Source organism: Camelus ferus, chromosome 30 (assembly GCF_009834535.1).
Source record: "Camelus ferus isolate YT-003-E chromosome 30, BCGSAC_Cfer_1.0, whole genome shotgun sequence".
NCBI classification, from domain to species: domain Eukaryota; kingdom Metazoa; phylum Chordata; class Mammalia; order Artiodactyla; family Camelidae; genus Camelus; species Camelus ferus.
The window spans coordinates 21,494,451-21,616,346 of NC_045725.1; the positions used below are offsets into that span (position 1 = coordinate 21,494,451).

The window sequence follows — 121,896 nt, forward strand, 5'->3', positions numbered from 1 at the left end:
ACTTCAAAAATGTTCACAGCAGCAAATTGACTGCTCACCTCTTTCTTTTCCCGGGATTCACTCTTCATCTGTTCCCTGTGCCACATTTTTCTAATGTTCTTCATCTGTGATTTAGAAATAACATCCCACCTCTAGAGGGAGAGACGGAAACTTAATGTTTTCAAGACCTCTGCATTTGATTGACAATTTCTTCATAAAATATAATTCTGTCAAGTTTTTGGTTCACCCTACCTCGTTTTCTTTTTGTGAATCTACGTAAATGGTAGGAAAGGGTTCCTTCCCAATGGTCATCAGAGCCTTGGGGAGGGAGGGAGAAAAGGACATTTCTTTAACATCGTAAAATATTTAAAATCAAAACAAAACCTGAATTATGAGGTGACTTCCATCACCTAGAACATAATCAAGAGCCAAGAAGAAAGCATAAAAGACCCCAACAGCCAAGGTCAATGCTGATGGAAGGAATGGCTGAACGTACTAAGGACATTTAAAGTAGAACGTCCTTTCCCAAACAATTCTAGCAAGTTCCATTACATGGTATACAGTTTCCCATACTAGTAGACCAGAAGCAACAGATTTGAAGTGGCCATGGGGACCAACGGGAGAAAGGCCGACAACAGAAGAGACAGCTAACAGCAAAGGCCAACTGCAAATCACATCTAGGTGGTTAATCCTCACTAAGAATTCAGCCACTTCTGAAACTCAACAACATAACAGTTAAGTACTCAAAAGGTTAAGTTTTATTTAATTGTAAAAATCCCTGTGTGCAGAATATGCCCCTCTCTTCACCAACATTGGGACACATCAGGTATCACTGTTTCATTGAATATTTTACAGCCTGTATTCCTTTTTTAAAATAGTTAGAAATATGTAAAAGATAAGTGTTTTATTAACTGCTTCAAACAGTCCTTCATGTTTTCTCCTAAGTTATTGTCAACCAAGAAAGGCAATGAATTACTCTCTCTAGTGGTTAAGTTCTGAAGTTTACGGAAACTAGCCCTTTTCTAAAGGTCTGAAAAATACTTCTCATCCTGATTTAACACTAGTCTCAACTCAATTATTGCCACAGGGGAGGAAGGAACCTGGATCTTTGGAAACATTCAAGAGAGTTCAGTTTCTCTTTTTAACAATTCGACTTTGTAAGGATGCTTGTCAATCATCAAGAATTCATTTCCTACCTGACAGTCTGCCCTGATACCACCTTTGTTATCACTGAAAGAGCCAAAATGTAACTCCCCAAATCAGAATGGCACACTTTTGTGTAGCACAGTGACATTTTGCAAACAGTCACCTAGATGGTGAATGTTCGGGGACTAGATGAATGTTTGGGGGAGCCACAGGAATCACCCCAACAATCAGAAATGAAAAAGATTTCCCTCTAAGAGTTAAACACCAAAGCAGGGACTGGCCAGACAGGGACACACAGAAAGAAGAGTGTCGGGCAGGTTCTTCCCAGTGCTGCCCTAGGAGAGGGCTTTCGCCATCTTCCTGCAGTGGCAGCTGTAGCCACTCAGGATCAACGGGCAAGCCCACTGCTACTTTCAGAGGGCTGCCTCTTGGCCCACATGGTAACCTGATGTGATCAGTTACCTACTCACGTCCTGAGTCGATGCTCTCGAAGAACCTGTCTGAACTGTATTTGGCTTTCCATGGAAGTCTGCTTAGAGAGAACATGCTAAACTCATCAGAGGATTCTAGGCCCTGAGAAGTAATAGTTCATCAATACATGAGCATCCTGGCTTCAGGCTCTAGACTAATGAGTTACTGAGCATCTCCTCTGAGACGGGGGTCCTTTCTCGGTACACTGACATAAGTCAATTCTTTGAGTCTCAAGGGTCACGATCACTTCTGGATTTGGGTGGTAAATTTACCAAGAGGATTCTTAGGAGTCAGTTTGGAAGAAACCTGGGCTTGAACTCAGTGTGAATGAGGGAGGCTGACTTTCATTTCTATAAAAATTGAAAAACCAGCCACCTGACTCACTGGAGAGAAAAATTCCAAGATGCAATGCTGCTTGGTAAGGAAGAAGAGAAGCAGCTATCAAAAATGTTCAAATAAGTTTAGGCTCAGATCACCTCATGTCCTTAAAACTACGTATCTATATATATATCCCTTTCCCTTTCTAAAAATTCTCTTCAAAACCTAGTGCTTGAGATAAAACTCTTGACAAATCACATGCTAACTGACATAAGTCATCATAAGTGTAAAACTGTTTTCCTAATGAGGAAGAGATACTACCTTAAGACCTGTTTTAAAAGGTTTCTCCTTGGTTCCATCACCGGTAGCATCACTTCCCTCCCGGTCGGAGACATACAGCTCTGCTGTTTTGCAAAATGAGAGTAAGTTACTCGTTTGGCCAACAAATATCAGTCACCTCATACTGCACCTACTTTATCCATTCTTTACCTTTGTAAACAGAACAAGCATCTGACTGGTAAAAATTATCAAGATCCAAAAGAAATTAAATAGTAATTATCTTCCCACTCCCCTCTTCAACGACATCTATCTCATAAAAAGAGATCAGTTACAAATTGAGCTTTCCGAAATAAACTTTGATCATTTTAATCTGTGATACTGCTTCTGTCTACTAGGGTCCCCAACAACAAAGCAAGGGCTTTGAAGTTGGTCAGACCAGACTGGAATCGTAGATGTTGTTGTACCTTAAAAGCCAGAGTGACCCTGGAGAATTCACTTAACCTTTCTGGGCTTAGTTTCTAAGTCTATAAAATGAGAAAAACAATACTCGTCTCGAAGTACTGAGGATGAACTGCATAAATCAGACAGCCTAGTGCCAGGGCACAAATAAACACCAGTTTCCTCTGTTCCTTAAAGGAAACCTGAGATTAAACAAACTGCAGAAGGCCCTACAACTAGTAAGTCTGAACAGCGACATCAATCCAGGTCCCCTAAATCTCTCCGTTTTTCTACTGCACCATATGGTCTCTCAGGAAATCTCAATATAAATGAGGATGTGTGAAAGAGGATTCGCATCGTGAAGTTCCTTCCTGTCGATCACCCGGAAAAGTTACACCTTTAGGGGCTACCCAGACGTCCGACCGTGCCTCGCAGAGCCTAAATGTCAGCTGGATCAGGGGATTTTTCGCAGTGGGGCAGGGCCCGGAGCGGCCGCCATCCCAGCCCGAGGCACCCAGGGCTCGAGGGGAGCCCGGCCCGGCCCGGCCAGTGCGGGCCCAGGGTGGGTCCACGCCCCTCCTCCCGCCGTTCCTCCTTCCCTCGTAATCGCTCGCGCAAACAGTGGCGGGGCGCCCACTCTGTGCCATGCGCTAGGGTCAGAATCGTCCTCGGCCGGAACTAGGTTCCTGCCCCAAACACAACCACCGCGCCCCTTACACCCCCGGGTCCCCGAGCCTCACGCACCTAGCACCATCCCTGCGGTGGCCCTGGTCACCTCCAAGGACATCGCCTCCAACACGCCGCCGCCTTATCACCCCAACGTGCACCAGCGGCTTCCTCAACTCGGACGTTGCATCATACAGCGTCGTGCAGAACTCGTCCCAGTAAGTCACCCGAGCGTCGCGGCGCCATTGGTTACGGGAGGTTACGGGACGTGGGCGAGAGGCGCTGTGGCCGCCATGTTGGGTCCTGGCAAAGGCCACTTCCGGGTCCCGCGCCGCGCGTTCCCCTGTGCCCCCCTTGCTTTGGGGGCTCCCGGGGGCACCGCCCTGGCACCCCGGGGCGCCGCAGCCCCCCGCCCTCCAGTCTCCATCTCCCCAACTTTCACTGCAGAGCCTTCCACTTCCGCCCCTCTCCCTGCTGTGGGCGCGCCAGGCCCCCCTTGGAAAACCTCAAGGACTTCGTTCCAGATCCCCAGGCTGCGGAGTCCTTGTGGAATTAATGTCACCATCAAGTATACTGAGCGCCAGCAACGAGCTGGGATGGAGGTGGGGTGAGCGACGTAGCTGAAGGCAGTCCTATCCCACATTCATTGCCTGTTTTGAAATATGAAGATGCTTTAACTTTATAACTTTGATGAATGAATGTACTCCTGTATTTGTCACTTGGACTATAGGGTATGTTTTTATTTAAAGTTACAAGGATCACTATTAGGGAGGCCATAACAACGTCGTGGATAGAACTTGGGCTTCAAACCTGGTTGGGATTCTGGTTCTGTCTTTTGCTCTGTGTCTTGGGAGAAATGACCTAAGCTATCTGAGCTTCAATTTCCCTATTTGTGAAGGATGATTACGTTCACTGCCCCCAGTAATAGGTTCTAAATAAAAGATAGCTCACATCATTCTCCACTTAGTGGAATACCAGAGTTCGTCCTTGAGTCAAAGGAAAACACATTTTTGTTATGAAAGAAACTTTAAAAATAGCTCCATAGATAGGCTCAGGCTATCAAAAACAGATACTTGTCTTCAGAAGTATTTCACCCAGTTTCATGGACTTTCCCCTTTCCCTCCTCATGGAGTGGTTTCTGTTTGCCCACATACCAGTTATCTGCTGCTGCAAGGCAAATTCATTACCTCACACAGTTTCGGAAGGCAGGAATTTGGGAGTGGCTGAGCTGCGGGTTCTGAGACGGGGCTCTCCAGAGTCAAGGTGTTGGCAGGGGCTGCAGTCACCTGACAGCTCAGCTGTGTGACAATCTGCATTAGGCCCACTCATGGCCGTTGGCAGAAGGCTGGGTTCCCGGTCAGGTGGGCTGCTAATGATGGGGCAGCTGACCTCCCCCAGAAGCAAGTGATGAGAGAGACAGAGAGAGAAACTGAGACTACATTGGTTACCCATGTTTAATAAATACCCACAAACTCCAAGCAACACTTGTGTTCTCACATTGTCTGTGGGCCAGGAACCCAGACAAGGCTGAGCTGGGGCCTCAGGCTCTGGGTCTCCCAAGAGGCTGCAATCAAGTTGTCAGCTAGGGCTGCAGTTATTTAAGAATTTTTTTAACAGTTTGTAATGAAAGTTGTAACAAGATTACTTAAAAATATGGAACGCTTCATGAATCTGTGTGTCGTCCTTGCCTGGGGCCAGGCTAATCTCTGCATCATTCCAATCTTAGTATACCTGCTGCCAAAGTGACTACTGTCTAAGATTCTTAAGTCTCACCTGGGCGGATGCTTTCCCACACACTCCTGTGGGTGTTGACGGGATGCAGTAACTCATTGGCTGCTGGACTGAGGGCCTCGGTTCTTCGCTTGCTCTTAGCCAGAGGCCACCCTCAGCTCTCTGCCATGTGGGCCTCTGCAGAGGGCAGCTGGCTTCCCCGGAGCAAGCAAGCAAGAAGGCACGAGAGCGCGCAAACAAGATGGAAGGCACTGGCCTCGGTAGCCTACTCTTGGGAGTGTGATATCCCACCTCTTTTACCGTATCCTGTTCATTAGATTCAAGTCACTCGGTCCAGCCTACACTCAGAGAAAGGGTTTTATACCAGGGCACCAATACCAGGAGGCAGGGATCGTGGGGCCATCTTGGAAAGCTGCCTGGGACAGCGACCCAAGCCTGCGCTGCAGTGCCTTTGAACAACCTAATTAGCGAGGTGACGCCATCATTTCTGCTATTTTCTGCTGGTCACACAGACCAACCCCAGTACAATACAGGAGAGGATTCCACAGGGGGTGGATACCAGGGGGTGGAGCTCAGTGAGGGCCGTATTAGAGCCTGCCCACCATAGCCCACCTGGGGAATTTTCCTCTTCACCCTGTTCTGCACCCCCAGGGGCTGACTTACGTAGACCCTTCAACGGGCTCTCTGGCTTCTGGGCAGACACAGCCAAGGGGGAGCCCTGGCAGGAGAGCAGAGGGATGCAGTGAGGTCAGGGTACTTGTTCCCCAGCTCCCTCCCTGAAAGCTGGCTGACCCTCAGTTCCTGTCAGGTGACATTTGAGCAACCCTTCATGAATTTAGTTTTATCTGATCCATGAAATCGGGTGTACACAGAAACATTCCATAGCAGAAAAGGGAAGTGTGTATGTGGAAGTGGGCTGAGCAGGTCTGGACGACGGGAGTGGGCTGCACAGGAAGAGGACAGGTCCCCATAGCACCTGCTTCGCCGGCTTTGCTGCCTCTTCCTCAGCCCACGCCTGGAGACTCGGGGTTCCCCCAGGTCCGGTTCCTGGCATCCACATAGTACGCTGGCACAAGCCGGGCATGGGTGGCCGTTGTATTACAGCCCCACCCGGGTGTGGCACTGGGAAGACAGTGGCACAGAGACGTCATCTCAGGTGCTAGAACTCTGAGCAGGATGATGGGTTTTCCACTTCTTACATGAGTAGAGGTGGCTTGAGGGACTGATGGCCACTGGCTAAAGAGGTGACCAGTTGATCAGGGACTTGGAAAGAACAAGATTGGAGATTAGGTACAGGCGGTCTGGTGGGGAAATATGTGGATGGACTTTTCTGAATGAGCAGAGAATGTGAAGCTATCTTGCCCCGTGTAAATGTCCACTAGGAGGTGTTCAGTAGGGAGGAGGTCTTTGTGACCTGTGGATGTTGCCCTTTTCCCCCAAACAGCCCAGTGCTGGCTCAGAGAAACCATGTAGAAAGTGGCTAAAATAAAAAGATAGAGGCCATGTAGGGGTTCCACTGCGTGGACTGCCCTTCATCAAGGCTGATCTGGCGGACAGACCACCACTGCTGAGGACCCAGCCTGACAACAGCAGAAGCCAACTTTGAGGACCTGGTGGGACACTAATCTTTGGGGAGGCTCAGCTGGCCACCTGGTGGCCTGTGGATTATATTCAATCCCCGGAGGAGGCAGCAACATGCCTCTCAACTACAGAGTCATCGCCCATGTAAGGTCAATGCCTGCAGCACCGACATCTGTGGACTTAGAGAATGCTATATCCATCCCCACAGCGCATAACGTCTTCTCCAACCAGGGAACACATTTTCAATGAAGGAATTTTGACAGTGGGCTCATACCTGGGTAGTTCACTGCGTAACATGGGCTTTATGTCAAATCAGATGATTGTTTAAAATATGCTTCCCTTTCCTACATGGAAGAAATATACTTCCCTGCTTCATTTATGTTGGGCTTGGCCATGTGGATTTTCTCTGGCCATGGAAGATGGGCAAATGCCATGCAAGCAGAGGTTTAAACTGTGCTTGAAAGTTGAGTTTGTTTTCTTGCATCTGCCATCATCATGAGAAGAACTTGCCCCAACTGGCCCACTGGTCCAAGGAAGATGAGAAAACTATGATCTGGACGCAGTCTGCAGCTCGGAGCCAAGCCCATCTGAACTCATCCCAGATCAGCTGACTCCTAGATGCATGAGTGAGAATAAATGATTGCTGTGTTGCCTCTGAGTTTTATAGCATTTTGTTGCAGAGCTTTATTATGACAACAGTAGACTGATACATGCCCCATTACCTAGAAGCAGTTGGCTTAAAAGGAGAGCTGATGGCCTATTGGGGGGCAGTTACAACACCCTATGAGGTGTCATGGTCAGTGTAGGGTGCAGTCTTAAACCAGTGGACAGTGTAGGGTGCAGTCTCCCCCATAGTGGAATGCATATTATTATTTTTTTTGTATGTTTGTTGGTTTCAAACAATTCTTCAGGTATTTTCTTTTCTCTTTTTTATTTTTTTTTGGGGGGGAGGTAATTAGGTTTATTTATTTACTTTTTTAGAGGAGGTACTGGGGGTTGAACCCAGGACCTCATGCACGCTAAGCATGTGCTGTACCACCTGAGCTATATCCCTACCCAACCCCCATTCTCCAGGTATTTTTCTTGCCATGAAATAACTGCTATGTCTATGACCCACACTGAGGCCAGCAGGCAGGAATATTTACTGTTCGTTTCCCAAAGGAAGGACAGCCTCTCCTATCACCAGTGAGAATCCCAGGAAATGGAAGTGGGAGAAGGGAGCACAGCTCCAAGGCTACTGCAGACTAGCCCTCTGCCCACCACCCTCAGTCTCTACCCCCAGTAATAAGAACAAAGTGGTGAGGTCGCCCCGCCTCTTTCCCAGGGCGATTCTCTCTCATCCACCTGCAGCCAGCATTGTCCTTGCTTCTGCTCGCTGTGTCCGTAGGTGGCCCGTAGTACGTGTCACCACCAGATTGTAGGTAAGATGCCATCCTGGGCACTTAGCCCGGAGCCTTGCACTCACTAAGCGCTTGGGAACAATCTGTTGGGCGGACAGTCTTGTTTAGTCCAACCTCTCCCTTCGTAAGCATCGCTGAAAGGGTCACCTCCAAGAACTAACTGAAGGGTTTCGGTGCTCACGAGTGAATGAATGAATGAATGAAAACCTTCAATGAATGGCATTGCTCTTCTCTCCTCATCCGACTCTGGCCAGCTAGGGGCCGCCTCTTCTCGCGGTCCTCGGTGTTCTGCCCCAACGCTCGCTGAAGATTTTTCTAGTCTTGTGTTGTAAGTCCCTTCACGTCACCAGGAACCAGAAGCGAATTGAGATTCTAATACTATAATGGCCCCCCTGGGCCACCGTAGCCGGCCGCTGACTTGACCTAAAAGCCGACGCTGCCGACGCCGCCATTTTGTCTCCGGGCACTTCCGCGTTTCACACCAGTTTCTCCGTCTCCGGCTCCGCACAGCACCTACAGGTAAGCAGGAAAGCTTCCGGCTTGGGCTTGTCGCCAGAGCACTCCTTTTCCCTATTTCCGAGCCAACCCACAGGCGTCCTTAGAGCTTTCTCAGGCACTCGGTTTTTTGCTTCTCAAAACAATATCGGAGGGAGAAGAGGCAAAAACCACTGTAAGCGCCTCTAGGGTACCCTTCTCCATCCCAGGGCCGGGAACCCGGGGTGGGGGGGTGTGGGGAGAGGAGGCTAAGTGTTTGCTTAATTAGAGAAGACGTCAAGCTATCAAAAAATGTCAGTAATATTTAAAGCCGGTTTGAAATTGCAGAGCAAAAGTGGAAATTGTTAATATGAAGCTATTAAACTGAAAACCTAACTTTCCTTTTCCTTGTAGAGCTAAATTTAAGCACTTAGGTTTGCTCCCGTTAGTTTATTATTTACAGGCTGCTTCAGGTTGGTTAACTGCTGGTTTTATCTAATCCAGCCGTAAAACAAGAAAAGTGAATGCAATTATTTTAAAGCCCTGGTGTCCTGTAAGGAGGATGAATAATGGTAATCTGCACCTGGGACTCTGAAACCAGATACCCCTGGAACACAGGGCTCTTCACTTTCTGCCTCGGTGACTGGTCAGTTTCCGTACTTTCTCTGAGCCGCAGGTTTTTCAACTGTAAACTGGTAATAATCCTCTGGAAAAGTTGCTGTAAGATTGATACGCACTCAAGTATACAGAAATGCCTAGTGTGTGCGTGGCGTCTAGTGAGCCTTCTTAATTAGGGTATCAATGGTATTGACAGTTAATCATTGTTTTTTTGTTCCGCGATCCTGCATGAATCAAACCACCGTCCAGCCTTCAGCCAGAGTGCTGGGGGCTGCAGGTGGGCCTGCCGCATCCCCCACCCTCATCCCCAGTGAACTCTGGCCGGTATTTAAAGCGTCTCAGACCTTGCAGATCCTTTCCACTGCCCCAACTCTCTTGAGTGCTTCAAGCCATTAAATAGGCACCCTCTGGTGGTCCTGCCTCACAAGTCAAACTTTACATCCTCATCACCTACCCTTTCCTTCTAGTACAGTGTAAGCACAGTTGACTCATAACACGAGTTTGAACTGACATGTGGATTATTTTCAGTAATTACCTACTGCAGTACCACACCATCTGCGGTTGGGTAAACTGCTGATGGTTGACTATAGAGCTATATTCAGATCTTTAGCTGCATGGGATTGGCGCCCCAAGCCCCAGGTTGTTCAGGGCTCACTGTGGTATCCTCCCTCCTGTCTTCTGTATCTTCCTTAGTTCTGTGGTCTAATGTCCACACTCCAACCAGGGCAAACACTCAGAAACATTAACCTGACCGTTTCACTCCCCAGCTGGCAGCCTTCCCTGGCTTCCTTTTGCTCTGGGGGTCCACCCCAGTCTCCCGGCACTTCAGCAGGCTGTGTGTGTTCCGTCCTGACATTGCTTTTTAGAAGCATAGTTCACGTCAGCCTGGGCTAGTTTCTTTGAGTTGTCCTGGGTACAATTTGGGATTTGGAATAGCCTTTGAGAAAGGTGAAGGCAGAGTCAAACGGAGAAGCAGCTGGGGAAGCTTTCAAAGCAGAGTGAGTTGTGTTCTCTGAAAGCAGTGAGGAAGGACTGCTCCAGGTTATTTTAAAGAACAATCATTGTATCAGTTTAGTGGGCGTTGAGGCCCCTAGGGCGTCTCAGAGGCCCGGGTGATGATTTCTTGGTTTACTTGGGGTGGGGGGGTGTTGCTGTTGGGGCAGGTCATGAAAGTATTTTCACTCCAAGCCACAAAATCCTGAAAAATATTCCAGTGTTGGACAAACCCAGTAAATTGAAAAGAGCTCTTCTGGGTCTGCATTTACTCAAGGCGTTTGCAATGATAAGATCCTGATGCAGGTATTCTGGAAACTTGAACCATAACTCTACCTTTAGAATTACTCCGTAGTGTTACCTTTATTCAGCTCTTCACTAAGCATCCACTTTTATGTCAGTCACACAAAATTTAAATAAGGAAGCTGAAGGTGGATGAGAATCCCAAAGCAGATGGTAACCAGAAGCTTCCTATAGGATTTCCATAGACTGGCTTTCTCATTACACAGCTTAGCTCAGCAGCCGTTTTGCAATGAACCTGCAAGGTGATTCCCATTTGGCAAATCAACCTGTAATCTAAAGGTTGATTGCTATCACTTGGGAGAGTTGACGCCTGCTGAGAAATGCTGGGCTAAGGAACCCTCCCGCGTTGGCTTCGTGATCCAGATCCAGTATCTTTAATCCCTTGGTGGAAAGAAACAAACATTCCAGGGCTTGTGACAGCTCTTCAAGAACAATTGCTGCTGTTGAACAGCCTCAGGGGCCAAAGGAACATCGAAAATCTCTCCAGCTGGATATCACAAACAGGTTATCTGGAGTGAGTGACCCTATTGTACATTTGGCAGGAGCGCCCTGGGTTTTTAACCGTCATAGTTCGTCATGAGGTTTGGATTTCTCTCCATGTTAGAATTTCCCTTCCTCTCATATTTATTGTAAACAGCTGCATTAAAATTTGATTCATGTTTTGAGACCAAATTTCTGATAATTTAAAAACTATGAGAGTTATTTCTTCCTATGGATCTTACTCCTGAGGTCATCTTAGGTGATCATTGAAATGGACAGCGTAGAAGCAGATCTATACTGGTCTTTGAATCTGGAACAGACTCTCAGATTTTATTGGCACTCTCACTTATTTGGCATGACCTTAGGATGTTAGTCAGACTCTTCTAAGGTCAGAGGAAACGTATGTGCATATAAACGTCCTAACAAAACACTGCTGTCCGTCTATAACCATGAACAGGAAGCCTTCATGTCTTTGGATTCTGCCATCCAAGGGGGCAACATAAAGAGCTGAATGTTGCTGATCTAGTGAGGAATTTGTGGGCTAGGAAGTTTCTCAGTTTGAGAGGATTTGTAACTTAAGCTGGAAAAATACCAACTCAGACTACCCATTTTTAGCTTAAGAATCATTTCTTTTTTTTGTTACTTCATTTTTGGAGTGGGTAATATATTCATATGGTTCCAAACTTTTAAAAGATGTTAAAAGTATGAAAAGATAATTCCATTTTTGAGAGTCTCACTCCTCACTTTTTTTTCCCTTTAAAACAGCTTCGACATATAAATCATATACAACCAACTACACATATTTAGAGTGTGCAATTTGAAGCCATTCCCACAATCAGGATAGTGAACATATCCATCACCCTGGAAAGTTTTCTCATGCCCCTTTGTAATCTTCCTCACACATTTCCTTGATGACTAAGCGATACTGAGCATCTTTTCCTGTGCTATATTATATCATTGCCGTATGTATATCGTTTTTCTCCCAGTTTTATTGCCATACGTATGTTGTGTTTTTTCTCCCAGTTTTTATTGAGATCTAATCAACATACAAAACTGTATATGTTTACGGTGTACACCATGATGATTTGACTTACATATATTGTGAAATGATTACCACAGTAAGTTTAGTTAACATTCATTGTCTCATATAGATTCAAAATAAAAAAAAATTTTTTTTTTCCTTTGATGGGAGATCTTAGGATTTACTCTTAACAACTTTCATATATATTGTACAGCAGTGTTAATTATATGTATCATGTAGAACATCACATCCCTGTTACTTCTTTTTCTTGTATCTGGAAGTTTGTACCTTTTGACTGCCTTCATCCAATCCCACCCCACTCCCAGCCCCTGATAACCACAAATCTGATCTTTTTCTATGATTTTTTTTTAAGGGATTAACACACCCTTTTAATTTGTATTAAATATTTTTAAGGTTTAAAATTCTATGATTTTGGTGGGGTTTTTTATTCCACATATAATTGAGATCATATAATATTTGTCTTTTTCTGCTTGATTTATTTCACCTTGCATAATGCTCTCAAGGTCCATCCATGTTGTCAAAAATGGCAGTATTTCCTCATTTTTAAGTGCTAAATAATATTCCATTGTGTATATATGGCACAATGTCCTTATCCATTCATCCATTGATGAACACTTAGCTTGCTTCCCTGTCTTGGAGGTCGTAAATAATGCTGCTGTGAACATGGGGGTGCAGATATCTCTTTGACATAGTGTTTTCATTTACTTTGGATGAATACTCAGAAGTGAAATTGTTGGATCATATGATAGTTCTGTTTTTATTTTTGAGGAACCTCTCCATACTGTTTTCCATTGTGGTGGCACCAATTTACATTCCCACCAGCAGTGGACAGGGTTCATTTTCTCCACATCCTCTCCAACACTTGTTTGTTGTCTTTTTTGCAGTAGCGGTTGCAACAGGAGTGAGGTGATACCTCATTGTGGCTTTAATTTACATTTTCCTGATAATTAGTGATGTTGAATACCTTTTCATGTACCTGCTGGCCATCTGTATGTCTTCATTGGAAAAGTGTCTATTTTTAAGGCTTATTGTTTGTTTTTGCTACTGGGTTGTACGAGTTCTTTATATGTTTTGAATATTAACCCCATATCAGAAAAATGATTTGCAAATATTTTCTTCTATTAAGTGTTGTCCTTTGCTGTGCAGGAGTTTTTTAATTTGACATAGTCCCTCTTGTTAATTTTTGCTTTTATTGCCCTTGCTTTTTGTGTTAAATCCAAAAAAATATTATTGCCAAGACTGATATCAAGGAGCTTACCACTTATGTTTTCTTCTAGGAGTTTTATGGTTTCAGGTCTTACGTTCAAATGTTTAATGCATTTTGGGTTTATTTTTGTGTGTGGTGTAAGATAGTGGTCCAGATTCATTCTTTTGTATGTGGCACCATTTATTAAAGAGATTGTCCTTTCTCTATTGTATATCCTTGGCTTTTCTGTGGTAAATTAATTGACCACATATGCATGGGTTTATTTATGGGCTCTCTATTCTGTTCCATTGATTGATGTGTCTGTTTTATGTCAGTACCACACTGTTTATAATATTGTTTGAAATCAGGAAGCATAATGCCTCCAGCCTTGTTCTTCTTTCTCAAGATTGCTTTGGCTATTCATGTCTTTTGAGGGTCTATACAAACTTTGAGATTGTTTATTCTATTTCTGTGAAAAATGCCATTGAAATTTCGATAGTGATTGCAATGAACCTGTTGATTGCTTTTGGTAGTATTGACATTTATAAAATATTAATTCTTCCAGCCCATGAGATGGAATATCTATGAATTGATTTGTATCTTTTTCAATTTCTTTCATTAATACTTTAGTTTTCAGTGTACAGGTCTTTCACCTCCTTGGTTAAATTTATTTCTAGGTATTTTATTCTTTGTGATGCAGTTGTAAATGGGATTGTTTTCTTAATTTCTCTTTTTTTGCTACTTAGTTATTAGTATATAGAAACACAACATATTTTTGTATAGAATCGACCCTTGAACACCATGGGAATTGGGGCACTGACACCCCTACACAGTCGAAACTCTCCATATAACTTAAGTTGACTCTCCACATCCATGGATTCCACCAACTGGGAGCATGTGGTACTGGACTGTGTTTTTATTGAAAAAATTTCACATATAAGTGGATTTATGCAGTTCAAACCCATGTTGTTCAGGGGTCAACTGTATTGATATTGTATTCTGCAACTTTACTGTTCTGTTTAGTAGTTTTAACAGGTTTTTTTTTGTGGAGTCTTTAGAATTTCCCATGTATAACATGTCATTGGCAAATACTGACAGTTTTCCTACTTCCTTTCCAATTTGGATGCCTTTTATTTCTTTTTCTTACCTAATTGCTCTGGCTAGGACTTCCAAATCTGTGTTTAATAGAAGTGGCAAGAGTAGCATCCTTGTCTTGCTCCTGATCTTTGAGGAAACGCTTTCAGCTTTTCACCATTGAGAATGATATTAGCTGTGGGCTTGTCATATATGGCCCTTATTATGTTGAGGTCCATTCCCTCTATACACACTTTGTTGAGAATTTTTATCATAAATGGATGTTGAATTTTGTCAGATGCTTTTTCTGCATCTATTAAGATGATCATGTGATTTTCATCCTTCCTTTTGTTCCTGGCTGTAGCACGTTGATTGATTTGCAGATGTTGAACCATCTTTGTATCCCTGGAATAAATCCCACTCGATCATAACGTATGATCCTTTTAATGTACTGTTGAATTTTGTTTGCCTATATTTTATTGGGGTTTTTGCATTTATGTTCATAAGGGATATTGACCTGTAATTTCCTTTTCTTGTGGTGTCCTTTTCTGGTTTAGTATCAGGGTAGTACTGGCCTTATAAAATGAGTTTGGAAGTGTTCCTTCCTCTTCTTGTTTGTTGGATGACTTTGAGAAAGATTGGCATTAATTCTTTTAGTGTTTGGTAGAATTTACCCAGGAAGCCATCCAATCCTAGACTTTTTTGTTGTTCTTGGGAGATTTTTAATTACTAGTTCAATCTCCTTATTAGTAATTGGTCTGTTCAGACTTTTTATTTCTTCATGATTTGGTCTTGTTAGGTTACATGTTTATAAGACATTGTCCATTTCTTCTGTGTTGTTCAATTTGTTGGTGTAGTAGTAGTCTCTTAGGTTCCTTTGTATTTCTGTAGTATCACGTGTAATTTCTCCTCTCTCATTTCTGAATGTATCTGTTACTTGTGTTTTCTCTCTCTCTCTTTTTGGTGAGTCTCACTAAAGTCTTGTCAATTTTTTTAATAAGAATTTTTGAAAAACCAATTCTTAGTTTCATTGATCTTTTCTGGAGTATTTTTTGGTCTCTATTTCATTTATTTCCACTCTGAGCATTGTTATTTTCTCACTTATACTAACTTTTGGCTTTGTTCTTTTTCTAGTTCCTTGAGGTGGTGTGAAGTTAATTTCTTTATTTGAGATTTTTGTTTCTTGAGGTAAGCATTTATTTCTATGAACTTTTCAGACTGCATTTGGCATATCTTGTAAGTTTTGGTATGTTGTATTCCATTTTCATTTGTATCAAGTTTTTTTAAAATTTCTCTTTTCATTTCTTCTTTGACTCATTGGTTGGTAGTGTTATTTAACGGTCACATATTTGTGAATTTTCCAGTTTTCTTCTTTTGATTGTGATTTCTAGTTTTATACCGTTGTGGTCAGAAAAGATGTTTGCTATGATTTCAGTGTCCTTAAATTTATTAAGATTTATTTTGTGGCCTAACAAATGATCTACCCTGGAAAATGTCCCATGTGCACTTGAGAAGAATGTGTATTCTGTCCCTTGCTTGGAGATGTTAGCCAGTTAAGAACTCTTTCTCTGTTGGTTACAGTCCTGTGGGACCCATGAGCATAAACCCCACTGGCCATCAGAGCTAAGTAGGCTATCAAGGGTGTCTCTTGGGTTATAGTCACAAAAACTGAGGCACCAGATGTAGAAACCAAATGCATGTAAAAGCTCCCCTCTGGGAGATAACTGGTGCTCTGGAGTTGGGCAGAGAGAGGCCGTGAAAATGGCACCAACTAGGGCAGTGGGCAGGGGGCGGGGTTAGACCTTAGATTTAAGAAAAAAAAAAAGATGCTGCCTGCAGGCAGGAGCAAGGTAGAGGAAGAAAACAAAGATGATGTCCACCAGCCTCCATTTTTGGAGAGCACCCCACCAGGCTCCTAGATGTGTGTTGAATCATATGCCTGCCCCTTGGGCCAACACCTTAACATAAGCACATAAACTCCTTGCATAAAGTCTGGGTGCATCGCAGTTTCCTTCTGTACTGGGTCCTAGTATGGGTGGGTCTGAGGATGTGAGCCCTTTAAGAGCCATTTTTCAGTTTGCTATGGCCTTGTGGGGTGGTAAGGAGTCCTGTTGGCTTTCAAAGCTAGATGTTTTGGGGGCTCATCTTAGGTGCAAGCCTTAAATATTGCGGTGCCCGGTATCAGGTTATAATTCTTCGCTCCTCATGGAGAAGCTCTGGGGTTTTGGCACCACAGGTGCTGATTTCAGCAAGGTTGTGTCTCAGCCTCTCCTACTCGAGTCAGTGTGTGTTGCTTCCTTGTTTGCCTGATGTGGAGGAGTCCCCTTAGCTAGTTTTGTGGGGCTTTTTCCAAAGGAAATAGCAATTCTGTTTAATTGTAGGAACTGCCACTCTTCCATAGTGGGGTCAGTGTTTAACATTTCCATTTGCAGTGGATGTGGGTTCCAGTTTCTCCACATCCTTGTCAACACTTGTTATCTTCTATTTCTTCTGTTATTTTTTTTTATAGTCATTCTAGTGAGCGTGAAGCGGTATCTCATTATGGTTTTGATTTGGACTTCCTAATGTCTAATGATGTTGAGTATGTTTTCATATGCTTATAAGCCATTTACTTACACACCTTTGGCGAAATGACTATTCAAGTCAAGAAAGTAATTTTTACAGTGTTTATTTTTAAGGGCCCAACCTCCACTTTTTCCTGAGATGTGCTTAGTTTCCCTTTCAGTATTTTGACAGGCATTTTTGTATTTATAAATGCACCAGAAGTTTTATTGCAGCCATAACTTACTAGCAGATTCTGACAAGACTTTTAGAAGCTGTCTTACAATTTTCCTGAGCTTCATTCACATCACAGGAAGGCAGCAACTGTTAAAACATATTTGGATTCCATTAGGGTACATTTTGCTATCACATTGGAGTGTCTTAAAAACCATTTTCTCCCCATCAAGTATTATTGCCGAACAGTTTCTGGTACTGAACATAGATAGGAACCTTTAGGTGGTGCTCTTTGGTTGCAAATGCTCCTCAGCCAAATTAAATACAGTGGTATATCCTCAGAAAAAAAAAATGGCCTTTAATGTTTTGTTTGTTTTCTTTAAGGGACCATCTCCCAGGTCTGCCCTGGTTTTCTCATATCATTTCTATTGCAGGGGCTCATCATCTGTCCCATCTTGTCCCACCCCGTTTCCAAGTGGTTGCCCTGATGTAGACATGCACTTCTGCTGCAGAAGTAGGCTGGCTGTTGTAGAATAGCAAAGGGGGATTGCTGAATTCCTACCTTACAAAACACCCCTAGACTACTATTCTCTCATCACCTGCTGCTAATTATACTTCCCAAAGAAGTCCCCCATCTCTGTCCTCCTGCAGAGAACCTCCTCTGTGTCGTGGTCACCACTTCCCTTACTGTCCAGGAGCTGACCGCCTGTCCTGCAGCCAGCTCAGACTCAGCCCTCCTCCAGCTTCAGACGTCCCTCCTCTTCCTTAACCTGCTCTCCTGCCCTTCAGCATCCTAATTCTCCTTTGATCATTTTTCTGCCAATCAGTCACCATGTATTTCTAGACTGTCTACTCACTTCCCATTCCCAACATTTGGTCAGGAGTTACTTTGCTTTTATGGTGTCTCCAAAGAGTTGAAGTCACTTGGAAAAATTGTCCTCTATCTCATATCCTAAGATGCACCCTCCCTGGACAGTTGTGCTTACCAACAATAAACCCATAGCATCTGTCTCTGTAGTCCGACACCCTTTTCTCAGCCACTTCACCCCACAGTGCTTAGTGCCCTGCCGTAACTTCCTTCTCAACACCAGAGGAACCCAGTGTTCCTTTAGAAACCATGCAGGCCTAGATTCTTCTGTCATCTACCCCACTTTAAAATAAATAACGCAACTTAAAAGAGATTTTAAAAGATTGTACTTCCCAAAGATTTTACTAAAGCATTTATACAAAAATATACAATATATATTACTCTCAGATTTACAGAATATAGAAATAATTTATCCAAAGCAATTTGCATTTTAAAATTGTTGATATTGCACCCAACCATGTAAGTCTTTGACACATTTGCATTGTCAACCTTTCCCACAATTCTCAAAACAGGAGAGAAATCTGAAACTGAAAGAATCACACAAGCTAACTTTTCTTTACAAAAAAAAAAAACCTTACAGTTTTTCTATTTACAAGATAAAAGTTGTAAACCTCCAGAAGTTTACTTCCATAGAATAAAGAGCTATACATTCTTTTAACACACCTAGAAAATGAACTATCTACATGCTGTGATTTCCTCATAGGAGTTTAAAGGAATAGATTTTGTGAACATTCACAGCCTAATGGTAAAGAACAGAATTATTGAAAACACTTCTGTATCTTTACTGGAATATGGAAACTGGTGTGTGATACACACAGAACGGGAAAGCCTCTGAATAACTTTTACCTCCTTGAGGATAGTTTCCATAATTGCCTAAAGTTATCTCCAATTTTAAAAGGATACACTGCTAATCTTAGAAATACGGCTACCAACAGCCTTTTCATCCTAGATATAAGACAAGTGAAAGAGTGAGGTCTCTGTTCAAATCCCTTATAAAATACATATAGGGCAGGCACAAAGGTTGCTTTTCAAAAGAAAGCTTTGCAAAATATTCTGCAATTTATCACTGATACCCTCAGTTTTTAAAAGCTTTTTTAAAAAAGCCCATACATATTTAAATGCATTTTTAAAAATGAAAGTAGAAAATAAACTCACTTGGTACTACAGGAAGGGGCTGCAATAATATACAATAGTAAGGGTAAACGTACAGAATGTGCTCTTTAACCTGGTAGTAAACCAAAACAGACCAAAACATTGTACCTATGAAATGTGAAGTAATTTTCGTTGATTGAACTGAATTATTAAACCAATATTAGAACATGAAACCATGCAGCCCATTATCAACTCAGAAAATCATCAGACCACTTAGCTTCTAGGTGATGAAGGGTCATGAATCTTTTGTCATTACCATTATAAATAAAAGATCTTTGTTAATAAGGTAGCCTCTAGGGAAAAAAGGAGCCTCTGGGAAGTTCATGCTGACAATCCCAGTCTGGAAGAAAATCTAATTGTAATTTTATAATGAATACCATTGGAATTGAAATATAAGACGTTTTCTAATTCTGTTGTCCTAGATTGAGACTAGGTTAAAATGTTCACTTTGAAACATAACATCAGCAGTTGAATAATAGGACTTTTAAAAAGATCTTGGCTTTGCTATTGCAGTAGTCCAACCCAAGTAGCTTGTTACAAAAGTGATTGTCTTCAACATCCTCGTGACAAATTCAGTTTAAAGAAGTCCTGAGAGTTTCTTATTTAAAAAAATAGACATTTCCTTTGTATGACTGTCTTGCTACTGGCCACCTGGAGGGCAGTGCATCAGCTCTCCACAGTTCGCCTGTATTCTGCCGTTCCATCGGCTATGACTCCATCCAGAGGAGAGCGCTTTTTGCGGATGCTACGCCCGGAGGAGATGAGGTCGGCGTAGCCCGGCTGGTGGGAGAAAGCATAGGCAGAGCGCCGCGTAGACATGCCCCGGCGGAACACGTTCTGCCGCCGCTTCCACTGCTCTTCGGCTTTTAACCGCTTGCGATGCTTCTGAATCTACAGAAGAGGGAGAGATGGAGCAGGGTCAAAAAGAGCTGGCGGACTGAATGGAGGTAAAGGTCTGTGACGGCGAAGGGAGCCGGGTCATACTGATGGGGCACCTCTCCTAGGCTTTTTGACCCCTGCCTCATCTTGGGCTGGCTAACCATCTTTGCTTCATAGACAAGGAAATGGAGGGGGACAGGTTACGTGATGTTTCCTAGCTCTAAGAGCTAGAAAAGGGAGAGCCTGGTTTCCCACTCCTAAACTAGTGCTCTTTCCAACTCATAAACTGGTACAGGTTTAAGAAAAGATTTGTTAGTTTCTTTCCCGTGTTGCTACTGCAGCCTCTTGTCAACGGAAGAGGGAGATTGAAGGGATACTGAAGCTTGCCTACCTAGCATCTGCTCTCTCTCCTTTCTGATAGAAATAAGAGTTTGTTCAGGTACCACCCTCCTTCTGGCATGTGGATGCCACTCCCAGGGGTGGGGCTGACCGATCTCCCTTGCTCCCTACTAGTCTAGGAATAGGCATGTGAGACCATTCCGGCTAGTGAGAACTGAGGGATGTGTGTTGGACCCTTCCTTTAAAAGTTCCAAGGCTCCTAAGGGAAAGCTACAGAATAGTCAGTCTTTTAAAAATCTTCCCCTGGATGTTGACATGTCAGGATGCAATGCCATCTTCCAGCTGCCAGATGAAGCTAATAGTGAAAACAGCACAGGAGAGACGTGGAAAGAACCTCAGTCTACTCAACTGAGCCTGAAGCGTAATTAGGATGTGAACAGAGGTGATACTTTATTATTAAACCATTTTGAGCCACAGCTTTCTGTTACTTGTAGCTGGAATGACCCTGCCACAAGGTGACATTCTCCTTTAAATGAAGGGAAAAAACCCCAACATTTCCACATAGCAAAATATTAATAATATAATTGTTAAATTGAGAAGCTAGATATATGGGGGTTCATTATTGTATTTTCCATATCATTCTTTTTTATATGTGATAATTTTTGTAATAAAAAGCAAGCAATGAGATGTAGTCATAAAAAACGTTCATACCAAACTTCCCAAGAGCTTAGAATTTTGCAGGAAAGCTGCTTTGGGGAAATGCTTTGATTTCTGCAAGAGGGACTCAGTTAGGAGAAGACTTTTTTCTATACCTTGTCACTTTCTGATGGCCAAATGGTCATGGACAAGAAACGTATGGCAATGACAGGCAGCAAGCACACAGCAACGGTCAAGATGATGGTCAACCAAATGTACGGCTGTCTCAGAGCATTTGAAGCTGTGCCTGGGAAAAACACAGAGCATGAGTCACAGGGGTCCTTTCATTCCCAAGGACATAGTTAATATTCCGCAGTCCAGAAATGGATTCTCTACAGTAAGCTTTAATAACCAGGTTGCCCTCCCCAAAACATCCCATCACTGTTCCGGGAATGAACATTTCAAAATGTCAGATTAAACGCAGCAAAATTAGGAAGGTAAATTCTTTAGGACAAGACAAGTGTACTTTATTTTTTTCCTTTTGCATTGACTTATATACATTTGTTGACACTGCATTGATTTGAAATACAAAAGGAGGCAATTTATCCTTCTGAAGTTTTTGAGGAAGTTAAGCACTTTTTGATTTATAGTTTTGATTAGAAACTCCACATTTTAAAAATGGGCATTACCATTTGTGGTAGGTAAGCCTGGTACTAGATGTTTTATACAGATCATGCCATGTAATCAGCTCTGAGAGATGAGTATTGCCCTCTTTATGACATAAAAAAACTGAGTAACGGATAAGTAAAGAAATTTGCCCAAAGTAACAGAACTAATTATGGCAACTCCTGAATTAAAACCCACATCCATCTGACTAGAGCCAGGCTTTTTCCACTGCAATTCAGCTTCTACTTTTTTATGTTAGAGGAAGTAACAATTCAGTTCTCTAATACAACCAGGTAATCATATATATACTACTCAATTTTAAAACTAGAGCCAAATTTGTCACAATATTTTCTACCCTTACACCGTGAATTTATAAAAATAATAGCCTTTGTTTTTTAAATGTGGTTTTTATACTGCTAAATGGGTTTAAAAAAATACTCCCTGTAGGAATACTCTAAGTAACTGGTTACTAAAATTTTAAAACACAGAGTTAGTAAAGAAGAACACAATCATAAAAAAGTGAGCTCAGTCCCAAGAAGAAGAGGGGTTACCACAGCAAGTGTCTTTTACAACCCAACAACTGGTCATAAAAAAACAAACAAAAAACTAATCTTTTACAGGGAAATGAGTTTATGGGGATTTTTTTCCCCACTGTGAATCCAAGCTACTCCATCCATAATAAGTTCATAAATTCCAATTTGTGCTATTTATAAATTTATGATATTTATCAGTTCAAATTCACTCGAGCATTTTGGCAGTTTGTCACATATTTTATACAGCTGTAAACTGTTTTCCATAAGTTTACTTATTGCTCTGCATGTATACTTCCAATGATGTAGTCAAGTATGAGTTCTGGAATTCCATCATATGGGATTCATAGTTTGTTTAGCTAATTTGATATTCTTAGGTTTTTGGGTTATTTTCAATTAAAAAAAAAAACAATTAGAAACATTGTAGTGATACAGTCTTTATACATATTACCTTTCCAAAATTTGGTGTTTTTTAGCTTAAAGTTCATTATGTATTTCTAGGTAGTGTTTTAGAAAGGTTAAACTATATTACAGTGTTACCAGCAATACATATAGTCTCAATTTCCCAATAACCTATCAATATTAGGTTTTATGGAAGAAAAAAAAAGCACAATAACTTTAAGTTATTCTAATTCTCTTTCCTCCCATCATCACCACCCTTCCGGTGCACCACTACCATTCAGTTTCTGGTCAGGATGTTAATTTTCATGAGCAGTAATTTACACTTTACTTTTACTTACTTAGAAGTTATGTCAGAATCTAAGCTAATGACATTTTCTATTCATTTATTTTTGGAATTTAGAAAATACCAACCTGTAAATTGAAATGCAGATGGAAAGAGAACATGTATTCCAGCACTATGAAAGTCAAACATGATGCCAAAGTAAAGTGCAATGCTTCCAAAAATTGAAAAAGCATTCACAAAAGTCCAGTAAGAAGTATCCAAGCCAATCTGTTGGGAAACCAAAGAAAAACAGAGCAGTCATTTTGGGGAGTTAACAAGAAATAAAGGATCCAGGGATTCTGAAAATAGAATTCAGCAATTTAGGCATGATTTGGCTTAAATACTGAACAATCAAACTATCCTTGGCTCAGGCAAGAAATAGGAAATGTGCTTGGTATAAGGGATGAAAACAGCATTCATTCATATTTGTAAGCGGCAGAGGCTTGCGTGGAGGAAAATGGGAGCCAGGACGATGCGCATGCTGGTCTCTCTACAGAAATACGGGTACCAACAGATACTGAAAACCGTCGACTTCGCGTACCTGGAAATTGACTGTTATTATAAGAGCAGAGGCAATCGTGACAGCGAAAGACTGGTAGTCTGAAGGCGCCTCTCCATCCTGTCCCACGGTTTGCAGATAAGCTCCAAGAGGTATGAAGAAGAGGATCATTGATGTTAAAACTCCATGCAACAAGCTTACGAAGAATCTCCTGTAGTTGAATAGTAAGTCTCTTTGTCCAACCACATATAACCCAGGGAAGCGGAGGCTCAGTTTATCACTCACATCCTTCAGGGGAAAACAGAAAAATTAAGAGTTGTGTGCTGTCCACCAGTATCAAAGAACTCAGAGATACATGACATGACAGCTTCTATCTCACAAGGAGTTTCAACTTGCTAAGTTTTAGGAAGGCAAAAACTAAACAAGGTGATAAATCCTGAGTAAGTTCAGTATGCAGAGAACCACGTCATTACTGTAGTCGGTCCACCATTATTTGATATTTAATTCTGAGAGAGACTAGGTAGAAATGTATTATTTTGCCACTTACAGAAAGCAACTTAGTAATGTTTAGGAAAAAAGTACAGGGAGCCTGTTTTTACCTCCTGAGAGAGTATGTTGTTTCTAATTTTGGGGGGAAACATTTTCACATACAAGTTGATGAGTTTATTCCAAATTATTATTTTTATTCACGAGAGCACTTTCTCTAAGAATTGCTACTAGGAAGAATGTGGACTAATTTAGGAATTAAACACGTAAGTTTGGGGAAGTATTAAAATAATTTACTTTTAAAATGTGTAAGTGATTATTATAGAAACATACTGTTAGGTATCTTAACAAGAAAGTCTTAGTGTCCAAAAGGAGTATAATAAACTCCTGTGTCAATGAATTCAACCCAGGCACAGAAATCCTCTTTTCTTCCTATAAAAACAAGCAGCACAGCAGTTACTCTTGTTGCCTGACAGCAGAAATATAATAGGCTTTACTCAGAAAGAAGTGAAAACCAAAAGAATGCACTGAAATGTTCGCTCTGAACCTCTCGCACAGGCAGTCAGCTGTCCAGAAGTGTCCCTCTGGGCGCGGGGCTCCTACCTGGTCGAGCAGCCCCATGAGGAGGACGGGCAGGCTGGAGTACAGCAAGTTGTACAGGGTGATGAACCAGTCCTCGTACGCAGTCTGGGGGGAGACAGGGTCTGTGTCACCGACCAGGAAATGCTGCCTGTCTAGTCAGCCTACCCTCTGAAAGCAGGGATGCGCCCCGTGAGAGCAGACACCCCTCAGCGACACCAGCAAGAGGCATGAGTTTGTTTTTACAGAATGGGGAGAATCAAAGGGCTTTTCCACAGAAACTACTTCTCCCCCTAAAATAAATGGTGAAATATACGCCAAAAAGTTTGTGGAAAAGGAGTCCGGTCTATTTTACTGCTGCTGGAAAACAAATCAGTGTTCTTCCTTTTAATTAATTAGATTACATACAACTGGTTCAGAAGCACGTAAGTACCACTCACCTTGCTTTTACCCTGCCAGTCCAGCATTTCCATTTAAACACTTTATAAAACAGAATTTGAATATAAGAAAGATGCTTCTGAAAGGGATAAGCAAGGCTGTGCACACACCAGTCGTCTGGATGGGATAGAGGAAACCGGGCTCACTTGGCACCAGCAGTGATTTACAGTCCTGCACCAAACTGGAAGAAGGCCCCGGCCCTGCTCAAGGTCACTCCTGGCCGCCTCTGATGCCGTTTGTCTGTGGCACAGTGTCAGGTCTGGACAACCACAGGCACTGACTTAGGTTCATTTGTTACTAATGGTATTTTTCTGCTATATCACCATTTTTTTTAACATGTTAGATATGCCCCCCACTTCCATTTCAGCAAAAATAAAAATAAACCAACAACAAATGGAGATGTGATAATAGATCTGTTATCATCCAAAACTTACATAATCCCTTCAGCCTTGGGCACAATATAATTTTATACTCAAAATTTGAACAGTTGGTTCAAGGTTGAACAGTTGTCACTATCCTTTAAAATAATTTTTTTAATTATTATTTTTTTAAATGGAGGTACTGGAGATTGAACCCTGGACCCTCGTGCATGCTAAACACATGCTCTCCCACTGAGCTGTACCCTCCAACTGTTGTTAATCACTATTCTTTTTTTTTTTTTTTATATGGAGGTACTGGGGATTGAACCCAGGATCCATGGATGCTAAGCATGTGCTCTACCACTGAGCTACACTCTCCCTCCTCCTTCACTATTCTTAATGGCAAGGTAACTTAGGAAACCTTAAGGTGAAGGCAAAAACACATAAATATAAAGCCAATAGAATGGGAACAAATCCTACCTTCTTAAAGGCAAAGTATGTTTAAAGTACCAGAAACTTTTTAGAAAAGCAATCCATAAACTTAATTAGTCTGTGCTTCAACTATTGAGAGAGAAAGCACCAAAGCTGCAAATATGGAGGGAAAAAATAATTTTTTTTTTCAGAAGTAGTTGTATTCATGCTAAGAGGTCTACTCCTATAATAACAGGACGACGATGATACGTTACCTGTGCAGAGTACCCATTGAAGAAGGAGTACCAGAAATGAACCAAAGTAAATGCAAAGTTTTTATAGAAGAAGTATCGCAGGAACTTGCACATCCTTATGTAAGACCACCGGCCGTGCACCAGCAGCAGTCTCTGCAGATATCTGAACTGGGCAAAGGAGTAGTCACTTGACATGACAGCTTGCATGCCTTCCTGTCCACTTATTCCAACACCAATGTGGGCAGCTGTGGGGCCGAGGGAGAAGATACTGTGAATCATAAGCTTATTTGGGGGCAAAACATTGAGATGATAAAAATGTTTAGTAGCAATACAGGAAAAAAAAAAAAAAAGACATTCATGAAACAATACATATGGAAACTCTTGCTCACCATCCCCTACCTTCAGCTTCTGAACTCAACTCAAAGTCAGGGGAACAAGTTGCCAAACAGAGCACATGGTTGAGCCTTCATAAATATTTGTGAAAGGACCTCAGGTGGGTGGTATATGCCATTTGGATTATCTGCCCAGCTCATAAGTCATCCTTCCCACCCACAAGGTGAGTCCCAGGTACCCATGTGTACCCTGTGTCCCTGCCTCCCTGGCCACAGCTGAGTCAGCCAAGAGCAGGTATATAATCTGGTAGATACTATGAACTGGCTCTTAACCTTCATTCTCCCCTTATTCTAACTGGAGAGGTAGGAAAGCAAATAAAAAACCCTACATCGCTCAGACTCCTTTGCAGCTGGGTTCTCTGTGAATTCGGTTCCACTGTTTGGACTCACTTGTGACTTGGAAGCAGAAGCGAATCAGAGCCCAGCATCTCTTCCCATTCTGACATTTCTGCAGCAGAATTCTTATCCATTTTCCAGCTGCCCAAATGTTGATAAACCACTGCAAAGGCTTCTCAATTGAAAAGCTCTTCAGAGGAGCCTCAAAGCTAGAAGCTTCTCTGGTGAGAGACACAGACATTACAGACAAAGCCTAAAACCTGCTGCTTCAGTCCATCCAGAATTTTCATGAGTACCTAGTCCCTTGTATTAATCACTTCCTGCTTAAAGTACCTAAAGAGGTCTGTTTCCTGTATTACACCCTGGCTGATAGAAAACCTGAGCTGGGCCAGTCTCTCTTGGCATTTTGGAATTAGGATGGGATGGATATCCTTCTTTCTGGGGGGCAGAGAATAAAGTAGTTTAGAGAGAGGGTGAGAGAGACAACAGACACTGGGTTCCTGTGTAGCACCAGGTCCTGGTTCTAGCATTTTCCTGAGGCCTGGCTTCTTGAGCAGCACAAGACATATCTGTATCTTAAAATAAATTTCTTTTTCTCTTAAGCTGACTTCGGTTGTTCTCCAGTACTTGCAATCAAAAGTGTTTTAGCTCAGATACTATTACACTTTCAAAGGCTTATTCATGGCCAGCTGAGACCTTAAGACACACAAGTGTTTTTTGGTTTGGGGGGGGGGGGGCGGATTTCCAGAATGGATGAAAAGGAAGGTTCCAATTTTATCCATCCTTCTAACAGTCATTAAATCATATGCTCAACTTAGAGAATTATGAGTTTTATCTAGATCTTAAGAAACTTAGAAGTGAAGACAGGTAATGAGATCATTTTGAGAACTTGTGTTGGAGAACACAGCCTGTCATTAGGCAGACCCTGAGACAGGTCGGCCAGCAGTTTCCATGTAAAAGAGGCTCCAAACATCCTGCCCCAGTTGCAGAACACAAGGTCTGGCAAATTCAAAACGTAATGTAGTGACTTGTCCAAAACCTAAGCTTTTAATAATACTTCGCAATTCTAAAAAACAGAATAAACTACATCTCAATATTTATGATCTCTTTCAAAACACATAAATAGTTCTTAATGACCAGTCATGGTTGCCAAACTGCTCTTTCCTACCAAACCACGGACTTCTTTCCTGAACGAGCAGCAGGGAAATGTTGAGGTTCTGTCAGAGCCAAGGAAGAGGAGCCACTGCCCCAGGCCCTGACATCCAGTCCAGCCTCTGCTGAGCTGACCAAGGACAGTACATGAAGTGAACAGTGCCACGGTTCACAGGCTGCCTCAAGGCAACTGAACAGATGTACTTTATAAGGCACACTACTTTTGTTTGTTTGCTCCTAAAATCTAAATATAGGCACCCAGATTTTCCTGAAGTTTCAAATGCCTCCCTGGTAGTCTGCTGCTTAATTCATTAACAATCTGTGTCCTCAGGCCTTTCTGCCCCTGTCTCTTCTCTAATGCTGCTTGTTTACTCTTAGGATCTTAGACCAAGGGAAACAACACCCACCAGCCATCTTCAGCTGAGACAGCTGAAGAGAGATCTTCAGACACGAGAGAGGGAGAGGGCAGCCTCTGAGAATCCTTGGATCCTCGCTAGGGGCACAACCATGGTGGACGGCATTCTTCCACTTCTGCTGGGCTACACCTCTAACCATGAACCATGTTAGCAAATGGTCAGATTTTTTTTTGACACTTAAATTTCACTGTACTTCTTTATAAACAACATAATTTCTTTCTGTACATTGCTCTTGAAGCAAGTGAAAAAGATGAGAGTTTCACAAAGTACAGAAAGGTACTTAACACTTGGATTAAGCTACTGACTTCCACGGAGACCTAAGTATCTGATCTTCTTCCCAAATAGATGCTTCCTACATTATATATAAAAGCATCTACCATATAACTGAGCTTAATAAAATTTTTTAGAACTTAAGAACAGTCTCTATTCTGTGCTGACCTTCTGTAATCCCTTTTGCTATCAATTGGTGAACTCAGAGGAACGAAAAAGTTTTAAGTCTCAATCACATAATCAGATGGTAAATCTGCAAGGTAATCCCCTTTTCCAATATCTAGAAGTCTTCATCATAACTGAAGAAAAATAATGTTTGAGAGACTTGCCCGTTTGGCACAGACATTTATGTTAAAGGTACATAATGGAAAACACACTAGAGCTGGGGATACAGAAGGAAGAAATAATAGATCTAATTCAGAGCAAGAAATGCCATTCACATGGTAAGATGAGCACATGCAAAACAGTGGAGAGGAATTAAATTGGCAGTGGCCACAGACATACACATGATAAAGAAGCAAGAAGTCATACGTCATATAGCTGACTCCTGAGGAAGATAAAGTTGGAATATTCTTAGTATATATCAAGGAGGAGGAGGAAGAGACTCTAAGGGAAGAAAGAGACAGATGCGTGAGTTACAAAGTAGGCTGAATTAAAAGTCTAGTTAAACATAATGCATTTAAGCTATCCAGCAACACAAGACATGTGTATACATGTCATGGATAACTCATCTTGATAAATCACAAAGCTAGAGGTGACATCAGACGTAAATTTCTTGTTCTCAGATGAGCAAACTGAGGCCTGAGCATAAGCCCAGGCTGACACAGCCTGTTGACAGTATGATGAGGACAAGCATTCAGACCGCATTAACTTGCGCATTTGCATTACAAGATACTCCCATATAGTAATACAAGGAGAAAAAAAGGACCAGGGGATTTAGACATGTTGATGAGGGTTTGGTTCTGCACACCCAGCAAAACTGTATTTCTGCATAATAGGACTCAGTCCCTTAATGTGTTGGTACCTAGGGTCCAACCAGCAAAACGGCCTTGGGAGGTCAGGAGGATGCTGAGCCTATGTTGGAACCAAGTGTGTTACTCTTAGCTCACACCAGGTCACCCAATGGTAAAGTTCCAACAGATTCACCAAAGGCAAGAAAAAGAATCCCAGAAAAAGATGCTTAGATAAGGGAGCATATTTCCCACAACAAATACCAAAGAGAGTTCAACGACTTAAGCCGAGCTCAGCAGGAATTTTTGCAAACCTTATTAAATAGCAGGCTTTATAATAAGCCCTAAAGAAATACAGGAGGAGAAGCAGCAAGAAAAAAAATCCAAACATATGTAAAAGAAGGAAACAAGTAAAAGCTCACCCAAATGGAACACGTCTTCTACTTGGCACTCTATGAGTTAGCAGCCATGCCTACCTACTCTCTCCTACTGGGTGGACTGTAAGCTTCCTGAGGGCAGGGTCACAGGTATAGCCATCATGGTTAAGTGCCTTGATTAAAGGTCTGCTTTAGGAAAGCCCAAGAATGAAATTAAAAAACACTACCCCCAAAAACGTTCCTGCCATTCTTCTAACAATCAGGTGGCATTGGCCATGTGTGAGAGACTCACTTTTGATCATGTTTACATCATTGGCTCCATCTCCAATGGCCAGCGTGATGGCTTTCTTGTACCTCTTCACCAGGTCCACCACCATGGCCTTCTGCTTGGGGGTGACCCGGCAGCAGATGACGGCGCTGCATTCACAGGCCAGGTCTACAAAATTCTTCTGCTGCTGCTCCTTTTTAGCTTCCAGCCTCCTCTTACTTTGTGTCCGCATTCGTCTTTCTTCTTCTGTCCTGGGGAACTTCAGCTTCAAAATGTTACTTTTTTTGGTCTTTTTCTCGAGAAGAATTTCATTCTGTGAAACCAGAGAAGGAATGGATTATAACCATTTGGGGTTTTATATCAAGAGTACCACTCCCAAGAATTTACTCATGTGAATGATAATTCTTGGGTTATATCATTGATGATATTATTCTGATTATAAAATATTTACTATACAAATATAGAAAATTTTAAAATATACAAAAAAGAAAACTAAAATTATCTGTTAACTGATAAACTAGTGATAACCAGTTTGGTATAATTAGTTTGCTACTAGTTTGGTATAATTCCTTTCATATATAATATTAACTCTGAGACTTGAGAAATTGCCCTTTCATTTATAAGTGAAGAGATTTTTAGGTTAGGAATTAATATGGTAAGCCACCTAAAATCTGTCCAGAATGATTTGCTCTAGTTTGAGCCCAAGGGAGAGACACCGATGATACGTACCAACCAAGAACCAGTAATGATTAAGGCGCGGTTTCCACCAGTTGGAAAAAAAGGTTCGTGCACTGGAGGTACAAATTTTGCATAGACTCCACCTCTGTTCCTCTGGTTTTCCATCCTTGTATGAAGAAGGGCACTGGGAGGAGGGTGGGAATTTAAGTGTTTAAAATATAAGACCATGAACAGGCCCTTAATTGTGAGATAATTGTGATATACAATCTTTTAAAAATTGTGGTTAAAAAAGTAACATAAAATGTACCCTCTTAACTATTTCTGAGTATACAGTTGAGTAGTATTAAGTATATTCACATCAACAATCTCCAGAACTTTTTCATCTTTCAAAATGAAACACTATACCCATTAAAAAATGTCTCCCCACTTCTCTCTCTCCCCAGCCCCTGGTTACCATTCTACTTTCTGTTTCTATGAATTTGACCACTCTAGATAACTCACATAATGGAATTGTACAGTATTTGTCTTTTTCTGATTGGCTTATTTCACTGTCCTCAGGGTTCATTCAGTTATAGCTTATGTCAGAATTCCCTTCCTTTTTAAGGGTAATATTCCATTGTATGGGATATACCACATTCTGTTTATCCATTCATCTGTCAGTGGACACTTGGGTTGCTTCCACCTCTTGGCTATTGTGAATAATGCCTCTATGAACCTGGGTGTGCAGATACCTCAGGTCCCTGCTTTTAATTCTTTTGATATCTATATCCAGAAATGGGATTGCTGCATCATGTGGTAATTCTATTTTTAATTTTTTTAAGGAACCACTGTACTGTTTTAGTGGCTCCACCATTTTATATTCCCACCAACAGTGCACAAGTGTTCCAATTTTTCCACATACTTGCCCAGACTTGTTATTTTCTCTCTCTTTTTTAATAGTAGCCATCCTAAATCAGTGTGAGGTGATACTGTGGTTTAATTTGCATTTCCCTAATGATTAGTGATGTTGAGCATTATTTCATATGCTTATTGGTCATTTGTATATCCTCTTTGGAGAAATGTTTATTCAAGTTCATTTTTTAATCAGATGACATATAATCTTACTAAGTCTTGATTCCACCACTATAAAGGCATCAAGTTCTTAGTGCTTCATTATTTGCCAAAGACAACTAGCTAGAGGAAGATACAGTTGAAAATGTGTTGTAGCACAGGGAAATATATACAGGATCTCGTGGTGGCTCACAGTGAAAGAGAATGTGACAATGAATGTATGTATGTTCATGTATAACTGAAAAATTGTGCTCTACACTGGAATTTGAGACAACATTGTAGAAATGACTATAACTCAATTAAAAAATGTGTTCACAAGCAACAGAAGGAGGGCATTCTTGATCTGAATTATAATAAGTGGGGTGAACCCTAATGTACTATAAACAGTGACCACTGTTGGCAGGAAGAACTTTATTTTCCCATAAAGTTATGTCTGCTTTTGAGATATTCTCAGTGAACAAATTGAAGAGACCACATGTCATACATAGTCTCTTCAATTTTGGAGTGGAAGGGACCATAAATATCTTCTCCCATCTCTTCATGTTGCAAATAAGGAAATCAAACCCAAGAGAGAGAGTCATCTGCAGCAAGTTGATGGGAAAACTGCAGTGAGGACTCAGACCTCCTAACTCTCAGCCCTGGTCTTTCCTCGTTACACATGTAGAACCTTTATTCTTCACCTTCAAGAACAGGTCTCAACCTTGGCACTATGACGTCTTGGGCCAGTTAATTCTTTGTTGCGTGTGGCTGTCCATTGCCCTGTAGGATGTTTAGCAGCGTCCCTGGCCCTTACCCACTAGAAGCCAGGAGCACCCCTCCTCCCCAGCTGTGACAACCAAAGATGTCTCTAGACTTTGCCAAATGTTCCCTAGACGGCAAAGCCCCCCCAACCCCATTTGAGAACGACTTCACTAGAAGATAAGGCATCTATTATTCTGTTTCCACATTAATTTTCACTTTCAAGTTGAAAATAAGGAGTGATCAAGACAAATCACTAAAGGCTGGAAGAGAAATAATATGAATATAATTCATATTAATTGGTTAGTGATGTCTCAAGCCCACTTCCTTTCTCAGCAGGCAAGTGCTGAGGACTGCCTAGGAATGCAGGAAAGTGGCCCCTGGAACCAGGGCAGGCTTCCCCAGGTTTCCTTACAACATGAGGTCGAACCGTGATAACTTGGAGCTGCCTACTGTTTCCTTGCTTCATTTAAACTCAAGGTAACTGTCCCGAGTGACACTTGCTAGCTCCCATTTCTCTGTATCTGCTGTGTCTACTGAGTCTAGTCTGGTTTTTATAAAAATGAGACGTTACAGAGTCTCACACTGCAGGCCCTTCACTCACTTTATATCCTCCCCATAGCAGATCGTGGTATCTTCAGTAAGAAGTTCACATGCAAATCCTATATTTTCAGCAGTTTCTACAACAGAATAAGAATAAGTCAAATGTTACTCCTACTGATGAATTTAATAATGAACTTTATCTAGAAATGATTATTTTTTTCAATTAATGAAATAACCAGATTCAATCAAATAATGTTGTTTTTCTCTAGCAGTGTAGGGAAATCACATAAAGAAAAAAAATCCCTTTCTCAGTAATAAAATAAGTGTAAGTCAAAGTCTGGCTGAGATGCTTTCAATAATAAAATGTGCTATATCAAATACATAAACTGATTATTTAATAAATCAATGTTCATTGAAATATTGAACACATTTAGCTCCTGTGGTTTAATTATTCAGATATGGGGTGGGGTGATAACCATTTCCACAAGCCATGGGGCTCCTACCAGAGATTTTTTCCCCCTTTTCCACCACCACCACCCACACCATTACTTGTTTAAGGTCAAGACTTAATCCCTTAGCTCATCAGAGGCTATACCCCATCAACAATGTCAATCAGATTAAGAGATATTATCAAATGTCCCATGGGAGGCTCATGGAGTAAAGAAATCAATGCCAAACAACTCCTTGTTGAGCTCTGAGTTTAAAAATTAAAATCTTCCCTTGGGGATAAAATTTTAATTGTAACTTTCAAGCAATAAAAGGGGCAAGAAAACAAAAGTTGTCATTCAGCATTTTTGACTGTTCCTCTCTGCCCAACAAATGGCAAAGAGCTAGGGAGGACAGAAAGGACCAGAGGGGTGATGACCCTTTCAGGAAAGGAACCCGCGGCTGGCTGGAGAGATAAGATGAAATGCAATCAGCAAGACACGACCAGCTGCTCAATGTTAAGGAAAAAACGCTGCTACTGAGGGAGTTTCGGGACGGATGCAGTCAGGGCGGGGGCTGGAATAACAGAGGAGGATTTCTTAGGGAAAGCGTCTCTGTCTCAAAGAAACAGACAGTGTTTGTGCAGGATGGAAAGTCTGAGAAGGTCATCCTAAGCAAAGGAAACAGGGCTGTGAATATTTGTGAGTTAACAGATATGATTCCTTGCAAACTGAATTACCCTTTTTGTCTCCAGTAAGCACCCAGATCTTAATGTCAGCTTTTGAAAGTTTTGAAATGGTTTCTGGGACTCCATCCTGTAGCCTGTCTTCAATAGCTGTAGCTCCCAATAGCTGGAATGAACGTTAAAAGAAAGAAATTGGCAAATATGCAAAAAATTTTTTGTAACTGTAGTTCACCAACCTATAAAAAGAAGGGCTAATTATATACTCCAGATGGTACTCTACTGGGGCCAATGGCCATTGTTAACAGAGAAGGGTGCCATGTTTCACACTCACCAAAAGTCAAACAGCCAAAACCTTTATTCTTAAAATAATTTACTAAAACAAAAATGTAAGTACAAATCAAGGACATATAAACACTTTCACTCTGTGTATATTGCTTTACACAGACACAAGCCAATTTCTCTTGCTATTTATTGAACATTGCCCTTTAAACTCTACATGCAATAAGTATTAAACTTTGAAAAATCTCTTTACAAATGATATATTTTTCTTATCTGAAGATTTTGCAAAACATAAATTATTTAAGTAATTCTTACAGTATAATAAGTATATGCTGGTTGATTATTGTGTAAAAATCATAATGAATTTTTAATAAGTGCTAAAAATAATAGAATAAAAATTTCAGTGTTTTCTGTCTTTTGGTTTCTCATAATGGCAACTTCTATTTTGTCTGCTGAACAAAAGAAATTCAGATGACCTAGTTCTTTCTACTCTACCAATTTCAAATACTGAAGTTAGAATCTTTCAAGCTTGTGATCAAAAATGTAATAAAAACCTCATAAAATTTCCAATTCTGTTTGGCATATCAAGGAAAAATTAATTAAGGTTAAAACTCACAATTAAGTCTTTTTCAATCTCTTCATATACTTTATCCAGAGCTTCATCTCGGTTGGTTGAAGCTATGCTGGCAGCCATAAACTTTTTATTCCATTCCTGAAATTCTTTTTCTTCAATTTCCTTATAGCAAAGGCACAGGGTCCTAAGGGTCTCACTTGCAAAGATCTGTTTTATTTAAAAGACAATCCATCCACCGAAAGGATAGTTAATTTTATGTAATTCAAGATCAAGTCTGAAATCTAAATTTGAGGTTATACAGTGGGAGAATTTAAAAAGAATATGGCGAAAGATGGTAGATTCTGTGTACATACATTTCATAGAGGAGATTAACCAAATACCTTGTTTTTCTAAGTATTCTCAAGATCCTGGGACTATATATTAGTTAAAGGGATAAATATACCTTTCTTCTAAATCAAGTCACAAGAATGAAACAAACAAACAAACACCTTTTTCTCTTAACAACTAAGGAAATAACAGACCAAGGAAGCTGCCTTGGGGTATAATGATGTTGTAAACTAGACCTGACAAATTTATAATTTGTTCCCACGAACTGTTACAAGTCCAATCAGCTGTGAACTCTCAACCAAGCATTATTCCCTCAAACCAATTCTGAGCCACTGTTAAAGCTGAGATAAAACATTTTTACGAAAAAGAGTGTCTTGAGGATTTAATCATGGTCAACATATTTAAGCCATTTTAATTTGCTTAAAAAGGAACCATTAAAAATGTTTCATGACTTCACAGTCACATCTTTGTCCAGCCAAAATGGCAGAACTGGTTCACCCAGCTGAGGGTTTGCTTTCAAAGATTCTTTAGAAGGTTCTGTGTGTATTTGATTAGACCGCCATTGTTTGCAGCCTCATGAGAAATTATCCATTGTAACTGCTTCCGCAACACATAGAACCTTAAAATGTGACCCCACTTAGTAACAACGTATTCACCAGGCTTCTTTCTGAAGGACATCTGGCCCCCAAACTCAGACCTCACTTCAACGGAAGGGAAGAAAGAGCTCTTACGAAGCACCTACTAAGGGCTAAGGACTCTGCAAGCTGCTGTCCCTTGCACCAACCCTCCGTGGTAGGAAATACCCCCTTCCTCTTTCACACGGGCCATTAATGATTCATTTGAGACGTCAACCATTCACCCCAAGGACACAAAACAAGAAAAGAGGCAGAACTGAAGCATCGTGTCTGACAGATACACTCAGTACCTCATTGCCATCATATAGAACCAAAACAATGGGAGGATTGGTAGGCAATTCTAAAACAGAAATTTCCAGAAGCATCCCAAATGACTGTAGTATCACTGGACCAAGAACATAGTCCCCCAAAATAACAAGTTTGAAGTGATGACAGCCAAACTGATTCTCTAACAAGGATATCAGAACTCAACTATCCGGTGCATTGCTCTGTCACGCCCCATCGTACATGAACGCTATCTTTCCTTCACTGTCCACCAGGAGGTTGGTGGAATTCTTGGAGATCACACAGATATTGAGACAACAGCACAGTATGCTTATGTAGCCTGCTCAAGGTCACCGGAAGAGAGACCAGACTTTCTCCTGGGTCAGTCCTGCAGATCCTGCCAGCCTGGATGCTGGGAACAGGCACCAAGGTCATTTTCTAGGAAGTCAGTGTCAGGGGCAGAGCCAGAACCAGCCTGCCATGTTCCTACTTTGGTGCTCTTTGCATTCAACTACACCAAGACAACAGAAGGGTCAACAGTCAAAATGAAGCTTCCACTCCAGCTTAAGATAGTCCCAGAAGCCAAGTTTGGAGTCTGTGGCACACAGAGTGGAAGTGAGACTTACATCCAGGGCATCCTGTGTCTCTTGTTTCGTAGGATTCATGCGATGTAACCGCTCATAAATCACAGTGTCAGCACCTTTACAGTAAAGCCTGATGTTGCCTTCTGGGGTTCTTACTAGTAGCAAGGGAAGAAAAGCAAGTAATAAAGTGATTGTTGGATTTCTTAATAGAAAACTACATTTATAAAGTTAATTTGAAGTGTTATAGCGCTAAAAACAATTCATAATTAGTTTAAAATCATCAATGTACCTAGAAAAAATGTTGGTAAGCCACCCTCTACCTAGAATGTAACAGCGAAATAAATATGAAGTTTCATTCAGTCAGCTCTGTTTTCCACATCCTTGCTTATTCTATCAGCAAATACTTTTTTTGACTTCCTACTATGTGCCATGCCCTATGCTGGTTAATTCCTTCCACACAGAACCTTCTTTGTCCAGGCCAACCAACAGAAATCTTTCTCACCTATAAACCTGTAACAGTACTACCTGTAATAACTCCAACCATAACACAACTCCTTGTGACAATTTTCTTGGAATTTCTGATCTGTGCAGTAATTTAATTATGTGTTTCATCACTAACTAGATTTGAAATTCTCCAAGACAGATGCCAGGCATGATAATCAGCCCAGATGAATGCTAGGCACCCAGGAAGTACTCAGTAAAATGAGCCTAATCAGAGTTCAGGAGACAGTTAACCCTCTATATCTTATTGGTTAAAAATCCAGTGTCATAGTGGAAAATCTTGTGGACACCAGTTAACTGAGTGATCAAAGTTAACGTGACCAACAATCACGTGCCTTCTAATGTGATATGCTCGGAAAGGCACGGCACCGACGATGTTCTCTTTCAGCCAACAGTGCATCATCTGACTCCAACAGGGAACATCAGACAAACCCAAATTGAGGGACCATCTACAAAATAACAGGTGTGTGCTTTTCCTAAGTGTCAATGTATGAAAGATCAAAAACAGGTTCTGGAACTCTTCGAGAATAAAGGAGACCAGAGTAATAAAAATCTAATGCAATGTAGAATCCTGGGCTGGATCCTGAACCAGAAAGAAGAATCCTTGTAAAATCTGAAAATGTCCTGTAGATTAGATAATAATAGTGTAATGTTGAGGTTTCTGATTCTGATCACCGTACTATATACATAAATAAGCGAATGTTCATGTTCTCAGAAAATACCTACTTAAGTTACTGGGGGAAATGGGCATTAGATCTGCAGCTGATTCTCAAATGGGTCAGAAAACAAGAACTTATAAATAATGGCAAAGAATGTGTAACCAGTGCTAACAACCAGTGGATATGGGAGAATATACAGAACTTCTTTAAAGAGTTCTTGCAGTTTTTCTGCAAGTTTGAAATTATTTCAAAGTACGAACTTAAGAAATGTCAATATTTGGAAGTGATCATCTCCTCCACTGGGTGGTGTGTTGTAATGGGCCTGGACTGGACGTCTGATTTTGATTCATAAGCATAGCCTCGCTTTTCTCCAAACTCCTCTCCTGCTGCACCCTCCCTTCCCTGAGGTTCCTCAAGTGTCCAGCAGAAGAGCTCGGAGGGACTCACAAAATAAGAGCTCACGTTGTGGATCAACCACCCACGGAGCTGCCACCTCCGATTCAGCAGCTGGCGGCCCATATAGACAAAGAACGCCAACATTCGCAAGATTCAGATCTAATACTGCAGCTGTCCCTTTTGTGATGGACATTGTGCAGAATGAGGGAAAAAACACTGGTTTCAACAAGTGTGTGGAAATCCTCCAGAGCCAAGGGGTTCATTCTTTGCCCGTCTTCTCCTGGTGCCACTAAATAAAGCATGCGTCTCAATCAGCGATTTATAGACATGCTCTGAAGGAGGCCTACCAATGATGGACATTCGCTTCCGGTCACTGTTGAAGTCTAAAATGGCGAGAACTTTGTAGGTCCTCTCAGTGCCCAACTCACTGATGGTGATCGTGTTCTGGGTCCTGGCGAGGAAGGCAAAGCCGAAGTTCCTGGCAGCGCTTACCAGAGCGCCTTCATCAGGAGAGGCCGCCTGGTAGTTGAGTTGACCTAACAAAGGAGGCAGGAGAGAAAACCAGAAAAGCTGGAAAACCAAATGCAAAGTCTACCAGTGTGGTTCACACGGTGGGTGAGGATGCGTAGTTACCCTCGGTATCTGCCGGGGACTGTTCCAGGAGCTCCCACAGGTACCAAGTTCTGTGGATGCTGGAGTCCCTCATGTAAAATGGCAGACTACAGTGAATATGGTTGGCACCCCATGGCCCCCAGCATCTGCGGCCACAGAGGACCAACTGTATTTCAAAACCTGAAACATCCCCAAGAAAACAAGTCACCGATTTTTAAGGAATATGCCAACATTAAAGTTTTTAAACTTTAAAGTTTTATTTCTAATTATAAGCAGTAATATAAACTAGAAGTTAAAAAAAAAACTGGTCAAGAATAGGAAAAAAAAAAAAAATCTCATAATCCCACCAGCCAGAGGAAAAAAACAACATTGCTGACATTTTGTGACAATTTCTTCCCGTCCTTTTGGAGATGCTATTTCTGTAATAGTTTCTATCATGCTAAATACACATTTACATCCTGATTATTTGAGCATGTTATCACAGCTTTAAAAATTCCTTCTATACATTATTTTAAATGAATATAACCTGTGAATGTAGCATGCGACCACTTTCCCGTTAGAGGAACTTAGTTCCTTTCCAATTTTTTTTTTACTCTTAGAAATGACATTGTAATAATCATTCTGTTTGTACAAAGGTTCTTTTGACTGCTTTTCTGAGCATAGCTTCCTTGTAGTGAGTTAAAGAATACTGATCATTTTTAAACCTGTTGGCATATAGATGACTCACTTGTTTTCCAAAAAGGTGTACTAGCGTATCTTTTCTCTAGAACAGTGTGCTTACTTCACCTTAGCTATATTCTCATACCTTAAAAAAATCGCAAAATGTATCAATCTGTTCAATATCTTGATATTTAAAAGTTTAATAAACTGCCTCTCATTCACAACTATCGTGAAACAACAGGAGTAAACCTCACAATGTTGAGCAAAAGAAGCCAGACGTACAAACTATGAGCTTCCATCTGCACAAACCACAAAACAGACAAAGCCAACCCATGCTACTCAGAGTCAGGACAGTAGATACCCCTGGAGGGGCAAGACTGGAAGGGAACACGAAAAGGACTTCTACAGGGATTGATAATGTTCTGTTTTTAAACATCTAAGTACTCATGACAAAGGCGTATTCAGCTTGTGAGAATTCACTGAGCTCTATGCTTGTCTCTATAAGCATGCTGTACATTGGTAAACAATTAAAAAAAAAAAAGAGCTCTCTATCTATCCAAGATTTTCTATTTTTCTACTCATAGTCCTTCTGCCTCAAAGTAGAAGGAAAAGTATTTCTATGGTCAGATGAATTTCCACAGGAAAAGGCATTTCATTTTCCACCATGGTTTTGACCAGGATACAAACCCTGGACGGACGGGCAGCTCTTTGCACCATCAGTCTGCAGGGAGTCGGATGCTCCAGGGTGAACGGCTTAGGTAGAGCTGAACGCCCCTCCCTGCCCTCTTCCCTTCACACACGTGCTCAGATGGTTCACTCTAAGTCAGTATCGATCACATCCAAAGATGACTGGTTGGTCTCTGTTCACCCAGAAAGTCATACACCACAAGTTACAAATGTACTTGCTAAATCCAGCCATTCTGCAAACACACACACATGCCAGAGGGTAAAATATTTAACCAGCGCTAAACAAGCAGCAGTGAGAACACGATCCCCTCCCTTCAGCAAGTTTCGCTGCCAGAGATGGATTGCATCATACTGAAGGGGAACTTATTTCCAACAGAAAAAAGGAACAAAATGATAAAAGGCGGTAAAGTTCCCACAAGTAAGACAATCATATCAGGAACAAGCATTGATATTTTTATCATTAGAAGAAAACCCTGCCATTTTGTCCTAGTAAGAGGCTCACAGAATTGCAGGGTCCACTGGGAGGTGTTTCAGAGACCTGGTCCAAACTCCAACTCGATGTTTGTAGGAGGCAACTTGGACTAAAAATTAACCCCCTGAAACCATTTCTGAAGAGAACTCTGTTTACCACACACTTACATGCAACCCAAGAGACTTTTTCTTTTACAGACTAATTTGTGGATCACGGAACTGATGCAAATAAAAAAGGTGCTCAGACAACAAACCCCAGCCCTCACTATCCTGATTCCATTCTGGCTGATAATCTTCCGGTCACCAGGCGTGCAACAAGTTACCTCTCAGACGAGTCCCTCCCCTCAGTCCCCTCACTCCCTTCACATCGTCTGCTGGATGTCCCCCACATTGGTCACTCTCTCACCCTTCCCAAAGACCCCACGCTATCCAGGTCCTCACTTTCCTCACTGCAGTGTGTCCCTGATCCAAACTCCTAAAACACAGCTCTCTCATCATAGTCTCATGGTGCGTCCCAACTTAAAGGCCTTCTGGTGCAGAAGATGCCTCCAAGCCTTTCACATTCTGCTCTGACATAGCCTCTGCCAGAGGCAAGAATCTAAGATGGCCCTAAGGCCACCCACCTCCACCGCCCTTCCCCCACCGGGTACATACACACTTTCTCCCAGTTAGTTATTCAAGCAAACTCTAATCTAGGTACTGCCAAGAAGGGATTTTTACAGATATAATCAAGGTCCAAACTGGTTGACCTTAAGGATATTATCTGGGTATTCCCAACCTAACTGGGTCAGTCCTCAAAAGAGACAGGGCTCTGCTCAGGGAGAGAGATTTGAAGCATAAAAGGGGTTTGATGGAAGGGAAATTCTCCATGGCTGGCTTTGAAGATGGAAGGAAACATGTGGCAAGGAAGGAGAGAGGCCTCTGGGAGCAGAGCAAGCAAGGAAATGGAGACCTCCGTCCTGCAACCACAGAGACCTGAATCGTGCCATAAGCTTGGAAGAGGACACTGACCTCCAGATGACAATGTGGCCTGACCTGGAGGGAGATCCTTAGCAGAGAACCCAGTCATGTGGTGCCCAGACCCCTGACCTAAAGAACTGTGAGCTAATGAATAAGCCACCGGGTTGCAGTGATCCATCACAGAGCAGTAGACAACCAACGCAGCGTCTCCACACTTGGCCTCCGTGTGCCCCATGTGTACTCAACGCTTGGGCCACATAAACTATCTGTTGGACACGCACGAAAGGATTCTGTCCCCTCTCTTGTTGATGTTGTACGTAATAAAAGGAACCAATCTCCACTATTCTTGTAAAAGAGGGAATGCAAGCAGAGGCACACCAGCATGGTGTGGAGTGGAGGGACTCAGTTAAAGTGAGTTTTCACCTGCCTTCTGAGCTCAGGCAGGTCTTTGTGCTTTCTGGGTCTGAATTTCTGTCCCTAAAAATTTGGAGGAGTTATCCCCAAGGTCCGTTCCAATGGACCCTTTTCAAGATACTTATATGTATCAAAGCCAAAATCAATTTCTCTTTTAGCCTCCTGCACCTAGGAATCCAACTTGCCTTCATTTTCAGTGTCCAGAGCAATTGCCTACCACAGGCTACATGGGGAAAAGATTCCTCAGGATGTACCACTCTGCCTCAGTGGACAGTGGGACAAAGAGCTACACAATGTCAGGCTGGAAAGGGCTTTGAACTCCAGTCTTCCTCCTGCAACACTGAGGAAGCTATTGCCCAGACAGACGGCTGTATTGTATGTGATGGCAGGAACCAAAACTGTTACGCCCATCTCCAGCGCACAGTCCAGGGCTCTTCCCATAAAATTGCAGAAAGAAAACAGACTGTAAGATGAATGTACACTTGGCTAAGCTGGCTGGTTAGCTTTCAAATTAACACCACCACACACTCAAAAAAAAGGAGAATGGTTTTACTAATGAGTCAAAACGTAAGAGAACCAAGTTGCTTAAAAATATCGCACTTGATCCTTATATGAGTACAACGTGCTGGGCTGGTCAAACAGACCTTGACCTCTGCTTCGGTTGTTCGTGACCTGGTCTTACCCCTTTCTATCTGCCCCCACTTGGCTCGCTGAGAGTCCCTTCCATGTATCCACCCCGATCTGAATTCTGCTGTTATCTTGGCTTTATTGCACTATTAGATTCATCCTTGAAGAACAAGTTTCTCTGAAGCCTGCTGCAAGAGATCACATACAGCTTCTGCGCATTCAGTTTTTAGGCCTGTTTCTCCTCTGGAGGTTTTATCCACTACGTATGAAACCTCAGGGTCAGAAAATGGAGAGGGACGTTCGTATGCTGTGCTGATTAAAGTGGAAAATGGACATGCCAAACAGGTGCCTTTTGCTCTTTCCAGAGTGCACATGTTTAATCTCTGTAATTTATCATTATGTCCGTATGTGATAAAGAACTCTAAGAACTCTGCAGAGTATCGTGTAAGTCAGCTTTGCGTGTTCCCATGCAAATGCACATACATAAATTATGCTCCTTTGAATGAAAAAGGCACCTTAAGGAGGCCTCAGCTTTGGCAGCTATTATATCCAACCCAAGACATATCTAATCTAGAAAATAAGTTCTCTCTGAAATTATTCAGTCATAAAGATTGCCCAAGTTTCAAGTCCACTTCCAATCCAGATAAGGTTTGACTCTTCCCTCTCCATAAATATTAAGTAATCAGACAGTGGGAAGATTTTGAGTCTTCTCTTAATGCGAGCCAATCATTTCTCCTACCGATAAGATTTCATTTCCAAAGTGATAAACACATCTGGAGCTAGAATTGCGAAGGAGATGTACATTTTTGGAGGCCAGGAGCCTGTTTCATGGTTTGCTGCCCCATGTACCATCTAGTGGAAGGGGACCACGGACCTTCATCACCTGGGTGGAGGTTTGACAAACCTGTCATGCGCACAACTTTACTGGCATTCAGGTCCCGAGCACGAGTTATCTGTAAACTGAAAACGCTGGTCTCCTGTGTCTGAGGTGTGAGAGGACCACTCACCGTCCAGCCTGTCCACCATGACCGTGTGGCACACCGCCAGCAGGAAGAAGAACTGTCGTATTCCCGGCTCCTTCCCCGACCGGATTTGCTCGATGAGATAATGGTCATAAAATGCAAGCTTCCCGTCAGCATACATATTCCAGCTAAAATCCACCTGCTGCAAGAAGAGGAGGAAGAAAAGAAAATGTGATTTGGGCAGAACAAACGATAGGAACTTTTCTTTGAAGCCACGTCTTTAGGCAAACATCACCTTAGGACCTGAACACATTTTGGATGTCAGGAGGCTCACACCTGTCTTAAAACAAAACGACAGCCTGTTGTGAGTCGAATTGTGTCCCCCTCTAAAAGGACACCTCGGGGTCCTAAACCTGGCACCTGGGAACAGGACCTTCTTTGGAAATAAGGTTTTGTTGGATGGAATCAAGTGAAGATGAGGTTATACTGGATTAGAATGGGCCCTAACCCAGTGACTGGTAATCTTTATAAAAGGAGGGAAATCTGGACACAGGCACACAGGGAGAAGGCCATGTGATGACAGAGGCAGATTTCTGAGTGTTGTGTCTGCAAAGCCAAGGAGTACCAAGGACAGCAGGCAACCACCAGAAGCCGGGAAGAAGCAGAGAAGGATCCTGCCTTAGGGACTGCCTCCAGAGGGAATGGATCCTACTGACACATGAATTCAAACTTCTCGCCTCCAGAGCTGCGAGGGAATGCATTTCTGTTGTTTTAAGCTACCCATTCCGTGGTAGTTTGTGACAGCCCAGGAAACTCATACACACCCCAAAGGATTTTGTAAGTGAAAGGACTCACCTCTGCTTTGCTATGATTGTGCTGAGAAGCGTCCTGATGGTCTCCTGAGAAACAAACAGGACAAACAGAGTCTGTAGGTCTTACAGCCTGTTTCTGGGCAGCCCTCGAGTTAAGAACGGCTTCAACAAGAGTGGTGTAAATGGTTTTTCAAGAGTGGTTAAAAACAAGCAGAACATACAGAAGAAGAAGAATGTTTGATACAGACCACATGTGGTCTGCAGAGGCCAAAATATTCCCTATTTGGCTCTTTGCAGAAAAAGTTTGCTGGCCCCTGGTCTAGAGGTTCCAATACTGGGGCCTGTCCCTCAACACTGCAATCTCCTCTGGGGCCAGAATCCTGTCCTTTAAAGTACTTCATGTCCCCCAGCTCAGAAGGGGCTGCCACCACTCTCAGGGGAACCCCATCCTCAGCCCCTTGGTTTCCCACCTTGCTCACTGATGTGATGAGAAATTATACTCACAGTAGACAGTTTCCTCCAAGTGGAAAGCATATGACATTCTTATAGCTTTGTAAAAAAAAAATTGTACTGTCTTTATTTAATCAGCCCCTGGCACCCACCATTCTACTTTCTGACCCTATGAGTTTGACTCCTCTGAGTACCTCACATACATGGAATCATACAGTATGTGTCCCTTTATGTCTGGCTTATTTCACTTAGCATAACGTCCTCAAGGGTCATCCAAGTAATAGCATGTGTCAGAATCTCCTTCATTTTTAAGGCTGAATAACCCCATTGTGTGTAAACACCACATTTTCCTTTTCCATTCACCCACTGATGGGCACTTAGAAGTAAGTTTGGTTACTTCTACACTTAGCTATTGTGAATAACGCTGCTACAAACGTGGGTGTGCAAGTATCGCTTCCGGTCCCTGCTTCTGATTCTTTTGGGTGTGCACCCAGCAGTGGGACTGCTGGATCACAGAGCAGGTTAATTTTCTGAGGAGTGTGTGCCTGTTTCTGACTCCTGACCTCCCCATGCCTGCGATCCCAGTGCCACCACGGATGCCGCTTGGGAAGCATCACCCGAGTGACCACCAGGGCTCTGCACTGGGACAGGGGAGCCACTCTGGGAAGGTGGCCTCTGGTCAGACACGATCAGGGACTGAGTCATGGCTTCCACTCACCGTAAATGTGCCCATTGATGCAGCACTTTTTAAAGGTCATGATATTCTGTGTGAGTGTCCCCGTCTTATCAGAGAAGATGTAATGGATCTGCCCCAGCTGCTCGTTCAGCGTGGTGGTTCTCGCCTTTGCGGGCGTGTCCTTCTCAGCATAGTACATCTGCAGGTCCCAGTTGATGAAGTGACTCTGCCCAAGACGAATCACTTCCACGCTAGGAAGGCAAAAGATGACTTTCAACAGAGTTTTCAGGCACAAGGCAGGCACTGGGTCTCGTCCCCACTTTGCACTTTGTACGGGGGTGAGCTACTTATCCGCAAAGACACAAGCCCTGCAGTGACCCATGTGCCCAGCCTCGGGGTTCTCCTGACCAAACAGATCTTTCTCCAACTTCAGGTTCAAACCGCCCTCTCAGTGTCATTTCCCACCCACTCCCGAGCCCATCCGGCCATGGCGCCCCATGCTTAGAACACACAGCCCATGTGGGTGACATGGTAACACCGCAGGGGACACCATACGATGTGGCAATACCTACTCTGCTCTCATTCTGCATCGCACTCAGGGACATCTGGAATGTCCAGCTCCCCCCAGTTGTATGGCAAAGGGAGGGACGGTCCACTAGGCTACGCACCCCTGTGTGCTCTCAAGCAGGGCAGAGGGCTTTTGGCAAATAACCCCTAAATTGTGATTTCACACTGTGAAAAAGCACAACTTTTTCCTTAATTCTTATAAGGTTACAGAATGTCCTAAATACAATATTCTAAAATGGATCGTTTCCACTTAAAAACTATCACTATAGCTCAGTGGTACAGCATGTGCTTGACATGCACGAGGTCCTGGGTTCAATTCCCAGTGCCTCTGTTAAGGGAAAAATAAACAAATAAATAAGCAAAGAGAACAATCACACAGCCTGTGAAAAAAAAATTCTGCAATTCAAAAAAAAACTATTTAAAAAAACTCTTATAATTAATTAAATATGTCTCAGTTATAAAGAAGCTGTACACACATCCAGCAACTATTCGGTAGGCAAAGGATGTCTTTATAATATGCTAAACAGATGGAAAGATAACGCCCACCATCTCTCCTCCCTTAAGTATTTCCTGAGTGCCTACTATGTGCCAGACACCATCCTAGTACAGGGATGGCACATCAGTAAACAAAAGAGACAAAATCCTTGCTTTCAAGGAGGTTACCTTCTAGTGGAGATGGACAAGTAAATAAAGCAGTAAATATACACTACAGCAGGTGCTGGAGATTCTCTGTAGAAAATCAAAGCATGGTAAGGGGAAACAGAGACCAATAGGCAGTGGAAGAGATCTTTAAGATACAGTGGGTCCGGAAAAGCCAGGAGTATAAGATGATGTTTGAGTAGAGACCTGAAGGAAATAAAAGAGCAGCCACGTAGATATGGGAGAAGGATGTCCCAGGCAGAGGTCAGAGCAGGCGCAAAGGCCCTGGGGCAGGCACTGGTACAGCCAAGGAGTTCAAGAAGGCTTGGGGGAGCCCAGGGAGTGGGCAGAGGAGCTGGAGGTGATGGTTAGGAGTGGAGGCCAGAGCACCAGATTGCGCTGGGCCTTGAGGATCCTAGTGTGGCTTTGATGAGTCTATTCTGAATGGGACGGTAAACTACTGTAGGGCTAGAAACCAAGTGGAGATACCCTCTGAAATGACCTGATCAATTATGTTTCAAAAGGACCTTTACATCCAAGAGAAACACCAAAAAATCTTATTAGTCACATGCCATGACCGTTTTAAACCTAAAACCACACATATAGTTTATTTTATAACATATATTTATAAATAGAGACAAAATAATCTGTATAGTAATTCCCCTAACAAAGGTAAAACTCATCTCAGTTTTGTTTTTCTTTTTTTTTAAAGTAACTGTAAACACTTGGCTCCCCACGGCTTCACTCTTCACTAAAAGAACAACAGTGACTCCATGTAATAAAATTAAAAATAAAACAAATGCACATGTAATAAAATTAAAATAAAATAAATGCTTCTAATTACAGGTGTGCACGTGGTCCTGTATGCCTCTGGGCTATTACTTATTGGAACTAAGAGCAGACTCCTTGGTATATTTCAAGACACAATTTCTCTCCTGATGGCCTAAAGTTCAACTGACCAGTACAGTGAACTTTGATATTAAAAAAGGAAAAAAGGAAGAAATACCACAAAACAAGGTGATTACCATTTGTCAGAGATACGACCCTAATGCTTCCATTGCAGTGGAGGCTGAGATGAGAAACAGAGCATTTGGAGAGGCTGAAGGTGGGTACGGAGGGTGGTATTCCCATCAGAAGGGAGCCTCCAGGAAGCCCAGTGAGTTTTACAAGCCTTAGGTGTAGCAGGTGGTAATAAGGAAGGCACACATAAAAGGTTAGGAAGGCTGCTGGAAAGGAAAACAACTTAAGTTTTTTTTCCATGGCATTCTAAATCTTCACCCAGCTCTTCCTATGGTTGGGCTTTGAAGCCCAGTGAGAGGGAATCTTGCCCAGCGACTGACTGCAGGGGTAGAGTTCGATCTCTGAACTCTGGCAGCCTTATCCATAAAGTGGCTGAGATACGAGGTGCCGTGCCTGGCACAGAGCAGACACGCCAACGTTAATTTCCTTTCCCTCAGTTACCCTCGATTCTGAAATGAAAGCTGTTTTCTTACTTGTTCCTTATGACGTCTGAAACGACTGTTGCTAGCAATGAAGGTGCTAAGTTGGGAAGATGTATCATGTTCTTTGCTTAAAGCAAAAAGTCAGAGAGAAGACAGCCTTACCTGACGTAGAGAGAGATGGGCACCAGGGTGTTTAGAACAATGATGTAGCCCCAGAAATTCAGGAAGCCACGATAGGAGGGAGTAGCGTCCTCCCCACTGTAGAGGTACCAAGAGTAATTGCCGACTTGAGCTTCCCAGTAAGCATGGCCGATAGCAAGGCCCGCGGAGAGCAAGATGAGAACAACAAAGATCTAAAAGACATACAACAGTTACGTTTATTCTTACCTAATACTTTACATACTTATGGTAACTTAGTAGTCTGTAAAAACAACACACTTAAACTATAAACAGTTCCATACAAATGCTTGGAAAGTCTATTTGATTTTTGTGATTGATTGACTTATCCTATACACTACATGTAAGGTGCGGTTTCGTTCCCAAAATTATCTTTCAGAAGAGAAGGTGGTGTCTTACATTCCAACCCTTACGTGGAGATGAGTTAACATAGCAGGGCTGAGACTGCCATCCTCAGAAGTCCTGCTTGCCAGGGTGGCCACTGGCTGGCACGTGGGAACTTAGATTTTGGAAGGGTTTCCCGATTCCTTATTTCTTATTCCTCGGTAAGAATGGCTCACTGTGCCTAACTGTTTGTGTAAAACAGTATGGCTTATGCTGCCCGCCCACATTCCTTTGGGGAGTCTGGAATTTTGGTACATGCCCGGCAGGCAGTGTCTACATGATGGTTCCCCAGTAAGACGCAGGCAGAGTCTCTAACGAGCTTCCCTAATACTCCACACGGGCTGACACAAATTGTCGCTGGGGCCGAGAAGTGTCTTCTGGGTGTGACCTCACTGGGAGAGGACTCTTGGAAGCCCGTGCCGGGTTTCCCCCGAACTTTGCTCGATGAGCCTTCTCCCTTTGCTGGTCTTGCTTTGTGATGAGTTATAATAGGTCCTAACTGTGAGGACAACTACCCACTGAATTCTGTGAGTCCTCCTCGAGAATCACTGAAACTGGGGATGGTTCCTGGGGACCCCGGCACACCTTATACCTAAACTTGCCTTATATTTGGACTTAAACAGCATATGTTGGGGGAGAGAAAGGTTTGCTTTTAAAAGAACCATTATGAGAAACTAACAGCAACTAAAATCAACCCCACGTTGACTTCAGAAGCCCAGTGCCACTGGCTTATTTCGAGCTCCCTGGTTTCCCAACCGGTCACTCCAGTCATCCACTCAGGGCGCCCCACAACCGAAATCTCCATTCCCAGAGAGATTCTCTTATTAGAAATGTAACATTTCTGTGAAAAGGTGAGGGAACCTCCTCTCCCCACCACCAGAGTTCTTCCACCTGCCTACAGAGATGAGACTGCATGAGAACAATACACAACAAAACTAGAAGCACCACAATCAACTAGAACAGAAGATAAATACCGTGTAAACCATGTAGTTCATCAAGTAATCAATTTTAGTTCTTTTAAATCTGGTTTTCCCACTATTCTTCATCATTTTAGTGTCAGCGCCTAAAAAAGGAAACTTCAATACGATCAACAGTCGGGAAAATCAATTCACCAGCACGCCAATAAAACGACTTTCTTTGGTTTCAACAGAGAAGGGACAGAAAATCAATTTCCTCCTTTAAATCTTTAATGAGCGTTTGGATCAATTTCCCAAAAGACCCTGAAAGTACCTGCAAAAATGACCAATCCATGGCAGAAGTCGGTGTTTCTGATCACACAGCCGCGTAACAAAATTCTGTCAGCATCCAAAGGAAAACTGGTCTTTCTCCAAAATAGTGTTCCTGTAAACTTATCTAGTCGGTTATTCGGTTCCTCACATTCAATAAAACCTTTTTAAAAAGATAGGATTCACATAAGTACACGCATATGAAAGAGTTTCTGGCTTTAATTAATAGGGTCTAAATCAAGCCATTAAAATTTAAAACAAAATAAGACATGTTAGCACAAACCATCAAATGTTGCCAAGGAATTTTCTTTTTGGAGATACTGGTGTGTGATTTCCAGTGCCATTTTGAACTTTAAATTGGTTTCTCTAAAAGGAGAGAGGGGGAAAAAAAGAACCGAACAAATTTCAGAATTTGAAAAGGAGTTTAAAGAAAATTATACAAAGTAACATTGGACAGACTTGGAAGTGAAAGCTAAATAATTTGCTTTTGCTATTTTTAAACTCCCTGTTCACCTTGGAACTTCAGGTTTGGATGAAGTTATCCCATGAACTAGAGAGAAACTCCTGACCTGGGAAGTGCTGGCCCCCTTTGCTGTTTGTAATTGTGGGGCCATCTGGGAAGGACAGAGACATCCAGGAACCTCCCTTCCTCCTTCTTACTAACGTAATTCTTACCAGCAGCCTGGGCTGTCAAACCACTGTTTAAAACTGTAGCTTCCAATATTTAATCACACTGAGATAATTCTCCAAAACTTATTTGTTACAGAAAGTGTCAAGACTCAAGACTTTGTTACAGAAAGTGTCAACGTATTATTTTCCAGAGTTAATAACCAGATCCTACGTGTTAGAAAGAAAATTCTAAGAAAGGAGGAAAGGAGAGGGTAACCTTAGCCCCAGTACTTGGCATGTCCCCCCATCCCCGACACTGGAAGGCGAGGCAGATCCAAGAGGACACGCAGGGCCAGGCTGGGCACACGTGCGCTGGAGAGAAAGCCTGTCTTCTTACGAAGAATGACCGTACAACTTCCACAAATGCTGACGGGGCATTTCCACGTACTAAGAAGTTGATGGGCAGTTCTTGACTTTCCATTCCGTTTGCTCTGACAGGGCATGTGAGGATTTTATATCTTCATGAAGCTTTAGAATCTCTCACTCATGGGAGTGACTGCTGTTTTCTAGTTATGACTGAACAATCAACTGATTTACAGAGCAGAGAAAGCTCTCATTTTTTCTCAGATGATCTCATCTCTCTCCATAAAGAAGCTTATGCACATCTAGGGTGTGAGGAAAGGGGTTTACGCCAGGATGGGAAGTACATGCGGGCACCAGTCCCGAGAGCGAGCACAGGTCACTGTGTGACCTTGGGCAGGCGACCTCACCGCCTAGTGCCTCAGTTTCCTCTTGGGTAACGTCGAGGTAATAAGAACACTCGTCTCACAGGGATGCTGAGAAGATTAAATGAGCTATCGTGTAAAGCTAATGCAACCTAACAGGCGCTCCATAAATGTACTGAAAACTGGTCAAAATGATCAAAAACTGAACTTAATCCTCTTTCAAGTGGTAGCATAATAACTGAAACCAACAAAATTGTCCATTGGCAAACATTTTACAAATCTGACCTTTCTTTCTGAGATAGATTATATTAATAGCCATCAGGCTGTGTCTGGTCACTGCTCAGCAGTTTACAAAGGGCCCACAGATAGATTCTGCCATTAACCCTTTTACCTTCCCTGAAAGGTGGGGAAAGACAGGTTTGGCCCTTTCAAATAGGGAGATGAAATGAGACAAAGAGAGGTTTGTCTACTAGGGAGTAAGACCATTATTGTCTTGTTGTTGGTCCTAGCAGGAACTAACTAGGGAATAAAACCAAGACAAAGAGAGGCCAACAGAGGGGGGAGAGGCAAAGCCAGACCTCAGGGCTTCTCATCCAAAGAGCACAGCCTTCAATGTAAGGAATGTGCCTTCAGAGGTCAGCTTTCAAACGGGCCCACCTAAGACTCACTTACCCATCCAGTTCAGCCGTTTCCACGTAGCAGAGGCTGTTGGGTTCAGAGCTGGACAGCAGCAGGATGTCGGCCTGTTTGAAACAAAACACACCAATGACACGGAGACCCCTCCCGACTCAGGCAAAGCCAAGCGCCAGGTCAGATGGGAGGACAAGGAATGAGACACCAGAGCTTGTCCACTTACTGGAACGAAGTCATTTTTTTTCAGACGAATGACATCTCCAACTTGAATCTCTTTCCACTTGGCAATTTTGAATCTGAGTATTAAAAAGAATGATAGTTTAGTGGCTTTTTAAAAGTTACTGGTGAGGGGTGGGTATAGCTCAAGTGGTAGAGGGCATGCTTAGCATACATGACGTTCTGGGTTCAATCCCCAGTACCTCCTCTAAAAATAAATAAATAAACCTAACTACCTCCCCCAACCAAAATAATAATAATAATATATATTTTTTTAAGTTACTGGCGAGGGCTTTGAAATTATTCTGCCTGGAAGCCACAGATTCTGAGAAAACATGTAAACCACGGGGAAAAGGTTTGCCAAAAGTTCAGCCATTTGACAGTTAAGGGGTCATAGGATCGCGTTCTCCTCTGGACGCAGTGACAATGGCGGTGGTGACTAGAGGTGTCCTTCCCAGTCTACGTCAGTCAAGGATTAATGGCGGCTCCTTCAATGTGTGGGAAGGAGGCACGTGCCACCCCTTGGTTTCTGCTCCTGCCCTGGGCTCCCAGCCCTCCTCCTTCCTTTCCTCAGTTAACCAGCACCTGCTCGCTGCTGGTCCCAGGACAGGGAGGTTTTACTGGCTCCCATCCAGGTGACCTGGAGCCTTCATGGAGCGTTAGAGCCTGCCTCCTCTCTCTTGTTTAATGTATCTTTTCAACAAGTGTGTATCACCTTTGTAGTTAATTTCATAAGGATGTTGATAAAATAAAAAGACCTCTTCCTTTGGTAATAAATTCCATAGGAAACATCCATTTAAATGTCTCAAAAACAACATTTTTTAAAGTTTTAAGATACAGGATAGGCAGAGCAAGGAGATAATGCAGGCTGGCTTTCAGACCACCGCAATAAAGCAAATATTGCAATAAAGCGAGTCACACGAGATATTTAGTTTCCTCGTGCATATTTAAAGTTATGTTTACACTGTACTGTAGCCTGTCAAGTGTGCAACAGCATCATGTCTAAAAAACAATGTCCACGCCTTACTTAAAAATACTTAATTGTTAAAAAACGCTAACCGTCATCTAACCTTCAGTGAGTTGTGATTCTTTTCACAACAATAATATCAAAGATCACTGATCACAGATCACTTTAACAAAAAAATAATATGATGAAGTTTGAAATATTTCAAGAATTACCAACGTGTGACAGAGAGACATGAAATGAGCCAATGCTGTTGAAAACATGGCACCTTGCTTGACACAGGGTGCCACAAACCTCAATTTATAAAAAATGCAGTATCTCTGAAGCTCAATAAAGTGAAAGGCAATAAAAAGAGGTCTGCCTGTAGCCTGCTTTAAAGCTTTTCACATAAAGAAAAAATAATGCTAACAGATACTAGGAACCTACCACAACCAACAACATTTTGGAGGCAGAAATCCAATTACTATGCTTGTCCTCCCATTAATTTATGGACAAAACAGACCTGGAGACTTAAAGTATATTTCAAATGTATGTTTATACCCCAGTTTCCCCAATTTTACAAGAATTTAATACACGGTTTTTAATCTCTGGATTTTTTTTTTTTAACTTGGCTTATCCTTCCCTAAAAGGGATGGTAGTTTACATTTCAGTATTTCTTTTTTTCAATTTAAAAAAAAAATTTCTTATTGAAGTATAGTCAGTTACAATGTGTCAATTTCTGGTGTGCAGCATAATGTTTCAGTCATACATACACATACATATGTGCCTTTTCATCATAGGTTAGTACAAGATGTTGAATATAGTTCCCTGTGCTATACAGAATAATTTTTTTTAATCTATTTTATATATAGAAGTTAGTATTTGTAAATCTCCAACTCCCAATTTATTCCTTCCCACCCCCTTTCCCCCCGGTAACCGTAAGTTTACTATGTCTGTGAGCCTGTTTCTGTTTTGTAGGTAAGTTCATTAATGTTTTCTTTTTTTCTTTTCTTTTTGTGTTTTGTTTTGTTTTGTTTTTAAGAGTCCACACATGAGTGATATCATATGGTATTTTTCTTTCTCTTTCTGGCTTACTCAGTATTTCTAAGATGACAAATTAGCAATTTGCGTGTGGGTCTCAAGTTACAAATCAATTAAGCATCTTCTTGCCACAGCTCCTGGGGGTATTAGAGGCAATTCCATTGGCTTCTTCCACTGTGATGTTCAATTTCCCCTTGGGACGCCCCTGTCGCTCTGCACCACGGATGCCCAAGTCCCCACCCACAAAGGCCTGACCCGACTGCGCAGGCTGCTGGGGCCACAGCCCTGCCGGATAAGCACTCCTAACCCCAATTCAAGGCTACCCAGGCTACTCTTTCCCAGTGCAATTAGCCAGGCTGTGGGCTACACGAATCTCACCACCCTCCAAGAGAGGGATTCCAAGTGACCTGGAAGGTAACCTTTGGAACAGAATCCATTTATTTGTAATGGGAAAAAAAAGCATCTAAACATATTTATAGATTGAAATAGCCTATATTCAAATGAGACACAGTTGAAGCGTGGCTGTAAATTGGGTTATTTTCCTCAGTGTTGACACATAAAAAGTCTCTGAATTGGGCCTTAGTCATCACTTTTAGCATGTGAATTTGTAGCTCTGCCTCGAGGCTCCTGCTCAAAAAGCAACGCATTCCTGGTCCCTGAACCGGCACACGGGTCACCACTGACTACGTTACTTCAACAAACATTTATTGAGCACCTTCTGTGTGTTAGATGCGCTGGTGGACACAAAAACAAACACCACCAGGACAGTCTCCCCGAGAAGCTTAATAGTTCTGGACAGAAGATGAGACTTCAACATAAATAATTCGAATAAAATTCAGATCGTAGTAAGAAAGGCGAAAGCAAAACACTCTAAAAGCACAGCGAAGGAAGCAAGCACGATAGCTGGGCAATCGGGCAGGGTGTCAGGGAATCTGGGCAAAGCCCTGGACAGCATAAGGCTGGGGAGATGAGATACCGTAATTACAGCCCCACATTGAACAAAGGCACGGTACCTGCCATCCTTAATGACTTCACACGTTCTATTGTTGATTTCTTTGTCCATTTTATGGCGAGCCTTTAGAGGAGGGGTGGGAAAGGTTTATCTTAATCATCTCAAAATGTCAAGTATTAATGCCATTTGAAAATACACTTGCAGTGGAGAGGAGGAAACTGCACAAGAAATCCTTACCACATCGTCCACGAGGTCTTTGATGGCCGTGACGCCCAGCACCACGAGAAAGGGCACCAGGGTGGTGTACCACGCCAGGGTCGAGATTTGAGGGATTGTCTGAAAGAGATAAAAGGGTGTCATGTGCACCCATGAAGGCACAACTAATCTCCAGGCAACTGCTGTTTCTAAACTTGCTGATTTTTAAGTCTAATCTCCATCATCACCCAAGTCTGCATCCGGCAGAGAGGACAGGAGAAGGGAACAAAGCATCCAGCTAACCTTTCTTGGGCCTCTCCATCCCTCTCTCCATCCCTCTCTCGCTTCTGGCCTCCTGGAACAGAACTCAGAGGACAGTGGCTCCTGAAATCACCTCATTTTGACCTTAACTGGACACCAAGGAGGCTTTGTAGCATGATACCTAAAAGAAAACTACTCTAAATGTTTTGTGAAAGTCATAATTAACAGGGGTGGGGGACAGTGTTGGGTGCAGACGCGTGGGAAGTAGTCCTTTAATTTTTAGACCATGCATACAGCAAGCTCTACACTGCTGGTTGCTCAGCCAGTGGTCTGAGGGTCCCATGATGGAGGCAAAGATGGCAGTAAGTAGTGGCTGCCTTAGGAAGCTAGTGTTTGGGTGGGGCATCTTTGGGGGGGCACAAGAAGAAAGGGCTTCCTTCATGGTTATCGGTGTTGGTCTAGCCAAGAAAGAGGCTGGCCCTGTAGGAAGCCCTGCATCCATCAAGGTGGTTGTCAAGTTGGAATAAAAGATTGGGAAGCCAGTTTAGTAAAGACCTCTTACAACCATCCTATTGATCACTGGGCCATCAGTGGCAAAAATGACAAGCTTTGGAATCAAACTCCAGGTCCAAGTCCTACCAGCTCTATCACTTAGGGCTACGGGACTTGGAGCAAGTTCCTCTGCCTTCCCAGGCCTCAGTTCTTCTTGGCAAAATGGAAGTTATGATAGTACTTACCTCGCAGAGTGCAAGAATTAAGTAACAGTGCAGAGAAAGGGCTGTCTCAGGCTATTCCCGGTACCCTAATTTGGATGGCTGGACTTTCAGAACCGTGGGAGAGGGGGACCTCCCATCAACTGGGGGACAGTTGGAAGAGAGGAAGGCCATTTTCCGCATTATCGCCCATATGTGGGACTCCCTTTTCCCTGCTGGAAGGAAGTAAGGGACAAGCAGCCCGCTCACCACACAGCAGCACCTTAAAATTGGTGCTGTTTGTCTCGACACAAGCCTGTCTCAAAGGTCCCCCTTCATAAGGAGACCACCCTTTCCAATCAAGTCAGCAGGTCTTATATTCTACTGAACTGAGGGTCCATTTCTCCCTCTCATGCCTTCTCTCCTCTCTAATCCGTGCACCCTCCATCCCCACCAGACACACATGCTGCAATTTTCATAAAACTGTCGGGGGTGAATCCCAGCCGGTGAGACTGCTCTGCAAATCCAACACTTGATATAAAGAACTGATCAAAGCGAGTGGATGTGGTACCCTTTGGAACCTGCACACCAGCTGCTGAAGGTTGATACGCTGAGTGGTAACTGGAGGGGGTCGAGTTCCCTTGACCGTAACATTAGTTCCTAGACAGATAAAATTAATGCCCCCAAGTAAGTGAATTCCTTGCTACCATTAAGGAGGAAAAAAAAAAAAACCTGAGGAAAAAAACCCAAGCCTTTCCAGTATAAAACCAGTTCACAAAAATAATTTGACGATGACCAAAATATTAATAAAAAGTAACGATATTTTGGCAGGTCAATAAAACAATAAAGGCCAAGCATTAAAAAGTAGATTTAATTTTAAGGTATACTTTTTTTTATAACAAAGTGAAGATTTTTACTGCACTCACTCCAGGGAAACCAGTTTTAACAGTGACATCAGCATGAAACTGAATTTTTTAAAATACAGAATTAAAATCACATTCCCATTTGCTCCTGTTTCCTGCTCATTTTAACACTTTCGAGCCGGTTCTGTCCATAAGGCATGATCCCTTACGTGCAGAACCCAGATGTCAGTATCAGAAACTTTCAAGATGATTCACAATTTATATGCAACTTAAATAATAACAATCTAAATGTTATCAAGTCACCACAATTCCAAACAGATTTAAGGTATCAAAGGGTATTACCTGTAAGATAAGAAGGATCAGGAAATATAAATTGGCCGCTCTCTTAAACTGCTCAAGCAAATTCAGTGGTAGAAAGGTAAACACATTATATTTGTATGTTTTAATTGCATTATTCTGTTGGAAAAAATAAGAAAGTCATTCTAAACGATGCCACACACTTATCAGAGCATCACAATGTAAATACACCTGCAAAAATCACTGAGTCCTGTGGCCTACAGGGACACAGGGACCTAATTTGCCTCCAAGGTCTCGAAGGCAAATCTGTGACCCAATGCACCCAGCTGTTGGGTTCCTTGACCCCTTAAAGCCTCTTCGAAAATGGGGCAGAGATGGGGAGAAAACGGGAGATGGCAACATGGGTGGCAAAGCTGGAAAAGAAACATTCTTTTACTTAAGAGGGATGGAGGTTACTGGATAAGAAAAAGTAAAACATATTGGCTTGGGGCTCCCCCAAATTATACTCAAGTCCTGACGCTGATCCCTGTGAAGTTCATCTTACTTGGAAATACGGTCTTTGCAGATACTTGGAAATAATTAGAAGTACGGTCTTTGCAGATGTAATCAAGTTACAGTGGCGTCATACTGGATTAAGGTGGGCTCCAACCTAGCAACTGCCATCCCCAGTAGAGGAAACCGAGCACAGACACAGAAACACACAGGGAGGCTGTGTGAAGACAGAGGCGGAGCTCAGAGTGACGCGTCTAGGAGCACCAAGGATTGTCAGCAACCACCAGAAGCCACAGGAGAAGTTTGGAACAGACTCTCCCTCAGGTCTTCCAGAAGGAACCAGCCTTGCTGACACCTTGATTTTAGACTTTTGGCCCCCTGAATTGTAAGGGAATAAATTTCTGTTGCCTTAAACCACCCACTGTGTGCTGCTTTGTCAGAACAGTCCTAGGGAACTAGCAGGCAACATTCAGCCCAGACTCAACCAGTGCCCTTTGTCATATTTAAATGGTAATGAGCGTTTTTCAGGTGAAAATACCTTCAGAGTCTCTAAATCCATCACAGGCAGAGGAGGGGGAGATACGTTACTAAGATTCCTTTCAAATTTTTACTACTGTCAAAAACAAGGCTTCTATGATACTATTATATATTCTTTCATAAAATATTTTAAGAAAGCTTTGTACATACAGAGGGAACATTTCAATCTACATGATTTTGTTTTGTTTTATTTCAAGCCACCCCTCTTCCCCACACACATCCTTAGGGTAGTTAATCTTAATGTGATGAATAAAAATGATACTCCAGAGAAAGAATGATGATTCTCAATGGCCCCAGGCCAGGGTTACCTGGAGGGCAGGTGTCCCTCAAAGTTAGTAAGCATGGCAGCTATTGGGAAAAGTTGGCTTTTAATAAAGTCAATTTTAGGAAGTTAAAATCAACTTACCGCGTATTTGCTCTCCTTAATACAAAAGAACTTTGTGTTCATAAAATGAGGTTGCTCGTGGAAGCTTCGATCATTTGCTTTGACTTGCCACGTACAATCTTTAAAAAAGAAAGAGAAAAAAGTCCATCAAGTGGAAAATCAGCATATTTCCATGGGCTGAGCTGTGCCCTTCCTAGATGCACATGTTGAAGTTTTAGCCCTCACCCACACCACAAAATATGACCTTATTTGGAAATAGTCACTGCAGATGTAACTGAGTTAAAGTAGGGACATTAGAATGGACCCTAATCCAACATGACTGTTGTCCTTATAAAAAAGATAAAGTGGGACAGAGAAAGACCCAAAGAGGGGAGACAGCGTGAAGTCACCCAGAAAAGATGGCCCCCCACAAGCCAAGGGGAGAGCCCTGAAACAGATCCTGCCACCACAGCCCTCAGAAGGAACCACACCGCCACACTTTGATCTCAGACTTCTAGCCTCCAGAATTGTGAGATAAGAAATTTCTGCCATTTAAGCCACCCGGGTTGCCCGTACTTTGTTAAGGCGGCCCCAACAAACTAATGAAAGTGTAACTTGACCAACTATTCACAGGACGTTAGGATTCTAAAGGCATAATCCTCATGTAAGCCCGAACAAAAGCCCCAAAGCTCCAGAAAGTCACAGCTAAATTAAGTTAAATGATTTCTTCAAATGATTTGGTTTGTGAAATTTATACCCCATTAAATACTGAGTGAATGAATAAATCAAAGAAAAAGGCCATCACTGACTAATTCAACACTTTTGAATCCTGACCATGGATCAGTGTCGTGCACTGCTTTAGCCTGATGGCCAGTATCTGTCGTGTTTCTAAGTTCATTCTGTGTACTGAATGTCACGTCCACCACTCAATCACCATGTCTAAGTTCCAGGAAACTTCAGGAAGTCCACAGCTTCTCTGTTGGTAGGGGGAACAATTCTCACCCAATAGACGTCTCAGAAAACCTCCTCTGACATGCTGGAAGTAACCTCCAAGGACATACTTGCCGACCTTCTGAATGAACAGGAAGGTGAAGTTCACAATCAGTGAGATACCATTTATCTCTGGCCTTATTCCTTTCTATCTCAATGGTGGAGCCCAGTCATCAAATGGAAATTTCGGGCAAAGGGATCTTCCAACCTAGAGATGACTAACCTAGCAGTCAGGCTACAGTTGCAGGAAAAGAAATTTCCACCCACCTGTTCTGCCTGTGCCCATGTACTCCGGACTTCTACTGTCCCGTGATGTATAGCTCTAAAGCAAACATTTGTTCAGTGCGTACTAGGTACCAGGCATCATGCCAAGCAGTAAACATCTCAGCTTTGTAGCTGAGGAAATGGAAGCACAGAAAGGATTCAGGGGGAGAATCAGAATTTAAAGTCTGGCAGTCTGACCTCCACGTCCATCCTCTCCTTCCCTGCTCTACTGATTGCGCCTTCTTTTGTGATTTATGTTACAAACCACCATGAGAACCACCTTCTTGGTGAGCAGACTTGGGAGGGTCACTTAATGAGTACAGAGTCAACCTTTCCACTGTTACCCAGTATCAGGCTGTTTCCTCTCTGAACAGGAAGGCATAAGCCGTCACCGCTGTGAAAGCTCAAGACAGGGATGTTATAACTTACGGGGAAAAATTCCGGAAGCACCTTTTTGGCATAAGGGGCCAAACTGACTGGTGTGTTCGAACATGCACGGGGGGTGGACTTCCCTTGTGTGACACATGTGCGAGTGGGTGGCCCCGGTTTTGATGAGCTCCTCCCTTGGCTACAAACTGGTAAAGAAGGGGGGTCACCTAGTGAGATGCTGGTTTGAGGGATGGGAATATATTAAAGAACAGTTACAAGTAAAGAATTAGGAAGTTATCAATCTTATGTTATAATTATAAAAATTAAAATTACTGTAAGAAAAGTCATATTTGTATTTTTTTGTGGGATTTTTGTGGTTTTATTTGGAGGGGGGTTACTTATTTATTTTTAGAGGAGGTACTGGGGATTGAACCCAGGACCCTGTGCATGCTAAACATGTGCTCTACCACTTGAGCTACACCCTCCCAAATGTATGCTTTCTTAAAAAAAATTTTTGTAGGGGAGGTAATTAGGTTTTTTTTTTTTTTAAGAGGAGTGAACTCTTGATTATAGACACAACTGCAACCAAAAAGCTGCATTGGTTGGTACAAGTTGCAGCAAACCAGCAGAGGTAAAAGATCAAAAGTTTAGCATCCAAAGGGGAAAAAAAAAAAAACCAAACAACCCAAGAGAGAAATGACAAAGGACAAACAGATCGTTCATAAGAAAGGAAATTCAATGGCTTTTAAATATGTGAAAAGATACTCAAGTTCATCCAAAAAGAAGTACCAGTTTTTATCCTATAATGGCAAAAGAAACAGGCCCTCTTAGGTGGTCTCTGTGGAGATCAATTTGGCCATAATCTATTCAACTAACACAAACACACGTGCTGAGCGAGCCTGTATATGCTCATGGACGGAGAAGTAACATACCTCAGGGCTATTGAGAAATAGCATATCTCAGAGCTATTCAGAAAGATCGAGAACAACCCAAATGCCACCAGGAACAGCTGGTTAAACATCCACACAGTGAAAGTCTATGAACTCTACAAAAAAGGAGGTAGCCTTACATGTACTGATAGGGAAGATCTTCAAATTATACTAAGTGAGAAAAGCCATCAACCACATGACGCTCAGAATGAATGCAGAACAGGAAGGCATCCGTGCACACACACTTGCACAGGTGTGTTTATTTGTATGTGCATCTCTGGGTATATAAAGGCTCATGTTTGTAAGTATTCTTTGCACATACAAGTCTGTGTATATCTCTGGAAGGACATATAAGAAACTGTAACACCAGTTTCTTTCTGGGAAAGGAAACTGCACGGCTGAGAGGCAGAAGAGGAAGGGAGGGACACTTCATTTTCATTCTGTCCCTTTATCATTAACTATATTCGCATGTATTACCTATGGGAAAAACACATTTGCAATTCAATTCCTTCCCTCTATAGGCTTACATATAAATCAAACACGTAAGTTGCTTGATTTTTTTACATCATTATACCATTATGTTAAATATTTTAAAGAACATTACTCTAGGGACAGTGGGAGGGTGTGTGGGAATAAACAAAGAGGAAAATACAGGAAAAGATGGAAATCTGTGCAGCCGGGGGAAAAAAACCACATCTACTTTCAACAATGAGTAGATCTTAAAAATATCTTTGAGTAGAGTCAGACACACACAAAAACACACTGAATCCTATTCCAAGTCACGCCAAGTCATACCATGCACACAGACAGTTTGAAAACATGCAAAACTAAACTACACTGTTTGGGGATGTATACTTAGGGGGTAAAGCTATAAAGAAAATCAAAAGAGTTATTACAATAAAAACAAGGATGGAAGAGGGAGGAAGGGAGAGAGGGTGGGTAGGATGGACTCGAGTTGGGGCTGGACCTGTATGGTGGTACTTACATATGTGCTCACTTAATAATTATCTGTTAAACTACGTCTTTGTGTTCTGTGCACTTTTCAGTACTTTAAAATATAGGAAAAGAAGCAGATAAAAAAGGAGGCAAGAGTAAACCAAGAAGAAAAGGTAACAGACAGGAACTAGCCCAGGATACTGACAATGACAAGAACTCAGCACAGGTGAATGAGAGAAGCAATGATCCAACAGGGAGCCAAGCCACGTTCTCCTGGGGCTCTGGTTCTACGTGACCCAGTGGGAGCCAAACTGGAGGTGGTAGGACGCTGGTATTAAGAAAAGTGCGTCTTGTCTACTCCCAGCCCTGCTGCCAGGAGAGGCTCTGCCTCTCCTGGGTCACAAATACCTATGGGTCACTGAGCTGTGGATGTGCTGGGTCCTTCTATTCTAACCTGGGCCCAGAACCATCATCAGACAACAAGGGGGAGAACAGAAGGTGAGATTTAACAAATCATGAAATCAACCCTGCCCAGACAAGTGAGGAAAGTTCCTCCTCCTTGCGCCCTGGATTCTGGTCTTCCTAGATTAGGCTCAACCTCTGTGTGCGCTCATAGTCTCCAGGAAATACAGACGGAGAAAATACAGGTCAGATGTACGAATGATATTATTTGTAGCAGTGGTTCTCAAAGTAAGGTTTCCAGACCTGCAGCATCACCTAAGAACTTGCTAAGAAATTCCAATTCTCTGTAAACTGGTGCAGCCACTATGCAAAACAGTATGGAGTTTCCTTAAAAAAACTAAGAATAGAGCTGCCATATGATCCAGCAATCCCACTCCTGGGCATGTATCTGGAGAAAACTCTAATTCAAAAATATGCATGTATTCCAATGTTCACAACAGCACTATTCACAACAGCCAAGGCATGGAAGCAACCTAAATGCCCATTGACAGATGAATGGATAAAGATGTGGTGTATATAGATGAGTGTGTGTGTGTATACTCAGCCATAAAAAAGAATGAAATAATGCTATCTGCAGCAACATGTATGGACCTAGAGATGATCACATTAAGTCATAGAAAAACAAATATATGATATCACTTATATGTGGAATCTAAAAAAAGATACAAATGAACTTATTTATAAGCCAGAAATAGATTCACAGACATAGAAAACAAACTATGGTTACCAAAGGGGAAAGGGGAAGAGGGATAAATTAGGAGTTTGAGATTAACAGATACACACTACTATATATAAAATAGATAAACAACAAGGACCTACTGTATAGCACATGGAACTGTATTCAATATTTTATAATAACCTATAATAGAAAAGAATCTGAAAAAGAACATATATGTGTAAAACTGAATCATTTTGCTGTACACCTAAAACTAACACAGTATTGCATCATAATCACACAGGGAACCAATCCAACAATATATCTTGTCATTGAAGCAACAGACCATAGGGTTTTAGCAAGGCAGGACTTTAGGCTTTTAACTGTCTTTTTAAACAAATGGTCCTCTCCCTCATTGAGAGTCTTTATTCTCTTGGTGCTTTCCAAACTTGAATGTGTATAGTAACCACCTGGGGTCTTGTTAAAAGATTCTGATTGGCTGGTCTGAGACAAGCCCAAGGTTCTGCATTTAATCAGCATCCCGGTGAGGCTAACTGGTAGACCTAGCTCAACAAAGAGGTGCACTAGGGCAGGAGATGGACTCTTTTAAAATGTGAGGTCAAACCTGGTGGAACTCTCCCCTTGCCTTACTCAAGACCTCCTCTATTGGTGTCTCCAGAGGCTAGGTTCAGGCACCTATGGAGTTTTAAAAGCTCCCTGTGTGATTCTGATGCACCAGCAGGACTGAAACCCCCCAGTGAGTGTCTTCCCAAGGTGATTTCTATCATTAAAAGCCGACTTTAGAGACTCAGGTTCCAAATCGGCACCAGGAAAACAACAGGTGAGTTGGGTCTCCATGAACAAGAGCTTCTCACTCACGGTTTGGCCATAAATGACATTACTCAAAAGCAAGTTCTATAGAATGAGATGCAGTCTTACCACCTGCTCCGCCAGGAACAAATCACTCAGCCAGGAACACCCCCCACACCCTCTACTTTACGAGCCACCAGTTACTGGCGTCCTTAAGGCTGCCGTGCTGGAGGGAAGTTTATGGCTGATTAGAGGAAGAAAATAAATAGCCAGAATAGAATCTCCACATGGGGTACGTGTCAAAAATTCAAAGTGCATCTAATTAAGTGGAAAACATAGCTCCTCAGCATGTTTCATGGATTTCCTAGGATTTACATATTTTAATGGGCTAGCCTAATCTGTTTTTTTGATTCCAAGTAAAAATTCGGAGATGCTCTAAAAATCAGCACCCTTAATTCTGTATTTTATCTTCAGATACCCTTTCGCCAGGGGTACGGCTGCCCTTGTTTTGTTGATGCCACATCCAGTCTGAATTCATGCCAAGAGAGATGCTCCTTCTCTATGTCCTGGGGCTCATGCGATGATGTCTTTAAACCGTAATGACTAAACATTCCCCCTTAAATACTGTCAACCAATGATCATTTCACCCCTGAACAGAATTTTGAATAAAATTCTGAGTTGGAGGAGTCTTTCAAACAAATGCAGTTCTATATTTTCAAGCACAGAGAGCCACCCAACCCCACTAAAAAGAAAGGTCTTTGGGGACGGGGTTTTCATGGACAGAGAGATGTATGTGCCTCGCTTGCCAGCTGTTCACAGACACGTGCTTCAGAGGCACCTAGAAGTGGCTCTGCTTGTGGTTTAGCACTGCCCACACAATCCTGTGCCCAGTATTATTTGGCTTTCAACAACAACAACAAAAAAGAGATAAACGACCTTGAAGCCTCTGTCTGAATCATCACCAATTTCAAAGTTGTAGAATCAGAATTATTCAACTTCACGGACACTAGGCACACGTCTTTGCTAACTTCATAAGCACAAGAAGGCACGCAAATGGGGCGAGTGTGTGCCCTGGAGTCCAGATGCTGTGGGAGGGGGTGCCTGTGTGCTTAACGGAGGTGGGGGGCAGGCACTCACTGGACAGCCTGCTCTCCGGAAACTGAACTCCTCTCTCCCTAAGAATATGCCTACTGCAGGCTGGGAACTAAAGCTCAGCGCTCTGACCTTCTGCTTAATTTAAAATTCTGACACTTCCCAGGGACAATGCTGCATCACTCTTGGTCATTTCTTACGACTTCATCCTTTATTTCTCACCTCCAGCTAGCCAGCAACACAAGTAGAATTCCCACAAATATCCCAAACTGGTCAAGTTCAAAACAACCCTCTTTCTGACCTGCAAGGGGCTCCCCCGACCATTGCTTATCCCCAAAACAGCTGTTATCCACTGGGGCAGGAAGCACCTTCCAAAGGCCACTGCAACAGTATCTCCCATCCTGCAATGTGACCTTCCTTATTACTCCCCTATCAAGAAGAGGTGTCTAATTTCCTTCCCCTTGACTCTAGGCTGGCCTCATGACTCTTTTGTAACCAAGACAAGGTGGCACAAATGATGCTGTGTGAATTTTGTGATCGGCTTCTGCTTTGATCTCTTGGGCCACTAGTTCTCCAGATAGTCCCTTTAGGACACTCCCCTTGCAGGCCAGCATCATGCCAGGAGAAGCCCAGCCACACACAGGTGCTCCCGTTAGAAGACCCAGGTGAGCCTTTCAGTTACCCAGCTCAGGTACCAGACACAAAGAACTTCCAGATGCTTCCAGGCCCTAGTGCTTCAAGTCACCTCAGTTGTTCATCTTTGTAGCTAAAGGTCCAGAGCAGAAACAAGCCATCTCCGCTGTATCCTTTCTGATCCCTAACACACAGAATCTGTGAACACCATGAAATGGTCATTTTATGCCAGTAAGATGAGAGTATGTCTTTTTTACACAGCCATAGATAACTAGAACATACACTGGGGGGCCTATGCCAGAAATCACTCCTCAGGCCCCCTTTTCCCCTGGCCCTCACCTCTGATAGGAATTGTGAATGTCACATCCTTAACATATGCCGTGATCTGCTCCCTTCCTTTCATCCTGCCCATCCAGCTCTCCAACCAGTCACTGTACTGAGAGTTGGGGATGGAAGCCTCTGTTAAAAAGACTGATGCTGCAGGGGTCCAGAACAATCTGAATACCCAAAGGGAAATGGAAGGGTCAAGAAGAAGATCCGATGCTGGAAGGATGAGAGAGGAAATGATGGTTGGGGGCAGACTCTTTGGGTTTGATGTGAAAGACATTCCAGGAGGAACTGGTGCCGGGGCTGTGATAACAGCTAATATTTATTAAGTATTTACTATAGGCCTGAAACTATTTTAATTCCTTTACATTTCCTTTTTTTTTTTAATTTTATCTTATTGTTGGTGGTTTTTTGTTTGCTTTGGGGGGTAATAAATAAATGAATAAATAAGCCTAATTATTATTTTTTAATGGAGGTACTGGGGCTTGAACCAAGGACCTCATGCATGCTAAGCACAGCACTCTTCCACTGAGCTATACCCTTCTCCCCTACATTTATTTTCTGATTGAATCTTCACGACCACCCAGTGAAGTCGGTACTCATATTATGTCCATGTTACAGATGGGGACACTGAGGCACAGAGAGAGGAAGTCCTTTCCTCAAGGTCACACAGCTAGGAAGTGGTGAAGCCAAGGCTGAAATCTACACACGTTGTGTGCAGGGTCCTCGCTTTTCGCGTGACTCACACTGTCCCAGAGTCACGTACGGAGATGGGGAGCGTGAACAGATGGAAGGCGATTAGCCCACCAAAGGGAGGCCAGTAGGCAGAGAACAAAGGACGACCGGGAATGTGAACATTGCAAGAGTGGGAGGAAGAGTAGCCAGAAGGAAGGAGAAACAGGAGGAGGGCTGGGACAAGAGGGTGTCATTACCGGCCAAGGAAGTCAGTGTTTCCTGAAGGAGAGGCTATTTTAAAAAAAGGTCAGGCATTTCAGAGAAAACAGAGTTTGGAAGAAGATGGCTGGCAAAAAGCTCACTGGGCTTGGCACGGGGGTTCCTGGTGATCTTTCAGAAAGCGTTCCGCACAGGGAGTGAGGCAGCCTGCAGAGGGGAAGGACCCATGGGAACAGGGGATGTGGTGGCAGAGAAATGAGTTTTCAGAAGCTTGAGCGTGAGAGCAGGAGACAGGACACCAGCCCGAGGCAGAAAGCAGGATTCAGGTAAGAATTTGCTGTAGGACAGGTGAGCTGCGGGTGTATCTGTAAGCCAGCCAGTGTGGGAAGAGGAGGGAGGTCACTGATAAGGCAACGTTGCCAAGGAGGCAGCAGACAGCTGTCTCATCCCATCCCCAGGCTCAGAAGAGCAAGCCAGTGTGCACGCACCAACTTATTCCCAAGAACTTCACCTCTAAGCTGCTCCCTGATTGGCACAGAATTACCTAAGGAGCTGACCTGGGGACACCCGGATGGTGAAGCGGCAAGCTAAACAAGCCAGCCGACCAAAAAACACCAACAGTCAAGGAATTCTAGAGTCAATGAATTTTAAGAACCTGTGGCTGAGTAAAATTAAACTGGTTTCTTTAAAGTCAAAACTTCTCAAATCCTTTTCTGCTAATGGATCCTCAAACTCCAAGAAGAGGATAAAAAATTCTGAGTTTTGGGTCCCAGGGGCCACAGAATCTGGGTGTCTCGGAATATCCAGCAGGACTAGTGTTTCCCAGAACACGCTCCGGGATAGACTATTCATGTGTGTCCATCAGGAAATGAGAATATTCATCCCACAGCATGAAAAACAAGCCCACTGTGCTGGCCAGTCCTTGGTCAACGTAAACCGAGGGTAAAGTTGCTCTAGTGAAAGCTGTGGGCTTCTCTCTTCCCTCGTGGCACATTCTAAAAGCATGTTTACACTTCTTGACTCACACGGCACACAACCAAAGTCCTTCCACTAAAAAGCGCTTATGATGGTGTCTCGACACTCGCTCAACACCAAAGCTCAGTGGGGCTCAGGCTTCGTTAAAGAAAGAAAACCAACCTCCTGCACGAAGATACAGTTAGAAAAATGAACATGGTTCCTGCACTTGTAGACACTGCTCTGCTGAAACAGGCCTGGGCCCCTGGTGTCACTCAACTGGATGGTGCTTCACAGAGAGTGTGACTCACGCTCCAGTGTGCTACAGAAGTGAATTCTTTGAGGAAAATGGTCCTTCGTGTAAAATGTCAAGACAGACAGATGAGAATTGAAAAGGAAAGTTAAGAGTGACACTAACCTCCACTGGGAAAATGCCCAGCTGAGAAGATGGGGGAAAAGTTAAGAGAAGGGGAAAGAGGGAGTCAGAGCAAGAAGGGAAGGAGGGGGAGGGGAGGGGAGGGGAGGAGAGGAAACATGGTGACTGTGGGGGGCTCAGGGCAGAAGTGGGAACAGAAGGAGAGAGGTCGAGCACTTACTGCATGTCCTCTGCGTGTCTGGGAAGGGCACAGAGAAATGTTAGAATAATAACATTTTTTAAAGTCACAGGAAAAGTCATTTGACAGGGATTTTTGAGAACCCCCAAATTCCCCTAGAAATAGAAGCCACCATTGGAAAAGATTATGAAAAGCCAAGATCAAGTCTGAGCTCCCTCAGTGCCTTTGTTCTGGGGGCAGAAATCTACAAGAAATATGATCTCTGAACCAAAGGATCAGGAAAGAGCCTGAATGTGAAGGCAGAGCTGGAAAAAAACAGAGGTGGCAGTTTCCATCCATGAAGGGCTTCTCTGACATTTCTTCAGGCCCCCAGTCCCTTTGCCATATCCTGGACCACACGTCTGAGAGCGTGGCAGCAAGCACCAACAGCAAAACTCACCCCTTTCCCCATCGAGGCAATTCCCTGCCAGCTCATCAGATATCCACATATGGTAGAGATTCCAAGATCGTGATAGGAAACTTAGAAGCCCAGAGGGAGAAGGAATGAGGAAGAAACACATTATTTACTATTTGGGCGATCAACTAGAACTCCCATGCTAACTTGTCAGGCTACTTCAGCTTTATCCCCGTATCCCCACATCCAGTCTGGACCTGTTATGACAGAGGCCACATTCCTTTTCAGATTGGCAGTGATTCCGCTTTAACTTAGCTCACTTATCGTGATTTTAGTGCCTTCTGCTTCAAGGCAGAAAGCACTTAAGCTGAATACTCAATCACTTAAAATTACAGCCAGAGATCCACAGGAAGGTCTGATAATCCTAAATGTTTGATACAGAAAGCTGAGGATGGGCAAACGATATACGTGAGTTGATATATATCATTTGCCCCGGTTTTGGAGTCCGCTGTGGGAGGGGCCCTGGTGGACGTGTGCACATCCCCGTATCGAGACCTCTGCACACAGAAGAGAGGACAGACACCACCTGGCCAGAGCAGGAAGGATCATTACATAAGGGAGATTTCATGCTTTTATGCTTTGTCCCTTTTTCTACAACTGAAACCTGTTTGTGGGGGTGGGGAACCAGCTTAACAGGCAGCAGAACCCTGGAAGGACAGACAGGAGGGAAACAGACTTCTGGGAGATCTGGAAGGGCAGACCGGCTGTGATGGAAGACTATGGGGAAATTAGATAAAACCAGAGGTTATTCTGATTGAGGCTGAGGAGAGGTACATCTAGAGAGTCAGAAACAGAAGAGTTTCATGCAGATTTCTGTGACAGGGAAACTAAAGTTATTTAGCTGGAATTCAAGGGACCAGGGAGGAAAACACTTTCAACCTGAACTCTGGTCAAATCTGGGGTCTAAAGTGAAAAGGATCAGCTTCCTCATGGAGCAGAGGAGCGAGAAGAAAAGACCACAGGTGTTTTTCAGGGAAGGAGAACCAGCGGGGAGTGAAACAGAAAAGCCATGGGGGAAAAAAGCATGATCATAAAAGTAAGCTACGTTCTGTCCCCTAAATGATGAACTGTCTACAGCCACTTTCAAGAAACGTCAGTAATGTTGCAACAGAGACCATATGACCCATGAAGCCTAAAATATTTACTACCTGGCCCCTAATGGAAAGTTTGCCAATCCCTCGTCTAGACCTGGCCTTGAAGCTGCCCTGATTCTGGCAAGAAGCAGTTTGCTACATCACAGAGCCCTCATGGCAAGCGGAGACCTATAAAAATTTTTTTTACTAGAGAGTCAAAACCATTTTCTATTCACAAATGACTGAACAAAAAGTATGGTAACTCCAAGGTTCCTAGATGTGGTAACAAGCAAATCCTTCCACATACAGCTCTCTTCGAAAATACAGACACAAAGCAAGACCTTCTATTTGCTATGCAGAACTTGTCAGATATGGTCGACCAGCCCTACCGCACTGAGGACAATGCGTACTTGCCTAAGCCCACCAACCTGCATCCTAAGAGAAGAGAAGGAAGATGCCTCCTGGGCCATCTGTCCTTTGCACCTGCTGCCACTGCCCATGTGAGGACACACAAGTACCTAATCTCCAAGTTACCTTTTTTGAATGGCTCCTGGATTTCCTCCGCTTCTCTGTTAACTCGATTCTGTTCTGGTTCCACCGCAGGCTCCTGGTCTTCAAGATCATCTTCTGTTTCATCGTCACTGTAAGGAACCACTTCGTCATTAGGCTGAGAATCCTCCTCGAATGTCGTTTCTGACTCTCTTTCTGTATTCATTCTGCTGGCCAACTGGAACTACCTGGTTGAAAAGAAAGGGAAACCAGAGTGAATTATGACTCATGTCCAGTGTTTCATTGAATCCTGCCTGCTTTCGGTTACAGCACTTTGAACAGAACATCATCTTACTCACACGTAAATATGTCTGAATGATGATGCCAAAGTTCCAGTTATGTAAATAAGAACACAGCCATTCATTATTGATTAAATGCTTGAGGGTGAATGAATAACAATGATAAAGTAGCTGGCAAACATTTTCTTTTTAAGGGTATACAAGCTTTAAGGTTGTATTTCAAATTGTGGGTCTCTACCCAGTGAGATAAATGGAAGTGATTCACAACCAACATTAAAATAAAACAGATTATAAAACATCAGAGTACAGCACACACAGTAAGAGTTGCAACTGTTTGGTGAAACAGTTTTACAAAACTGACACTTAACTGACTTGTATTTGTATTGTGAGCTTTAAAGGAGTTGAGTTTCTCAATGTGGATTGCTGGCAAAGTTTAAAAACCACTGTCCTAAGATATCTAGTTTCTGCTAATGCTGATATTCTGAGCTTTTACTCTGTGATACATTTTATTTATTTGTTTGTTTGTTTGTTTATTAATGGAGATACTGGGGATTGAACCCAGGACCTCGTGCATGCTAAGCATGAGCTATACCCATCCCGCTCTGTGACACATTTCAAATACAAGCTTAGGTCCTCAAATTTTACTAATGATTTCTTGGGTGCACACCCCAGCTTATTTTCTTAACTGCCATCACTCCCCTCTTGTATCTAGAGTTTGTGTTTGTGGATACAGCACTGTACAAAGTGACTCCACACGAGTGACAAGTACAACCTTCGTTACATTTATGTTAGGGACGTATGTTACACTAATACCTCAGTTTTTGTGAGGACAGACATACAGCCTGACACTATTTACATATGCATCGTGCCGACATGTACTCAATATTGTTAATAAAGGTAGCTCATGTTTATTTAGTGTTAATGACATGCTGTGCTCCGAGTTTAACGCTTTATAAACGTTGGCATCTCGAAACTTCTCACATCACCATAGTGAAGGCTTCAGTGTTATTCCTAGTCTACAAGGAAAAGCCCAAAGCTCTGGACACGTTGGATAACTTGCACAATGATTACTAAATTTTGAATCAAGAGCAGTTGCTTTCCAAGGAGAGTTCTTTTATATTCTTTTAACTTCTATGTTACAGTTCGTTAGATATTTTAATCAGGTGTTAGTTGCCTTGAGTGGAGCTGTTTGGCTGGCTGCATGCTTTATACCAAGTCTGGCATCTTGGACATCTAAATTTTGATAGTCACAAATATCCATCTAGGAAATGTTCAAATATTTCTATGAGGATTTTGTCCAATTTTATTTAAAACAATAAAACTCAGAAGCAACCTGGATAGCCAATGATAAGCAACTATGTAAACCAGCTGTGGCGTCCTCACGCTCCAGGACAGTGCACAACACTTTGGATCATGAACAGAAGAGTTTTTAATGACATTGAAAAAATCCAAACACATTTAGTTGACAGGGGAGATAACAATCTACTTTTACCTGTGGCGAAAAAGAATATGAAAATGAATATATGCATGTTCCTATGTGACTGAAGCACTGTGCTGTTCACCAGAAATTGACACCACATTGTAAACTGACCACACTTCAATAAAAATATATTATTAAAAAAGTCCCCCCCAAAATCTACTTTTACAGAATAGTCTCAGTTATTCATGCACATTAATTTATTTTCCAAAATGTCAACCTCTGCCATGCATGATTCTAAGTGAGATGATGCATATAAAGTGCTGGATTCAGTATTTAGCACAGTCAGCACTCAAGCGTTAGTCATTGTTATTATTGGCAATTATTCTATAATTAGGAAAAAATATGAACAGAACATCATGGGGATCTACGCCTGTAGGCTTTTCCATTCTCCAAAAATGACTTCTAAAATGCATCTGCCCCTCATTGGGAAGTAAAATATGAGACTATAAAATGTAAGTTTACTTAAGCACAGGCATATTCAGGGTTAAAGCCTTTAATTGCAGAGTAAAACATTTTCCCTCTTTCCCAATTTTCTGTGGACTAGTAAACGACTATTTCTTAGGATTTTACATGTGTTTAATTGGCCTCACTTGTGGTTTTATGCTTTAGCTAACATTTAAATTTAACACACTTCTTAAAAAAGTTCCCAAACCCTTAAAGGCAGACTTTCAAAGGCAGACTTTCACCAGAAGTCTTTCAGAACAAAAATAAAAGTGGTTACCATTTATTGAACACCTACTATCTGTCAGGCAGGACAACCCTGTGAGGTAGATATTATCATCCTGTCTTTCAGATGCGGAGACCGAGGCTCAGCTGGTAAGTGGCAGAGTCTGGATCTAATCTCGCCATCACGGGGCATATAAAATATTGAAAAGTCTGAAAGCCCCATAGAGAAGTTTTATTTTTGTAGTGAATATACATGACATAAAGTTACCATTTTAGTCATTTTAAGTATCCACATCAGTGGCATTAAGTGCATCCAATAGAAACACTTTGTAAGCAATCATTTCACCAACATTCCTGCCACGTATATTCATACTTATTTCCCATATTAAGACTGGATCCAGTCCTTCGAGGTTGAGGGAGGAGACAGACAAAAAGGAAAAGGTTTGACAGCCACAAGCATGTGATCCAAAGAAAGCAAGCCACTGCAGAACCAACCAACTCACCACCCGACCATCTGCCATGGGCCAGATCTGAGCAGCTGAGAAGTTGGAAGGAGCTCTAAGCTGCGCAGGGAGTTCTCTGCTGTATGTGTGTGTATAATGCAGGCACTCGTGGAATAGTTTAACTCTGTCATCTTGCACTACCCAAGAAAAATTAGAAATCTTTTCTTTGAAGTCCTAGGCAACATAAAGAAGCTTTCCAGGTCTAAACCTTGATCCTTAGGTGCCTCGTTAGCGCAGTAGGTAGCGCATCAGTCTCATAAACCTTGATCCTTGTAAGACAGGCTCTACACAAAATATGTATTTAGAAACTTTATAGTCTCTTCCCATCACCCTAGCATGCTGCAGACACCTGTGCACTTACACAACCTCCATTAAGCACTTGCTCAGGACAGACTTCTACCTCAGGCTACTACTACCAGGAACAGAATCACCCATCCAGATTACTGAGGCATACAGATAAGCCAATAATGGGTGACAGCCACCAGACGTAGCAAGGCCTGTCATATCTGCCCAAACGCTCACCTCCAATCCATGCCCTCCTTTGTGTCTCCACAGCCACCACCCTAATTCGGGCCCCCATCATCTCTCGCCTGAAATGCTGCAGGTAGACTCTAACAGGACTTCCCAAAGTCCACTTCTACACGGCCACCAGCGTCACGCCATTCTCCTGCTTAGACCCTTCCTGTGTGTTATCAATGAAGACAGGGCCTTTAGGGAGGTGAATTAGGTTAGCTATATGGGAGGGGCCCCAACCCGACAGGTCTCAGTCCTTATAAGAGGAAAAACACACCCGCGAGCTCTCCCCCTTTCTGTGTGTGCACAGAGGGAAGGCCAGGTGGAGACGCTGCAAGGTGGCGGCCATCCACAAGCCAACGAGAGAGGCCTCACCAGAAACCAAGCAGGGGGCACATTTGTCTCCATCCTTTGGGGGTTTACAGTCTAGACAGAAGTCAGCAAATTATAGCCTGAGGGCCAGATTTGGCCAACAATCTTTTTGGTCAATAAAGTTTTATTAGAACACATCCTTGTTCATTCCTTTATGCACTGTCTTTGGCTATTTTCCACAACAGCAGAGTTGAATAGTTGTGACAGATACCAGATGGCTTCAGAGTCTAAAATATTTACTATCTGGCCCTTTACAGAAAAAAAGCCTAGTGACCCCTGAACTAAAACAAACAATAATAAGAGATAGCCACAAAACAAGTGGCCACAGCCAGATAAAATCATTACTGACCTGGATAAGCCATGCATGCCTTGGGGATGTGAGATAGACTACCAGGTCCATAGAAGTGGGAAAACGTCCCTAAATAACGCAGTTGCCCTGTTGTTTGGGAATCGTACTGCTTCAACTGCTGCCCAGCTGTGTATCTAGAGAAGACACTCAACTCCAAGTGCCTGAGAGAAGCACGCACCGGCATCTCCCGCTTCGTGTGAGGAAGCTGTGGCCACACAGTGTCTAATGCCCAGTTCAATATGGCATCTCATCATTAATCCATCTGCTAAATCGTGGCACCAAATGTAAATGGGAATAAACGTTAGAGCAAGGAAGCAAAAAACGTTATCAGGATTTTTTTAAATTTATCAATATGATGCAGCATTCAAGGCTGTTCTGGTCACATGATCTTAAGAAAACAGCCTTAATTAGCTCCTGCTTAGGCTGAAGAGCAGCACGATTTATTGGAAAGAACACGGGTCTGGATTCAAATTGTGACTCTACTATTCACTAGTTTATCACTTGGGTGGGTTATTTAACATTTTGGAAGCTTACTTTTCTCATCCATGTTTAAAAAAAAAAAAAAAAAAAAAGGAGGGGGAGGAAGATGTCTCATTTTCCATCCTGCCTTCTGCAGGATTCAGCCCTCTTGGTCATAAACCCCAGAAGACAAGAGGGGTAAATGGCAGGAATCCCAAACTCAAACCCCGAACATTCATCATTTGCCATCTTTGAATACTTGGCTATGAAGTACTTGTGAAGTGAACGAATTCATGAAATTCTTTATTCCCTCTGTGGAGGCGGGGATGCTGAAGGAGAAAGGAAAAGGGAGCCCAGGCAAAAACAAATACCCTTTCTGCCTTTGCAACAAAACTCTGAAGTCAGAAGTAATGAAAACACAAATTTTTGTTGCAGTCGTCAGGTTTCTAGATTCAAATGCAGGGAAAATAGAAACAAAAAAAGTTGAGTTTTTAAAAATAAAAAGTTGAGTTTTTGCCACTGCGAGGGTACGATCTGTACACAGACCACACTCAGAGGCTGAAGAAGGCCAAGATTTCCCGATCAACGATATCTTTGTGGTATAAATTTATTCGTATCCAGGGTGACCCAAGCCTAAACAGGAAGTAAGAGTCACAATATTCACTTTTGTTCATGTTTCATCATACTTTTTTTTATAACTCTTTAAAGTCCTCAACAAGAAAGGGTACTTCTGAAATGGCTTTTTCCTCATTTTCTTTGCCTATTATTATTATTAAAGGTAATGCAAAATATTTAACATAACATATGTCAGTACATTTATAGTACATTTGCGTATTATATTTCTCTATGCTCTATGCTATCTATGTATGTTTTTTTTTATCATATATTCCATACTAAATGTACTAACTTACAACTCTGGCAGGCAGAATCTAAGATCCCACCACCTGGTGTTCATGCTCTTGTGTAATCCCCTCCCCAGAAAGGTCTGGACATAACGCGTGGCTTTTAACCAACAGAATACAGTACAGGTCATGCGGTGTCTTGTCCACAATTAGATTACAGGAGACTGTGACTTCCTTGTGGACAGCCAGCTCTCACTCCTACCTGGCTTGGAGGAAGCAGCTCTCCTATGGAGAGGCTCATATGGCAAGAAATTAAGTGGACATATGGCCAATAGTCAGCAAGGGGTCCTCAGTCCAACAACCCTTAAGGAAATGAATTTTATGCATGTACAGCATGGTGACTATAGCCAACAATACTGCACTGTTTATCTGAAAGTTGCTAAGAGAGTAGATCTTAAAAGTTCTCATCACAAGAAAAAAAACTACCACCGTGTGATGATGGAATTAGCTAAATTTGTTATAGTTATCAGTTCACAATATAGACATGCATGTATCAAATCATTATGTTATACACCTTAAATTAATACAATGTGGTATGTCAATTCTGGGGGGGGGGGAATACATCTTTTTAAATTAAAAAAAAAGGAAAGGAATTTTGCCAACAACCACACGAACTGAGAAGTGGGTCCTTCCTCAGTCCAGCCTTCAGATGAGATGGCAGCCTGTGCTGACACCTTAACTGACACCTCGTGAGGGACCCTGAAGCAGAGGACCCGCTAAGCAGTGCTCAGATCCCTAAGCCAAAGGAACTACAAGACAACATACGTGGGTTGCTTTAAGCTGCTAAGTTTTGAAGTCATTCATTATGTAGCAATAGATAACTAACACACATATCATTAATCACAAATAACAAGAATTCTATCGTAAGATATCTAATATGACTGCTATTATTTCCAAGTTATTCCAAAGAAGAGCCCCGACTAAGAGGCAGCAGAAATCTCTAGTATCCTAGTCAGTCCAGACACATGCCATGCCCTGTTTGGAATCTGCCCGATCCTCTTGAGAGGAAAAGCCGACAAGTCTGATGACAGTTGTAATTAGACAAAAAAATCTCACGCAGCCACAGTAATAAAACCTATCTCAGATCTAGATTAAATTCAAACTTTATACTGTTATAGAAACAACATGATTACTGTTCCTAGGACAAACAGGGTTGAATTTTTTATTTCCTCCCAAACTAAAGCCGAGACAGCCTAGAAGCCTGGGATAACTGACAGAAAACTAAGGGACCATTAGTATCACCGCTGCGGGGGCAGCTCAGCCAGGGCCTTGACTCCTGACAGAAAAGGCTTGTCTGGGCCCGCAGCTGCATCCTGTTCCCCCGAAAGTCCATCCCAGAGCCCTCTGCCTCAGGGACCGACTCCCACTTGACACCACCCAACTTTGATGGTCACCATCGAAAAAGGCGCAGGGGAAATCCCAAAACCTTGACCTCTCAGAGAAGGGTAGTTTTTTCATTTTCCTGATAAAACTTAAAAGATTTCTTGGTGAGATTATCATCCCAACTGGGTCACGGGCTCCCCAGCTCATCCTAGTAACGATGACTATCTCTTGCTAGTATTAAGCTGCCCTTACAGTTCACCTCTAAGTGTTTTCACACCGATTGTCATGAAATTATTCTGAAATGCGCGGTCAGGCACTAGCACTGCCATTTTACCAAAGAGAAAACTGAGGTGCTTAAGGAAACTTCCCAAGGTTATTTAGCTCCTAAGTGGTAGCAGCGGATTGGAATCAGGCCCACTGACTGCACCCCCGGCTCAGTGCTGGCGGTGGTGTGGTCCACACTTGGGGGATTCAGACGGCAATTCACGCTTCCTCCAAGAAGCATCAGAGCCCGCTCCCCTACTGCAAGTGCAACCACTTTCCTCGTCTACAAACCAACTTAGGGCCTCCTCAGCCACAAGAAAAACGTAAGCAAAGGCAATGGGGACTCGACAAGCAAAATAAAGTCAACCTTGGGGTCTACAGACAGGTCTCTCTGCCACCGAGAAGCTGGAAACTTTTAAAAGCCTCCCACTTTATATCATGTTAAAGTGCATTTGAGTCAATAATTACGTCCTCAGCGTTTTGAGCAGGGCTGCGTGGTGGGAGTCACAGAGGTGGGCAAGAACTGGGGGTGGGGGGGTGGGAGAGAGGTTTTTGGGAATGAGGGACAGCAGGAGAGTAGAAGGCACCACCTGGCTGGAAGATTCAGGGGGAGCAGGGAAGAATGAGTGAAAGGCTGGTTGGAGTCATCCTCCCGGACCCTGAGGACTTGACCAGGCTTTATTCCAGGGAGTGGAGAGAAAGCACTGAACCTATCTGCAAGGAGAGAAATCTGACCCGCCCAGGGCTTCAGGAGGGTGAATCTGATAGAGGACAGAGTGTGGGCGGCCAGGAAGGTGAGAGCCAGGCAGGGAGACCATCCAGAGGTCACACTGGACAGTGAGCATCTCCCAGTCACAGTTCTGTCACCTGTAAAACCCAGCCGTCCGGTCATGTTACCTCTGCAGCCACGTTCAGAAACAATGCTCAGTGTGTGAAAGGAGCTGAAGCAAGAGGGAATCCAGGCCTGAATTAGGCTGGTGGCAGCTAGAAAAATGTGTTTAAAATTAAGGCCAGGCGGGGCTGCCATTCTTCTGTCTGGAAAACTAATGGGGAAAAAAAGGAAACAAAAGACTAGAACTGGTTCCCACAGGATAATGATGCCAGATTTCCCCAAATGTTTCTTTCCTTTGGAGATTCAGCCTCAGTCCACTCTGTGTTTTTATAATAAATACTGAAAGTTACCAGGAGAAAAGCATTGTTATTGTCCATTCAAGCTTCATCCGTACTCGTTCGCGACAATGGTCCCATTTTCGCTTCATTATTATTGCCTCTATAATTTGGTTTTTAAATTATATTCATGCTTAAATAATATACTATCATAGGGGGCTTTACAATTGACAGTTGCCTGGAAGCAAAGCCTCCAAAGTAAAATAAAAAGTTAGTCTGTCGAGTTGAATTAATTTTAGGGTTTGAGGAGTCACCAGCCTATTGAGAGATGGATGTATTTGTCGGAAAGATTACACTACAGAGGGATGTAATAATTAGCATCGTGTTGCAGAACAAAACATAAATCTTAAAATTTTCAATCCACAAAGAGACGATCTGTATTTCCCATTCAGATTCAATAGGAACCACTAGTTTAAATAAAAAGGTAGGAGAGGGGGCAGATGTGATAAGTACATGGGAAGAAACACACAAGTTTCCTAGTAGTAAGAGTAATATTTCCTTGCTAACAAGAGTAATATTTTATATTACTAGCAATAAAATAATATTTTACATTACTAACAATAAAAGAATATTTTGTATTACTCTTACTAGCAATCAAAGAAGGACAAATTGATAAAAATGTAAGACACCATTTTATGCCTATTAACAATATTCACTGACTACTTCCAATGCTGGCAGTAGAAAAGCTGAGTGAATTCTCTGTCTCTGTCTCTGTCTCTGTCTCTGTCTCTGTCTCTCTCTGTCTCTCTCTCCTCTCTCTCTCTGTCTCTGTCTCTGTCTCTCTCTCTCTCTCTCTCTCTCACACACACACACACACACTATTGCTGCTGACACTGAACTTGGTACATTCCAGTGGAAAACAATATAGCAACACTTTATGTACCAATAACACTAAAGATATTTGTAACATTTGACCCAATAATTTCAATCACAGGAACATTTCCAATAGAAACAATTCAACAAATGAAAGAACTCAATTCACAGAAAAATTCTTCATGGTTGTTGTCAGCTCTCCCAAGCAGTCCATCAGGATAGTGGTTTTCTAACCCATGATATTAGTGTAGCCATTAAAAACAACAGCCCTAGAAACATAGGAAATGCTTTAAATACAATATTTTCAAATATAGTATTAAAGCAGGGGGAGAGAAATCAGAATTGTGTCCTATTGCTGCAGCTTTTGTTAGTAATACATATATGCAGAGTTTGGAAAAGAATTTTTGTTCTGGAAGAAGATCCCCACTGTGTATGTTTTTCCTCCCCAAATGATCGACAACTGACACCCACCCACCCCTCGTATCTGAAGACTGTTGGGCAGTCACTTACGTGCTGGGCTCTTTCAATGAAATCCGCACAGCACACCTAAAAGGCAGGTATTATCCTCATTTTGCAGACTTTAGAGAGGTTAGGTGACTTCTCCAGGGTCACAGAGTGATATTTCAACCAGGTGTGTTTGCCCCTCAATCTCTTCCTATTTGCCATTGGGGCCGTTCAAAGGAGGGGAAAGTTGTCTCAGAGTCAGAGGAACCCGTCCACCCACACTGTCTTCCTCTCATCCCATCTGTTTACCAAAAGCGGCAGCATGAAAGCAGGTTGCTTTCATCCAGAGGTTTGAGCCCAGAAAAGGGATGGCTTGCATGTCAGAGCAGGAGTGATGAGACCTATCTTTTTATCTTCCATATCATCACACCTTCCCAGTGCATTAGGAAATGCAAGATTCCAATTCTCTCTGAAGGATCATGAGATGCCACGAAATCCAGTCTGGGTCCGTCTTTTCCTCGGAGCCCTTGCTGACCTACACTCTGTGCCAATGGAGAGCAAAAGACACCGACGTTCACTTAACTTCCGGGCTTTCTGCAATAAAAACAACAGAACTCAAGGGCCCTGGGCAGAGGTCCAGTGACAAGGTGATTTAGAACTTTTCCCATCCCGTCCTAATCCATATCCAAAAGGTCTGTGGCCTCAACTGAAAACACTCCCTCGTTCTATCTTTCCATATGGAAAGATGTTTCAAATTCTCCCAATAGTCATATGTAAGTACATTTCAAGGTTTGAATGGACAGTATGTATGACCGATACATCAAGTATGATCAGGTCACCTACCTGATGTCTTGAAAAGACACTGTGATGGTTTCATGACAGTCTGTGCCTGGTGACAGTCTCACTTCTCAATCCATTTGAATGTTAGCACCTTCCCAAATTCTGGGTCTCAGAAGATTAAGGGATGAAGGCCAAATCTGACATTTAATCACGGTCTCCTCTGCTGCATTGAAAGTCAGCTTAGAGGACACAACTTAGACTACAAACTCTTCCCTGACAGCTGCATTTACACCCAAAGTTTTGGACCAAGATCACACTGGAAACATATGGCTAATATCTTATATGTCTCTTGGAAACACATTGGGTTTGAACAATCTCCAAGAGTTTCCTTCAGACAGACAGTGATTCTATCTGTTCTGGCTTTAAGATTTTTGGACAAGTCAACTAAGTGTCTAAGTTTCTATGTACCTGATAGGTTTAAGGATTTAAGATAATATTTATAGAGTTTCTAAAGCTTCCAGTGTTTTTCTGGGATGATGGGTGGTGGTGAGTGTTTAAAGAGCAACTGACTGTGCGTTCTGTGTATCAGGCACTGAGCTGAGTGCATGGCACGTATTATCTTATTTCATTTGCTGAAGGTCAAATTATTATCCCCATTTTACAGACAAGACAACTGACCTTAAGAGAGTTTAAGTGCTCTGTCCAAGGGCACAGAGGCAGTAAATGGGATGAAGTTTCTTGTTGAAAGGCTATGCTCTTGGTCACAATATTCAGTGCCTTACTGTACCCCAATAACATCACTGTGGGGGTAAGCTGGAGAAGAGATATTCATCCAATTTACAGCCAAGGAGACAAATAACTAAGAAACACACAGTTAAATCTGTGTTGGAGCTAGAACAGGTGAGTGGCCAGACACCTTGACATCCTCCGATCTCTCTACTCAGGCCTTGGCCTCTGCGGAAACTGAGAAAGGGGGACGGGCATCAATGGAGGTCACCACTAGCAAGTGTAGGTTCACTCTTGCGAGAGAATTTCTCCACTGTTAGCTAGAATCCAGGTCTCTGATTTTAGAGGCAATGCCTTTTGCCCTCTGTTGACTTGGGGGGAAGCAGTCCTTAGAGCTGCCTGGTTTCCTGCTCTACTTCTGTGAACAGGCCTCCTGCCCCCTACCCCGCCCAACCCCCCACGCTGACTGGGCAGGAGGTTTCCAAAGGTACCCCTTGGCAGTGCTCCTCAGTGGAGCCCCTGGGGCAGTGGGGCCCAGCAGTTCAGCTGCTGTCTTCTGCAAATCTGACTATGGTGTACTACAGAATTTTTATTTGAAGGCTTCCAAAATACATATATATATATGATGATGATGATTACTGCCTTAGCTCATTCTCCCAGGAACTAAGAATAAAAGATGTGTGTGATATTGTGATTTATAACAAGAAATATGTATTTGGTCTTTGTTCGGTTCCTGGCACAGAGCTCCTAAGACCCTTGGAACTTTTCCAAGTGACGAGAGTTATACAAGTGTCTTTTGCTATTTAACAGGGTGACTTTTGGAAAGAACCCAGGGATTGGGAAAGGGGCTAGAGATTGAATCAATCACCAATGGCCTGTGATTTAACCAATCATGCCCATGTAATGGAGCCTCTGTAAGAGCCCTAAAGGAGGAGGTTTGAAGAGCTTCCAGGCTGGTAACAGGTAGAAATTTGGGGACAGTGGCACACCTCTCCCCATCTCTTGCCTTACACATCTCTTCCATCAGGCTCCTGAATTATAGCCTTTTATAATAAACCAGTAATCTAATAAGCAAAAGATTTCAGTTCCCTGAGCTGCTTTAGCAAATTAATTGAACCCCAAAAGGGAGTCATTGGAACCTCCCATATAGAGCCAGTAGGTCAGAAGGACAGGTGACAATCCAGACTTGCAACTGGTGTCTAAAGTTGAGGGGAGAGTAGTCTTGTCAGACTGAGCCCTTAACCTGTGGGATCTGATGCTGTCTCCAGGTAGACAGTGTCACAATTAGGTTGAATTGTAGGACAGCCAGCCAGCGTCAGAGAACTGCTTGGTTGCGTAGAAAAAACACACCTGCTAGAATTGGGTGCAGGATCGTTTAACATGACTCATCCAAATTCCCACAGGTAGTCGGGGTCAGGCTGCCACTGCAAGGACCTGTAAGAGGGAGGAGGGGGTTGGTTGGTCCAGCTTGCAGGTAATAAGGAAGTGCATCCCCAGCAGCAGATTCAAAAACAGCAGCAAAACCAACTAAAAAGTCATAATTTTTAAGACTTTACTATCACCATGAATGGATGTCAGTGATAAAACACTCCTCCTCTGAAAAGCCCTTTGGTTGTAATTACTGCTCAGTTCCAAACTTAAAACAAAAACAAAAACAAAAACGTATCTACAATAAACATGGGATTCTATGGAAGCGAATTCTGAGAACTCCTGGTTACGCAGCCCACCTGCCACATGCAAGTTCAGCTGCAAGTTTGCTGCAAGAGTAAGTCTGATGCTGCCTGCCAGCAGTTAGTGTCGTCCACCCCCTGGTACTACACACGCCCGAGCTTCTGCAGAAGATTTGCAATAAACGATTTTAAAGAGACAGAAGGGTGAAATAAAATTTAAAACAACCAATCAGAAAACAGACCGCTTCCTTCAATTCTATCACCGTCCACAGCCACTTGGAGTTTTTACTTGGGTTTAAAATTTAAAACAGTGAAAACATACAGTGAGTTCTGACTTACCTCCAAAAATTCAAAATGAATTCAAGTGCAACCAAAGAAAATGTCGCTGCCTGGGTTTCTTTTCCACATATGAAAATTATTCTTATTCATTTCATTCCTGATTGTTAACTGAAAATAATTGTGTCCTATACAGGGAGAGGTGTTTAAGTGATCTGCACGGGGTGTCAAATACTCAGGGTGCACCACAGCTGGCCGGTCTCCAACTTCATATCACACTGCCTGCTATAGAGTTGTGTCCCCTCCAAATTCATACGTTGAAGTCCTAACCTCCGGTACTGCAGAATTCAACCTTATTTGGAAAATAGGGTCGTTGCAGATGTAATTAGTTAAGATGAGGTCATTAGGATGAGCCCTAATCCAGCGTGACTGGTGTCATTATAAAACGTGGAAATTTGGACACAGAGGCAGAGACACACACATATAGGGAGAATGCCAGGTGAAGACTGAAGTTATGCTGCCACTAGGAACTAGCAGACACTGGGAAAGAAACCTGAAACAGATCCTGGCACCTTCAGAGGGAGCATGGCCTTGATCTTGGACTTTGAGCCTCTATAGCTGTGAGACAACAAAATTCGACCCTCTAAGCCACTGGGTTTAAGGTACTTTGTTACAGCTCCCCTAGCACATTAATACACTGTTTCTATGTGTAGTTCTAAATTCCTTAATTCCTACAAACAAAAGATGTTAGGGTCAGATACAGCTTACTCTGCATCTACACATTCAGAATTCACTTCCCATCCTGTGTACCTAAAAGGGAAAACTGTGGCTAGCTTTTGTAACAAATTATGTAATTAAGATGTAAATAACCATGGTTTTTATCCCCTCTCTAATTACCCAAAGATAAAACATACTTTTCTTTTCTTTTTTTTTTTTTTTTGCCACATATCTAAGTTATAAGTTATTTGCAGGGAATAACAGGAAGAAACAACTGGTATTTAGTGCAAATAAGGAAAGGCTGCTCAAACAGGAATGACTCATGTACGCCTTGTACAAACATCTAGTCTGCTTTTCATTTTAAGAGAAAACAGAAACCCAGGGAAGTATCCAACATCTATTAAGACATCCTCAAAAATGTTTTGAGGTTTTAAAAAGTGCCAATTAAATAAGCTTTCTATTCCATCTCTTAAAACAACATGGCCCCAAGAAAAGTGCCAATTCATTCTAGAACTTTTTTCTGCGGTCATATTTTCTCCTCCGGATCAACATTTGCTTCCCTTTAAAATCTCTGTGTACCTTTTGGGGAGCAGTATCACACGGTAACAAGGGCTGGCACTGGATTTACCAACACCTCCCCCACCCCCAGCTTCCACCACCCCCAACACAAAGGATTGGGATACAGAGAGAACATTTTTTTTTTTAAGCGTGGAAGTGAAATAAAATGTAAACCAACCAACCAAAATACATTTGAATTTTTTTTTCTTTCTCTTTCACATGCCCCCTTCTCCACAGACCCCAGACTTCAACCCCCATCTCCTTCAAGGACTTGTAATGACAAAGAAAAGTTACTTTTTTGACCCTATTGTTATCATCATACTATTTATAACTTTCATCATACTATTAATAATGCTAATGAACTTCTGTATGTTCAACGTGTGACTTCACCTGATTTAGGTGCTGCGGAACTCTGAGTTGAGTCGGGAAGACCACTCCTCTATTTAGAAAGCAGGCTCACTGCCACTGTTCCCTGTAGGTCTGGGGAAGAAGCAGGCTCTGGCAGAGATGTCCAGAGGGCTCTCCCCATCGCCTCCCACCCTACCTCCCACTCCACCGCTGTTCTCAAGAGTAAACCCTCAACTGTCCACTGCAAATCAATGCCAGGGATAAGTTCCCAATAAGTGGCAAATCTAACTTTCCTGGACTTAATATTTCAACACAATGATCCTCCTGAGCTTTTTTAAAAAGAAAAAAAAAAAAAAAACAGTGTAAGAATAAAGGGAAGAGCATCAGTAGGAGGTGAGGGGCTTAAAGAATCCATAAATCTTCCTCGCCAAGTCAGGAGTGAACATGCACACATGCTGTACCAACCCAAGAAAAAAAATTACTTAAAAACCTTTAAATACTATTTGGATCTGAGCTTTGGGTTAGATATCTGGAACTCATTAAAATCTTTTCAAAGCACATTTTTGAAAGCACCCTGAAAAGACTGAGCTGTGAATTTACATAAGGCCATCCCTCAGTATCTGAGTTGTGGCACACATGCTCCATCATATAATCAATGAAAAGCCAAGCTACGCTCAGGACTCAAAGGTGGCGTTTCCGCCCCAAAACAGGCCACCTCTGAACACTCTGCAGCCAGACCTGCCTAGAAGGTCAGCCCCTGGGCTCAGGGCTGGCTACCACTCAACCCATTCTTCGAGGTCACACCCTCTCCTTTGCTTTTTCACCTTAGAGGTCTGGCCATGATGACTCTGCACCTCAGCTTTCCAAAGTCTAAATGCCACGCACAGAAAACAACGTTGCCCAGCCCTGGCGTGGCTCATCCTGTGTATGTCTGCATTTGTCACGTGACGATTTACCTTTATGAATGTTTGTCATGGTTTAAATGCTGAGGCTATCAATAAGACAGGAATCATTTGAGAGAGATGTAAATGTTGCCATCTCGACCAAATACAAAATACAATTAATGTTCAAACACATTCTGAAACCTGAATCAATGACTGTCAGTGACTGGCTGTCCTCGGTCACATGAGGAATCTGAGATTTTGCAAGTTGTCTTCAAAGGTATGATTAGTTTCAGGTCTGCATTAGAAATGATAAAGGTCCTGCTCTCCACTCCAGCCCTGCCCACCGAGGTTCCTCCCCACCCAGCCACCCCCAACTCACGGGGACACACTCACAAAGGCAACAAGGCACTTCCATTCCTTTTCCAGATCCTCCAATCCTGATGTAACGGCTTTTTCATTTGTACTTGGACAACTTACTCATCTTTGTATTCTGCCTTGTGTACTGGCTGCTTTTGTCTCTAGAGAAGTAAATTTCAAAGGCTCAAGACCAAGCTCTATTTCTCTTATTCCCCAAGTGAGGCAGAATTGAGAGATGGTTAAGTGCTCCTGTCTGAAGACAAAGCGTCAGACAGACAGGGCTAAAATCCCAGCTCCACCTCTTACCACTTATGGGACCTTGGGAACAAAATCTTCACCAAGCCTCCTCATTTGTAAAATGAAGGTATAATGCCTATCTTACAGGTCCTTGTGAAGCTCGGTCTTGGTCTCATGCAAACTTCTTAGCAGAGTGCATGGCACTGGGACCCAAGTATCCACTGAGAGCAATACTGGTGACCCATTTCATCAGAAACGCAGCAAGACAGTGTAGATATGAGAGAATGAAAAATATGTTTCTCCTCAACCAACTTACATAATTATAAACTACTATAAACCTAGAATACTCACAAACTGAAGTTTTCAAGTGAAAAGCAGAGCAAGAAAATCAAGATAATGGTAATCTTTATACTGGACTTCAGAGTTTACAAAAAGTTTTCACATACCATTAACACACTTGGGTTATACGATGTCACTGAAAAGTCAATTATTTTTGCTTTATTTTCTCTGATATCTCCATGGCCCAGAACAGTATCTGATACACAGTGGATCTTTAATAAAGAACTACCAAATGAATGAACTTTATAGGTGAAGAATAATGCTCAGAGTTCAATGTTGTATCCAGATCCTCAGAGCTATTAACAGGCAAGGGACCAGAACCAGGTCTCATCACCTGAATCCAAATCCTGCATCCTTTCCTCTCCATCACCTTGTCCCTTGCCACTGGGGTAAGACTTCAGAGAACTATGATCATTTCAGGCACTATGTATTTTCTAGAGGATAGTAACTCCAAGATCTCCCAAAAGTGGACCCCAATTAAACAAACAAAACTAACATTCTTGTGTCATCTAGGGAAGAGTTATAGTTAGTAATCTAACTATCTAAACTTAAATGCAGATTTTTGCTCTCCTCAAAGTCTGCATAGCAAACAATCTATCACGGTAGGAAAAAGAGAAACAAACAAATTTCAAGACCAGGTTTAATGGAAAGATGTGGCTGAGTTTGGTTTGGAATAACGTTGGGGAGGGAGGAAACTGAGGTAGACATGAAAGGCCACTGGCCATGGCCATGAACCTCCAAGGAGGGCGGGGATTATACTGTTATTTCTATCTTTATGTGTGTTTGAAACCTTCCTCAATTAAAAAGAAAAACAAAAAAACTAGCCTTAAACTAATGTATTACCATTATACCCCCACCATATGCAGTCTGCATGTCCTAATTCACAACACGGGCTCTGAAGGGACCAGACACTTTGTGCAGCCATTAGCCCATCTGCAGAACTCAGATTCAACAGCTCACATGAAATAAGCTTTTGATAGTCAAAAGGAGAGTATTTTAAAATGAAACTGAATATTTCACATTTGCCTGGTGCCGGAGGAGGCACGTGTGTGCCTTGAATCACTAAGAACATTTAGCACTGACCTTGCTTTTGTGCATAACTAAGAATCACTTTTAGCTCCGATACCATCCCCATCCTTTATATTTCCTCCTCCCCTAATATGTGAGTAAAATATTGTCATTATCCCCATTTCAAGGATGTGCAAACTGAGGCTGAGACAGGTTACGTGGAGTGTTCGAGGTCATACAGCTGGTTGCCATAGGACTGAAACTGGAACCATGTCCAAATTCTCCAGTCGCCAAGGTCATGGCACTGGGACATGATACAGCATCCCCAACACGCCCACAGCTCACCCAGGTAAAGAGTGTGGGTCTTTCTACCAGCCATGAGACTGCAGGAAAGCTTGTTAAGTAATATTGCTTTTCCTCCATTTTCTCATCTGTCAAATGGGTCAGGTAACAGTGCCTGCCACTTAGGACTGCTGTGAGGATGAAATGAGCAGATGTATACAAAGTTCCTGGTTTAGAGCCAGGCCCAGAGGGAGGGAGCACTACACATCAGTCATCATAATTCTCATGTGAGAGGATTAAAGACTAGAAGAAATGTGTGAACCACTTCAGGAACAGCTGAGGCATTACTACAGCCCACGCCGCGGCTCAAATTTACCTTCGTTTGTTGAATCATTGATGGCGAGGGGGATACCTAGCTTGTAACCTGCTGTGCTCGGGCCCCAGGAAACTGTCACCCTAGTACTGAGGGAGACATTAAATATTTCACTCTCCCAGTTGCTCACAACAAAGCAGCCTGGGGTGGATCCATTACCTGCTTTTTCAGATCTCCTGAGGAAAGAAAAATACGCCACAATACCCAAACCCTGGAGTTTAAAATATAATCTCAACAGAACATCTTACAGCCTGTATCTTTGCATAATGAATAAAAGTGGGGTTTTTCTGGCATGAGAAAGTGTTATTTTCAGAAGCAGAAACTGTCTTTACATCTGACACCTCTGCCACCATAGAAGGTGTGAATCTTGCCAGCCAGAGACACGCTATACCAGCAGCCAGAAACAGTCTCGGGTTGTTTATCAACCATGTGTAATCGTACAATGGAGAACCCCGAGCTGAACGCACTCTTATATTCACATATTACACACTCAGCAGACTGCTTTAATAAACTGTTCCCAGGATAGTATCCTATTTCAATAGTAAAACTGATGCATCATATAACCACGTCAACATTTGGGAAGGGAAAGATTTTAACAGAGACTGAATCTTCTCAGTTTTTTTCCTACCAAGATAAAAATTCTTGATAAAATTTTCTGTGGTTTTGGCAGTTTCACACTGACTGCTGAATCAAGTTAATCCATGATTATTTGTGTGTTTAATGATTGATTTCTTCACTATCTCTGGATCCCAGGACGGGCTCTCTCCCTGGTCAGCTGCTTGGCCTCACCTGTTTACACAGGCAAGCTTGCAGAGGGAGCTCGACTTTTAACTGTTTGAAGAGTGGGCAGAAGTGGTCAATATCCTAACCGTTCCCAGGCCCTAAACACAGAGACCCCCTTTGACGTTTTTCTTAAGTTCTCTACAGTCATAGCACAGTTATGCAGTTATTTCCTTAGGATAAATTCTAAGGATAGAATAGAATAATTGTTAAAAAAAAAATTCTTCTCTAAAGATAGAATTGTTTCCACAGGTTGTATCCGAAACTAGTAGAAAAGTGGTTTTAATTGATTAAAGAAATACACTTAAGAAACTTAAGAGCTCTTTCTCTGACATTATCCTTAAGTTAATGTTTCTCTTACAAGTACTCAGGTGTCAAAAAACAAAAAATAACAAGTGTTGGTGAGGATAAGTTGGAACCCTTGTTCATTGCTGGTGGGAATAAAAAGTGAGGGAGCCATTGTGGGAGAAAGTATGGGTGGTTGTTCCTCAAAAAGTGAAACATAGAATTACCATACAATCTAGCAATTCCATTTCTGGGTATACGCCCAAAAGAGGTGAAGCAGGGATTCGAGCACATATACGTACGCTCCTGTCATAGCAGCATTATTCACAATAGCCAAGAGGTGGAAACAACCCAAGTGCCCATCGATGGATGATCGGATACATTGTGGGGTATGCATGCGCACAATGGAGTATTATTCTACCTTAAAAGGAAATTCTGACACAGGCTACAACATGGATGACCCCAAGGACATTAAGTGAAATGAGCCAGTCACAAAAGGACAAATACTTTTTTTTTGGTAGTGTGTTTCTTTTTTTGAAATGATTGAAGTACAGTCGATTTACAATGTTGTGTTAATTTCTGATGCATAGCATAGCGATTCATTTGTACATATATATCTTTTCATATTCTTTGTCATTATAGGCCATTACAAGGTATTGAATATAGTTCCCTGTGCTATACAGTAGGGCCTTGTTGTTTATCTATTTTTTTTTTTTATAAAGTAGTTAGTATCTGCAAATCCTGAACTCCCAAATTATCCCTCCCCATCCCCTTTCCCTACTGGTAACCATAAGTGTGTTTTCTGTGTCTGTGAATCTATTTCCGTTTTGTAAAAAAGTTCATTTGTGACAAAAGGACAAACACTTTATGATTCCACTTACGAGAGTAGTCAAATTCATAGAGACAGAAAGCAGAATGGTGGTTTTCGGGGGCTGGGGGAGTGTGTAGAAGGGAGATATTGTTCAGTGGGGGCAGAGTTTCAGTTTGGGATGATGGAGATGTTCTGAAGATGGATGATGATGATGGCTGCATCATGGTACATCACTTCATGCACTTAATGCCACCTAAAAATAGCTAAAATGGTACATTTTATGTGTCTTTTAACCCTAATTTAAAAAAATAATTACTCAGTTGTTCTTTATCTCCTCTGAAGAAAGGAGAAGAGATTTAAATCAGATTTCAGCTAAAAATTTCCTGACAGGACAAGCTGCCCAAAGAGTAAGTGAAGTATCATCTTTAGAGATGCTTCTTAAGAATCTGCTCCTCTGAGCCATGCAGTGCACTGAAGGCTGAGGACACAGTGGCACACTGGAAGTCAGGGATCCCTCCCTTCACAAGGCTTATGGTTTAGCTCAGGGGGTTCCCGAACTTTAGCAGGCATCAGACCCCCCTGGAGGGCTTGCTAAGCACAGATTGCTAGGGCCAACCTTCAAAATTCATGATTCAGGAGGTCTAGGCTGGGGCCAGACAATCTGCATTTCAAACCAGCTCCCAGGTGATGCTGGTACCACTGGTCCAGGGACCACCCTTTGAGAAGCTCTAGTGTAAGGGGGGAGACTCACAGGTAAATAAGCTGTTTCAATCAAGTGTGGCAGCTGCCACAATGGGGATCCACCTAAGACACAAACCAGTAGGGGCACCTATCTGTCCAAGGAGGGGTCAAGAGAGCTTTTCCCAGAGGAGATTCTATAGAATTGACATCTAATCTGAGACCCACAGGACGGGTAGGAGGGAGCCAGGTGAAGGGAAAGGAAAGGGCATCCCAGACAGAGAACACAGTATTTGCAAAGGTCTAGAGGTGAGCATGCACATGGCCTGTTCTTGGAATGCAAGTCTGTCCATGTGATACGGCAGAGAACGAAAGGGAAAGTGATGAGCGAGAAAGTGAGAGGTGGGCAGATAATGAAAGCCACTAGGAGCCTAGAGTTTATCCTCAGGACAATGTGGAGTCTCAGAAGAGCTTTCAGCATTAAAGGACTTAAGCTCTAAGGACTAAGGTCAGATCATAAAGTCCCAGGGAGGGCTTCCTTCTAGCAGAGACACTGCCTGAGGGGTTCAGGAGGGGGCGGTGGCACTTGCCCCTTTGATTCTAGTTCATCCCACCCCCAGCAAAGCTCGAACTCCTCTGAAAGCCAGCTGCTGCCTGAGTAGCAGGCTGTTTGAGGTGGGAATAGTCCAAGTCCACTGTGAGGCCCCATTGGGTATCCACACGCCTCGTGAGGCAACTTAAATTTCATTAACTCAAACTGAATTAAAAGCCAGGTCCTCACAGTTGCAGTAGCCACATTTCAAGTGCTCAGTAGCCATGTCCAATAACTAGATATACGACACTTTCATCATCACAGAAAGCTCTACTGGATGCTCTGGTCTGGGAGAGATGGGCAAGGTTGGGTCTAAGACATGCCAGGCATCTTGGTTTTATTACAGGAAACCAGCACCCAACTGGTCTGAGCCTTCATTCATGAAAACACACACACACAGAGCTCTAAATTGATTTTTTAAATTATAGAGTTAAAAACCGAGACAACTGGCTATTCTTCATAATACATATTCAAGATACAGATACCCTAGATACACTTACATGAGGAGACATACAGAATATTTTTTTCCCAAGCCACTGAGAAGAATCCTAGAATCACACCTATTCTCCAAAGCCATGTTGAAATCCTCAAAATAACTGTCAAGGGGATTGATGGAGGGTACTACACCCGAGGTTAAAATTCTAAAAGGCCGTTTTTACTGCTTGTGTGCCAAAAAAAAAAAAGTTAAGGTTTTACAGCTTTTTCTGTATTGTGTATTTTTACCTACCTCATTCAATTCACCCGATTCTTAACATTATATGGCTAATCCTTACTCGAAGTTCTAAAAATAAAAAGGCAAGAGGTGTTGCCTGCCAAGTTGGTAACAAACCCCAAGCCAAGGACAGAAGTGGAAATTGATGCAGGGAGAGAATGAGTTATGCTGTAAAAGGAAACACACGCCCGGGAGAAAGCTTTAACCCTTGGGCTGACCATAACAGCCCTCGTTTTTAGCCACTTAAAAAAAAACCCAAGAAGCCAGAGGTGAGTGATGATTTCTGCAAATAAAAGTCCAGAGATGCTTTTATTTTCCCAGCTGGGAAATTGAGCAAGATGCAATTGAACAGCCTGAGGAGAGAAGCAAATAGCCAAGAGCCACCCTCCACATCCCCCCAAAGAATCTGGTCGGGGAGTTCCCAGTGATGAGCTGGGTCCTCCCAGGCTGCCTGAGCATTCTGGTCCTGATGCCAAGGGAAGAGTGGCTTTGGGAAACGGACCCAGACAGCCCACATAAAGCCTCCTTGTTCCACATTCTCCGGACCCAGGAACATGAAGGGGAGGGTATGTTACAAAGAAATAGGAGTTGGAGTCTGCATTGCTCAAGCCACTGACCGACCCAGGAGAGCCCAGCCACCTCCCCCACCCCCAGCCCTGTCTTCTTCCAGCCTATCCTCGATGCTCCATCTCTGCCTGGATCTGCCCTGCAGGGAGATGGCGATCAGGAGTTAATCAGCTCCCTCCTCCATACTCTTGATTAGAATCCTTCCTCAGGTTAAAACCAGTTTCTCTAGAACCTTTCCAGGAATGCCCATGGGACTTTCTACAACCAGCCCCCATGAATGGAAGACCATTTATTTACCAATTCCTGGCTTAGCTAAAATCAGGAATGACCAGCAGAAAAAACAAAACAAAACAAAACTCAGCATAAGGCTCCTTGAGGGTGCTGGGGCAAAACAAGAGGCAGTTAGCATGTGGATTATCTCAAGCAGCAGGAAAAAACCAAAGAAGATCTCAGAACAGACAGTCAAGATGGGAGCTGGAGAACACAAACCCATGAGGAGCCCTGTGCCTGCAGCATTCCAGACGCCCAGCAAATGGCATATATTATCCAAGAACTGTTCATCTGTAATTTTGACTTACTGTATTAGTGGTAACACTAGCCAGCATTTACTGAGCTAATTCTTTGCACCAGGCGCTGTTTCCAACCACTAACACGTACAAATGCATTTAAAACTCACAAGGACCCAGTGAGGCTGGTCCTGTTGTTCCCATTTTACAGATGAAGACTCGGGTCAAGAAACTCCCCCAGGACCTCACAACCAGTACGTAGGAGAGCCTAGATGCAAATCTAGTCAGTCTGCTTCCAGCATCCTGCTCGTAAAACCATCATGCCTGGAACTCCTCTCTCTTGTTCTTAGGCAGAAGTACCTTAGCCCGGCAGGCCTCTCCTGGTACCCTACCCACCCACACTGCCTATAGGAAGTGCATTCTAAGATTTTAGTTTGTTGTCTGGAAATAGCGCCGGATCTTTCCAGAGAAGTCTACAAAATGCTCATGTGCTTTGCAGGCCTGTGTTCTATATGAAATGGTACCGAGGAACTTGGACTCCACGTGCAGTAATATTTCTGTGCAGTTTGGAATACCAGAGGCCCTCTCACCACACCCCATCTTCCTCGGTCCATGACCTGCATGAGACCTAGACTACTTCCACTCTCTCCAGCCAGGCCACTGGGAGAAGAGGGAGCCCCGAGAGCCAAACCATCGAGACAAGAGCTTAAAGGGTGGCAAAGGGCTAGAGGAGGAGGAGAGGCTGGGATGGGGACTCAAGATGAACCACAGCCAGCAGGGCAAAGCCCGTGTGAGGGACAGGTGTGCGGGCCTGCCTCCTGCAGCAGACGTCAGGTGCATGGCAACAGACTCATATGTGAAAACATCTGGACACATTACAGTGAGATACAAGAACAGAAAAGCGACAATCAGACATGAGTTTTTAGTGCCTCCCCTCTGCTAAGGATACGGACTTCTGATGTTATGGGGAGGAAATGAGGACTTAGTGCTGATACAACTGATGGCAGAATTAAGATGGCACATCTTTTTCACAACGACCTCATAAAATCAAAATAGAGCTATTTCTGTAGGAGACTAGCTCCCTACTTAGAGGATACGTTACTGGTCCTTCACATGCTCAGATGGTCTCACTGGGCATGATATGGTCCACCCTCAGACGTGAGCTTCATACGTCTCTTATTTCAAGACAATTCCTTTCGATGCCTTCTTCTGGCCCTTCAGTCTGCTTTCTTTATAATTCCTAAGTGATCTGAGATGACCAGGTTTCCATTACTTAAGCTTCCAAAAATTAGGCTGAGGAGTCGTTTTTAGGCGTGGGCACTTATAAAGTCCACTGCAGAGTTTCCTCTGTAATAAGTGATGAGTCACTCAGGCCACACACACAGCGGCACACCCTGGGGTCCTGGCTTCGAGTCTAAGTTTTATGTAATCCCCAATAATGGAAACCACTGAGCTGATCGGAATACACCCAGTTTCCAATGATCGGAGTGGTACTAAACAAGATCAATTCGTTTTCCAGTAATGTGAAAAGGCACATTCAGTATTTTGCTTGGAACGACCAGAAAAACCACACTCAGAAGGGAGCACAGCCTGAGGCCCAAAAATACACGGATGGAAAGAGGCCTTTAGCTTTTAAGACGTAAGCCAGAACCTAGAGCCCCAGGTTCACAAAAAACCTTCCTGCGCTCTCTGACGTCACACATATGACTTTGGTACTTACGTCAGTGCTTTACAAAAGAGAGAAGATTAATCACAAGGAACAGGCCTCCTAAAATGTTAAATTTTACGATTTCCTCTATTAACCCCCAAAGTAATGCAATAACCAAATTATTAGTTATATATAAAGTACATAAAGATAGAGGCATGCAAAGATGCAACGTACCTATAGCACATAAAACATATAAGCATGTAAAATACATACAGAGAGAAAACATGGGCCTCGTCCTCCAGCCCCGACAGCCTCTGCAGCGACAGTGGCAAATACACACCTCACCACCGTGTGATTCCGCGAAGGTGCTCGAAGGGGCATGCCCAGGGGAGAGCAGTCCTCTACACCTGAAGGGCAGGGACTTCAGGGAAGGATATAGGAGGGATGATTTTGGGGTCAGGCCTTGAAGGTCAAGTTGGGTCATGATCAGGTTGGGGGATGGGAAGTGAGAAAAGCAAGACATTTCAGGAGAGGCAATCGTGGGGTCGAAGGTACCGGAGCCCAGAAGTACACAGGATGAGTCGAGTTCCTAAAGTGTAGGTAGGTTTAGGAAGACCATGGTTGGAAGAGGAGGCTGAAAAGGGGGACCTGGACAAGGCTGTGAAAACCTTGCAGGGTAGAGGCATTTGGAATTTGGGTGCTAAGCGAACAGAAGCCATCAGGGGCTTCCTGGGCTTTGATCAAATGTCTCTGGGCTGTACGCCAGGCTGCTGGTGGGCAAGACACGGCTCTCGGCTTTGTGAAGCTTAAGCCGAGGGGGAGACGGACAGGAAAGTGACCCACAGAAGTACTCCACTGTGACAGAGAAGTAACGGGGATGGGGAGGCCATGGAGATGCGGAAAGAGGCAAGGAAGACGTCCCAGAACAAGTGAGGTCAGCCCTAAATTCCGACGCGTAAGCAGTGTGGAAGGCAGGGGAGCACCATTCTAAGAACCGTCTGTGCAAAGAGCCTGGGGCCTCTTCAACAGGAACTGCCTCATTGGATTTGCATTTTAGAAATGTTAACTGAGGACTTGAGGCAGAGATAGTGGCAATCTGTGGCCAAGACAAGATTGTAGGAAATCCCTACGGTCCTGTGGCTTGTAGGTAATAAAGACAGAGGCAAAGGCAGTGCTGGCAAGGTGAAGGGGGCTCATGGAAGACCCTTCAGAGGGAGAAGCAACAGCTTCACAGCTCAGTGGGTTGGGGCAAGGGGTCTGGGAAGAACACCATCAGAGAAAACACCTGGCTGCTAGCTTGGGTACCTGCTACTCTGCTTGATGCCGCTTAACACGGGGCTATTCTTAGTTTTATGTTCTCATTTAGAGATGCTCCAGCAACCGCAATTTGTATGGGGACTCCCCGAATGCTTCCCATCACCAAAGGAAGCTAAATTTAAAACTGCAGGTCTTTACTCAAACTTAACCCCTGGTGGTCTCTCTTAAATCCCATCGACCTCATTTCAGTCAAAAAGCAGCTCCATCCTTCTGGGTGCTCAGATCAAACCCTGCATTTATGCTTGACGCTGCTCTTTCCCCACAGCTGGTACCCAGCCCATCAGCTCTGCCTCCCAGGTGTTTCCAGTATCTAAACCCTCCCGCTCCTCCACGCTAGCCGCCCGGGTGCACCACGGTCATCTCCCACCTGGATTACAGGGAGCCTCCAGTCTGCTCTCCTGCTTCAGTCTTTGTTCCCCTCCAGCCTAATTTCAACACAGAAGGCAGATTAATTCTTTCAAAAGAATCAATTCAGATCAAGTGAATTCCCTGCTCAAAACTCTGCTGTGAATTCTGTCTCTCAGAGCAAAGCCCAACATCTCTTATCTTTACCTCTCGGCCACACATCCACCACAGTCACTTCCTCTGCTCCAGCCACACCAGCCCCTGCCCTGATCCTGGCATCCTCTAGGGACCGGCCATGCAGTGTCTGCGTTCCGCATCTGACTTCCACAGTAACCTCAAGGCTCAGCCCCTGGTGGTGTCTCAGCTCAAACGTCACCTTTTCAGGGGACCTGCCCAGTTACCTCCATATTTAAACTATGCAGCCCCCCTTCCTGATGCCCCATTCTCCTTTACTGTTTATCAACCACTCCCCACCTTCTAACAGGCTCTAAAATGTACTTCTGGACCATCTGACTTCCCACCAGAACGTCTACTCCCTGCAGGAAGGGAGTTTTGCTTCTTTGGTTCAGACATGGCCGGAGCATGCAGAGCAGAGCCCAGCATACAGCAGGTGTCTCACACGGTCCTGCTGACAGGAAGAAAGGTCATCTTGTTAATTAAGCTAACAAGCTAGTTAACTAACGAAGCTTTGCTAGTTACCCACATAAAACAGTAAGCCCTCGCCCCTTTCACTCTTACTCTTTACTCCCTCACCCCAATTTATTTTTTCCTTTGCATTTGTCACCAATCCACATACCACTTCTAGTGTCCTTATTCTGATTCTCTGCAGGAGAAGGTAAGCTCCATGAGGGCAGGGGCTGGGTCTCTTTTCCTGCCTGCTGTGTGGAGTAGATACTCAAATGTCGAGGGAGGGAGCGGAAGGGGAGATGGAGGGAGGGAGGGAGGAATTCTCATTCCTTATCATCAGGGTCACAGCTCAAGGACCTAAAACTGAACGTTAATTGGTTCTTCTACCTATAGAAAGAGATGCTGTCAGGGAGCAGTGACGTAATTAAGCATTCATTTAAAATGAGTATCTAGTAATAATGCCAGGACAAAAAATGTAAAACACATTGGCTCCCAATCAAAGGAATTGTGAGTCACCAGGACAACAACCATCACCATCATTTGTAGGCTGCTTTCTTCTATGGTTCTCTGAACAATTAATGCAAAGGATAGGCCAATCTTGTGACTAAGCATAAGAAACCAGGTGAGCATACTTCACGATTCCATTCCATTTAAGGCCGATCCTACACATGAAGGAAACAAAACGCACCATCTGCGTTCAGCTGAACTCCTATGCCACTTGTCTGACAGGCGGCCTAGAATTTTAAAGGTAATGACTGTAATGATAGCCCCACTTCCAATTCATAAGGTGCCTTTCTTCTTACGCATTTATCGATCTTCATAAACCATGGTAATTAGGCTCCCGAGGTTCTTGAACGTTATGGTTTAATCACCTTCACCTTGCAGAAAGGAAAGGGTTAAGATGTGTGGCAAAGGTCTCAGGGCCGGCTGGGAAGGAGTTAACTCTTGCTCTAACAGCCTGGGACACCACCCACTAGAATGAGTAACAACAATTACCAAGAATTACCCATTAACAACAGTTACCGGAGCCTCCACCACTGGGGTGATAGGAAGAAGCAGGCATAAAACAGCAGGAGCAACTCAGTCCACTCTCACCCAGGGTCATCCTGGCTCGCCAAAGGCGACCAGGAGCAAATCACACGCACACAGACACAACCTAATTTTTCACAATATGAAGGGTTCTTAGGAAGAAGTTGGCTGGAAGATTAGGGGAGAAAAGACTGGACCAACTGATATTTTTCCCTGATTTTTTCTTCATATGTATTGATTTTAATATTTATTTATTTAATTTTATTTTCTGATATGGAGAGTTATCTTCATCCCCCCTTTCCCCAAAAATCAACAAAATGCTTTACTGTGGAAGCCTTTCAAGAGCAGCTCACCGGAATGTGTTAAATACTATCCTGAATAAAGGCAGGTGGAGGAACCCAATGGCTTCTCCAGGTCCTGCGATCATTACGTCCTACTGTTACGCAATGTGTTATCTTCCTTTCCCTGCAAAGGTTTATCAACGGCCTCCTCGAGTTAATTTCTTATCTATTAAGAGCAGAATCCATTGGCAGAAATTTACATACGTTTTCAATCTGTTCTGTATCAACCATGCTCCTGATTTCAGGCGGAAGTTGAAAGTCAAATCCCAATGTCATTTGCTTTGGGGGAAAAAAGAAATTTGCATGTTCACATTTGTAAATGCAAAGACTGCCTCCAGAAGGTTAACCAAGTAACTGGTTAATAAAGGGTCACAGGCTATTCCCTTGAGGGCAGGGAACTGGGTCCTGGGGTAAAAGAAGGCAGGGAGATTTACTTTACACTTTATATCCCTTGAAGGTTAATTAAACCGAAAAGCAAACAAAAACTGAAGCTTGGATACTACTTTGCTTGGAGCCCTTCAACAGAAAAGATCAAGGATGAAGCCCTGGCATGTTGGCTTACCTGTGTTGCTTGGTACTGAAGAGCTTACTAGAAAGACAGTGAGTTCCCCAAAGGCAGGGGACACTTTAATTAAACTTTAAAATGTTTGTCCTGGTATTAGTTATCTGTTGCTACGTAACAAATAATCCCCCAAATTTAGCAGTTTAAAAACACAAGTATTAGCTCAGTTTTGGTGGCCCAGAAAGTCGGACATGGTTCAGGGTCTCCCACAGGCTACAGTCAAGGTGTCAGCCAGGACTGCAGCCCTCTGAAGGTTCACCTGGGAAGGCTCCAAGCCCACTCCCAGGGCTGTTGGCAGGACGTGGCTCCTCATGGACTGGAGGCTACGCTAACTAAGCTCTTTGCTGTATGCGTCTCTCCATAGGCCAGCTCGCAACATGGCAGCTGGCTTCTCTCAGAGCAAGTCCAAGGAGGGTCCTTTTGCACCCTAGCCTTGGACGTGGCATCCCGTCCCTTTTGTCACAGTCTCTGCATTACAAGCACATCACCAGGTCCAACCCACACTCGAGGAGAGAGGATACCCACCAACAGAAGCAGCCATAAATTACACTTAATGAGAATCCTGAGACATTTTAGCAGGGTCCCAAACTTGGTCCAAAGTCATTTGGGACAGCTCGTACGGAACAAGCGTGAGAGGTCTACAGTAAAATAAAACCAGAGAGACACAGCTTCACTCAAACCAGCATCAGGAAATGAGAAGCACTCTCGTGGACACAGCTAGGGGCTCCCAGAAGACGTAAAGGTAAAATTCACAACTGACCTCTAACATCAAAGTTGGTATCAGCTGTGGTCTGAGGTTCATTTTTTTTTTTATGTTCGCAACACTGAATGTGGTGTTTACATCTTATTTATTCATTTATTTTTGGAATGATCAGTTATCAAGTCTTAACTTGTACAATGAAAGAGAAATAAAATACTCATGTATAATGTCAAACATTATCTTTTTGTGAAGCCCACCGTGGCATTTAAATGCCAGAGTTCAAAAGCCAAACGAATCAACTGACCTTGACCTTGAAGTCCACATTTCTGATCCTCATATTTGATTCCAACGAATCTCAAATTCACACGTTACTCAGTATGTGTAAAATATGTTTTTAACAAAAAGAGCAAATAAAACTTTTTATCTTTTACTCACTTGAGTAAATCCTTGAAAGGGTTAAAAAACATTCAACTCATCAATTTCTTTAAAAAGTCCTAAAAGTAAACCGCATAGGTTCACCATTGCTCTAAACATAGCTGAAGGTGGTACAGGATTCACCCTGTAAATGGCTCTGTCTGGCCTGGCTCCCAAGTCATTATGTGCAGCTGTAAGGAACATCCTGTTGCATGTTTACATATATTAACAGCTTCGGGAATATAACAATTAAAGGAGTCAGATCTTATCATAATGCTTAAATCATGGTAGGCTGGCTTCCAATTCAGGGCAGGGTTTAGGGGGAGACCAAGAAAAAGAAAACTTCTCGGAAGATGTTGGGGGGGGTGGAAAGAGTCACCAACACCCTGACAATACGGATTTTCAATAGTTTGTCAGCCCTACTCAAGACCAGAGAAATTATTCATTTCAACTCTCAGAGGAACTTGTCTAATCCTCACATTTTGTAACACTTCAAATCCGTTAATTGGCTTTAGCCAAAGGGATTGTTGTCTGAACGCAATAATACCAGTAAAACAAGATGTGAAAAATTTTTTTTCCTGTGAACAGTTTTCTCCTAAGATATGGTTTCACATTTCCTTTTCCAGCTCACCCACCCCTCCTCCTCACCCTGATTAGGAGATGATTTCTAAGTGGTCAAGAGTCCAGTTTCAGCAGCCACGTCCCCGATTCCATCACGATTTGGACAGAAGACACCTTCCTGGTCTCAGCGATGCCAGCATGATTTATGTGGCCTGGCCAATGCTGGCTGTGCAAACAGGTGGCGTCTGGGTCTGCCAGGTGTTTAAAATTCATAAATCAGACTTACAGATCATTCACCTCACCCCTGCCGGTCAGATGTGAGCAATCTCCCAAACAGCAAAAGGCGGGCCTTCAGGGAAGGCTGGTCCACTTCAAAATCACTTGGGGAACTTCAGAAAAAGGAAAGGGTGAGGACCCAGGAGTGTCTACTTTCTCAAGCTCCTGAGAAAGCCGACTGCGTTGACGCACAACAGCAGGACGGAGTTCCTGGTCTAGGCTGAAACGTAAGTGTGAATTTCCCTTCTTGCCAATAGGTGAATTACTTTAATCATATTCTTTACTCTTTATTCTCCAGACTTTCACACCCATCTGGAGAGCTTTGTCGAGTTTTTATAACGCTATTGAGTAGTTAAGATCATAAAACAGAACCACCTGTTTTAGAGCTGTAAGGGTTATCAGAGAAAACTTCCAAACTCATTTTCACAAGAGGCGTCTGAAGCTCCGAAAGTGTAGGGGAAGTGACAGTGCTGGATCTGTACTGAGTCTCCCCCCATCCTGGTGTCTCCATCTGTAAAGTGGTTACTCGTGGGTTAATTAAATCATCAGTTACTGAATACCTCCTAGGTGATGGACACTTGGATGAATGAGATGTAATGAGCTTCATCTTGAGGGGAGAGAAACCATCACAAGGATTATTACAGTTTAACATGGGAAGTGCAGGAGAGGACAGCACACTCCGGATGTGCAGGGAGTTTAAGGAAGCCACACCTGACCCAGCCTGGTACCTGACCCAGACTAGGAAGTACCTGGGAGGGGCACCAGGCCAGAGGAACACTAAAGCTGAACTTTAAACAATAAAGAATTTGCTCCCTCGGGAAAGGGCAAAGGGGGCAAAGGTGCCCTGCCCTCTCTTCAGAATTCTTGTGAAACTAATCTACTGCATGTGAAGGTGCTTGGTAATCAGCAAATCACTACATAGATCTAAGCTATGAGTGACTGAATCAGGGCCACTGACAGCTGGTGCATTACAGAATCCAGTCCAATGTCTTTGAGTTACTCCACTCATTTATTTCAATCACTTCTCCCATATGTTTATATCTAGACATTTCCATCAGCCTGAGTGAATTTTTGATACCCTAAAAGACATCCCATGGAAGGAAGACTCCTCTGGCATCTACCTTCGAAGCAGTAGTTCTCGGCCTTGACTACACCCACGCGTAACCCCGGCTGGGTGATCAGAATCTCAGGATAGAGGACTCAGGCATCAGTATATTTGATGCTCCCAAGTGATTCTAATTTGCAGCCAAGTTTGAGAAACTCATTTATTGCAAAGCTAAGAATGGGCTGCACTCTCCCACCCACAGACAATTCCTCAGTCACCTCTGGTTTATACATCTCATGGAAAGCTCCAGATAATGTGAAATCCATTTGTTTGAGTCTGGACTGTAATGCGGTTCTTTAAGGAAAACAGACTTTCCCTCTAAATGATAACTGGCCTGGATTAATAGTAGTCATTTCTGAAGATACAAAGGCTGATAAGGGAGAGGGGGGGTGCCCAGAAGTATGACAGGTGGCAGAGAACAGACTGTCCAGGCCAAAAATGCTCTGCAGAGAAGTCATAAAATAGATAATGGTCAGATTACAGGGGAGAGAGTGCACCTGGAAGAACAAGGCATGGCTACAATAATATTTAAGTGGATTCATGTTTAACGGAAGTACTAATGTACTTACTGTGGTCCTTTGAAACTGATGAGAGTCATGACATAGGCTGGATGCGTGTGGCTCAAAACAACTCTTTTATGTTCCTACTTCCTTTAACAATATAAGCGGCCCCATGTAAAATAAGAACTTTAAAGATACTCCTGGTAGATACTGCCAGAAATGAAGCCATCCAATACTTGATGTGATTCACAAGAAAGTCTAAAAGAAAATGAAGCATTAGAGAAAACCCAGATGTCATCTCTCCTACCATTTACCAAAGGGCACTGGTGGGGAGAGTCTGGCTCCGGGGTAGAGTGCATGCTTATCACATGCATGAGGTCCTGGCGTCAATCCCCCATACCTCCATTAAAAATAAATAAACCTAACTAAGCCCCCCAAGAGAAAAAAGAAAGGGCACCAATGACAGAGCTGTTGTTCTTTCATCCACTGATCTGGTCTTCCCCACCCTCCGTGTCCTTCACACAACATGAGGTCTGCAGACCCGCAGCACCTGCATTGTCAAGAGCTTGTGACAATTATGGAATTTCACCACCAACCCAACCCAGAGCCCGCTTTTTAAACAAGAGCCCCCAGGAGATTCATGTGCATCCATGCTAGAGAAGCCATTGGTCTACACTGTGGAAGGAGCCACTTTGGAACGTCCATCCCATCCGTGTGTGGGCATGATGAGAGGCCACTGAATTTCAAGTATTACCCCCACCCCAATCAGAACTTTTTATTATTTCCCAAGTCATTCTTCTGAGGGACCCAAATCATTCTTCAAGATGGCCCTGCAATGTAACCCCTTCTTGGGAACCTTCCTGAACACCCCTAAGCTGAGTTAGTAACTCCCTTCTCTGTGCTCCCATAACCTCGTGTTTCACAGTCCCGTCCCTCACCAATAGTGCCACAAATCAGTAAAGGGTTACACTATTGTGAGTACAAGAAAAAAGAGCAGAGGGCCTACCTTGGGAGAGACCTGTTTGATTAGGGTGGTCAGAGGATGCTCTGAGGAAATGGTATTCGAGCCAAAAAGCAAGAGATAGGAGTTTAGGGGAAGAGCTTTTCAGGCACAAATGTGCAGGTGCTGAGCCAGGAAAGGGCTCATCATGCTCCAGAAGTTGAGGCAGGACAAGGACAGACCCAGTGGGGAAGAAGCAGGAGTCGGAGCAGGAGAGCCAGAGAAAGGAGGTAAATGTTGTTGTAACTGCAATGGCGGAGCTACAAAAAGGTCCTGCAGCTGGGTGTGCACGTGCTCCAGGATCTGACTGGCTGCTCTGGGTTGGAAGGGGCAGGTAGAAATGGAGACATCAGCCAGGAGACGCCTGGGATGGTCCAGTGGGGGGGTGGGGGGGCCCGAACTGAAGGGATAGCAGTGTTGATAACCAAGTGGTTTCAAGATCTTCTGGAAGTAGAAGCAACAGGTCTTAGAGGTGGATTGGAAATGGAGGTCAAGGCAGGTGGTGTCGAGAGAAAGTGGTCAGAGTTCAAGGGCAGGTGGAGAGGAGTCGTCCTCTAACGTGGTTGGGGTTCAGGGCCGGGTGTGCTGGGTCTGGGGTGCTCGAGAGACACTCAAGTGGAGAGAACAGGCTGGCAGGGAGAAAAAGCTGGCTGTCATGGAAATTCAGCAGAAACTGGCACGTTCAAAGTCAGAGAAATAGAGACAGTTATCTCATAGACGGAGAAGCATGCCTGGGACTGAGTCCTGAGGAAGCCCAGCATTTTAAGATGATCCCTGTCCAGTTTAGAGCAGGATCTCTCAACCTCGGCACTAGCGACATCGGGGAGGGAGACATCTTTGCAGTGGGGGCTGTCCTGGGAATTGCTAGGTGCCTGACGACATTCTCGGCCTCAGCCACTAAGCGCTGGTCGCATCCCCTGAACTGCGACAACCGAAAATGTCTCCCAGGGGCCAAAGCCACCTTTGGGCGATTCAGTTAGGGATGTTTTCATAAAGTTTGTAATAAACCTGGTGCCTGTTTCTGTCTCAAAGAGTTCACAGCCAATCCAGGGTAAAAGTTCCACAAATCATTTCAACTTCCTCATGTTCTGCCTTTGTGGACAAGCGCATAAAACTGAGTAAAACCAGATCTAGGATTAAGCTTGACATTGCTCCACCTATTAGGAAACAACTGCAGTTATACTAACCCCAAAACACTGTCAAGACCTTAAAAACTCATTCCTGTCTCGTGACAATGACATAAACCCTGACCAGAACAGTGAGTGAAGACAGGCCTTACCTGTGTTCCCCTGGATGCAAACATTTTCCAGCTCAGAGTTACAGGATGGTCTAGAAGTTTCCAAGTGTCATTAGTAAAAAAAAAGATCTCTAACCCAAGATGCCACCAGAGTCCACTTTTCCCAAACAGGACCTAACCAAAAATCATTCCTGGGGTCTCGTGGCATTGGCAAAGGACGGCGATAGGTAACAAAAGCTGGCACAAAACTCTGTAAAATATCTATTTTTGTTTGTGACTATTTGACTAAGTCATAAGGTCCAAGGAATTGGTTCTTGGCATCTTACTGAAAGAATGAAGCCAAAAAGTTCATCCGATCAGGCTACGGTGTGCACTTTGATCTCAGGGTCACTGCAGGAACCACCAACTTAACACACTTAATACATAATTGTAAAACAGCTCCTATTTAAGTTCAAGTGCTCGCTGAGGGCCAGGCTGCGACATTAGTGAACTTTAAAAAGATGCTCTTCTCACCAAGGCGACAGCCTAGTGCAGAGAGACAAACAGATCGCAATTGTGACAGCATTCAGGGACGGCACCCCTCGGGGCCGCTCCCTCCTGCTTCTCACCTGCTTGAGGTGATGTCGCCAAGGAATCCTAACACACGCTTCCCTGCCAGGGCTGAACACTGCCGTGAGAAATCCTCCTCATCAAAAACCTCCAGGCCAGTGGTTCTCAGCCTGGAGCGGGCATCAGCATTATCTGGAAGTTCTGTTCAGACACGGAATGCTGGGTCCCACTTCCCGAGTTTCGGATTCAGTAAGTCTGGGTGGGGCCCCCAGCTGTGGTGAGCTGCTGTTTCTGGGACCACACTTAGAGAACCAGTATCCAGGCAACGAGCAGAATCAGGCCGAGTTGGCACGTGAGCTAGAAGCTAGGTACCGTCTCTGAGACGGCGCGACCCAAGCTGGGACAGGAACGCACAGAAAGGGACCGGAGCAAAGGAAGGGCCCCTCACTTTGACCTGGGAAGGTGAAGAATCAGGAAGTCCTCTGGGAGGAAGCAGCACCTGTCAGCAGGTGGCTGGGGGCGGGGGAGCCCCGGATGAAGAACAGGCAATGCAGGGACCCTGAGACACGGGGAGTGTGCCCTGTCCCAGCAGAATTCTAGGTGGAAAGGGAAGTGATGTTTGCTATCAGGTAAAGTTCATAGCAGCAACTGCACTCAGTCTCAGGAATGAAAACATTCCTTTTCTATGGAAAGCATTTTAATGATCAAATATTGCACTGTCATCCTTTCTCCTTTTGCACTCCATGCTCTCTTCCTCAAACAAGAGCCCATGCTTTGAGTCTACCACAATACCAAGATTATTAAATACTAATAACCCTAACGTTTTATCATCACTACCAAGGACATGTGCAAACAGCATGCTCAGTTAGTCTAAAGATGGTGCCTGCCATAGTCCAGGAAACAAGCAAAGAAACAGTAAAAATCTCGGGGTCACCTGTTAAGTGCAGACCAGTTGGGGCAGAGTTGGGGAGGTGGGGGTGGGAGGATCTAGTGAATTTAACATGAACAGGGATATTAAAGGTTGGAATTTTGCTGGATATTTTGTAATCTAAGCCCCTTCATTTCAAAAATGAAGCATGGTCATCTAAAAGTTCATGAAAACCAGGAACCCCCAAAAATGTTAAAGGAAGTTTTTCTTTAAAAAATCAAGACTTGCTTGAGTGCCAAGGAGAGAGATTATCATCTTTGTCTAGTAAGAGGGATTAAAAAACAGCCAGATAAGGAACACTGACTTTGAAAATGCTGGGACAGAAAAATGTTCTCTGACCACCTTGAACTTGTCAGACAAATTCTAGGGTATACGAGGGCTGCCCGACAGGATGTTAGAATAGTTCAAAGATCTGAAGTATGAAGACAATAAACTGAGACATTAACATCAAATTCTAGGACTACTCTGGACTGGAAATTATTGCACAGCTCCTGAGACAACATGGCAAACAAAATTTTACTAGCAAATAAAATGTACTGTAGTTCTTGTAATAGTCGCCAACCTTTGTGTTCCGTGAGTCTTGTGCCAAGAGCAATTAAAGCCATATTATGCTTACTTATTTTCTTATGACGCATGCAAATGACCCCATACACTAGAAGGCACAACTTCATCCGATGAAAGGTGGACATAATGTCTCGTCTAGAACCGAGGCGGGGGAGCACTTCCTTGTGTTACTCTGACTTGGTCCGTGCCATGAACTTCTCCCAAACTGGTTTTTAGTGCCTTACTGATTGCACAACTTCAGTGATTTTTAACTTTTAAAAAAGAGTCTCTTCACTTTAAAATGCTCTAAATTTTGTTAAACCTCAGTGGTTATTACAACTGTTGGTATTACTGAATTTTTCTGAAGATTCAAAATGTTTCAATAGAGAAGAAAACACCATTTAAAATAAAAATGCCTCATTTGAAATTTCATGAACTTTCTAAAGAGACATATAGTATTCATTGTGTAGACAAAAAAAAAATACTTTATAAAAGTGAATACGGAATGAACAAAACATAACCGACTATATGTGTCTGTTATCAGAAAAGCATGTTTCTTTCATTTCTTTGTGTGAGGACCAAACTGCCTTGTACTTCAGTTAGATGTGGGTTTGTCTGATTCCCCCACTAAATATTAAATATCGGAAGGGCAAGGACTATTTCTATCACAGCTAGAGTTGCCTAGAGTCAGTGTGAAAAGAGAAATTAGTGACCTTCCAAGCTGGTCATCAAGGATAGGGTGTTATAGTCATTCATTCAACACAGATTTGTTGAGCTCCTTCTTTATGCCAGGCACTGACTGCACAAGCAAATGTATATTCCAAGGGAAGCACAGAAAGAACTCCCCAAAATACAGAACATGCACGCTCCAGACCCGGGTCTGCAGGTGTTGGCAGTGTCCTTCGGGGTGGCTGCACTTGAAGCATCAGGATTTCAAAAATCTCAATAAGAACCACTGTGAGCAAGACAATGCCTCATCTCAGAAGAAACACTCAAAATGTTGTTCTTCCTCTTTGAAAATGCTGGACCCTAATTCTTCCCAAATACTCCCTACAACATTGTCCTACAATGCCCCGGGACTCTGCCTGTGGCTGCCAAGGAAGCATGTGTTTCATTGTCTTTAAACCTACAGTGCTTGAAGTAATTTCCACCATGTAAATTTTAAAAATTGGAATCTTATGACAAACGAGACCACACAGAGTCATGGGACCACACTGAGAGGATATCCTATAAATACCAGGACCATGATTTGAAGCACAAAGAAATGGGACCTTAAAAAATTAACTGATGATCACTGAACTGAAAGCGGAGAAGAGTGTCCTAGCCCAGGTCTGGCCACTGACCACCCACCCACACCCTGCTTTCCCTCGGCTTCTCATCTGTTCTCTGGCGATAATATCTGTCCTTACAACTCCCTGATGAGAAGGTTTTAGAACCATGAAGTGGTCTGAAACACACAAAGCCTTGTTATTTCTATGGCCAAGGTCAGAGAATGGGTCGGGGACTTGGCCAGATCTGCCATCTCCTCAACCTAATACCAGGCTGCTGTTAATTACAAATGATGAATATTTATTCAAGTTTAGGAAAATAACACATGCAGCTATTTTGAGAGACTAGGGGTAAAAAACAAAATCAATCCTCCTCTCCTGCTCAACCCCAGATTTTTTATTTTAAATGCACAGAAGATCCAGGAGTTGTCTTGAACATACAAGTAGTCTTCAAATGATAAACATCTCCATATTCCAAAAATTCAGTTCCAGGTAGTATTGTTGCCAAATAAAACACAGGACGAACAGTTACATTTGAATTTTAGATAAGCAATAAATAATTTTTAATCTAAGTATGTCCCAAACATTGCATGGGCCACACTTATGTTTAAAAATGTATTTTTGGTTTAGTTGAGATTCAGATTTAACTGTGCGCCCTATATTTTTATTTGCTTATTTATTTTTGAATCATTTGTACTGCTTTTCCAGCCATTAGCTATGAGGTCCTGGAAGGAACCCTCACCTTGGGAGTCTTGAAACCTGAGTTCAAATTCTGGTTTTTGTCAGTGACTGGTTCTGAGACTTCAGGACAGTTAGAGTTCTTTCTCTTGCAAAAAGAGGCCAGTAAATACAGCAGAGGACTGAGTAGGTAAATGCTACTTGTGAGAAGGACAGGACTTTGCCAACAAAGGCAACCCTGTTTTGTCGTACACCCTATTTACATATTAGAGAAAGTGATTTGGTTTTAGACGAGGGCACATGAGCCAATTTAAATACCCTACTGTGCAGGAGACATTCCCTGACTTCAGCAAGTTCCTGTTAAATATACAAACTGGCCTTTTCCTGTGTCTGAACCATTTTGATCTGTGCAAACATTTTGATCTGTGCACAGTGGTCCTGCCAACTAGACAATACTGTATCAGCTTTCCACTGTCATCCTTGTCCATAAAGCAGGGCTAGTGGGTTGGCATAAGTGTTTCACTCAAATTTAAATGCTTTATTGTTTAAAAAAAATACCTAAATGTATGACTCCACAAAAACCAGTGAAGGTTAAAGGCTGACCCTGCGTAACTCATCAAACCCAACTCCATGCTGCCAGCCCTAAAGGTTCCGTATGTGTCTCCACCTAAGACTTCGGAGTCTCTCAGAGCTTGACCTCTGGCCACTCCTGGGTGTCCCAGGAACTGGAAGTTAATATGACCAAAGCTAAGTCCTTAATCTTCCAGCCTGCTCCTCCGTCTCCAAAACCATTACCTTCAGTCCCTTATGTTAGAAATCTGAGAATCCCCCTTCCACCAGGTCCTTGAATCCAATCCATCACCAAGGCTAAGACACCACTTCTACAAAGCAGCTCCTGCTGGCCACTCATCTCTACTCCGGCATCCTGGCCCGAGCCCCCATCATCTCTTTCACAGACACTGCAAAAGGCTCTTAATGGGTCTCCTCCCCGCTCTGGTCTTGGCTTCCTACCCCAAGCCCATTAACCACACTGTAGCCTGAGTTTTCAACTGATGTCAGAAATCAAATCATGTCACATCACTGCTTTAAAATACATTAATGCCTTTCTGTCAGCTTGGTCCCTGCCGACCTCATCCCTTGTTTCTAAGCCCCAACATCACTCCCCGCCAGCTATCCTGGCCCTCTCACAGTTCCTAGAACACAGCATGAAGCTCTTACCACAGGGCCTTTGCACATGCTGGACCAGGAAAAGCCTTAACTGGTAACTTCTCACCCCTCAGATCTCAATATAAGAATAATCTCCTCCAAAAGAACTCCTGGGCTAAATTTTTTATTGTGGTAAAATATACCTAACACCAAAATTAACCATTTTAACCATTTTTTAAGAGTACAATTCAGTGATATTAAGTATATTCGCACTACTTTGCAACCATCACCACCATCTGCCTCCAGAACTTTTTCATCCTCCCAAATTGAAACTCATTAAACAGTAATTCCCATCCCTGCCTCCTCCTCTCAGCCCCTGCTAAACACTGTTCTGCTTTCTGTCTCTGTGAATTGGACTATTCTCTGTACCGCATACGAGTGGAATCATACACTGGTTGTCCTTTTGTGTCTGGCTTATTTCGTTTAGCGTAATGTCTTCAAGGTTCATTCACGCTGCAGCACGTGTCAGAACGTCCGTCCGTTTTAGGACCAAACAGTATTCCACTGTTTGGGTGCACCACTTTGTATTTAACCATCCATCCTTCGACAACCATTTGGGCTCCTCTAGGGCCATTTTAAAGTCAGCCCTCATTATTCTGAGTCTCGCCCTGTTTTCCTTTAAGTGCTTATCCTAGACCATAATTCTAATGCCAGTTGGTATCTCTTTGGTTCACTATTTGTTTAATATTTACTCTTGCCTTCCACCCCCTACAACCCCATAAGCTCCACGTGGGGGTGGACCCTGTCTGTTTTGTTCATTCTTGTATTTACCACCAGTACCTGGCACAGGGCCTGGAGTGCAGTGGGCATTTAATAAGTAAATGTTGACTCTTTGAATGAAAGAAACCCATTAGGCCACCAGAAAGCCACAAGTCTGGATTCACTCACAAATTCCATGTACTTTATATTCAACTATGAAAGAGAACAAATTAGTGTGTGCGTGCATGTGCACGCACACACACACACTTAGCTCTCTGGGCACCAACAACTTCCTTTCTAACACGTAAGTCATTTTTTGTGACTATTAAGTATTTAGTCTCTATTTGTGACTAATACACATTTCCACTTCCTGTGTCCTTGTCAAGAAGGTAACATGTGCAGAAGTAACTTATCTATTCAGCAATTAAGTAAGGAGAAATTAAGTACTGATAAACGCTACAGCATGGATGGTTACCCTCAGTAAAACACCATGGAAACATTATACCAAGAAAAATAAGTCAATCACAAAAGAACATATGTCGTATGGTTCCATTTACATAAAATGTCCAGACGGGCAAATATACAGGGTCAGAAAGCAGGTGAGAGGTTGCCAAGAGCTAAGAGGGGAGGGAATACGAGTGACAGCTAAAGGGTACAGGACTTCTTTTTGGGGTGATGAAAAGCTTCTAGGATAGATTGTGGTGATGGCAGTACAACTGTGTAAATATACTAAAAACCAGGGAATCATACACTGTAAAAGGGTGACAGGTCCAGGGTCTCGATACAACTGTTTGATAAAAGGTAACCTACATGTATGGAATTGGGGGTGTTTGAGACCTGCCTGTGTTTGAGGGCTGGGAAGAGCTTTCCGTCCAAATTAGACGACGCTCAGCAAGGTTGGGAGGGGTCGGGGAAGGGATCAGGGCCTCACTAGCAACTCTGGCCTGCCGCGGACCTGCAGGGGCAGCCTGCTCTCTCCTGCAGCAGAGGCTTCCTGGCCCCGTGCACCCTGTGCATTACAGACCACCTTCCTTCCAATATAAGCAAAGGCTTCAGCTTCACAGAAATCATCTTTTTTTACACCATCTCTCTCCCCCTACCAAAGTAGGAGGACATGCTATGATGATAAACAGTTCAAGTTCTCTGAACCAAAACTTTAAGTATGAGTATTTCTGAAAAGCCTCTTGATAACCTATTCGGAGTGATCTGAACACAGCCCATTGAATTTACAGCATTTTATAACTCAGATTCCTGGTGGCGACCCAGGCTCTGCCCAGAAAGTTACCTTTGGCTCCTGTTTCTCTCACACCCTGTATCTAAGTGGGCCAGAAATCCTGTTGGCTCTACCTTTAAAAATATCCTTAACCTTCTCGCTCTCAGACATTTCACTTTGGTCCCAGGTTTCATTGTGCCCCACCTGGTTTAGACACCTAACTGGTCTCCCAACCTAGGAGCCCTCCCCCTGGCCTGCTCTCCACACCAACCAGAAGGACCATTTAAAATCCAAGTCAGAGCACAAATTACGACCCTCCAAAGGGCAACGTCCTGCACTGATGCCACCCCCGTCCATCTTGCACAAAGTCAGAGCCAAAATCCTTACACTCCTAGGAAGCCCCGCATGATGGGGCCCCCACCTCTTCGCTCTTCCCCCTGCCCCGCCCCACCCCACTCCCAGGTTTGAAGAACAGCCCACCACCTGTTCATCTGCCTTCATCACCCCAGCCATGTATTCCTGCCGCAGGGTCTCGGCACCCAGTCATCTGTCTCCTCTGCCTGGGACCCTCTTCTCCCAGATCTCCGTGACTTACCCTCTCCCCAGTAGGTCTGCTCAGATGCCACCTTCTCCACCCTCCAACTGCACCCGGCTCCTTTGCCACCCGCCCAATTCTTCACCCTGCCCAGCCTTCTCTTTTTATCCCCTGTAGCGCTGATCTTCAGACGTTCCATGTAAGTTACCCATGTATTATCTTGCTCATCCCATGTCTCCCTCCTCTCTTCAGCGTGTGAGCTCCTTGAGGGCAGGCCCTCTGTCTCCTTGTTTGGCTGTCAGATGCCAAGTGCCTGGCACACAGGATGTGCTTCACAAGGCTCTGTCGAGCTGGCTGGCTAGATCATGAGGCCTCTCTTTGTTTAGATGCTGTAAAGCTAAGAAGGAGGGTCCCCGCTGCAGAATGACTGAGGAGACAGGAAATTCTCTAGAAGTTATGAGTTTAGTTCTCTGGTCATTCAAGAGGCTAGAACTCAGGAAATGAGAGCAGGAGTGATTAAGAGTACCAGGCCTGAGCAAACTTTCTTTAGTTTTAGAAAGCAAAAAAGTGTTGGTCTGAGTGACCTCAAGGCTTCAGGACACACTGGATGCTACTCATTTCACCACCCACAGTCCGAGGCTCTCAAATTGACCTTGGAGAATTTTCACGTTTCTCTATGTAAGGGGGCAAGGCTATGACTGACTTGAAAAAAAACCTTTTAAACCATCTCAATCAAGTTGACAAAGTATCAGACCTCTGAGAGGTTAACCAAACTGTTAGCCCCTGTATCCTTTTCTGTGGTTGAGATGGGAAGAGGATAGGAAGGCGGAATGACACCAAAGGATGGTGGTACTTGGAGTTAGTTTGAAGGTTTTGCCTTATGTGTTTTTTAACTTTCAAACGTCCTGCTTTTTAAATATGCAAATCCTTATCTTGGCTAATTTTCAGGGCACCGTGTGAGCATAAACCTCACCTAGTCTATTTTCCTCTAGAAAATACAGATCAAGATGTCTTTAATCTAAAAGACTAACATCTAACCATGATAGAAAGGCTTCTGGTTTTTATCCTGTGCTACAAATGAGCACATTAGAACACAGGTGCATTGTTTGATGTTTCTGCCAATCCACAGTCTACAACTCATCTCTTGCCTTGAAGCTTATTTTGAAAACCATGGCTTCTACCCTAAGGTAGAAAACAATCTGATTTTTAAGTATTCCATTTTTCAAATATTTAAATGTCACTTTTTCTCCATTCTAACCCTCCCTCCCAAAAAAAAAAAAAAAAAGTTCTTTTTCTTTAATCTGAGTCAATTTTGGAGGAAAGATAAGGATTTTTTTCCTCCACTAGAGAGAGTCCTCCCTGGAAGTCAGCTGTGGGCTGCAGAAGTCTCCAGATGGTGAAGCCAGGTCTTCTGAGCTTTTACACCCAGCCAACACAGAGCAGCATCAGCCACACCATGGGCCGCCACAGGTGCTGGGGTGATGGAGATGCCAAAGGACCACCAGCTTCATCCAAGCAGCTGTGGTTAAAAGGAGAAACGTGGCTGCCCTCCACATGTCTTCAAGGCAACCAGCCTCCCCACAGCACCCCACGTTCTTCTCTCCAAGGTGTTTTGGAGGAAAGTGTGATATCAAATACCACATGTCCCCAGCCCATCTTAACCACTTTCTACAAAAGATAAAACTCACAAAACTGAGTAAGATCTCACAATGCCCATGAAGAAACAGGAGTTTTCCATATGCCCATGTTCATAGCAGCATTATTCCCGGCAGCCAAAGGTGGATACAACCCAAAAGCCCATCAACGGAAGAATAGATAAACAAAATATACGGTGGTCTATGTATACGATGGAATATTATTCAGCCTTGAAAAGGAAGTGGAACAAAATTCTGACTCATACTATGACATGGATGAACCTTGAGGACATCATGCTGAGTAAAAGCATCATAAATGAGTCATACATATTGTATGATTCCACATAGATGGGGTACCTTAGAACAACCAAATTCATGGAGACAAAGTAGAACAGAGGTTATGAGGGGCTGCAGAGAGGGAGAAATGGGGAGTTACTGTTTAATGGGTACAGAGTTTCCAAATGAGATAATGAAAAAATTCTGGTGATGGATTGTGGTGACAGCTGCCCGATACTGTGAATATGCTTAATGCCACTGAGTTCACACTTAAATACGACTAAAAGGACAAATTTTATAAATATTTTACCACAATTAAAGCAAAACTCTCATGAAATAAACTTCTGTAGGTTGAGATCACAAGGAAATCCTCTCCTTCCAAAGTTGCTCCAGAACCAAAAACAGCATACAGATTTGCACTTAATTCTCACCATCTCAGCAGTTGATAAACCCCACACAGTTTCCTTGTTTTACTAAAAATTCTGGAGGCTTCTATAGCATCTGCCAGTGCCTGGCTTAGAGACCCACACGCTTATTTCCAACATGGTAGTCGGACCAATCTTTCCAGTGTGAAACATACAACCCCCCCCATCTCCCCACATGAGTGAATATTTCAACCATCCAAGTCAAATGTTTATCCACTTTCTTATAGAGAATGTTAAATGTTTCTTCCAGATCCATAGATCAGATACTGATCTCAGAGAACGGTCTGTGTCCCAGGAAAACCGAGGAAGGATTTGTACACAAGTCACCTCACACTTTATATAATGAGTAATGCATCCAACCCACGGGAGCCTCCCCCAGCAGCAAGCTCAGAGCCTGTGAGAGGACGATGCTTGGTGCCTGAGGACTTCCCATGAGGATATTCCAGCTCAACTCAATTTGAGTAAAGGTTAGAAAACTGGTTTCAACCAACACTCCCTTGCTCTAAATCAAATAGACCTTGACTCTGGTGAACAAAAGCCATTCCGCAAAGAGACAAAGCCATAAATGACAGCCCTGTAAATAAAGACCAAGTTGCTAGCCAAAGGTCAGGCTACACATGTACTCACTGCAGAAATGCCAGGTTTCTCAGTCACGCTAGGGGGATGTGGTCATCACCACAGAAGGATGACCCCCAGGAGTCAGTGGACGTGAAGACTGAAAATGAACACAGAGCTTCAGAGACAGAAGTGGTGGGGGCCACCCTCCAGGGTCTAAGGCAACCATCTCTCCATGCAGAGAGGGACAAGGCCCTGAGCAAGAAGAGAGAGACTGCCTCATCTACTTTCTCACCAAAGAAGAAAAGCGAGAGACACAACCCAGGCCCTCTGCGAACCTCACAGGCTTCCATGAAGCAGGGAGGCAATCGCCAGTCTGGTGCCTGAAGAAGATGCTCAAGCCATTTTTTAAATCAACAAATGGATGGATGGATGGGATTGTACCAAGGGTCTCTGTCATTAGCAACGCTTACCAGGCGCCACCACTCAGATACCATGCGGAGAGCATGAATCCTTTGAAAAGGATTCAAAATTCAGAAACTCCTGAGTTGTGAACAGGGAAGAGTCATTTAAAAAAACAAAAAAACAAAAAACAAGAGTACGGACGTGAAAGAGATGAAACACAGACAGGAAATGAGGGGGTAAAGGCGACCCAGCAGCACTCAGTATGTCCCAGGGGCCTCCACTCTGAGGAGGAGAGCACGCCCAGGGGGGAGCAGCCGCCCCTCCTGGCTGTGACAGAGTGTGCACATCCCCAGGTCACTGAGCACGCCGGTCCTTCATGCCACTGTCCCCCCACCCCGATACCTGTGCTCCAGAACCCAAGCCCTGGATTTGGGCGTTCAGAAGCCCTCTCCTTCTCTGGGGCATTCTTTCTTGCCTATGCCCGGTGCAAAGAAGCACCTGTTTGCAAAATAAATACTAACAAATAGAGTGATGCCTGTCTCCTGCACAGTCTAGGAGAAAGGCAACAGCTGCACGAGCCATAAATATTTACCCAATGATACCAACAACACGACAGTCATATTAACGACCACTTTTTATTGAGCTCTGCGCTAAGCCCCTTTAACTAACTTCTCTCATTTGGAAATTTTCACACAACGCTGTGATGTAGTACTATTATGATTCCATTTCACAGATGAGGAAACTGAAGCTGAAAAGATTGAGGAAACTGAGGCTGGAAAGATTAAGTCAGTTACCCTGGGTTATATTTCAAGCCAGGTCAAAGGATGCCAAAGCACCTGCTACCAACCCCTTACTGGCGCCTCTGGACTCAGTTGCCATTGAACCAGTTATTAAACATTTTTCCAATTGTGCATGGTTTTGACAACAGTCTATTTAAAAGTGCAATGCATTTAGAAGAATTAGGGAAAGTATTAATGCATTCCTAAATGATCAGATGATAAAAATCCCTTTGTTTGCTAAGAATAAAAATGAGAAAGAAGATTGTTATGTATATGTGTCTGTGTGGGTTTATATATGCTTTCTAGACGCTTCCTCCATAATGCCAGCTCTTCAGATACACCAGACCTCAAAAGGTCTCAGACTGGGTATTATTTTTAGCTGGGCACAGGGAAGGGGATTTCGGAGTAACTTGGTTAACAAAATAAAGCTATCTTCTTTTTGTGTTAATAAAACTCTGCTGGAGGCAAATTAATTTTTACTTATCTTAATAAGTAACAAAGCACCTACAGGCACGAATACAATTCATCTAATTGAACGACACTAACAAACAGACTTGAAAACTCACAAGACACCCAAAGACACCTCAAAGAAAAACTTCCCAGGGGACTAATCGAGAAGCAGCAACAGAAGCAAATTCTAAATTTAAGTGCTTAAGAAACTTCAAAGGCACCTCTCTTTAGAGACGTGGGACATGAGGACACGAATGGACCCCATAAAACTTGTTCTACTATCTAAAAAGCAAGTTTCTCTGCATTCATAAGTGCATAGGCTTCTTTTAACAATGACTGAAACTAAAGAGCAAAGGTAACTAGTAGATTAAAATCTCACTCTAGTGAGTTATAAGGATCACCTAGATTCCATGACTGTTTACCAAATACTAAAATTGAACTCAAACTTTAGGAAGGCAAGAAAATATTTAAAATATGTCAAATACCTGGGCATCATACTAATTTTTAAAAAAATATATCCATTTAATAAAGAAAATAGGAAAACAACATCCAAACACCTACTATATTTAAGGAACAATTCACCTGTTCTCTTATTTATTGCTCTCAGCAACCCAGGGAGGTTGATAATTTGTTTTTCCCAGCAAATGAGTAAACTGAGGTTCAGAAAATTTAGAAATTCATCTAAGGTTGTACAATTTTTAAAGTAAGTGAAGAAATATAAGAATGAATTGTGACAATACAATTTAAAGTACGTAAAAGAACTGAAATCTGTGGGACTCGAAATCCACAAGTTTTCCACTACTCCTTGTGTTAGAGGGAAGAGAGGGAAAGAAGGGAAGGGAAAAAAGGAAGGAAGGAGGAAAAGGCAGACAGGGAAACATTCCACAGCCAGATCTGGTCAGTACTCCTAGTGCCAAGATTCCAGAGAAATCCAGGTGAAACAGAACCAGTTCTGAACTGGCTGTTCACCTGCAGATTCCTTACACCTGTGGACTTTTTACCAACTCACACTTTTAAAGCCTCAATTACAAAGAATCCCTAGAAATTACCAAAGCACAGTCATTAGAAAATGGCAAATGAAGAGAGGTAAAGATTTCTAATCTCAAATCAGAACAAGGAAGCCTCCACTATTTAATGAACACCATTAAGAGGATTCAGAGGAGTAACTGCAGGCAGGCAGACTTCTCCCCTAGAAAGTAATCAGCATCAGCTAATAATCATTAATCATCTTTTGCGCAGTATATGCATTTATAATAGGTTTTAATAAGGCCTTTCAACAACAGGCTCAGAATTACTGAACGGCATTTTAGGTCTCACACAAGAGTGCTCCCCAGACGATGAAAATTAGAACTTCTACTTCACAGTTTGAGTTTTTTCTTTTTATCTACGCTTGTGCTGACCATCACTGGAGACTTTATCAAACATCACTTTTAGTGTTTGTTCCTGCACGTAGTTAACCTTCGTCCGTAACCTACTGCGCGCTTGCTGATCATCAAGTACCTGGCCTGTGTTGTTTCAGTTAATTCTCAAGGAGTGGAGGCAGAAATCTGAAGGCAATGTAACCAGGAAGATGGGAGAGAATCTTTTCTTAAGCCAATAGGGCGGGCAGTTTCCGGCAGGGGAAACTGGAGGCGTCCGGAGCTACCCAAGAAGGACTTGGAACACGCCAGGGGCTGCGCGGTTGAGGGGGACTCACCCAGCGGAAATGTAGCCCGGTTGCCCTTCTTTGGGCGTGTCAAACCCCCTCCCCGATTCTGCGCCCTCGTCCTCCCCTACAGCTGTCACAGGTCGACGATCCAAGCCTCCCCGCAGCGAGCACCAGGCTCGCACACTCCCCACGAGAAGTTGCGCGGACAATTACAAGCTCTTCTCTTAGGGAGTAGTGGGGAAGTTGGGGGGTTAAAACACCAGCCATTATCTGCAACACCCCTCCCCCAACAAGTTGCCTCTCCGCAGGCACACAACGAGGTGACAGCACCGGGCGTCAAACTGGGGGAGGAAGGAGTGGCAGTGCCATGGGAGCTGGTGAATATGGCCCTACAATCACCGGGGAAAAGGGTCCCTCTTCCCCATCAGCTCCCAACTTGCATTCATGCCCACAGAAGATGTCTGGAGGGTACCAGGTCCGGCAGCAGGCGCGGTGGAAGGGATCCATCCTTTCCCAAAGGGGAAGGAACATTCGGACCCAAAGTTTTTCCGGATGCGTTCGCATCGGCCCCAGCAGAACCCTGTCAAGCGGGGCTTCCAGAGAGACGACAGGTATTACAGGGAAGCCTGCGGCTTTCAAGTGCCCACAAGCCTTGCCGAGCTGGATCCTCGGAGTTTAAGCCCAGGCATGAGCGTAGCAAACGAGCGAAAAACCCAAACACCTCCTGCGATTTCCCTCTACTCCACGCGGGTGAAAACCCCATGGCCTTTTCCTCAGTGCTGCTTACCCGACCAGCTGTGCCTCCCCATCCCCGACGCCGCGAAGGTTCGCGACACCGCCACGCAAATTCCACCCGTGTGAGCTCAGGAGCCCGAGGGCGCGGGCAGCTGCTGCCACGGCATCTCGGATCCCTGGAGTCCGCCGCCCCGGGGCGGCCAGGGAACCTGCGGGGCCGGCGGGGTGGGGCAGACCAGGGGCCCCGGCGCCGTGTCCCTCCTTACCTGGCGCTCGCTGGGCCCCGGCAGGGGCATCCACCGGGTGCGCGCCTCTCCGCGCGCTCGCTGCGCACCTGCCCGCCGCCGCCCGCCCGGCCCCAGCGCTGGCCGCCGCGCTAGCGCTTCATGGCGCACGGGGCTGGCCCGGGGCCCCGGGAAGCGTGTCCAGTTGGCGGCGGCTCCTCCGGCTCTCGCAGCTCTCCAATGGCTCCCTGCCTTCCCCCGCCCCGCGTCCGCGCCCCCTTCCTTTGCGGCCGCCCTTTTTCCTCCGCTCGGCGGGACCGGCCAAACTGGTTTCTCCGCTCCCGGGTGGTGCCTCCAGTCTCCCACTGGCAGCTGCGGCCGCCTCGCGCGGCGGGGCTGGGGGCGGGCCCGGCCGTCTGCCCTCCCTTCCTGGGGGCGGAGAGGAGCTGGACGGCGAGTCCCGGGGCACGCAGACGTGGCCCACGTCGAGCCCCGCGCCCTCGGTGCGCCCCGGCGGCAGGCGGACACCGCAGCCGTGCCCTGAGCTCGCCCCCGCCTCTCCTGGCCCGGTCTCGGCTCCCCGGACGGTCCCTGGAAGCCGCGCTCGCCACCCTGCCCGGCCAGTCCCGTGTCACTTTCCCGCCAGCCTGGCCGCCGCTTGGGGTCGGTGACCGCGCCAGCCCGGAAAGCTGGCGAGGCCGCGGCTCGCCCGGGACCTGAGCTCCCTCGGTAAGGAGAGCTGTACCCTCAATGCCAAGTCACGTTCCGGGACCGGTCGCCGAATGCGCGTCGCGGTTCGCCGCGCGGAGGGTGGGGGAAGAGAAGGCGCCAAAAGAAGTCGGGAAACCTACCCACTAATTGTAGCAAGCAGGCTTTCTGCTGAGACCAAATTCCCTCACCTTTATTAGTGTGGAGTCAAAAGGAACCAGGGTGCACGGTATAGCTGGAAACTGTGGACTCACGTGCATGGTTGCTAGCTGGTGTTTGGGCGCGTGAATTCGACCCTTGCCGGCAGTGCATATACATTACACTCCCTGTGCCAGAAACTCTTCTCTGCGGAATTTACCGCTCACCTGCTGTGGACAGTGTGGTATAAGAATGGAGGAAAGTAAAAGATGAATCAGAGAATTTGCTTAAAATGTAATAGGAGTGATAAGACTCACAGACAAACAACTAGTTGCCTATAGATCAGAGAGTTCAGGTCATTGGCCTGAGAGTTCAGACTCCCAAGGGAGGACTTTAGGGAGACTTCACTGAAGGGGCCATGCTTGAGATAGGACTCAAAATTCACACTTTTATGGATCAGGGTTGTGAGGAGAGGGTATTCAAAGAGTGGTCTACAGATTTGATCTTCAGTATATGAAAGATTCAACTGATATTGTTAAACACTATATTGCCTTGGGTTTCTTTTTCATTAGTCACACTTGTCTTTGACTAGGTGGTGCTGGTCAGTCATTTAATCACTCTGGGCCTCAATTTCCTCATCCATAAAATGGGTCTGGACCAGATAATCTCAAATGATTCCTTCCAGTGCTTATTTTCTGAACCCAACAACAGAGCAAAGGTCCAGAAGCCAGAAAACACAGGGCTGGCTTAGTGACAGTGGGATAGATAGACCAGATGCCTGGGAGTGCAGTGTTAAAAGGTAAGACCAGCAAGGGAATTGGGGCCTCAACTGAATATAGGCTAAATAGTTGGGGGTGGGGGGAGGCGGTGCAGGGAGCATGCCTTTAGCAGCACCTGCAAACAATGCAAAGGT

General features: G+C 43.5%; 2 protein-coding genes, 1 long non-coding RNA gene and 1 pseudogene across 8 annotated transcripts in view; 1 reads left to right on the plus strand and 3 right to left on the minus strand.

The window, feature by feature from the left end:
* The window catches only part of NARS1 (asparaginyl-tRNA synthetase 1), a 14,363-nt gene extending 10,830 nt beyond the window's left edge, over window positions 1-3,533 (minus strand). Inside the window, exons 1-4 of one of the 3 annotated variants that reach the window (XM_006182773.3) lie at window positions 3,376-3,533; window positions 2,236-2,318; window positions 232-297; window positions 39-131 (exon numbers count right to left, since the gene is read on the minus strand). In XM_006182773.3, coding sequence (XP_006182835.1) covers window positions 39-131; window positions 232-297; window positions 2,236-2,318; window positions 3,376-3,418 — 285 coding nt within the window. In that variant the 5' untranslated portion in view covers window positions 3,419-3,533. The remainder of the gene's footprint in view (window positions 1-38; window positions 132-231; window positions 298-2,235; window positions 2,319-3,375) is intronic. The other 2 variants (XM_014557677.2, XM_032470715.1) reach the window with 2 other exon arrangements.
* Window positions 3,534-4,944: 1,411 nt separating this feature from the next.
* On the minus strand, window positions 4,945-5,043 carry LOC116660698 (annotated as a pseudogene).
* Window positions 5,044-7,686: 2,643 nt separating this feature from the next.
* On the plus strand, window positions 7,687-27,049 carry LOC116660670. 2 transcript variants are annotated; one of them, XR_004316254.1, is made up of 4 exons: window positions 7,687-8,528; window positions 15,314-15,367; window positions 22,767-23,411; window positions 25,717-27,049. It is a non-coding gene; the product is annotated as an uncharacterized LOC116660670 (long non-coding RNA). The 2 variants fall into 2 exon arrangements; XR_004316255.1 differs by lacking the exon at window positions 15,314-15,367 and having other exon boundaries at window positions 7,688-8,528.
* On the minus strand, window positions 18,076-120,764 carry ATP8B1 (ATPase phospholipid transporting 8B1). Of its 3 annotated transcripts, XM_032470654.1 has the most exons (29): window positions 120,180-120,764; window positions 83,096-83,179; window positions 70,731-70,933; window positions 58,843-58,940; window positions 57,453-57,566; window positions 55,337-55,435; window positions 55,161-55,222; window positions 52,171-52,243; window positions 51,987-52,057; window positions 50,264-50,346; window positions 49,985-50,143; window positions 49,729-49,817; window positions 48,356-48,546; window positions 45,588-45,796; window positions 44,463-44,506; window positions 43,653-43,809; window positions 38,562-38,750; window positions 36,701-36,813; window positions 34,891-35,055; window positions 34,050-34,161; window positions 32,946-33,021; window positions 30,605-30,737; window positions 29,900-30,188; window positions 25,736-25,959; window positions 24,277-24,360; window positions 23,230-23,475; window positions 22,778-22,916; window positions 20,945-21,075; window positions 18,076-19,805 (listed from the first exon to the last, which is right to left on the minus strand). In XM_032470654.1, the coding sequence occupies exons 3-29, from the start codon at window positions 70,909-70,911 to the stop codon at window positions 19,581-19,583; spliced, it is 3,756 nt and encodes a 1,251-aa protein (XP_032326545.1). In that variant the 5' UTR covers window positions 70,912-70,933; window positions 83,096-83,179; window positions 120,180-120,764; the 3' UTR covers window positions 18,076-19,580. The 3 variants fall into 3 exon arrangements, with proteins under 3 accessions (XP_032326545.1, XP_032326544.1, XP_032326547.1); XM_032470653.1 differs by lacking the exon at window positions 83,096-83,179 and having other exon boundaries at window positions 120,180-120,763; XM_032470656.1 differs by lacking the exons at window positions 83,096-83,179; window positions 120,180-120,764 and adding an exon at window positions 119,966-119,985.
* Between the last annotated feature and the right edge of the window lie 1,132 nt (window positions 120,765-121,896).

Coding starts and splice junctions, on each gene's coding strand:
- ATP8B1 (XM_032470654.1), bottom strand. CDS start 70,911: ATGAATACAGAAAGAGAGTCAGAAACGACATTCGAGGAGGATTCTCAG. Junction 50,144..50,263: donor TTCCTTGGCAACATTTGATG/GTTTGTGCTAAC, acceptor CTTTTTAAAAAG/GTTTTATTGAATGTGAGGAA. Junction 38,751..43,652: donor CATGGTGGACAGGCTGGACG/GTGAGTGGTCCT, acceptor CTCCTTTGTTAG/GTCAACTCAACTACCAGGCG.